Source organism: Ursus maritimus, unplaced genomic scaffold (genome assembly GCF_017311325.1).
Source record: "Ursus maritimus isolate PB19 unplaced genomic scaffold, ASM1731132v1 scaffold_9, whole genome shotgun sequence".
NCBI classification, from domain to species: Eukaryota; Metazoa; Chordata; class Mammalia; order Carnivora; family Ursidae; genus Ursus; species Ursus maritimus.
The window spans coordinates 72131836-72258131 of record NW_024427107.1 but is presented as its reverse complement, the minus strand read 5'-3'; the positions used below and the strand labels follow the sequence as shown (position 1 = coordinate 72258131).

General features: G+C 54.0%; 1 protein-coding gene and 1 long non-coding RNA gene across 5 annotated transcripts; one reads left to right on the top strand and one right to left on the bottom strand.

The window, feature by feature from the left end:
* Positions 1-7449: 7449 nt before the first annotated feature.
* Positions 7450-100982, top strand: ST3GAL1 (ST3 beta-galactoside alpha-2,3-sialyltransferase 1). 4 transcript variants are annotated; one of them, XM_040625652.1, is made up of 9 exons: positions 7450-7748; positions 25736-25889; positions 58966-59020; positions 81525-82437; positions 90566-90762; positions 91704-91883; positions 93140-93185; positions 94597-94716; positions 95105-96744. In XM_040625652.1, exons 4-9 carry the CDS (start codon positions 82126-82128, stop codon positions 95120-95122), a joined length of 873 nt encoding a protein of 290 aa, XP_040481586.1. In that variant the 5' UTR covers positions 7450-7748; positions 25736-25889; positions 58966-59020; positions 81525-82125; the 3' UTR covers positions 95123-96744. The 4 variants fall into 4 exon arrangements, with proteins under 4 accessions (XP_040481586.1, XP_040481583.1, XP_040481585.1 ...); XM_040625649.1 differs by having other exon boundaries at positions 7451-7748; positions 96612-100982; XM_040625651.1 differs by lacking the exons at positions 7450-7748; positions 25736-25889 and adding an exon at positions 57399-58807 and having other exon boundaries at positions 96612-100982.
* Positions 52929-65524, bottom strand: LOC121101674. Its single transcript, XR_005833627.1, has 2 exons — positions 64772-65524; positions 52929-53454 (listed from the first exon to the last, which is right to left on the bottom strand). It is a non-coding gene; the product is annotated as an uncharacterized LOC121101674 (long non-coding RNA).
* Positions 100983-126296: the final 25314 nt, after the last annotated feature.

The window sequence follows — 126296 nt, the reverse complement described above, 5'->3', positions numbered from 1 at the left end:
GCCCCCCCCCCCCCCGCCCCCCTGCCCTACCTCCGCTTGGCTATTTTCTCCAGCAAGCAGGCAAGGCCCCTACCTTTTGGCTTCGCTGTCTGTTCCTTCCTTCAATTTCCCAGGTGAAGGCGCTTGTTCTTAAATGTCAGAAACCATCATATAGACCATTTTCAATCCCTAAAGAGCCAGTGATTTCTTTTCAAGAATGAAAGTGTTAACCTTGGGGTCCTTGATATATTTCAAATACAGTAATTGCATTCTGCTTGTTTCGACTTGACTCAGAAATAAAACCATTGGAAAAATATCATAGAACAAAAGGTTTCTGGTTGCGAGGACCCTTAAGATTATCGAAGCCAGTGATTTCAATCCTGGGAACAGTTTGTCCAAATGGCAACCCAAGTGGAAAGACACGCACAATTGAAGCCATCTTTGTTGGCTTCCTCCCTTACCCCTTCTTGTGCTTCTCCTTGGAAATAATTTCTGTAATGATAATTAATCATGGATACTATAATATCCCCAGTATCCAGCCATTCAATAAATATTTGCTAAATGGATTAATGGGGGGGGGTACCCAGTGTGCAATCCCCTTGCGTCTGACAGAGCACAATTTGAAAACATTGCTCCAACTCAACCTCTTAATGGTAAAGATAAGAAACTTGTCAGAAAAAGGGAAGTGTCCAAAGTCAAGTGGCTACAAAGTAGCAAAGCCAGGACTTGGGGCCAGAACGTCTTATCAAAAAGACTTTGCAGCCCTGTTAGGATTTATGGTTGAGTGGCTGAGTAGCGTGCTATACACCCAGCCCCCATAGCCCTTTTACAAAAGGAACTTGTGTCAAAAGGCAGATTCCCGACCCCGCTGCAGGTCTAGTGAATTTCAAATCTCTGGGGGTGGGACGCAGGGCTCTGTGCTTAGAATAAGCCTCCTGGAGTCATCATCGTGCACACTGAAGTTTGAGAAGTAGACTCTGAAGTCTCCTTGTCTGGCTCCAGGAAGTACTGGAGACTTCCGTAGCGGGGATCCTTCTCCCGCTTGGGGCCAGAATGAAGAGCCACTGACCCAGGGGGCTACCGATAAAGTTATGTTCTTGTATGAATTATTTATTCCATAACCATTTACTGACAATGACCATGTCCCCAGGGCTCCGACCTTGTCCCTCTTCATTTTCCCCTGCATCCCCAGGTGATCTCACATCCATACCTGGTCTCCACCACCACCTCCTGTTGCCTGTGAATCTAGTCTGCAGCCCAATCCTAAACATTCAACTGCCTGTGGACCGCCAGCTCTGCCGCTCATCCCCTCCCTTGTGCTGGACAGGCTTGTGAGTGCTCGAGGAGCAGAACACACGGACGACACTACGGTTACTTCGGAAGCTAGGTCACGACGGGCATACGGCTTCTACCTGGTTCTCCTGCAACGCTCCATCTCCAGATCTAGCCTCTATGCCTCAAGAAGCCCAAGCCACGCAGGCGTGCTCTGGTGGACAGGACCTGCTGAGTTCAGTCAAGTCAACCCATCCCTGATCCCAGACCCGTGCGTGAAGCTGCCTCATGGGACTCCAGCCTAGGCCACTCCAGTTAACCTTAGCTTCCCTGACACGTGGGGCAGAGATCAGCCCACCCTATGGAGTTCCATCCAAACTCCTGAATCCCAGAACCCAGGATCAAGTGCAATAGCTACTATTTCATGACTCTGGATTGGGGGATGTTTTGTTATGCAGGACTGGTAACCAGAACAAACTGCCACGGAATGTCCCACAAAACACTGCAATGTGACACGTGAGAACAGTACTCCCGTCTCCATCCTGCGGTGCCGTATGTTGGAGATGGCCACCGTCCACCCAGTGTTCATTGCTGTTGCACCTGGGTTTCAGGCAAAACAACTCTCCCTATGGTACTTTCAAGAAATAGGGCCGCGGATTGCTGCATGTTTACTCTCACAAACCAAGGAATCTGAGGGAAGATGCTGCCAGCACTGAAGCCATCGCTCAGCGTTGCCTTCAGGGATCAGAGATTTTTCTAGCTTTTAACCCTGTCGTGCTCATGCTGGTCTTGCCGTGAAAGATGGCTGTTGCCTCTCCTGACATCTCGTGCCCATCCCTGTGCGTACGTGTGTTAACTATGTCAGCATTGCAAGAACGAAGTAGCAGATGGACACTGGGAGAGTACCTAACGATGCCTCTGCCGGGTTTGTTGCCAGCACAGAGATGTGAGCGTTCCCCTCCTCTCATGGCCCCTGACCCATCGTGGACGTGTTCTGCTTACTTCCCCTCCTCTGAAACTCAGCTGCCTCTGCTCAGCCTTCTGTGCCTTCCTCAGGTCAGACCCCTGACCCCTGGATTGCTGGAATGATCATTGCCTCCAGTCTGGACAACCCCCCTCCGTGGCTCACAAGGCTGCCCGAGTGGTCTGGCCGGCATGCCAATGTCGCTGTGTCCCCACTGCCTCTGCTAAATTTTGTGAAGTCTCCGAGCTTCTAAGGGCTCTCTGAGTAAAGCCCAGACTGCCCCTCCTGGCTTGCAAGGCTGTGGGTGAAGTAGACGAGCTCACGCGTCCTGCACACACCCTAGTTCACCCAGAGATCCCAGGGCACCTGTCCCCAGGAGCTACCCCAGGGTGGAGGAGGTCATCCAGAGGACGTGACTGCCGGCTGAAAGGAGAGCTGGCCCAGGGCAGGTGGAGGACCTTCACCCCCTCCCTTGTCCTTGCAATGTACACGCCACCTCAACCACACCCTGTTCCCACAGTGGGAGCTCTTTTCAGGGCTGCAGCCTTGAAAGAGCCAGATGTTGCTGAGACTACCTGGACGGTGTAGATGACTGAACCTCATTAAGGCCTCTTTATACACTTTAAGATTCTAGAAGGTAGGTTCAGAGGTCTACTCATCATGAGGCCCCCAAGATAAGACTTGTAAGTTCTCTTGCTTATTACACCTGCCACCCACCAATCTCTTTCTTCCATCTCTCCTTCTCTTCTGTGCATGGGGCCAGTTTCGGATTTCAGCCCAAATGCTCCCGAGCTCGTGAACCGACACCCTCTAAGTGCCCACCTGTTTTCATGGGATGGCCCCAATGTGCGGAAATTCCCTGAAACTTCAGTCCCCTGCCAGACTGTGAGCTTCTGGAGGGTGGGGATTGTATTGTGTCCACCTCCACGGCCCCAGCACTTAGCACGGTATCTGGTGGATTAGGGTGGGCCCTAGGGATCCAATGACTGCTGTCCTTAACAGAGGAGCAGACAGACAGACACACACACATATACACACATGCAGCCACCTGAAGAGGGAGGCAGAGATCAGAGGGATCATCTACAAGCCAAAGAAGGCCGAGGACTGCCAGGAGCCACCAGAAGCTGGGAGAGGGGCGTATGGTGGATTCTCTCTCTGGGATTTCTCTCTCTCTCTCTCAGAGCTCCCCAAAGGAGCCAAGCCTGGTGGCACCCTGATTTCAGACTTCTGGCCCTCCTGAACTGTGAGAAAATGCACTTCTGCTGTTTGGGGCCACCCAGTTCGTAGTAATTTGTTACAGCAGCACTAGGAAATGAACACACCCAGGAAGACTGGACCCAGGGACAAAAATGTTTAGGAGCTATGGACCTCTATGGGTCCTGCAGCCCAGAACAGCAAAGGTTCTGCTGATACAGTGAGGACTGCTAGGAAGCAGAGTTCCCACACACCAGGACTTGCATGAGACCTCCAGATCTTTATATACTGCAGGGTTTGGGGAGCCCCATGATGGCTGTTAGTGAAATCCTCACTGGCCCAGCAAGATGGAGATCCATGTTGATTTCAAGGACATAACAACATATGTCATTTAACCAGAACTTCTGGGCTGAATCATGTCTGCTACACAGGGCTCATAAAGAGAAACACTGGGAGAAAATGAATGAGAAACCTACACGGGGACCAGATCAAGGAGGACCTTCGCTGCTAGGTCAGAAGTTTGGATTTGCATCCTTAGACAATGGGAACCATTGAAGTTTTAAGGGTTTTGAGCTTGGGAATGCCTTGCAGCTTCTGGAAAAATGCATCTGGCTATAGTCGTGTATCAGTGATCAAGCATCTGGCAGCAAGTAACAGGACCACAACCTAAAGAGGATTAAACAAAAGAACTGTATTAATACAACAGAAAGTATAGATGTAAGCTTCAGGTACAGTGTGATCAGGGCTCTGGATCTACTAAGCTTTAATTTGGCTCCCCTCGTGGGCACAAGATGTCTTCCAGAGGAACTGAGTTACTGAGTTAAAAATACTTTCACATTTGTATACAGTTGGAAATAAACAGAAGCTTCCCAGGACTCTTGAGGACCCCTTTCCTAGAAGACACAGTACATTTCTCTCTTTATCTTGTTGATCCAAACAGGGATTAAATCTACATCTTCCCGAGCCAAATTCTGGCAAAGAGGTGAGGGTGGTCGTGATGGACAAGATTAATCAGCTGCCTTAGCATGGATGCGGGGTGTAACAGATGTTCCTGTAGACTGTGATTCTGTGTTCTGCTGGCTCAAATGCCCCCAGGATTTCCAGGGTTGAAAGGTAGCTTAAGTGTCCTACATCCTATATTCCCTGTAATGCAAAATGTATGGCTCTCCTTCCCCATGCTCACTCTTGAGATGGGCGCACGCTGCCTGGGCAGCCCATTCACGGTTAGCTTACTGACCCATGACCCAGTGAGGCCTGCCAATCAGATTCCTCTTCTGGAAAAGCTAAAACCCAGAATAGATGAACAGTGGGAAGTGAAATTGGAAGGAGTGTTTCTACAGTTGTCACGACATAGAGGGGCTGGGGCTGCAACTACGGGGAAAATGGTAGGGCAGACCCCCGGGCTGGGGAGGACTATGGGCCAGGAGAGAACAGAGCAGAGACGGGGGTGAGAGGAGGGAAAGAAAGGCGAGGGAGGGAAGGAGAGCCACAGAGCTGGAGCCAGAGCCAGAAAGACTGGCTGCCTTTCTCCTTCTAGCTTCCGTCAGTACATCCCTCCGTTACTGCCTTTCCTCTAAGGAAAGTTGGGCCTCCAAAACCGTGGTAAGTAAAGCACTGGCCCAAACAAACCGACACGTGCTCAGGAGCTCTGAACTCACCGCTGACAAGCCAGGCAGCCCTTTTCTGCCCAATCACACAGATGGCATCAGGGCCCATTAGGAGCCTTCCATTCTGATGTGTGAAGAAAGGGGGTGGGGGGAAGACGAAATCAATTTCCTCCACCATTATTACTGAGAGCTTTGCAGTTGCTCTGAGTATGTGGGGGAGGGTGTGTGTGTGAGCATTAAATCAATGTCAGGGCTCCCTGGGGGGACTCACTGTGCAGACACTCCCAGCAATGACTATGGCTGCTATTCTTAGGCAGGGCATGTCGGGAGACACACTCAGGGTGACAATGGGGAATGCCCTGACACATAGCCCCGGATGTGGGCTCCCGGAAAGTCCAGGGGCCTCAGAAGTGCTGTCTCCATGGCCTGTCACAACGCTAGAATAAATGGGAGAGGAGGGGAGCCCTCTCTCCTACCTGGTAAGAAATACATTATAACAGAAAGGATGTGGGCCAGAAAAACCTTGCCAGGTTACCCCATTGGAGCCTGGGATGCACATCTTTATAGAGAAGGTGATGACTTAGGCATGTTTCACCACAGAGTCACTTAATTAGGAATTCCCACCTCAATGTGGAGTCACCTAGGGGAACTGCCAAGAACCTGGGGCTGAAATCAAGAGCTGACTCTGGTTCTTTGCTGCAAAGTGGAACAAACAGCTGGATGATCAAGGGCCACGTACTTGCCCAATCTGGTCTTCTCCCCAGACTCCACTAGGATAAGACGGTACAGTCCTAATTACTAAGTAGTTAATTTTCTAGTGGTGAATTTTCTCACTCTCCCCACCCCCTCTTTTTTCAATCTGCTCCTTTTCTACTTCTCTCTGCTCTGAATCACTCCCCTTTCCTCCCCCAAGGCCAAGAAGTCTCCTGGACCAGCCTTCCCTCATTCCCTGGGGCAGGCCACCTCGCTGCCAGGGGTGGGGGCCCAGGCCGGAGGCCCACCGTCAAGACAGCTAACTTTCACTGGGCACTTACTCTATGACCGGCATAGCTTTAAGGGTTCAACATGTAGGAATTCACTTGATTATTACAACAACCTTATAGGATAGACAATTATTCGGCCCATTTTCACAGAAGAGGAAACTGAGGCACAGGGCTACCTAAACTCGTTTTAAGATCACACATCCAATGAGGGCAAGGCAGGCGCAGAAGCAGGAAGTCCTCTCCAGCTGGCCCTGGTCTGAAGCACACACTACAGTGTCCCTCTGATAAATAATGTGTTAGGGAGCTACCCCCCTTCCACCGCAAAAGGCTGACCTCTCCAAGGAAAGCAATGGAAGCTGGAAGAAATAAATACCCCCTAGGCCACACTGCCTCTTTCCTCTTAGCATTGCTCAAAAAAGTTGCAAAAGAGGCACAATCCCTGTGAGGGGATAAAAGCTGTACAGTCACATTGTTTTAATGTCTCTTAAACCCCGTGTCCAGCATTTAGTCTCTAAAACTGGCATTCTGGCATTGAGCACTGATGTCTCCAATGCCCCCACTTCCCTCTAAAGAAGAAAAGGCAAACCCTCGCCCCCAAACCTGAGCCCCAAAGGGGGTCTGGTGCCAGGAGCCCCAGGCCCAGGCCTCCCTGGGACCGGCCCCTGCCTGGAGTCCCGCTGCCTGGCGCTCGCCCCACTCTGGACCGCGGTGCAGCCTCCGCATCTGGGAGGAAAAACCCGCGGCGGGCGGGCGGGCGAGCCAGGGCGGGGGCCGCGCCGCAGTGGCCGCTATGCGGCTCGGAACTGGGCCCGGGCTCCGGCCTTACCGGGGCCCCGGCTCCGGCCTTACCAGGGCTCCAGCCCCGCCGCGCTCCTTCCCTCCCCCTGCCTGAATCCCACCTCGAGTCCCGCGCCCTTAGAGGAAGTCGGCGGCTTTGCCCAGTCGCCAGCAGGGGATCAGCCCCTTCTTGCTACGTGCGCGCCCATCTCGGGCTCTTCGGGGCACCGCTACGTCCTCTCGCTGGGCGCCCGTCGCCTCCTCTCCGGGGCTGACCCCACGGGTCCCCCGGCGGTTCTTCCTTAGTCTCGTCAGCCTGAGGGCGGCGGCCTCGGCGCGGAGTGTCGTGGAGTTGTCCCTGCAGAGCCCTCTCAGGGCGGTGATCCAGTCCCCGCGCCGCCTCCGGCGTCTCCCCAGACTGGCCTCCGCTAGCCGGCTGCGGTCCACGTGGCTCCGGAGCTCGCAGGAAGCCCTGAGCAAGCGGAAAGCCGAGCCGAGAGCGGGCGGAGGGGGCGCGGGGGGGTGGGGGGGTAGCAAGGGCCCGGGGGGCGGGCGCTGGGCGGAGGAAGGGGAGGGCCGCGTGCCGCCGAGGCGCCCGCCCAGCTCCGGCGCGCCCCGCTCCCGGCCCCGGCCGGCCAGGGAAGCGGCCCCTCCCCGGCCGCCCGCGCGCCCCTCCCGTTACACCCGGGGGAAGGTGTTCCCGAGACCGCTCCCATCCTTACCCCGCCTCCCCGCTTCCCCGGCTCCAGCCTCTGCCGGCGGAGCTCCACTATGCCAGACAGTTTCGACACTTTGCAAAGACAAAGACCAGAGGGAGGAGGAAGAGGTGGACGAAGAGGAAGAGGAGGAGGGAGAGGAGGAGGGAGCGATGTGAGCTGGGAAGGGGGCGAGTGTTCGGGACACCCCCCCTTTATTCTTCTCGGAGCCCCTCATCCCCAAAGCGGCGGAAACTCCAGCGTGTCTCCAGCTGCGGTGAGTGAGCGCGCCGAGCCCAACGCTGCCGGGGTGCGCTGAGGGCTGCGTCCGCCGGAGTTGGGGTTCCGGCAGTTTCGAGTGTGTTCTCCTAGTGGAGGGGTGATTGCCCGGAGCCGGGAACAGAAATGGTCGGGAGGGGTCTAGGAGGGTGTGACATTGGAAGTGGGACTGAAGACCCCAGGCGCCCGGAGGAAGACACACGTAGGGAGACCCCTTCCCCAGCTACGGCGTCACCAGGGTCTTTGGGAGAGGGACGAGGTCCTGGAGGAGGCTGGGGCTCCGGGATCTTCAGCCGTTATTAGAAGAGCCGCTGGGACCTCAGCAGGGAGCCTGCGCCAGGTCCGGGGCAGCGGTCCCCGGGGTGGCCCCAGTGACATTGCACCGGCGCCAGGCTGGAATCTCCCGGGTCGGGGCCGCCAGAGGGCGAAGCGGCCAGCGGGGCCGCGGGTGGGATGAGTCCCCTCTGGGCGGCTGGCTACGGCTCTTCCGAGTGGAGCGAGGGGCGCGGGGGCGCGCGGAGGCGCCCGGTGATCCGGTCCAGCGGCGGCGGGACGGTGTTGCGATCGAGCCTCCAAATCCGTTGCGAGCAGGAGCACATCCGGGAGGTGGCCATAGCCCCCGGGGACGCCGCCGGCCCACGTTGCTCCGGAGACGGTGGAGAAGTTGGCGCGGTAGCTAGACGTGGCGTGGTGGGCAGGGAGAGATTGGGTGGGCGCAGGGGAGCGTGGCGGGGGTGGTGCTGGTGGCAACTCGAAACTCTGGAGTCCGCCCCAGCCCCGTTAGGCGTCGCAGCTGCAGCGAAATAATCTGACAAAAGTTAGCAACTTGTCCGCGTTTCTCGGGTGTGTGACCTGCACGGGGCAGGGGCCGCTCTTTGGGAGCGGGGCGGGCAGCCGCGACACTGGGGCAAAGCGCGGGATAGGGCTACGGCTAGATTCGGAATCGGGACCGTGGCGCAACTTTGAGCTCCTCCTTTTGCCGAGCATGAGTGTGTTTGAGCGTGACCTTGCGGGAGTAATCGCGGCTGAACTTGAGATGGGGGTTGAGGCTGCGCCCGGTCTGCCTTCTCCTTGCCCCGAGGCCCGGTCTCTGGGGAAGGGCGTCTGCAGAGTCTGGGTTCTGCTCGGCGCCTGGAGCCCCGAGCCCCTCCAGCCTGCCGCCCGCAGGTCCTGGAGCCCCGAGCCCCTCCAGCCTGCTGCCCTCGCGGGGCTTCGTGGGGGGCACTTGGCGGGTGGACACGTGCGCGCCCAGAAGTGCGCGGGTGGTGGGGGCTGGGCGGGTCACTGTGTCTGGAGGGCTCTGCGTGTCCCGCAGCGAGAGACAGCCTCGTCCCTGAGGGCAGTGACCCCTTTGCCGCGGGGCCGGGTCAGGCATCTCCCTGGCTTTCACGTGCCCACCGCCAGAGACTCCTTGCCTCTTCGGGTTCACCCTCCTGCGGGCCCCTTCGCCCCGTGGATTTGCTCCCCAGGGAGACAGCGAGCGCCCACCCCTGCTCTGAGGCTGAGTGTGTGTGTTGGGGCGGGGGGAGTGCGGGGAGAACGAGCTTCGCAGGGAATGAGGTTGTCCAGGAGTCGTCGCCACCGCGCCTGACACACAGTAGGGAAAGGCTGTTTGCAAAGGCCTGTAGATGGAAATGCGCTGGCAGGGGCCGGACGTCCCCTTCTCTCCTTGTCCCCCCTATTTCCACTACGGAATTCACGTTCATCCACCCAATCAAGCCCTTTAGGCTTCTAGACGTGCCTTGAGCACCTACTACGTGCGGGGTTCAAAGCTGGGCTGTTCTTAGAAGCTGAGGGCGGAGCCACCTGGTGTTCTTGCCCGGGAGCTGCGTAGGGACGCCCGGGACTTTCGGAAAAGGCAAGGTACACTGCCCCCTGCCGGTTGCTTTGGAAACTGCTGCTGGGCTCCGAGGTGGGGAAGGGGCGCCAGAGGCAGGGTGCCTGGGCTCCCTCAAGATCCCTTCCTGCACCTCTCCTTCCTGCCCCAAACACCATGGCCCGGCCATCTTCTGAAATCCCGTGGTTGGCTGAAAAGACCGACCGGAGTTCACCATTCCAGCCTCCCCCGCCCTCGCTCAGATCCCGGTCTTCCACCATCTCCCTCTCTGATGTTCAGGCCTGAGACTTGAACTCTCTGAATCTCAGTTTCTGTATGTGTAAAGTGGGGTCGTTACTATTACCTTCCGGTTGTGTGGCCTAGAGTCTTACATGTAACTGTGTGAATGTGTGTGCACGGACAGATAGACACGTTCACCCATTCACACTATATGTGTGTATTCATGCGACCTTTGACTTCACATCCGGGAAAAGGAATCTCATCTTACAGAGAATTTATTTTGCTGAATAACTAAATAAAAGAATGAGTAGGGGCTCCTTCTTCCACCTTTGGACAACCCCCCAAGCCTGGAAATGTGCTGGCCCTGTGTTCTCCTAGTCCCGCATTTGCTGTCCAGGCTTTTACTCGGACAAGGCAAGGGCCTGGGCAGAAGCACAGTCTTCCCCTCACCTCACTGGGCTGGCAGGCCACCGGGCAGGCGGCTCTTGAACACTGCCCTGAGAATGGAAACAGGAAGTTGTTGTCCCCCTTCGTGGGGGGCGGGGGTGGATTCTGCTCCTCCAGGCTCTGCTTCAGCAGCGGAAGCTGACTTCAGAGCAGCCTTCTTGCTGACCTCAGGGCTGTGTTCCCATTCGGAGGCACAGACTGGCCATTCCCCCACCCTGGTTTACCAGCACCCCACTGAAGTTGGAGACTTCTACAGAGTTGGCTGTCTGGAGCCTGTCTGGAGCCCGAGGCATGGTGGGGTGGATCCATTTGTGAGCCCAGAGGTGAAGGATCCCTGCAGGTCCTGGAGCCTCAGGGGTGTGTGTGTGGCTTTGTGCCAGGTGGGTCTCTGTTGCCCCCTGTGCACCAAGCAGCCCCCCAGGACATGATATCTCCTGGAGGCAAGCTCTCAGCAGCCCCCTCCCCCCGCCCCTGCAAGGGGCCTCTTTGAATCTCCCTTGCTTGAGTCCCTTGCTTTATGGCAGGCAGGCTGCTGACTCAGAGGACTTCTATTTGGATAGGGCTTCTTGCCTTATGGGATCTAAACCTTAACCCTCTCCCCAGGCTCCCTCCCACACCATGAAAGCAACCGAAGTAAAGTAAAAACAACAACAACAACAAAACAAACAAAAAACCCCACCAGTCATCTCCTCATCTCCTTCTCTGGCTTCCCCATAAATCCCGTATGCACCAAGGATGAACGCCACTGGCCAGTGGAAGCGCTGCTGGCCCGGTCATAGAGAATTCTAGAATAAGGTTCACAGGCACTTTGTTCAGTTGTGGAGCATATGTGGAAACTTTATACCCCCCTTGCAGACCCAAGGATCTGAGAGCTCTCTTCTCTAATTTGGGCACACGAACCCAACCTTGGGCCCCAGAGGAAGCCTGTTGTAGTCCCAGGGCCAGTGCTCAATTGCTTTGTAACTTGGCACCCACACTGTTCCAGGCTCTGGTCTCAGTTTCACTCTCTGCAAAATGAGAGGCTTGGAGTTCTGCTGACATGGCCTTGGGGCCATGAAAGCCTTTCTTCATGAAGACAGCCTGCACCCTATTTGCTTTTGCTCCAGCTCCATCCTCAGAACCTTCCAGACATTCCTGGCATCACAGACCACAGGGCCATCCGTGCAGGGACGCCTCCCTTCCCTTACTCACAGACAGTGCTCCAGACTCGCAGAGCCCACGCCCACTTGGTGAAGTCATTCGCCAGCAATTCTCAGCACTGGACATTGAGACATAGCCCAGAAGTTTCAGACTCTGGGGTCTGAAAGTTGGCAGAGTTGAGGTGACATTTGTGGGGACTCCTGATGATGCGTGTGGCCAATAGGAATGTTGGTACCCTCACTAGGACCAATTTTGTTCCCTCTCCAAGCGCTGAAAACGTTCATAGAAATCATTTCGTTCAGTCTTTCATATTAATGAAAACAATACTGAGGCCCAGAGGGGAAATGATGGGACGCTGGGTGACAGAGCTGACCTGGAAAGCTCACTGGTCTCCTAAACTCCCCAGTAGGTGAGTCCTCTCTGTTTCCCCTTCCCCACACCCATATTCTTTTCTGTGTATTTAAGTCTCTGTTTCTTTTTTTTTTTTTTTTAAGATTTTATTTATTTATTTGACAGAGAGAGACAGCCAGCGAGAGAGGGAACACAAGCAGGGGGAGTGGGAGAGGAAGAAGCAGGCTCCCAGCGGAGAAGCCCGACGTGGGGCCCGATCCCAGAACACCGGGATCACGCCCTGAGCCGAAGGCAGACGCTTAACGACTCCGCCACCCAGGCGCCCCCAAGTCTCTGTTTCTTCATTAGAAACTAGCATTCCTTGGGAAGCCTGGGGTTTTATTGTTTCATGGGTCTTGGTGGCATTGTTTTGATTTCAGTTGAACCAACATTTATTAAGAACTTATCATGTTCTGGTCACCATGCCAGATGCTGAAAATACAGGATTGGAAGAGCATGTGATCGATCCTTCTCCCTTTGCCCCAACCTCTTGCTGCCCCCAGAGGTCACCGTGTGGTGGGGAGGCTCCAGGGGCAGGAAGAGTATGTTGCAGTGGTTTGTACGGGGTGGACACGTGCGTGTGCTGAGAGAGGGCTGGGAAAGGGAAGGGAATGGATTCCTCTGCCTTGTGGGACCCTTGGAAGGATTCACTGAGGAGACAAAACCTGCATACGTAGAGGAATCAGACGGCCAGAAAGCAAAGGTATTTTCTTGAATGCATTGAACTGGTATCTAATCAAAGTGGTATGTGCCCTGCATGTCCGAGAAAAATAAAGTAAAATAAAATAACAGACTGGACATAGGTCTGTCCGTTCTGCATGGTTCTGCAGGGGTGAGGGAACGGGGCTTTTAGGGGCTCAGTGATATGGCCCCGTTCCTGTAGTATGTGCCGGTCTCTGGTTTGCTTTGGTGGGATTTATCATTGCGCTCAGCGGAGCGCAGGTCCCTGAACTATGATCTTCCAAGGGTTATGGGCGTTATAGGGATAGTGTGTAAGATAGAGACTAGCTGCTTTGCTTTCACTTTAAGAAAAATAAAATTTGGTGCGTTATCTTTAATCCTTGTCCTTATACTTGATCTCAGATTTAAATGGCTGCCTTGGGAGATGGGGTTAAAGGCATGGCAGGCACTGTGTGGGGACAGGGCCCAGGGTTTCAGGCATAGGACTGCGTCTGACTGTGTGAGCTCAGGCAAGCCCTGTACCTCCGAACCAGGGTTGAAGTGCAGGTGGGTGATTATCTCTGGATGCATGGTGAGGATTCAAGTTCATGAACTGCAGAGTGCCCCAGGAGGGGCCTCCTGATATCCCAGCTAAGAGTCTGTGCAGGACGGTTAGCACCCAATGTGCTGAATGCTGGAGGCACGTATCCAAACAGAGCATGTGGGAAATAGAAGAGTTGACGGAAGGTGGAACATTCTGGAAAGCTCATGGAAACACCCTTGATGTACAAGGCTGGGGTTCATGTTAAATGCTTTGTTAATAACCCCCACTGGAAAGAGCAAGGCTGAATGACCGGGTTAGAGTAACAGCTTGCTTTTCTCATTCCCGTGGCTTGCGTAAAACTGAAAGTTTCTTTATCCCTAGGGCATGACACAGGGAATTACCAGGAACAGGGATATCTGGGGGCGGAGGGGAGTGCACAGGTGAGGGTGCTCCACGCCCTGAGCCCCTCCTGTGTGGCCTGGCTGTCTCAGCAACAGGTGTGAACTGTGTCAGAATTGAAGGCACCCAGAGGGGACTCGGTCTATCCCGGTTCACGCTGGGATGGTTGTTTGAGACAGGACACTGGTGTCAGGATATTTTCTGCTGAGTCAGGTGGATCCAGGCCGGGCAACCACGGGCCTAGGACTCAGAACTCCTAGCTCCTGGTCCCGATCCTCATTCCGCCTGCTCCTGGCTGAGGACCTGGGGTGCATCACTGAACCTCTTAAGAGTCTCCCATTTCCTCAGTTGGTAGATGGCACCGTGTAATTCCTACCCTGCCTGGGAGAATTGGGAGGAACCCCCAGGATGAGGCCATGAACCTGCCTTATTGGTAATAAATATAGTATCTTCTAATTTTTATTAAGCATTTAGGGTGTGCCCAGAACAGTGGCTAGTATTTTAAACATTGACTCCTTCCGGGTTCCAGTCGGAAACATACACTCACAGATGGAGCAGAGCGTTTAGTAAAGGGAACCTCTCCAGAGCTCGGAGTAGTTTTTAGGGAAGTCAGCAAGGGATCTAGCAGGACCTGAGTCCAGGTACCACCGCCCACCGTCTCCTCCCCAACCCCCCCAAGAGGCAGATGGAGGGATGGGTGAGGGGAACCAGGAGTGTGACGATTGGAGTGGATCGAAGCCTCTGAAGAAAGCCTCTCTCCTCAGCCTGGTGGGGAACAGCCAGGAGGATAAGGCTGCCACCTCGCTCTGTCCTGCCTGCTGTTCACAGTCCTCGTGCCCCTGAGAGCTGAGCTCACCTGGCAGCCGGAGATTAGGGGGTTCCGTTTCGGAGCCTCTCAGGGACTGGACGGGTCTGGAGGTGGACCTTGCAGTCGCCTGTCAGCTCCTCTGAGTCTACAGCAGCCAGGGACGTGGGTGGCCAGAGGCTCCCCGAAGCACAGAGCTGTAGGCAGGAGGGGAGCTCCCTTGCTCACGGCCATACCCGTACTGCTGGTGGGAGCCCAGGTTTCCACCACTGCGCTCCATTCCCCTTGTAAGATACAAGACTCCAGAGTAAGACGTTATTATTAAGACCTTAATGTTTTCAGGGCATCCGCGCGGCTCAGTCAGTGAAGCATCTGCCTTCGGCTCAGGTCACGATCCCAGGATCCTGGGACCATTGGGCTCCCTACGCCGCAGGGCGTCTGTTTCTCCCCCTCCCTCTGCACCTCCCCCTGCTAGTGCTCCTCTCCTCAAGTAAATAAAAAAAATCTTAAAAAAATAAAAAAAGATCTTTACGTTTTCAGTAGCGTGTTTGAGAAGCAGGATAGCTTCAGTATCAAGGTTTCTGGGTCTGAGGTTTATCACTATTTGTGCAGTGATCTCATCACTTACTTTTCCCGGGTCTCGGTTTCCTCTTTTGTCATGGGGATGATACTCCGTACAGTTGATCTGAAAAATGGACGAGTCACTCAACAGATGTTAGCTTTTGTTCCCGAGAGGACCACCGTTCAGACATGTGGTGTGGGTGGCAGTTGTGTTCGCTTTTGTCCTTCTGGCCTATTCCATATTCAGATAATACCGTTTGAATATTTTTGTCTTAAAAATCTTTTCCTTCCAAAAACATCTGGGGATGTTGGACCATTTTTTCTGACTGTGTGTTTGTGTACATATGTGTGCGCGTGTGTGCATTTTTTTTTCCTCTAAAATATGTAAAAGTTACCTAACCAGGTCTGATTCTGGCGTCCTTAAGAATATAAAATACAAGTTAAAAATCTCAGTAATTCAGAGAGGTTGAGAGCAAAGAACATTAATTCCAAATCATTGGTGGAATGAAAAAGGGGGTTTCAAATGACTTTTGGTAGGTCCCCATGTGGGTATGCAAAGAAAATCCTTTCTTTGAATTTCACCAGCTACCTTCAAAAAATTCAACCCAAATAGATATCATTGTGATAGATTTTGCTACATTAAAAAAAAAATCCATTTGAGTCCACATTGAACTAACAGACCAGAGTGGCTAAAAATTCCCTTCATGAATATTTACTTAGCAGAGGGCTCTTGAGAAGAACCCAACCCCCCCCCCCCAAAAAAAAGAGAGAGAGAGAGAGAGAGAAAGAAAAACCACAACCAAAGCAAACCCAGCTTCTTCTCTAACTGAGAGGGTGGAATGACTCCAAAATATTGTTTCATGCTCAAAGCGCCTAGAACAACTCCACATGGAAGATGAAAATCCATCTAATTGGGCAGTTACCTTTTCAGAAATACAAGGCTCAGCGGAAAGAAAAGAAGAGGAAAGAAGAAAAGAAAACCTCTTTCCTTGGAAGGCTAGACTGGAGCCCAAAATAAACCGCCTGAATCGGTTGGCCCAATAACGAAGGGCTGGGTTCCCCCTCCCTGTCTTTAGTATAATATCCTCAGAGAGCTGCCCGAGGTCTGAGAGCGAAAACCCCTCCTGAAACCCCCGACCTCTGCCGTCACAGCCGTTGGCATCTGCAGCCCTGACCCTGTTTGGACTCCGCTGAAGCTGGTCTAGGTGCTGCCCTGGGGTGAGGCTCCTCCCCATGTTGCAGAGGAAGTGACTGACCCAAGGTCCCACGGTCTCTGCACACAGATCTTCCTTCCATGTGCCCGAAATTACCCCTGTGCGGAGTGGGAAGGCATAATAAGCCCATGCTTCCAATGGCCTGGACAGCCCTGCACACATCTTCCTCAGCTCAGCCCTCACAGCCCAGCCCCCACCTTCCCACCTTGAACTGTCCAGACGAGTCGGGTGACCTGGTCGACACAGGGCCTGTGCTTGGGAAAAGGCAGACCCAGGCCTCTGACCCTGGTATGGCCCCCTCCCTTAAGCTTCGCCCTTCGGGGCCTTGCTGCCTCCACCTCATCCTGTGTTCCCCCCATCTGCGTGGCTGAATCTGAGAATAGTGGCAAAGGAACATAATCTAAGTCTTGGTATGCTGATTAGATCTTAGAGTCAACTTAAGGAGCCCAACCTTTATCATTATCATAATACGACACAGCACAAGACAGCGCAATACCACGCTTACTGTTTCTGTAAAGTAGGTCCGGATGAACTGGAACCAGAAGCCGGCTTGGCTGGAGAACCAGCTTTGGCATTAGGAAGTCAGAGCACTCCATCACGGGGCGGGTAGGGGGGGGGAGGCCTGGGGGTGGGGCCCAGGTAAGGTTCTGCTGGTGAGGTCCAGGGAGGCAGCCCTAGAAAGAAGCTCTCAACAAATAACTCGGACATTTAGTTAGGTGATTTCCCAACCACGTAGTTGTTTTGCATGTAAATAATCTTGTCAAGGGGAGGAAGTCAGCGAGTACACGGAGTCAAAGGCAAGGAACAAAGGCATAAACAGGATTTATAAGAGAAAGGGAGAGAAGCAACCCAAAGGGCAGAGCCTAGGAACTGGGAGTCTTGCTTATATGTCTTTTGCATAGTGAACCGATGAACTGTCAGGGAGCAAAGAGGTTGTGTGCATTCTGTCCTTGAGAAGGAGTTCAAAGAATATCCTCTCAGTTGATGGATTTTCTAGAAAACCCCAAGAGCTGAACTGCGGAGCCTAGTCATGGCTGTCTTGGGTTGCCTGTTGGGGGGGTCTACCGTCAGCATCTCCACGTGGGGCTGGGCCAGGACGCGCGCTTTCCAACAGCACACTTGACACTTCCTTAAATATTACTTTCTTAGTCTCCGCAACAGCCCTATGAAGTCACTGCTCATACTTTTTCCCTAATCCTATTTTACAGATGTGCAAACTGAGGCTCAGAGAAGTGAAGCCCCTTGCCCCAAGTCACATAGCTAGAAAGTGGCAGAGCCAGAATGCTTCACTGCCTCCTTTCTGCCCAAAGCCTCAGATCTCAGGCACCATGATGTGTAATTCCGGGATCATCCCCTATCTCTACATGGGGGCGCTGGGGAGGGTGGGGCAGCCTCTCTAAGAGGTGCAGGTAGAGAACCCATACCGGCTCTCTGTCCCCAAGCCCAGCCCCGGGGTGGGGCTCCAAGCCTCTTCCCCGATTCCCCCTTTGGTGCTGGTTGGATGGGTTTATTTAGCTAACCGTGGCGGTCTGGTATGAGTTTAAATCTCTGTGTTGCTGATTACAGGCACTCATCCTTTGGGCTGTTGTCATACATTGAATTCGGGGAGCCCCACGGTGCCTGGAGATTGAGGAAGGGCTGGGAGCCAGCCTCCGAGAGGGACTGGGAGCAGAAAGGCTTAGTCAGTTTGTCACCAGGCATGTAAACCCACCCAACTCCCAGGGCCCGCTCCGAGTACAATGATTAGTAAAAGTTGCTTTTGCAACATTGGAAAATTCCCTTTCAATAACATCTTCACAATGGAGAGAAAGGTCTGCTTGTTGTTCTTCCTTGAAAACACTGTTAAGCCTACCACCTGGTGGAGAGTCTGATGAAGAAAGACGGTTGCTGGGGAAACATAGGAGCGACCACAAACAAGAATGTCCTGGGGGGAGGGGGGTGTTCCTGGTTGTTCCTAAAGCAAAATCTGGAAATTTCAAACCTCAGTCTTTTGGCAAAAAAGGAAATTAAACCAAAGGGTTGTTGAGAAGGCTGTGAGATCGTGCCCCACCACCTCATAGAAATTTCCAATGAAACACACGCCTTGTGGAGTGGTTTGAAGAATTGGTTCCAACAGAAGGTCTGCTGTTATTTTTTCGGTCTCTACCTGTGACCGGGAACAAATGGAACGGAGCAAAACCGACCTGCGAACTCTAGGATTCGAAAAATTGAGCCGATGCCTGTGCCATGCCAAACGACAGTTTTGGATATCAGAGTATGTCTGCCTCATTGGGAATCGACCCCTGGGATGAAGTCAAGGAGGTTTCCCTGTTTCTCTGAGCGGGAGCCGTGGTGTCATAAGCTGTGACCGTTACCGGAGGGGGCGAGAGGAAGGGGTATGTGGGTAGATTGGGTGATAACAAGGGACAGAGGTGGTGCATTTGCAGAGCCTGAAACAAGAAAGAATTGTAGAATCCAAGAGTTTGCAAAGCGGCTTGGCAGTGCCCTTGGGCAACCTTCCCCTAGTCCAAGATTTCAATTATTCATCGACTGAGTCATTCATTGATTCGCCCCATAAAAAACACTGGCTCTGCCACTTCTTAGCTGTGTGACCTTGAGTGAATTGCTTTACCTCTCTGTGCCCCCATTTCCTTATCTAGAAAATGTGGGTAAGACTACCTACCTCCCACTGAGTACTAAAATGAGCACTAAAAGAGTTGGTATTTGGAAAGGGTTTAGAATAGTGCCCTGCAGAGGGCCCACCCTCGGGGCTTGCTAAGTGTGGGCTGCGATCATCACCGTCGTCATTCAAGTTTAGAAACCCCTTGCTCAGTCTCCCACGAATTGGTTGCTCACTTCTACTCTCCCATGTGATGGTTATTCTGTGTCTGCTTGATCATGAGATCTGTGCCCCACACAGTGGCCCTCTGTCCTCTGGACACCTCTGTGCATTAGGAAGCTCTTCCTCACACAGAGCTTCCAACCCTGGAGGGCTTCCTGGAGGAGGTGGCAGGGTGCAACTCTCCAGCGCTATCTGAATTTAAGGCTAAGAGAGTGGTCTGGGCTGTGGTGTGGTCACTGGACCCCAGAGACAGGTGAGCACACCTAAGGAGACATTTTGGGTATTCTCTGCCCCCTGTCTCACAGCTAAGCAGGCAGCTTAGACAGAGGGCCGATCCGTGCAGTTCCTCAGGCTGTCAGCGGGCAGAGCCAGGACTGGAAGCCAGCCCGCAATTTCGAGCTGCCAAGTCCTGCCTTCACCGCTGGGTTTCCTCCCAACTTGGTAAGCTCAGGGTGTCCTAGAGAGCGAGCCTCCCGCGGCCTACCCAGGCCAGCAGCCAGGGACCCCAGGGGCCGGGTCTCCCGCGTGACCCCCTGCACCAGGCTGTTGGCACGGCGCTTACACCCCCCGTCTCCCAGACCACCCCGCACCCCCGGGCTCCTGTAGACCTCCCTCTGAGCAAGTCTGTGTTGGGTTTTGTGAATTCTGGCGGCTGTCTGCCCTTTTATCCTTCCTGAGTTTCTGCCTAGGAAATACCATGTTCTGGACGTTTTGGACTCCTTTAACCTTCTAAACAGGGCTCTGTGGTCATTCTTGTTATCGGTGTTTTGACAGTTGGGAAAACCGAAGTTCATTGACGTTGGCTGTTTGACCTAAGGTCCCCTAGGTTGGGTCGAGTTGGGGGCTGTTATGCGCCACGGACCAGAAGTTCCTGGGCCCAGTGTGTCTGCTCTCACTGCCCACACCAACAGCCCTTCGCCAACCTCCCTCCCACCTCCCCTTCCTTTGTTCCTGAGAATCAGATAAGAGGCCAAAAGAACAAAGCCCCCCCTTCCCCAGTCATATTTCAAAGGGCTATAAATAGAATGGTTCAGGGTGGCACTCCGGTCACATTCAGCACAGATTTTGTGTGATGCCAGCCCTGTCCTCTGGCTCAAGGTTCCCCGATCAGCACAAGCTCCCTTCTTCCCTCTCATCCACAAAATCTTGTTCAAAAGTCCATAGTCAGGGCTCCTGAATTAGGCCCTGCTTGCCTGGCAAACAAACCCACACATTGTGGTTCCCAGTTCCTCCCAGATCTGAGCATGGCTCTGGGCAGCCCCTAGGAGCATGTGGGGGGGGGGGGGGGGCAGCCTCCAGGGCCTCCCTGCTCTGAAGGCAAGTTCAGTGTCTGCAGCAGGGAAGGCCAAGGGGCGCCTCCTGTCCAGGAGGCCTGGGGGCGGAGGGGGCAGCCAGGGCCAGGAGAACACGGGCTCTGGGGCAGCTGTGGGCCTGGGGCAGGTGACTTCCATGTTTGAGCCTCAGTCTCCCCGCTTGTGCTCTGGGGTAGCACCACCCAGCCTTCTGGCTGGGAGACGAGAGAAATAAAACAGGAGGGGACGGGGGTGGGGGGGAGCCCCGGAGAATAGACGGCCTTGCGGCTGGAAGATGGTGGGACCCGGTGACAGCAGCAGTGAGGGTGGAGAGGGCTGGGACCCCATGGAGGAACCCTGAGACGGATCCGGGGCCCCTCCCCGTCATGCGCTCCAAGGAAGGGGGTGTAAGAGAGGAACACAGCAAGACTGCAGTTTGGGACTCCAGCACGGCCAGCATTCTTTCAGTAATGAGGTACGGCCAGGCCAGCGTATCCCTTCCTGCAGGTAGGAGGGGTTCAGCCAGACCCACATGGAGCAACCCCAGCAGGGGGAGGCTGGTGGCGGCCGGGAGGGAGCGGCCCCGAGCACCGGGGCTGGGCTGGTGCACGTGGGAGTACTCTCCAGCGGTGTTGGGGTGCCTGCCCCCATGCGAGAAGCACCTGTGTCTTCCTCTCTCTGGGCGTTGAGGGCGGACTGTGCTCGGTGCTGGGAACCCGAAGTTGAAGCTGCTTGGAGAGAGCTGGGAGCCCAGAGCCCAGGAGCAGACCAGTAAACTGCACCGCCCCCTGCTCCCCGATCTGTGTGTGTGTGTGTACATGCGCGTGCGAGGGGGTGGTGGGGGGGAGAAGAACTGATGACCTTCTAGAGCCCAGCCAGGCTAGAAGGGGAGGAGAGCGCCTGTGTATTGTAGGCGGCTTGGAACTGCACTTCAGCCGCTTTCCCGCCCTGTTGCCTTGGGCAAAAGACCTGACTCTTCTAGAGCAGCGGTTTGTGCGTCTGTGAAATGGGGGTCAGCCTGCACCCCCCCCCCCAGGACTGCTGCAAAGTCGGCACGGTGCTGGCCTCCTTGTCTACACTCATCCATTCGCCCTTGGTAGTGATAACCTCTCCCCTGGAGAAGCACCTGGCCTCCGAATTCAGAAATCCGGGCACTCGGAGGACTGCCCACAGGTGAAGCCCTTTCGGAGGGGGTGGGTCCGCGTGGGAGGACGGCTTTCCCTCCAGCAAGCCCACGCGCTTCCTGCCCGGTTTGGTGTGTTTCCTATCAGTCCTCCAGGCGGGTCGGGAGGTGCAGCAGCCCCATCAGGAAGGGACCGCTCAGCCCCCCATACCCCTGGCTCCCCCACTCTGTGCCCCGCTCCCATCACCGAGCCTGGCCAGCAGCCCTGCTCTGGGCATCCCAGGTCCTACTCCAGGTGTTTCTGGGTCCTCTCACCACAGACTTCTGATCTTCCCCTGCACCTGCCTACATCTGGGTCACCTGTCCGCTCTGCAGACAGATCCGCCAGACAGTGTCCGGGCTGATCTCCCTCTCCGCGGTCACTGTGTTCTGGACAGGAATTCAGATTAAGAACCACCCACCTGTGTGCTGACCGTCTCCCCCACCTGCCAGGGCAGGGTGGCACAGCTGCTGGTTTGTGTGCCCGCACCTCTCCCCACACGGTGGGCTCCTCACCGGCTGACCCCGAGAGTATGCTCTTGTCCCCGCCAGGGCACAGCACGGAGGCTGCAAGGTACACCAGACGCTCAGTGAGGGCCGGGGCGAAGTGCACTGCGCTGGTCCAGGTAGGAATTGGTGTATCCTTCAGGCTCCGATCTTGGCCATGACCTTGAGCAAGTTGCTATCTTCTTCAAGCCTCCACTTACTCATCCATCCGCAAAATGATACACGTAACAGCTGACGTCACATCACTGCGAAGACTAGCCCAGCTTTTGAGAACAAGGGGCTTAGTTTGGGAAAGTGCCCGCCAGCACTTTAAAGTGATATCTGCCGCAATTCCTACTGCTACTTTTACTTTACTGATTTTATTATTAAAGTGATTTCATGTTGGTTTTTATCCACGTGTTTTTCAGTCCAGTCCTGCAAACTAGTTGAAGCAGGAACAGTGTCCGTTTTACCAAAGAGCAAACTAAGACTCAGAGAAAGACCGTCTGTCTGCAGTCATGCAGCCTGGCTTGACCAGCGTCTCCTGGTCTGCACGGCCAGCCGCTGGGCACGCTGTTTTGGGATAGGACGTGACCACAGGCCTCTGAGAGTAGCTGTCTGTACGTGGAAAGGGCAGCACTATTATTCAGCGGGGCCCGGCGTTCACCATTATCCAGAGGGTCACTTCTCTCAGGGGGAGGGAAAGGCTGGGATTTCTCAAGCGATCTGGCTGCGCTCCTCCAGGAGTGATGTGGAGTTTCGCGTCTAGTCCTCTGCTCCGCTCCCCAAAGAGACAAAATCGGAGGACAGAATATCTCGGGAGATTTATCACGTTCTAGTGCATGATGACGCGGGGGGCCTGCCGATGGTGATGTTCTGTGAGGGGCGAAGGAGGAATGATTTATGGGCGCTCATCTCCCATGCGGCAGATAGAGTTGGTGGACATGTTTCTTGCTTCCGAGTCTCCTGGTTTCAGCCCAGCGGTTGGCTGCTGAGGGCCTGGGCTGGTCCCTGGTGGCTGCTGGTTGTACGGATAGAAATGAAGTGGCGAATGGCCAGGGGGAGAGGAAGGGTAGTGAAGCAGGTGGGATCTAGGGAGATGCAGGATGGCAGGGCATGGGAAGAGAGCTACGATGTGGCATTCCAGAAGTTTTGGGGGTGTGTGTTAAAAAGCAAAAGGCACGGGCGCCTGGGTGGCTTAGTCATTTAAGCATCTGGCTTTGGCTCAAGTCATGATCTCAGGGTCCTGGGCTCGGGTGCCCTGCTCAGTGGGGAGTCTGCTTCTCCCACTCCTTCCTGTTTGTGCTCTCTCTTGCACGCTCTCTCTCTTTCTCTCTCAAATAAATAAATAAAATCTTTTTTTTTTAAGATTTTTTATTTATTTATTGGACAGAGATAGAGACAGCCAGCGAGAGAGGGAACACAAGCAGGGGGAGTGGGAGAGGAAGAAGCAAGCTCCCAGCAGAGGAGCCCGATGTGGGGCTTGATCCCAGGACCCTGGGATCAGGCCCTGAGCCGAAGGCAGATGCTTAACGACTGAGCCACCCAGGCACCCCAATAAATAAAATCTTTAACAAAAAAAAGCAAGAGGCAAGAAGAGTCTCAGATCATTAGGCTGCTCCCTGGACGACAGGATTTAGAGTGGGATAATGACGTTTTCTGTGTATTTAGCACCCCAGGACTGTGTTAGGAGCCGAGACACCTAGGGTCTGGGAGGTAGGTGATACCTGGGAAACGGTTCTAGCTCATTAAAGTCCCGTAGTTGCCAGTGTGCCAGTCAGGGTTGGGAATCCAGTGCAAAGGAATGAAGATAAACACAGGAAGCCATGGGCAGCCGAAAGTAAGGTGGCTAATTTGGCTTGGCGTCTGGAAGAGAGTAGGTGAAAGAAAACATCTTGGATGTGTGATAATGTGAATGAACTGTTTTGTTCATTCTCTCATTCAAGAAATAGGAACTGACTTTTCTCCCAGGTGGCAAGCGGTGTGCTGGGTGGTGGTGGCAGAGGGGGGTGTGGGACAGGCACACTTGTGCTCCTGTGGGCTTATCAGGCTAGTGACACATGCTCTCTGGGAGTGCAAGGGACTTTGGGCAGTGACAGTGCCTGGCCTTGTCTGGGCGGTCAGCAAAGATGTCCCTGGGAAGGGCCATTGACAGTGCAGTCTAACAGGTGAGTAGATGGTCCACAGGGAAAGGGGGTGGTGTGAGCTGGGGATGGAAGGCAGGAAGGTCTGGGTTACAGTTTACAAGGGTCCTTCTGGGGGCTGCTGCAAGCAGGAATTGACCTCAGAGGAGGTGGCAGGGGCAGGTCCAAGGCTGGGGCAGTGGGCACCCGGTCTTAATTCTTCTTTCAAACAACAGGGGCTGAAAAGAAAGTTTCATTCCGGGAGTGTGCCTTTCCGGTGACACTGAGCCCTGAGTGCTCTGGCCCAGGCCACATTGTGTGTCTTCCATGCAAACATCCTGCCCCCTCAGCGAGCTCCAAATAGAATCTATTCATTGTCAATACAGGCTCCTTAGACAAATCTTGGGTCAGTCTGTAACTAAATCCTGTTGACTTTATGTCTAAAATAGCTCTTGAATCTTCTCTCTCTCTTCCACCCCACGGCCGCCCTGCCTTCGTCCTGGCCCTCCACGTCTCTTGACAATCACCAGCTTGGGGCTGATCTTTCTAAGTTGCGGTTTATTGTGTTTTATCACCATTGCTGGCGTGTAAAGATGACTTGGTGATTGTATCAGTGAGCTTTCTCTGCGTAACAAAGAGCTCCAAGCCTTAGTGCCTTTAACAACAAACATTTGTTAGTTCTCCTGATTCTGTGGGTTGGTTGGACATTTCTTGTGTCTGGGCAGCATGGCTGGGGCTGAGCAGCGTGGCTGGGGCTCAGCAGCGTGGTACTTGCACCCGAGGGCTCAGCCAGGGCTGGGATGCCCGGGGCCTCTCCCGTGCCTCTGGGAGACCAGCTCAGCTGGGTTAATGGGGCTGCAGAACGATGCCTGGCAGCGAGAAAGGGGGATATTCTGTGCATAAGCACTGTTGAAGCTTTTATTTGTGTCCTTTGTTATTGGCCCACTGGCCAAAGCGAATTACATGGCCATGTCAGATTCAGAGGGTGGGGAAATGGACCTCAGTTCATGTGGGGAGGGGGAGGAAAGCCACACTGCTAAGGACGATGTGTATAAGGTGGCCCGAGCCAATGGGGGCCGTTATTCTACACACCTGTCCCAGGGGCTAAGATGAGGACTGTGAAACTGGACAGAATGGGGGCATCCCATTGGGCGCTGTCCTCTACCACTTACTGCCTTTGTCATCCTGGTCAGGCTTGCTCACAGGAGCTCTCCAAGCCCCAGCTGCTCATCCATAAGATGGGAATAATCATTGAGACCACCTCAGGGATTTCGTGAGAAAACGTGTGGTCTGTACATCTCTCAGTGCTTGGGACACAGTAGGAGCTCAACCCGGGGTCTCTGTTCTTACTCTCGGGTGGGGCCTTCCAAACCCTTCTCCCACCCGGCCTCAGCCTGCTGGTGCATCCCCAACCCTGATCTCACACGTTCACTACTTACGTTTTTCCCTGTCCTCTTCCTCAGAGACACTTTCCCCAAACCTTTTCTTTTTGCCACACAGCATTTCACTTAAGCAAGAAGCAACTGAAAACCCATCTGCTCTTCTCATACTGAATTGGTCATTTCTCCCTTAGCTCGCCCCAATATCGCTGTCATCCTCGTATCACGTTGCCCTGAATTATTTGTTTATCTGTCTGTTTTCTCCACCAGGCTGAGCTTCCTGAGGGTATGAACTCTGGTCTCCTCACCTTTCTGTCTCTGGTACTTGGCTGTGTGTGTGGAATAGGATAGGTGTCTGTTTTTTTAAAAAAATACTTGTATAAATCATTGGGTGAGTGAGTGGAGTGATGGGCGAATGCCTTTGAATTGTCTTGAGTCATCTTCAAAAGACAGTGGATGAACTAAATGTTAAAACTGACTTGAACTTTTCTCCTCATCCCTCCCAGCTGGGACCATTTGCAGAATCAACCTTTCTGACATGGACATGCCAATAGAAGGAATAATCATCGCCAGGAGCTGTGGTGAGCAGACACTTTAAGCTTTGTGGCCAGGACAGTTTCATCTGAGGACCAGAGATGGACAGTCCCTCAGCCTCCTGAGGTAAATGACTACCCTCTCCTCCAGCATGAGGGGAAGTGTTGTCTTTTCTGGTTTCTTCCATAGATGAACTTGAGTAGGGGAGGACAGATGTTCCCCTGTGTCTTGGTCTCTTTGTAATTTGGCCTGCTCTCCCAGGGATATGCCATTAAGAGGGAACACTTTCTACCTCAGGGAAAAATGCAGTATATCAAGCAACCTCGTTTTCTTAAAAGGAAAGCCTTCTGTGTTCTCATTAAAGAAGTAAGGAAGGACTGGATTAGGAACAGCCTCATTTGACCAGTGTCTGCCATCCCAAAGAAGGTCTGGAATGAGATCGTACTGGGGTGAGTGTCAGCAGACAACGCTGACACACAAGACAAAACTGGCCCGGTCATTTTTTATAAATAAAGTTTTATTGGTACCCAGCCACACTCCTTTGTTCAGATATGTCTGTGGTGCTGTCACAGCACAACAGCGGTGGTGATAGAGGCTGTGGGGCCTGAAAGCCGAAAACATTTACAATCTGGTCCTTCATAGAAAGAGCGTGCCGACCCCTGGTCTAGAGCTAAGCTGTCCACATGTAGCCACTCCATGTGTGGCCATGTAAATTTTAATTCATTGACTTTAATCACAATTAAAAATTCAGCCCTCAGTCGCACTCACCACATTACAGATGCCCCACAGCCGTATGTGACTGGTGGCTACCATTTTGGACAGTGCACATTGGGAATGTTTCCATCAGTCAGGAAAGCTGGCTTGGGAAAACTGTGGTCACCCTGGCATGTCTCTCTTGGCTCTACCAGTGTCTAACGCAGCTTGGATTATGATGGCAACCATCGTAGAAGAAGGAAAGTTGGTGCATATGCGTGTGTGTGTGGCTGTTCTCTATGGTTATTGGTGAGGACATCTATCTATTTATCTACCTACCTATCCATAAAGATGGAATTACTTCTAAAATGTCTCTGGACAGCCAACCTATGGCTGATGTCTATGAGTCCCGGTAAAAACTAAGCCACTTGGACCTTGGAATTTATCAGTTTTATATATACAAATAGGTTGATACAAATATGAGCCTTTGCATGGTCATAGGAAGGTCAGACACCATCTAGGGCCTCCTGTAAAGGGTACGAAGCAATGCCCGTAGTGTTCCCCATGGGCTGAAGATGGGGCAAGAGAGATAAGAAATAGGAGGAGGAAGAAGGTGAGCTAAAGTTTTGGTGCCCGTGAGTCTTGCAAGAATGAAAATGATAGAGACAAAAGATGACAGGGAAGGGACCACGGGTTTACTTTCAAAGAACACGTTAAGCAGAGTAATGATGATTGGGACCTTATCCCATCTCAGAATCAGGCTGAGCACAGCCAGTTCTATATAACAGACCCATGGTGAGGAGCTTGGACTTGGCAATAGTTCCACCATCTTGGATGGGTCAGGACTGGGGGCAGAATAGGAGGTTCCACTTGTTGAATAAGGCAGTGTGCAGTGCAGAATTAGAAGGCCGGTCATGGAGCTGCACAGTACTTATGGATGGGTCCCAAGAAGGAACAGAGGAGAAACTCTAGGTGGCCTAGGGGCCTATAGGCAAAGGCCCCAGGTTGTGTCTTTAGGAGCTGGGCTTTCTCAACCTTGGGTTGCCCAAGAACCAGCAAGAACAAAGCAGAGATTCAGATGGTGGAAAAAGATTGAATTGATATGTATCTTTACATCTAGATCTGAAATGGGCCCTGCCTCTCTTCTCTTGGTTGGTCTTGAAGCTCTTCATAGTTGCAGGTGAGTGCTGGAAGCACTTGAAACAGAGGTTTCCATAGCGGACCTTCAAACAATGGAGCTTAATGCAGATATGAAGTAATTAGAAGTAACGATGAGAAACGGTATTGATTTTTAGTACATAGTATCGAGCACATCAGGGACAACAGTGATGGTGATGGTGGTGATATTAACTGCGATGATATTGTCCATCCATTTCAAGCTTATTATATGCCACATGCGCCATTCTGGTAATAGTAATTATTATTGTAATAGCTTCAAATTATTGTGCTAAGCACTATATTCACTTTTTCTCCGTACGTGAACCCAGAGTATGCTTTTCAATTACATTTTTTTCTCACTTGCCCAATTTTGATATAATGGCAAATTTACAGATAAGTTGCAAGAAGAGCCAAAAAATTCCTGGATTCCTTAAGTGTTAACATTTACTATATTCGCTCTATCCTCTCGTCTCTCCACTTTTTCCTGAATCCGAAGATTCTTATGACTACAGTACAACTAAGTTAGAAACTTAGCATCGGTTTGCTACCGTTAACTCATCCTTGGACCTTATTCTGATTTCACCAAGGGCCCCGCGTGAAATCCTTCCCGGCAGAAGAAAATCCATTTGGCACGTGGCCTTCTTGGAGAACTTCCTGAGTCTCATACTTCGTGACATTCGTGTTTTTGACACGTTTAAGCCAATTATTTTCAGAGGGTCCCTCCGTTGGCGTTTGTCTGATGCTCTGTCATGATTAGATTTAGATGTCATGCCTTTGCCGGGCGTCCCGCAGAATTCACGGGGTGTCCTCAGTGCGTCATAGTTGGAAGGCTGGTGCGGGTCTGTCCCGTTACTGTGATGTTGGCTTTATCTCTTGGTTAATGATGGAAACAGCACTTTGTCAAGGAGCTCCGGCTCCTTTCAGTGGCGAGTGGTATCTAGAAATACCATCTGGTCGTGAGGTATGCCCGTGGCTCCTGGGATAGCGTTGCCTCTAGGCCCTCTGAGCAGGCAGAACTGGGAAGTCGGGAGTGTGGGTGTGCGTGCATGCACACGTGCGTGCGTATATACTCATGCATATACACGCCCATGGACACACATCTGTACTTATAGACGTGTGTATACGTGCCCGCGTATACATGCATACCCATCGTATGGACGTGTGAATATACATATCTAGGCACATCACCGAGATCATTTCCAGATCAACCTCCGTATATATGAAAACCACCGTGCGTGCACACTGGTGACGCCAGCCACAACATTCTTGCAATCCACGTCTGTCTTAATGACGCTGACCCGGTCCCCCTGCCAATACCGCAGACCACCCCCGTTACCAAACTATGGGTCAGGCCCTGTTCCAGACCCTTCCCTTACTGTTACTGCTCAGAACAACTCAGTAGCCCAAGTACAGATCAGGAAACAAGACTTCGAAAAGATAATTAACTTCTGCAAAGTTGTACAACCGGCAGACGTGGCACGCGCACGCTGAGAGTCTGTCCGCCTGCCGGCGCTGATCCGATGGCCTGCGGAGACACCGGTGCCCCAGAAGAAAACCCGAGCGGAAGGTGAGGGAAGCGTTTGTCCCCACGGACCCAAGACCCCTGAGGCTCCTAGCAGCAGGAAGGCGACGGCACGTTGCTGGACGCCCACGTCCTTCACTCCCCGCAGGTGTTTACGGTCTGCGTCTCTGATGGAGTCACGAAGCACGTCACACAGGGTGTGCAGAGACGCAGGCGCTCCGGAACGTGCATCTGTGTGGCACTGCGTGTGCGTGTGAGCATTTTCCTGGGGGAGGGGTGCGGTGCCTGGCTGCCACCCTGCGCTTGCGAAGCCCTCGATGGTTGAGGGCGTGAATGCAGAAGTGGGCCTCTCTGGGGGGAGGGCGTTTCCTCTCTTGCAGTGGGGTATCCCCGGCTGAGCCGCTTGCAGCCCAGAGGCTTTAACTGAAAACACTTTTGTCTCCCTGGCTCGCAGCAGAGCCTTGGTAGGAAGTGAACTTGATCAGTGCTAGTTCCGTTCATGCATCGACAACTAGTTCTGAGCTCTTTCTCTGTGCCAGGCACTGTCCTGGGCAGACAGAGACCCAGGGAGCTCACGTGCTGGCCCAGGGTGGGGGAAGGATAAGAGATGGCCAGTAAACAGGAACGTTAAGTGTACATTGGCAGGGTGGGGGGGTGGGCGGGGACTGGGTGCGGTGGGGTGGAGAGCACAGTGGGGCGTGCTGGTCCAGGAGGGGCACTTCGAGGAGCCGTGGGTGGGATCCAGTCACACTGCCCAGGGGAGGGAGCACAACAGGGAAGACGAGGAGCCCAGGCTGCTGATCAGAGGACAGATGGGGGGACTCACTACTCTCCCCGAGGGGCTGCGGCCTTTGCCCTAGAAAGCCAGGCCTGTCTGCTCCAGTGCATTTTTTCAGGCCTGAGGAGTCACACACGTGGGCACTCTTCCTCAGAACTCAAGCGTTTCCTCCAAAAAAATTAAACGTTATCAGCTGTCCCAGAGGCGAACCAGAGGCCAAGGCACTCCGGGTAGATAAGAGGTGGTCTCAGTGGTCATAGATACGGAAATGGGCAGCAGCGAGATGCGGGTGGGATTTCTGTTGCTGATAACCTTAAGAGAAGAGCCAACAGTTGCGGGCACAGGGGCCTGTGGCCCTGGAAGAGAGGAGACCTGGGGGCCAGCTTCGAGGAGCTGAAGGGCTGGCAGGTGCAAAAGGGGGGCACTTGTACCAGGTGGTTTGAAGGAGGGAATCCACGCGGAGTGAGTGGAGTGAGCAGAGAGGTCTCAGTTCAGGCCGTGGTTTTCCTTCCTTCCTTCTCATCCATTCATTCGTCTGGTCGTTCAGGCGACAGACACTCCCGGGTCCCGGGCACTGTGCCGAGGACCGGGGATAAACAAGCGTGCGACGAGATCTCTGTCCTCGAGGCAGTAGTAATTCTGCGGGAGAAACAGATGAACAGATCGGTGGGAGGCACAGATGCAGTTCTGAGTTTGGGGAGGCCTGAAGCTAATACAATTTGGGAGTTCTCTTTAAGAAATAATGATGCCAAGTTATGGATTTAAAATGAGACAGGCCCTAGGGGTACCTGGGTGGCTCACTCGATTGAGCATCTGCCTTTGGCTTGGGTCATGATACCAGGGTCCCTCTCCCCCTGCCTGCCACTCTGTCTGCTTGTGTGCTCTCTCTCTGTCAAATAAATAAAATCTTAAAAAAAAAAAGAAAAAGAAACACAAGCCCTAGTGAAGTGGGGTGTGGCCAAGGGGCTGGAGCTTAAGCTTCCCTGGCGCCGGCCAGGCCTCCTGCGGGGTGGGGGGAGAATGCTTTCTCTCCGGGGGTACCTGGAGCCACAGAGGTGACTGGGCACTAGGGTTTCTTTACAGAAGGAGGCTGAGGATGGGGACTCAGTGGGAAGGCTGACAGTGGGACTTCTGGGGGCTCTAGTAGGGTGGACTTACCTTCTGGGTCCTCTGAGCCCTTGTTCTTGGGCTAACCAATTAGAGCTAAAGACTTTGGTTCTTCTTAGTGCTGTTGGGATTTTCAAAGGCACTTTCCTGGCCATTCTACGAGGGATCTACCCTATGATCCCACTTCCGGGACTGTGTTCTGAGAAATCACCCGAACTCTGGGAGCGGAGGCACTGGCAGAGTGTTTGCCAACACTTACAGAGTTCTGCCTGTGGGTCACGTGCCCTTCTTAGGGACCCCAGCACTGACACATTTAACCCCCCCCCCAGCCACCCTGGGAGCCGGCTGCTGTTCTCCTTGTTTCACCAGTGATGGAACTGAGGCACAGAGTGGTTACGTAACTAGCCGCCGATGCACCATTGTCAGTAAGTGGAGGAGCTGGGCTTTCAAGCCATGTGGTCTGCCTCTGGAGCCCAGGCCCCTCGCTGTACCACCTGTCCATGATATTTGCTGCCTGATTCTTTCAGAGCAATGCTTCGGAGACCGCCCCAGTGGCCAGGGTTAGAAGGGCCAAAGTACTTCCGCAGAACGGGAGAACGCGTGATTGTTCTGCACAAGAAGCTCTCCTGGCACACCGCGTGCTTGCTAGCAGGTGCGGGGGTGGGCACATGGAAAACCAGAGGAAATGGTAACTGCGTGTTCACAGTGCTTGAACCCCCGCTCAGCCCTGCCCCCCTTCCCGGACAGTTCCCCAGGCTCATGTGTCCACACATCGTCTGCAGGCGGTTTCTGAGAGTCCGACACTGGAGAGCCAGCAGTGGGGAACGGAGACCTGGTTTCTGCGCTCATGCCGCTAACAGCACAGGCTTCTGTCTGCTCCCTCTGCTCACACTTTCTCTCACCCCGTTTCAGGGCTGTATCTTCCAGCAGCTGCCCTCCTGGGTCCCTCACTAGTCCCAGTGCCCTCGGAGCCAGTGCCTCCCTGCACCTGTTGTCTCATTTGCAGAACGGAGCGGGGGACCCACAGACCCTCTGGACTTCAGAGCACAGACCCTCGCCGTGGTCCCAGGAGACGTTGCGGGCATGTGCCACATCATTAGCATCTTCTAGAAAGGTCAGGCACCCGTGCCTGAGATCAGGGCAGTTAGCAACGGTGCATGCCCTCCCTGGGGGCTCAAAGATCCAGCCCTGGTTGACAACCGGGCTGGAAGCGGGGGAAACAACAAGCAACAAGCTCACTCTGACTCCTCTTACCAGCCGCGGGTCCCTAACCCACTGAGCCTCGCTTCCCTGGGAACATGGGGCCAGTCCCACCCATCAGGGGAGGGGGACCCCACAGGGATGTGGGGGTTCATCAGAATAGGTCTCAGTGTGAGACGGGCCTGGAGGCCCCCCATCTGTGCCACCCAGATTCCTATCTGTAAGGGAGACGGTCCCAGCCCCCACCCTCGAGGGCCTGTCAGGGTGAGAGGCTGCGTACAAAGCCAGGCCCCGTGGTCAGTGTGACACGTCACCTGTGTTGTGATTTCTAGCTGAGCCACATGGCGGGCCGTGGGCAAGCTGTCGTGCAGCTCCCCTCCCCGCCGGCTTGGGGCAGGTGTCTGGCTGCAACCAAGACATTTCTTCCATGGGAGGACGGACGTTCTGGAATAACCACTGCGGCCAGGCCCGGAGGCCTTGATGACACGCATGCCACAAGAAGGGGGTGGGCACCAGACCACCAGAGGCATGGAAATTTCCTTTGCTCTGGAGGCCAAGCCCACAGATTGAGTCAGCCTCAAACGACTAATTTTTATTCCAATCATGCCTGGATGATAAGCATTTGGACATTTACCAATAACCTTTGTTCCCGAAGGGCGTCCAGTCATGTCCTTCCTCTTTTCAGTGTCCATGTCCCTCCTGGCCCGAGAACAGAGTCCAAATTCCACAGCAGGTCGGACAAGGCTCACCGTGACCTGGGCCCCGCCCAGGACCCCGACCTGATCGCCGCTCTCGTGCGAACCACGGAGTAATTTTAAGAGTAGTAGGAAGAGTGTAAACTGTTCAGACAGAAAGCCTGAGTTCAGATCACACTTCTGTGGCCTACTGTACCGTGTTGGGCAAGCCACAGCACCTGCCTTGATCTGTGTTTTATCATCGGCAAAACGGACCCAAGAGATGACAGTCGTTCTGTCCTCATAGGGGTCTTGTGAGGATCAAATGAGTTGATGTGTGTAAAGACGCTTAGGACCCTTCCAGACACAACAGCAGTCCTGACTGCTGGTGCCGTGTGTCCAGTACTGTTCTGGGTCGGACTTAGCCCTCGGACTGTACTCCCTTGGGCCCTGCTCGTGGTGAGCCCCTGGGACCCCAGATCCGAGCCAGGGAGGGGACTGGGGTCCTGCCTTTACTGGGGTTGAGGGGTGGGGTGCCAGGTTTTTGCAGGCTTACTCTTTATTGGTGAATTTAGAACATGTAAGCAGCAATGAGGGCATGGGGAGGGAAAAGTGGGGTCACTTCGCACTGTCACCCCGGGCTTTCTAAAAGGGGAATCCCATGGGTGGGGCGGTATGCTGTTCATCTCCTTGTGTCGCTGGCAATGGATGTCTTTGAGATGAGATGGGTGTCTTTATTTTTATTTATTTATTTATTTGTTATTTAAATTTTACTTAGTTAACATACAGGGCGATATTGGTTTCTGGAGTAGAATTCAGTGACTTGTCACTTACCTACAACACCCGGTGCTCATCACGTGTGCCCTCTTTAATCCCCATCACCCATGTAGCCAGAGAGAGAGAGATGTCTTCAAAGTGGATGTTTTGGCAATGGAAAGTTTAATGTCAGGCAGTTACTTACGTCATAATCAAAAAAGCGAATTGTCAGGCACTTAACTACAGATACTTCGTACGGCTGGGGCTGGGGCTGGGGCTATAGACGTAGCCATATAGATCTGTGTTTATCGTACATCACATTCCTTCTAGATGAAGTGACTTCCACGTCTCCAGGATTTGGAACGTGAGGTTTGCCTGTGCTCGTCCCTCCACCTACAACACCCTTCCCTTTGTACCTTCTTGTTGAAATCATCCCTCTTCAAAACTCAGCTCAAGTTTTCTTGTGGGAATCCCTTTCCCCCTCAACTTGTCCCCCGGCCTCCCCCGCCCCCCGGTCCCCCAGAGCATCCCCGTGTGTGTCTTGACCACAGTGCCCGTCACGAGGTACCTGTGTGTGTTTTCCCTGTTAGACTGGCAGCTCCTTGGGGAGCAGGAGTGGGATTCACTCCTCACGGGGACTTACTGAAAACCCACCTGTGCCTGTAGTCAGTGTGACACGTCACCCGTGTTGTTATTCCTAGCCGAGCCACACTGGCGGGCCGTGGGCGAGCGCTGCATGGGCAGAGCCAAGAATGGATGTAGGAAGGCAGCGACAGTTGACCACCTGTCTCGGCCACACAGCACCAGCCGCAGCTGCTGGGCTGATAAACACGATATCCAGCTAGCTGACCGCTCGCTGGGCTAGACGCAGGCTTGGGCCCCCTTGGGGATTTTTCCTCTCTTCTTCAGTTCCCTGGGGCATCAACCACCCTTCCACACTTCTTGGGACTTCTGCCTCCAGCTTCTAGAGAACTGGAAATGCAGGGCGATCCCATGTCTGGGAGCTCGTGGTCCTTTCACTTTGGGACTAGCCACTTCCTGCGCTGCTCTCCACTCCGCCTCTGTGCTCGCTGCAAGAGCTGTTGTTTATGACGTGCGTGCCTCGGGTGAAGTTACGCACGCACACCTACCAGAAGAGCCAGCTGCCCTTTCTGATCGGGAGAATGGGGAGGAGGAAGACGGGCGTGGATGGGAACCAAAGCCAGCCTGTCTGAAATGCATTTGGTAAGCACTGTCTTGCTTACGACGTCCCAGGGCCATGTCACCATGTTGCTCAATGGCCTTCATGTAAACACTTCCTCACAGATGCTAAAAATACCCTCTACATGGGGGGATTGGCCAGCACAAAACAAGTAGGAAGGGAAAGCTTTGGGGCAGGAGCCGTGGATTTGTTTTCTCTTGGTTGAGTAGAATGGGATTGACTCTCCGCACTTCAGGGACACGCAGATGGACAGTTAACTGGAGCCTCCCTGAGGGCAGGGGCCGTGTCCTTCCCCATTTGCATCCCCAGTACCTGGACGGAGCTGGGGTCTCTCAGGGAGTGCTTCTGGAGTCGATGTGGATGATTGTCACGTTATGTGGCTGTGTGATGTTTCATCAGGTGGAAGTACCGAATGACTTAACCATTTCTGCGACTGCATATTTCTCTATAATATAGGCATATTATATATATGTCATCATCATCATAAACAGCACTCCGTTGAACATCTTTATGCTTTTAGCATCTTCCTTCATTTGGTCTCTGTTCTTGAGATAAGTTCCCAGGAGAGAGATCCTGACAATGTTCTTCCTGCCCGTGACCGGTTGTGACTTGGCGATAGAGCGAAGACAGGAAGGCAAACTGGAAGGCCATCCTTGCTGGGACTCGGGGAGAGATGGGACCAAGGCCTGGGGGCACCAGTGGGGGTCTGACATTGGCAAGGGGGTCTGCTTTCAGCTGGGCCCTACGTCCAGGTCCGGGAGCAACGGGGGAGGGATAGAGACGCCGATGAAGGGACAGGAAGTTGGGACGGAGACACCTGTTTCTGTTAGGAGAGGGAGCCTGTCCTCAGGGCCTTCCTTTCTTGGGAGCAGCGTGCGCCATGATGGGAGAAGGAAGGTGCTCTTGGCCGAGTGCAGGTGGGCCTGGAGCCCGAGGTGCCCCCGGTGTTCCTCTGTAACACTGGGATGTTGGTAATTCACAGGGAAAAATGTGCTCCTGCAGCACGAATGGGGATGCTGACGTTCTGGATGTTGGCAACATCTGCCAACCCTTTGCTCTGGTTCCTGGACACTATAGACTTGAGGAATTCTGCAGAACCCCGGGGTTTGAAAGTTCCATGGGTCTCCTCGGAACTCAGAGTGCCAGTGGACCGTGAGGGCCACAGGATGCCCACATTCCGTGGAACCTCGGGGGCTCCCAGCATTCCAGCATCCAGTGGGAAGCCGGAGAGCTGTGGTTCGGAAGTCATTCCTCCACAATAAAAATAGTTAAGAACGGCAAATTAATTGACAGCATTTGTGCCGGCTCCTACCCAGCTCTTAATTAGTACCTTGGTGGTTTGAATGAATGGATACGAGGATGAGTGAGGGAGCAAAGAGAAGACATCCTTTCTAAGTTGTGCTTCTCAGCCACACACACACACACACACACACGGTGGGGAGAGGCATATTGACTGTCACCGCACCGGGGGAATCTTCGGGAATTTTGCAGGTAGCGGCCTGGGATGCTCTACCCCCTCTACCCGTGTCGCCTGGTGTCCTGCAATGGTTCTCAAGCTGCTTGTGTTCAGGACTGAAACATTCCGGACGGCCCCAAACAGCTTTTCTTTACGTGGCTTCTCTCTCGTAACATGTGTTGTGTTCGTTATGAGCATTGAGAAGTACTTTTCAGATGTTCGCCTTCCTTGAAAAATAACAATAAGAAATGACTCACGTGGTAATATGCAGATGGTGAAAAATGACTACTTGCCAAAACAGAACCTTAGCAAGAAGCCTGGTATTGTTTTACAGATCTTTCCAGTGTCTGGCTTAAATGAAAACCGCTGGGTTCTCCTGTCTGCTGGGGCATTCGATCTGTGCCGGAATCCCTTGTCACTTGCCTCTGGGAAACTCCCCTGTGCATTTGTAAGACGAGGGAAAGGAAATGATGTCTTAGTAGTAGTATGAAAATAGTTTGCATCGTGAACTCCCCAGAAGGGCTTCAGTGACCCTGGGGGTCCCGGGAACATAATTTCAGAAGTGTAGGTGCGATGGGTTGAGAATATGGCTTTTCAAACAGGCCGCCTAGGGTAGAAGGGGGCTCACATCCCAGGCCCACCTGCCATCAGTTGAGTGGCCTTAGACAAGACACTTAACTTTTCTGTGCCTCACTTCCATCTTCTATAAAATGGGATAATAGGACCCACTGCATAGGGTTACTATGGGCATTAAATGAGTGGGGGTGTAGCACTTAGAACAGTGCCAGGCACATGTGAGATGCCGTGTGTGCTATCTATGCACACGTATACAGATGCATGCTGTGTGTGTCTATGTGTATCTCTATGCAAATTGGCATACGTTTGTGTGTCTGTGAACTATCTGTACATACACTATACATGTACTGATGCCAATAAAATACTTTTTACGTTACTACAGCAAAAGTCACCCACTTCACATCATTTCTAAGAAACTGAATTTTCAATACAGCCATTCTTTAGGGCAGCATTTCTGTCCCCTTGCCAGGCGGGGGACCCTTTGGACACAGCCAAGGTTGTGTGCAGGGAGTGCCTCATGGAGCAGAACCGGCCCGGATGAGAGGTCAGCCGTGCAGACCCCAGGGGCCGCCAGACTGCTCCCCTCCTCTTCGCTTCCCTAGAAACCAGATCAAGGGCTTGGTGACAACTTTTGACTGTGCTCCGTATTTTCTCTTCCCCTGTTTGCTGGTGTGACTTTCTTCATTTAGCCGCCCGATTGAGAACATCTGGCCACTGGGCAGGGCCGAAATCAAAGACAGAGCCCACAGCGCCTGGGCCCAGGGATTTCCTGAAACCCCAACTGCACCTGATGGGCAGCTCTGTGCTCGGTCAGGGGCGCAGCTCACACTGGGAGCCTTGTCCTGAGATACTTTTGTCTGGAAGCTCGCAGTGTGAGCTTTACAAAGGCACATGCATCCTCTTAGCCTTTAAAATACACAGAAGTTCAAAAACTAAAAAGATAAAAGGTTGGCTTGGATTATTCACCGTAGCATGGGACCCGCCTGAAGGAATCTGGGAGATCTCACGCTGAAATGCCAGCTCCTCTTCTGCCTGCTCCGGTCACACTGTGGCTCCCCACTCTGGCTTATTCCTTGATTCAATTAACAAGTATGGACTGAATGTCTCTTCGCGCCAGGCAGGCTTCAGACAGCGGGGAAGGCCTCGGTAACTCACAAGCAATCCCTTGTGAAATGTACATTCGGGTGGGGGGACTTCCAGTCAACTCCAAAGTTAGCAAATGGTGCCCAGCATTCGTAGGAGGGTGAGAAGTGCTGAGAGTCAGAGCTGCCAGTGGAGGGTGGCTGGCCACTCTCAGGAGGCTTGGAGGAGGTGAGAGCCTTGTCCACGTGGTTCCTGGGGGACAGCCATTGCTAAACCCTATGTGGGCAGGAGCGTACCTGGGGCATCTGAGCAGCAGACAGCCAGGGGCCCCTACAAAGCAAGTGAGGGGCTAGCCGATGGTCAGGGAGGAAGGGGGAAGGGCTGTCGTGGTGGCCTTCTTGGCCTCTAGGTGACTGGCATCTCTCAAGTGTGACGCTGTGCCTCTCAATGGACTGCAGTGACATCCTTCGGTGAATTCCCTAAGCTCCTCGAATCATAACATCACCTCCTCTGGGAAACCACGTCTGCACCCATCACTGGGCCTGGACCCCTCCTCTGGGTGCCCATGCCATCCTGCGTAGGCTTCTTGTGTCCTGTCCCCAACTTCAGATGCAAGTTAATCTGCCTGCCCGCCTACTCCCCGTTAGCTGGGTCTTTCAGTTTTCTACCTACCAAGTGGGACAGCCCGCCGGTCCTGAGTTTCATGACCTCTTACCTTTGTTCGGGAGCACCACCCCCAACACCTGAGCTCCTAGGGCTCTCCGCAAATGCTGGCTTTCCCCTGGGACCCTTTTCGTCCTGTTCCCATATGGACCCATCTCCTCCTTTCTCAAAACCGTGCTCGCATTCTCTCTGTGCCCCTCCCAGGCCCTCAGCTCATCCTGCCTGGCATTTACCTGTCAGATTCCCCTGCTGGATGCTAAATTCTAGGGGCCAAGGACGGGGTGCACCTCTGAAACAGTGGGCTGAACTCCGTGTATGTCACCTGCACTAGGCTAGAGAGCTAGGAAGTCCTTCCCTGGCTGCTCTGTGCTGTTGGGGTGGGGACCGGCGGCTACAGGTTTGCCCCAGGGGCCTTGGTGCCTGGTTCCTGAGCATCAGCTCCCCTGCACCGCCTGTGTGCCCCCTCCGCCAGCACCGTGGGCACGACCAGCGCAGTGTTTGCACGGGCCATGTGTCCTCCTGCGAGCCGTCCCTCTGCCGGGAGTGCCCACCCGTTTCTTCACCCAGCAAGTGTGTCCGCCCAGCCCTTAGCACCTCAGCAGTAGGGCCATCTCCTTGGGCGACTGTCACTGATGCCCCATCTGCTTTCATGTGGGCCCCTGCCCCTGTCCCTATCCTGGTGGAGTGTTCTCATCTCACCACAGCAGAGTGTGCCAGAGGGATTCAGGTGGCCCCACGTTTGCAGGGCCAGCAAACTTGATCTCTAAAGGGCCAGATTGTGGATATTTTCAGTTTTGTGGGCCTGATGGGTCTCCGGTTTGACTGTGCGATTCTGCCATTGTAGAGCAAAAGTGAATGGGTATAGGTGTGTTCCGGTAAAACTGCATTTACAAAAACAGGAGGTGGGCCAGGTTTGACCGTGGGCTGTGATTCACTGACCCTTGGTCTTGACTTCTTCTAGGCTGTAGAGGGAAAGAGGTGGGTTAGCACTTGTATGCACTGTCTGCTAATTCCTGTGGCCCCTCACGGGACAGGGGCTCTTGGGGGAGTAGGGTAGGTTGTGCTGCGCTCAGCTCTGCGCCCTCGGGGACTAGCCTGGTGCCTGGCGCGGGGCAGGCAGCTGGGATATGGGAATGGGTCAGTGAGCGCGGGGATGACCTTTCCACAGCTACTGAGCCTTGTCTTCTGGGCTACACCCGCCCCTTCCCTCTAGGCACCTAAGCTGGGCCCCCCACCCCCACCCCCGGGGAATAGACTCAATCCCCTCCTCCAGCTGCACCATTTCTGGAATGAATTTAATGAACTCGGTGGAGATGGTCGCAGTCCCCTCGAGGTTCCCCTGGGAGAATTCGGCTCAGCCCTCTAGACTCGGACATCCTAGGAATGCCTCCCTTCTGGAAGCCAGGGGACAAACCCACAGATTTCAAAGCACCCAGCCTTGACCAGGGCCCACCTGGAAGGACCTGTCCACGGAGCTGGGGTGTGGGTCGGGGCAAGTGGATATTTCTGTCCCTGTTAGTCCCCCGGAAAGGAGGCACTGAGGTGTGAGACCCCCCCCTCCAGCAGGCAAGCTGTTTACTTCCCGCGATTGTCCTGGGCTTTGGGTGGCCCTGGTTTGAGAGGCAGAACCCCATGTGCTCCACACACATTATCTCACTTAATTGCTAACCCAAGGCTTTATCTACATGCCCAAACCCCTTCTTTGACTTTTGACCTATAAACAAACAGCCAAGGTCCCTCCCTCCACCTAGAGTAAAACAACCTCTCACCTCATCCCTTGGTAAAAAGCACCCCTTCTCGTGGGGGTGACAAACATGCACCTTAGTGGCCATGGATAGGGTGCCTTGGGATCAGCCCGATCTGGGTTCAAGAATCAGTACTCAGGTGGGCTTGGGTGGGTCTGCTTGCCTCTCTGACCGTCTGTTTTCTCATCTGGCTCCTGGGGCTGCCAGGCCCACCTTGCCTGAGTGTCCAGCCATCCCCACGCTGTGGGTTCTCAGCGAATGCGGCCTCTTGTCCCCACTTCCTGAATCCCTCCCGAAGCTGTCCCCCCCCCTCAGTGCACCGAGGAACTGCCCCACATCCCACCCACCGCACTTGGCTGTAGACCTTCCTTAGGCGACTCCTTGTGGGCCACCTCTCTGACCTCATCCTGGGCAGCCTTGCAAGTCCAGGAAACCACGTTGGGCTCTCTCCACCCCAGAGGCCGTAGCAGCTTCGTTTTTTCGTTTGGCCCTGTAATTGGCAGGGTTTTACGGCGGTTTCTCTGTTGCCTGAAAGTCCCAGTCTTCTCTCGTTTCTCTCTGACATGTAATCCTATCTCAGGAACGCATAGCAGTGAGGCTCCTGGCCCCTCCGTGGAGGCCTTTTTCTAGGGAGACAGATGTCTGGGTAAAAAGGAAGACATTAGCTGGTTGCAGCAAATGCTATGCTTAGACAGACCCTTTAATGAGAACTCCAGATGGATTGGCTGGCTCTGGATGTGGGGAGCCTTAAAGTTCTTCATTGACTCTGACTTCCTCCTGATCTAGAACAATCTACAGGATCCCAGACCCTGGGTGCTGGCTGGGGAGTGGATGATGGAAGAGTGAACAGCAGGGGTGAGGGTTTCCGGCGTCCAGCAGCCTCCAGGGCTGGGGCGAGTTGTCATGCATGCAGCCAGGAAGGGATCCTCGGCTCAGGGGCTCGCCGAGCTGCAGCTGGCCTGGAGCCCAGGCCAACCTTCCGACTGCCCTTGGGAGAAGCCGCAGGATCCACTCACCTGCAGAATGGTGCTGTCTGCTGGAGGTGGTCGGGTTGCCTGGTGTTTAAGAGCTCTGTCCTGGGGGGACCGCCTGGGTCTGTGTCCTGGCCGTGCCGCGTAGGGCCGGGTGACCTTGGACGAGTTTTTCACTTCTTTGTGTTTCTGGTTTTCATCTGAAAAATTACAACTTGTTCAACCCTTGTTAAAGACAGATATTTTGTGAGTGGGCCACAATCTGTGCGGTGGGGAGAGTGCCGGCCCCGCTGCCAGCCTTAGGGAGGTCCTGGGAGTCCCGGGAGAGCAGACTGTGCATTCGACACAGAGCAGGAGAGGTGACCAGCCGGGCCGACCTCCACCCTCCATGGCATGCCTCTTCGAAGTGCTCAGCCTGAATTCTCTGAATGCGGCTTTGTTTCAGCATGGCCACACCTGCTTTCCAGAGGAGGACAGGGACACAGAGATGGGAAGACACTTGTCCAGTGCTTCCAGCAAAGATTTGGTGGAGCCAGAATCAGACTCAGGCAGCTTGGCCCTCGTCCACGTGCTTAACCACGAGGCTGTCCTGCCTCTTGGCGTACTGGGGGGAAACAGCCTTGCACCCAACCTGCCGCGTGCTGGGACAGAGGTGTGCCCCGGGGGATGGGGTCTGTTCATCCTTCGGCTGAGGCAGGTCTAGACGCCCCATCTCTGCCCCTGTGGTGTTAGGAGGAGCCAGGAAGCCCTCAGAAAGGGCAGCCCCTCCCCCTGCCCTGCGCAGCCCCCCTCTAGTCTGGTCAGAGGCAGAAGGCCCCCGGAGCAAGGAGGGGGGGATGGGTGGGAGGCCACGGAGGAGGAGGAGTGGGGGCAGGGCACAGACCCATCTGTTTGGAATTAGACAGGCATTGAGCACAGTTGGCCAGAAACCGGCTCTATTAGGCCAGAAAGCAGTGTGGAAACATTCTGCCAAATGTCTAAGCAGAGCCAACTCTCCTCCTGAGATTCCATCCTGGTCTCTCTGCTCTAACACCCGTTTGCCCGGCACCTTGTCTGTGTGTGGGGGATGGGGGGGGATCCCCAGCTCGCAGATGAAACCTGGTCTCCTAGGGGCTAACTGGCAAGACCGGCGGCCGCCGAGTAACTAACTCTCTGGTGTGGATTTGAACCCAGTCTTTTGGATGCGAGCGCGTGGCTCCTGGGCAGTTGTGCTGTGGGTTAGAACACTGCAGGGTCAGATCAGGAGGCCTGTGTCCCATTTCCTGCTCTGTCCCTGAGCAGCTGTGTGGCCTCGGGCTAGTGGGATGACGTCTCTGAGCCAGACCTTCAGCTCTGACATATAATGCAGGACATTGTGTTATGTTCCCGAGTGACAAGGCCACCATCCCACAGACTTTTCCGCTGGGGAGTGTGGGGCTGGGTGGGGCCCTCGGGAGCATAGGGATCCGGACAATCTTTCCAAGCCCTCATTCCTGGGAGCCATTTGTATTTTGTTGTTGTTGTTGTTGTTGTTTTAATTTAAAAAATGTTGCTGGGTCTACGTGGTCACACGTACCTTACCTTCTGTCCAGTTGGTCTTTATTGCTCCCTGTTTTTCCTTCTTTGCTTTGGGCCTAAGCCTCTGGAAATGAAATCCCAAATCCTGGGAGGCGTTCTTGTTAAATACAGCTCTTGGGAGATCGCTAGGTCAAGGTTCTGGGGAGAAGCCAGCCCAGCGCTGGGCTGCGAAAGAAGGTTTTAAAGGTACCATTATTTATTGAGGGTTTGTTTTGTTTTGTTTTGTTTTTGGTAGCCTTCTTTCACAACCATGAAAGTAGCCATGACACTGAAGAAAATCCTCAAAATAGAGAAAAGTATAATGGCCCGGAGGAAAAAAACGAAACAAAACCAAACCGTCCCAGAAAGTACTGATTTTAGCCTTTTAGAGGATTTCCTTTCTCTGCATTTTTGGTTTCTGTATTGTTAAGAGTATAATTCTGATTCTGGTATTGTTTCTTTGGTTTAGTTGTTCCAATGTCACAGCACAGCAGACGTTTCCCTGTGTTATTTTAAATTCTTCATGAGCGTTACTGACGATGGAGACTTTGCCGTCATAGGACGGGCACTTGAACGTACCACGCTGCTCTTAATACTCTCCTTAAGGGGGGCACGTTGGAGCTCTCTGGCATTGTGCTATTAAAAATAACATGGTAATCAACCTCTTTGGGCACAAAACTGCACATCAAGCCATTTCCTGGAGCAGGGATTCCTGGAGGGGAATAACAGAGTGGAGGCAAGAGCACTTCTTGAGGCCTTCGATGCCCCACATGAATGTCCACAGAAGGCTGTGGTCCCGCACAGCCGGCACAAGCAAGGCCTCCCCTGCGGGGGCTCGTGTTGCCCCTGAAGTGAGGTCAGAATCCAAGAGCTCCCAACTCCTAGGGAAGGCTGTAGGTGGGCCAGGCTCAACTTCTTTTCTCAAAGCAGCTCAGGGAGTCATGGTCTAGGTTAAGTCCCGCCTGAAGCTGGGACAACGGAGAGCAGTTGGAAGGCAGAAGTGTCAGGACACAGAAGGTTCCGTGATGCTGGCATAGGTTTGCCTCCAGCAGGACAGAAGATGCATGAGAAGTCACGCACCCCCATGCCGCGGGCTCCTCCTGGGCCCCACTCTTCACTCTTCGTCACTGACCTCTGCACCTCTGACCGATAATGCATTTCCTTCTTTGTCGATTCTCTGGAGCACCTCGGATCTAAGGTGCTTCACCCACTCGGCTCCCTGCTGCAGGCCTACCACTGGTGCATGACCTGGCGAATAGCAGGTGTATTCAGTACGTACCTACCGAATGGATGAATGGTGAGTGGGGGCGAATGTAAAGACCCTCTTGCAGGTCCCGAAGCAGGATTTTTGGAAGTAACAATCCTTGCCTGCATTTCTTTCTCGAGTTCTGAATGTGCGCCTGGCATCCAATCCCGGACACCTTCTGGGCCATTCTACAAGGGGACTCTGTTATCAGCCTGTTTGCTGATTCCTGCCACCTTGACATTACAACAGAAACATTTCCCTCATTTTTTAAAAAATTTCTATGAACCAGGATTTTTCTTCCTCTCACACATCTAAGAACATTCTGGAATGCACTTCATACTCTCCTTGATACTTTGGACGGCTCTCGTGTTCACCTTGGAGTAGGATTGCTGGGGCATAGAGCCTACCTATATGTCCCTTGCCCCAGTACCGCCGGTGGTTCCTCGTATGGCTGACAGGTCTGCCTTCCCATTAGCATGGAATGAGGGTCTGTGTCTACACAGACCCCGCACACTTAGCATCACAGCGCCTTCTAATTTGTGCCAGGCTCATCGGTGTCAAGTGATGCCCCCTCCTGTTTGCATGCGCATTTCTTGGATTGCTAGGGAGGCCCCGGACTTCTGTGCCTGCCCTGCCCTCAGCCCCGCCGCGCCCCCACCCCAGGCTCGCTCTCTCCTGCTTGTCCTGCAAGAGAAGTGTAGACATTTGCCCCTTCAGCAGGCTCTGGTCCCAGGCCTCTCCTTTCTCTCCCCACGCTGCACTTCCCAGAAGAGCAGGATAAAGTCGTGTTTCCAAATCCAGTTCTGGAGTCTCACATCACTGGGATCAAAGTCTGCCCCAGCACCCTACAGGCTGTGCAACCTCCACCAAGGGACTTAACCTCTCTGAGCCTCAGAGTCCTCACTTGCAAACCAAGTATGAAAAACAGCACCTCCTGGGAGAGTTTTCTTGAGCATTAGGGGAGATTATTGACTCGCACTGCTTGGCCCCTCATATGGCTGCGTGCCTGCTGCTAGCTGTGGGGTCCCGGAGCCCTTGTAATCCTGCATTGTCATTACCTGTTTTCTTTCCTGGCCTCCGCAAGTTGGGAGGACTCCAGGGTGGGGCCGCTTTTTGCTGCATCTTCTATTTTTCAGCTCCTAGCAGTGCTGGCCCAACAGCAAGACAGTAATGATGGGTTGGTCTAGATGCCATTTTAAAGTCCCTTCCAACCCTGAAATTCTATGATCAGGAAATTGCCTGGGGAAAAAGTCCTCCTTCCTGAGGTTTCTCAATGGGGCTTGATTACATGCTGCAGGTCATTATAGAGGCCGCCGCGGCGGCGGGAGCTCTGGGGGGCCCGATGGCTGCTCGGTACACTGCAGGAACTATCATCTTTCTGCTGACCAGGGAATCGGAATCCTGACAAAGGCAGGGCCTCTCCCTTCACAGAGCCAGGAGAGGCAGCCCTCCACTCCCTACCCCAGGGGCGGCAGGGCGGCCTCTAGTGGCGTGTGAATATCAGGAAAGTCATGAAAAGTGAGAGCAGAGGGGGCCTTTAGTATGTCCAGTCCAGGGGTCACAGTCTCCTGGGTCCGCAGGGGCTGTGTGAGGAATGCAGGTGGATAAAGAGGCCTGGGTCAGCAATAGGGAGGAGTGGGGTCTGTGACAGACTGGCAGACTGACCAGGTTCTGACCAAAGGAGATGGCTCTTGCTTAGCCCCAGGGGAATGTAAGCCCCAGGCTCCTGGATCTTCTCTTCCTTTAGCAAAGGAAGCCAGAGGTCCAGGTTTTTGTGTGAAGTTTTCTGATTTTTAAAAGTGTTGGCTAATTCAGAGTTTCGTCATTTGCTGTATGGCACAGACAAAACAGGCCCGTGACGCAGCAGTTTCAACACCCTCTGATTTAACACCAGATTTGACAGATTGGGAAACTGAGGCTCAGAATTTGGGAACTTGCCAAAGTGGTGACCTGCAGGACATAAAACACAGTCCTTTGTGGCTCATTGTAGGCCTGTTGTCCACCACCCTGAGGAGCTCCTCAGTGCTACCTTTTCCCAAGGCAGGATCTGAAGCCCAGAGACGGATAGGGCCTTTCTCTAAGTCACACAGCGTTGTAATGGCAGAGTCTGGAGGAAGCTGGCAGCTTCTGAACCCTCCTGCATGGGGCTGTCCCTCCACTGTGCTGCCAGAAACAACCCTGGAATGGTTTCAGCAAAAGCCTGGCCAGGAGCTTGGCACAGGGCACATTCTGAGAGGCGGCCGGTCAACAGGAAGCGGCTGGCCCACCCGTGGGCAATGATGGCAAGGCCCTGCTGCTGCCTGGAGAGCAGTTTGTGGGCAGTCTGTAGGCTCGCTGAGCTAATAATCCCAGCCCGACAGTGCAGAGAACACGTTTGGCCTCTTTCTGAAGGGTCCCACCACCTGAGTGCCTCAAGTCTGACTGAAGGATGTGTCCTTACCGTTGGACTGGCCTTCTTAAAGAGACTGCCTGTGACAACTCAGACTGAGTGGGGGATGTTTATTCTCCTTTGTGGTCAGCCTCATGGCCTAGGAAAATGAACCTGGGCTTGTCATGATGAGAGTTCTGAGCAGTTCCAGTTCACGATGTCCTAGCCGTGACACTGGCTGGCCATTATAGTAATTGTTGCCCTGCTGACCTCACAGAGCTATTTATTGTGAGAGTGTAGTCCGGCAGAGGGATCCAGATTGCCAAAGAAAATGCTAGAGAAATGGAAATTATTTTTGGCCTTAAATTCCTCTTGAACTGGAGCGGGTATGGTAGGGAGGAGTCAGAGCATTCAGCGGGTGCAAAGGCCCTGAGGCAGGAATGAACTTGGAGAATTCAAGAACAGATATGGAGTTAGTAGGACTGGAACAGAGAGAACAAGGGAGAACCTGGGAGGCGAAGCAGAAAGAGGTGGCCCGTGGACAGCCAGCAGCAGGGTGCAGTCTCTGGAGGGAGGGCCAGCTGGCTGGGGGCATCTCGTGGGAAGGTGCTGCCCCCCAAGATGGTGGGGAGGAGCTCGCCCTCTGAGCCACATCTTTCTCCGAGGCCTACTGGGCAGGAGAAGAGAGATCCAGAAAATGGAGAAGACAGTAGGGTGGTGGAGGGAGATCACCCCAAAAGACATGGAGGAAGGGGGGCTGGATCATTTGGGCTAGGTTTGGCTGGGTGAGTAGGGTTTGGCGGGACAGTGAGAGGTAGGTAGATTCCCAGGTAGGTCTTGGGATTAACCATGGAGCTGGTATGGAAATGAGCAGGCTTGCTTCCCTCTCTGGGAAAGCTGTCATGAGCCTCAGGATTGAAGACAAGGCCTGGAGAGCCCTGGACTGGAAACACCAGGAACTCAGAGGACCTCGAGTGTCCTAGCAGGCACACCCATGTCATGTCCGGACTCCACATGCCCAATGTGCCCTGAGAATGCAGGACCCCCCTTCCTTCCAGGCTCACTCATTTATTCGGAGGTCACAGCCCCAGGAGAGTATCTCGCAGCCTGAGAATGCAGAAGTCCAAGGAGCCTCCTGGGACCCCTCCACTCCTGCCGTTGGGACCATCCCACAGAGCAGGCATGCAGGGGAGAGATTGGGGGGTGCTCACCAAAAGTAGCCTGGGCACCTGCTAGAAAGAAGAAGGGCAGCCACAGGCAGACCCTATTTTCGTGACCCCAGGCCATTTGCTTCCCTTCCAGAGCACGGAAGCCTCATCCGCTCTGTGAGCCATGCTGGTGACATGATAGAGAGCTGGCATATGTGACGCTGGGGCACTCTGAGCTGCTTGGTGACCCCGAAACCACAGCAAAGCACACCCATTCCCCATTGCCTGGGAGCATGCCATACCCGGCGGGAGAGGGGCAGAAGAAAAATGAACTGGGGTTGGTCAGTCCCGTGGTTCATTCTTGAATCCTTGAGATTCCCGTACGTAGGAAATGACGTCTCCTTGTTGCGTGTATCACTTCGATTATTAGTGAACTGGAGCCACTCTTTACATTGGTCAGTTGCGTTTCTTCTCAGTTGATTTGCGTTTTTTGTTCTTTCCGCATTTTTTAGAAATTAAGTGTGTGTGTGTCCGTATCTTTTAAGCATTCTTTATGTATTATGAATATTAACCAGGTACCTGGAATGCTGCAAATACTCTTCTTGGTTCGTCTTTATTTTTCACTGTCGCTCAGGTATTTGATCCCAGACACCTTTCCCTTAGAGGGTCCGGTAGGAGATATTTTAGGCTTGGAGAGCCACAGCCTTTCTTTCATGGCTCTTCGCCTGTCATCGTAGCACAAAAGCCACCACAGGCATTATGGAAGTAAATGTGCACGACTGTGTTCCAATAAAACTATTTACAAAAATAAGGGGCCAGACTGCAGTTTACCAGCTCCTGCCTTAGGAAGGTTTGCATTTCTAATGTGTTCTGTCTTTTCCTTTATGTAAATATGGAATTTTATGCTCAAAAGAGGACTTTCCCACTCCAAGATTAAGTGGGGGTGGGGAGGGAAGCTGGAATAAGAAAAAAAGTACTCAAAAATAGTGTAAGCAAAATGTCCCACGAGTGATTCATTCCGCCAGCTGGCTCCAGACAGGGCATCCTGGACGTGCCGACACGGCCCCGCACCTTGGCTGGTCCCAAGTCCCCTGCAGGAGAAGTGAGGGAGGGCACTGCTGTAGGGAGAGGCACAGGACTGGGTCAAGGCCAGAGGCATCAGGACTCTGAGCACCGTGGCCCAGAGTGGAGGATGGCACTCCAGATGGGTTTTCTCTGCCCCATGCCCTCCTCGCTGACCTTTGCTCTCACCACTGACCTTGAAAAGTGTGTTCTCAGGGGACACTTGAGAGACCTGTCCAGTCAACCAGCTAGTCCTGGGCAGCCCCAATGGGACCCCAAGTGAGGACCTCCCACTTCCATGGAAGCCACCAGTCCCCTTTGCCCCCTCTGCTCCCCCCTGATCTGGATCTGTCTATGGATCCGACTGTCAGCTTGATGGTAAAGAATTGCGTGCGAATTTTATACCAGGCCAGAGGAGACTGACGCCTCTAGCCTCTTCCTCTGATCAGGTGTTCTTACACCCAGGGCTGCATATAGGATACAGCTTGCCTGCAAAACTTTTAATTAAAAACTCATAAACTCCACCTGGTGTTGCAAAGGGCAAACGGGGAGACGTATTTACTTCTCTGGATCTGTGGGGTCCAGTGGCTTTTCTCCTCCTTCCCTCCCTGCTTACCTCCCAACCCCTTGGCTCGCTTAGCCTCAGGGCCCCCTGCAGACCCGAGGACACTCACAGACAGACCCTTCACCTCTCTGCACCTCAGTGGGCGCTCCTTAAGAGTTTAAGTGATCATGTGGAAATCTCAAGGTCTGTAGCCAAGGGGAGGGGAGATTAGCTAATGTCCTGTGTCACTCTCGGCGTCAGTCTGTCCCAGAGCCTGGCAGTCTGGATTCGGGCACTGACTCTGCCACCTGCTGGCCGCGTGACCTTGGACCGGTGACTCCCCGCCCCGTGCTTGCCTACATGTGGAGTGCTACTTGGCTCCTAATGCTAGGTTGTCTGAAAGGCGACATGGCTTTAATCCACAGCAAGTGTTTGTACCAGTGCACATGGGAGCAGTTAGTAAACGGCAGCCGCTGTATGTGACGTGCTGGGCACATAGTAGCTGTTCACTAAAGACAGTCGCCCTTCTGTGTTATCCGATGTCCTGGAACGTCTCCATCCTATTCATCTTCGCTACCTCCCCAAGGATTTCAGATCCCCTGCCTGTCTACATCCGCATACACCCGGATAACCTTGCTTCTCTGTCCTTGGCAGGCTTTGGCTTGATGAGAATTTCCAAACTGTGTTTGCTGATCTTCTAAAACCCTTGAGATGAGTATTTACTGCCAAAATGGGCAAGTATACCAGAAGGATTTAATTCGGGCATGGGATAATAATGCTGGAGACCGAAGGAGGGAGAGGGGCAAGGGTTTCCTTCCTTTGCCCTCTGTCTGCTGTGGCCACAAGCACCTCTGTTGATCACTTAAAATCCTATTTGAAAAGGTCACCGGATATTATGGAGAATTGCACAGCGTAAGGACTTAGGGAGAAAGAACCGGAGGCTGGCCTCCTCAGACTCCTCCTCTATTCCCAGTCTTCCCTCATGAGGGATTTCACCCTGCGTCCCCAAGCTGCTCCCAGCCATGGTGGCCGCTCCTGCGTGGAGGAGGACCCCCCCACCCCGGGCCCAGGCACTCGACACTGTCAGTGGTGATGAGACCAGACACCTGTGCCGAGTCCGCGAGCCGCCTTCACTCCACTCTGTCACAGCTACTGGTGTGCCCATTTTCCAGAGGAGGAGACTGAGGCTTCTGACGCTCTCGGCACTGGTTTCAGGTTGCCTGGCAAGCAAGTGGCAGAAGTACAGCTAGCTGCCTTCTGAGAGCCTCGGTCCCCTCCAAAAGTCCACCCTCCACTTCAGCTCGTCTCTGATGACCTCCAGCTGGTCTTCCCCACGCCTCTTGCAGCCGGGTCTCATTTGATGTGGGAGGAAACGAAAGATGATGAAATATTTATCAGCCTGATGTCTGATGGGCACCTTCCCAGGAAAGCCCAGAGAAGCAGTTTGGAGAAGGGAGCTGGTGCTCCAAAGGCCACTCACTGGTTTATTCACGAGGCTTCATCTCTGGTATTGAAAACCCGACGTGAGAGGTGGTCTTGGCCTGGGAGCTCCGGTGGGAACAGGTGTGTGGCCTGGTTTCCCAAGGCCGGAGCCAACCCAGAGGAAGTGACTGGCAAAGGGAATCCAAAGGAGTCACCTTTGCCCATTTGTTGGCTGACAGGTCCCTGCGCTCCTGGGCTGACATGATCGGTCCTGCTTCCCTGTCTGACCTCGTCCTGTAAAATCACCCCTCCCACGGGGCACGCTCGCACCGCACTGGCCGCCGCGCTGAGGACGACCCCTTGTTTCTGCCCTGTGATCTCGCTCTGCCTCTCCCCTCTGCCTGAACTCTGCTTCCCTCATCCCTGTCTTTGCGTGGCCGACTCCTTCGGAGGCTCGGCTGAACGTTCACTCAGTGCCACCTCCCTGTCGCCCACGGTCTCGCTGTCCGCTTTTGTTTTCGGCAGGAGTGTTCGTCGTGCTCTGCTGTTTGATTTGATGCACAAGCTTCAAGAGGAGAGCGGCTTTGCCGTGTTCGCCATTGTATCACCTGCATCCAAAACAGGCCTGGCACATTCTGAGCCCCAGGGAGGCCTTGCTAAATGACCGATGGCTTCTGGTTGCTCATTATATAAAGCCAAGGGTTTGGACCAGGTGGTTGTGGAAGAGATTCCTTGCTCTGAACTTGAGAGCATTTCACTCCCGAGGCTTCCTCTTGCTGGCAGTTGCTGCTCGGACCAGCCTCATGCAGGGATCTCAGTTCCCTGCTAGCAGAGCCTGAGGCAGGCATTCGGACGTGCGTGGATTACTAAGGAGGTGCTCCAGGAGAAGGAGGGGGTGAGGGAGACAGGGGAGGGCAGGGTGAGGAGAGAAGCCGAGCAGGGACATGCCTCCAGCTGTAGTCAGCCCTCAGCTGACGCCACGGGAACCCTGAGCACAAAGCATGCCCACGACAGGGTTGGCTCCACATGGAGGCAAAGAATGCCAGCATCGTGTAATCCCAGGCACCTCAGTCATTCTGGGGGCTGCCCGGCGTGAAGGGGGCCAGGCTGTGGGCACCTCCCAGGCAAGGCAGCTCCTGCCTAGCTGGGGCAGTCCTCTGGAGCCAACAGCCCGGCTAAGGGGGAATGCATTGAGGCTGGGCGCCAGCCGCGTCTCTGCTCTGCAGGGACCTGGAGCCTTGCAAGTAGCCTGACCCCAGCTGAGAAAATGAAAACCTGAAACCTGCCTTTCCAGGTGAAGGGAGTCCGGAGGTCACTGGGAGTAATCTGCTACCTAAGGAAAGCCCGGCAGCTCTTGGTTACCAACGCCTGCCCCTCTGTGCCACTCAGGTTTCCTTCTCGTCCTCCAGGCCAGCCTTCCTTTCTAGAAGGAACAAAGGAATGGAGTTTCTTTCCTTGGTGTCCCTACTGTGTGCCAGAAACTGTTCTGGGAGCTTTGCACGTGTCACCTCTCTTAACCCTCTCAGTAACCCTGCGAGGTGGGTCTGACGATGCCGGGGTCTGCAAGGCCTAAGCCCTGGCTCTCAAGGTCCGACGCCTTGCCCAGGACCTCACGGCTCAACAGTGGCAATGGGAGAATCTCACCCCTGTCCTCTGGGCCAAAGCCTGTGATCTTCCTTCTCTCTGCTCTGCCTCTGTGAGCTTGGGTAGGACAAGAAGAGGCATCCCTCTGCCTACAGTCTTCAAAGGCTCCCACTTGCCTTTGGGGTAAGGCCAAATCTCTGGGCCTGGCTTTCTACCCCCCTCTGTGTTTTGTCACCTTCCTTCCCATTCTGTCCCATCCCTCATGTTGCCTGCTGCCACCCCCCTGTGGTGTGAAGGGGCAACTGACATTTACTCAATGCCTAAAAATGTTGGCTCTTGTTTGGGGAGCCCTCCCCACAGGCCCAGGCTAGGTATACTTTGTATGGATTATTTTGTGAGATCCAAGAGCCCACAAGGTCGGCCATGTTTTTCTGGTCTTAGAGATGAAGAAGAGGAACTCAGAGGTGACGTAGCTTTGCTCACATTCTCATAGCCAGTAAAGAGTAGGAGGAAGGTTTGCGCCCCACACCCTGCGTTCTTATCTACTAGACCAGGTTTCACCAAGAGAACTTTTCCAGTGATGGGAATGGTCCATATCTGTACTGTCCAGCCCACCAACCACCTAAGGCCGTTAAGTGCTAGAAATTTGGTTAATACAACTGAGGAACTGTATTTTGCATTGCATTTAATTTTAATTAAAAGTCGCCCCATGAGGCCAGAGGCTGTGCAGAACTGTGACGATCTGAAGGTGTTACTCTACTTGCTAGCTGAGACATTAGGCTGATGGCAGATGCCGGCGGAAGACACGAGCTTCCTGGATCAGAGGCAAAGGACGTGGTCACTCCCAGCACAGCCAGGCAGCCTGAGCTTCATGTTTGCCTCGTGGCTACTTGTTCCCCAAGTCCTGTGGCTTTGCCTCACATTTGAGGGGCTGTCCTCTTTTATAGTGGGCCACAAGCAGTCCTCCCCAGCTTTTCCCCTGGAGGGAGACGCTATGATACTGGGTGGTAAGCAGATCTGAGTTCTGCTCCAGAGGGACCCACTTTCTTCTGCCTTCCATTCTCTCTACGTCTTGGAGTTGGCCTCCGTCCCCCCATTTTTGAGATGAATAAACTGAAGCTCGCGTCAGTTGCACTCCCTGAAAGTTGAAATTACAAACTGTTCTACCTGTTACTTGTGGTCAGCTCTGTCCTGCACCCTGCAAAATAAAAACAAAAATAAAAACAAAAATAAAAACTTTGTTCTCTTTGCTCCCTTTCAAAACTATACCCTGCAAGACTCTGGAATTCCTTTTCTCTTCTGCCTTGTTGTGTTCTTCCCATCTTTCTAGAGCCAGGGCCAGGATTGCCTCCTCCTTGAAGCCCTTCTGGTCCGGCACGGTCTGTTTCTTCTCTAAAATAAAGCATTGAGTCTCATACTCTTGACCGGCAGCTCTGGAGAGCAGAGCCTTACCTTCCTGTGCAGACTTGCCCTGCACAGTGCCTGTTGAAAGGATTGGGGGAAAGCAGACCAACAAACAGGGACCCCCCCCCCCAAAAAAAAAAACAAATCTAGCAACGACCAGCTCCTACTTTATGCTCTGAACTGTATTTACAGCAGATGACCCCACTGCCCACTCCAGGAGCCAGGGTGTGTGAATAGGACTGCATTTCCCAGAAAGAGAAGGGGGTGTTTTGAAATGACTCAAAGGAAAGCTTATTGAATTGTGGCGTTTTCGTAAATCCACCCACGAGAATAGAGAAACTTGACATTTGCCTTCCGAGCCAGCGTGAAGAATGAGTCTCATTTCTTCCTAAATGAGCAGGAGGCAGTGGAATGATGCCTGCGCTGGTCTCAGGAGACCAAGGTTCTAGTCCCAGTTCTGATGCTAACCGGCTGTGTGACCTTGGGGGAAGACACTCCCCTTTCTGGGCCTCAGTTTCTCATCTCCGAAGTGGGGCAGGAATGGGAGAAGAGAAACCTGCCCCTCAAGATACCGTCTTCCCATCCTTCTTTCCAATCCGTGCTTCCACAACTCTGGGCCTCAGAGAGTCCATCTTCCCCTTCACAAGAATCAAGTGCTTCCCTCCTCCCCCCTCATCCTACTTCCTGCAGCCTCCCTGAGCAGGACCAGCCTCTGGCCCTCCTCCTGTGGAATGTGGCCCTCCACACTGGCTGGCCAAGGAAGCACTCGCTATAAGATGGGCTGAAAAAGGAGCAGTTGATTTGAACCCGCTCATGTTTCTTCAGCTTTAACACATCATGCCATCATCCTACGTGGCAGCCACAGTCATAGCGGGCCTTGACTGTGTTGGGCCCTATGCTGAGAACTTCATATCATCTCTCGCAGAATCCTTGCAAGAACCCCAGGATGCAGGTGCTATTATTACCCCTATTTTGCAGAGGAGGAAACTGAGGCCCAGAGCAGTGAAAGCCATGGAGCTGGTGAAGGGCAGAGCCTGTTCTGGAAGTCACATCTCCCGAGTGCCTACTCTATTCTTACAAATGGAATGTTGGGTGGTTGGAGATAGGATAATACAAAATGAGCCCTACATGTGTCCGCTCTGCTATGTAAGAAACAATCCCCAAATCTCGGTGACTTACAACAAATGTGTATTTCTTGTGTGTATTGCAAGTAGACTGTGGGTCAGCTGTAGGCCAACATGTTCCTTGAGTTATCTCAAAGGTGCGGGCTAAATGTAGTCATTATCTAGGGCACACCATGCTCTTGCCAGAGCTGAAAAATCCACAAAAACCCCCCACATAATCAAATTTAAATCTTCTGCTTAGAGATGGTACGCACTGTACCTGTTCCCATCCCACTGGCTAAACCCAACATCAGTGGAGTGGGGTGGTATAGCCCTCTCGCGGTGACAGGGAGGGGGCAAGGAGGGGGAACATTAATATTTGCATAATACAATTGGCCATAAACTGCTGGGCTCTGTAGCCAGAGGCATAGGTCTGACCACCTGGCTCCACCACTTGGTAGTTGCGTAGCCTTCAGGAAGGTACGTCTCCTCCTAATGCCTCAGCTTTTTCATCTGTAAAATGGGGATGGTAATTACAGCCCTGCATGAGTCTCCGGGAGGTGCCATCCCGAAGTTCTACAACTGGGTGACTTAAACAATGGAAGCTTATTTTCTCCCAGTTTTGGAGGCTGGCAGTCCAAGATCAAGGTGCTGTCCAAGTTCGTGCCTCCTGCGACTTCTCTTCCTGGCTTGCAGACAGCTACCTTCCCGCTGTGTCCTCACTGGCCTTTCTTGTGTGGGTGCACGGTGAGTGCTCATCGGTGTCTCCAGTCTGTGGGCTTAGGGCCCCACCCTTATGACCTCATTTAACCTCAGTTACCTCCCCAGGGGCCCTGTCTCCAAATACAGTCCCATTGGGGCGTAGAGATTCACAAGGACACACTGAACAGCAGTTAGGTCGCTATTAGTGCTTGGTTGTCGCTTGTCCCTCATTATACTGATTGAGTGTTTCCCTGCAGCGGTGAAGCCTCATTCCATTTATCTTTAGGTCCTTGGCACCGATCCCTTGGTACAGACTAGGTGCTCAGAAAATACATTTTTGGGATCCCGTAGTGAAGCGGGAGGCAGTTACTGGGGGCCACCCAGGTTTGGAGAACCCTGGGCTTTGCTAACCTGTTGTGATGTTGGGCACGTCCCTGTCTTGTGCTAACCAGGGTCCACCACATCAAGACTAGTGTTTTGCAACTGGCGAGATTTCACTCTTCTTCCAAATCTTCGTTCAAGATTTTATGGCCGAAGAGTATTCCATTGTGCATGAAGACCACATCTTCTTTCTCCATTCTTCTATTGATGGACACTTGGGCTGCTTCCATAATTTGGCTATTGTAAATTATGCTGCATGGAGTAATGTATAGAATTGTTGAGTCTCTATATTGTACACCTGAAACTAATGTAACACTGTATGTTAACTAGATCGGATTTTTTTTTTTTTTTTTTAAAGAAAAAGGCCAAAGGTTGTGCCAGCAAAATCTCGGCAGGTTTCATTTTCTCAGGGCCTTTTATGTCTACACCAAGGTAATTGGGCAGTGTTCAGAACCAAAATTGACTCTGAGATATTCTCTTTACAGAGATGCTGTTGTAAACTCCAGAGTGGCAGTAATTCTCCAACCCCCCTCCCACAGGTCCTGTCTCCCACCAATAAGGCGCCATAATGGCCCTGCATGACAGGGCTGGGTGTGGAGGGGCATCAAGAGAACTCGCTCGTACTGCCTTATGTCCAGGAACATTTCTGGGTCTTGCTCACGAGTCTGGGTAGACATCTCGAGTAGCTACTCAAGAGAGAACAACCAGGCTTGGAGGCACCGATTAGGATTCAGTGGTGACACTTCAAACTCTATGTTTGTTTCTTCTTCCTAATTCCCATCTGCCTTTGCTTAGGAAGGGCTGTGTCTGAGGGTGTTTGTTTGGCACAGGGATCCACCAGCTAGGGACAGAAAGATCAAGGACGCAGGGACAGCCCGCCTTTCGAAGTCCTCCACCTGATGTGGGTCAACTCAGCTCAGCTCCGCAGTGTCAGGGTGGATGGCACCGTGTGCAAGTTCTGGGCCTCCTCCCAGCTCACTGCTAATTAATTGTCGGCATGATAAATAATTCAGTGCATTTTGACTCTCACAGGCTCAATTTCCTCATCCGGGAAATGGGAGCAAAATGACACTTGCCATAAGATGTGTTGCATCTGGCCCAGAGTAGATGATGATGATGGGGATGGTGATGATGATGGGGATGGTGATGGTGATGATGATATGATGTTGATGATATGATGATAGCGATGGTGGTGAGATGCTTATGGTGATGATATGATGATGATAATAGAGACAGTGATGATGATGGTCATGGGGAGGATGGTGATGATGATGATGATAGTGATGATGGTGATAGAGGTGATGGAGATGATGATGATGAATGATGATGATGTTGATGGAGATGATGATAGTGATGGTGGTGTGATGCTTATGGTGATGATATGATGATAATAGAGACAGTGATGATGATGGTCATGGGATGATGGTGATGATGATGATGATAGTGATGATGGTGATAGAGATGATGGAGATGATGATGACGAATGATGATGATGTTGATGGAGATGATGATGATGATGGTGAGGATGGTGATGATGATGAGAGTGATGATGGTGATGGAGATGATGGTGATGATACTGACGGTGGTGGTGGTAGTGATGTTGATGATGGCAGCTTAGCCCTTAGAGAGCACTTACTACCTGCCAGGCATGCCTTAAACATTTCATATGTGTTGACCTTCTTAATCTTCTCAGCAACCCGGGAAGCTAGGCACTATCATTCTCCCGACTTTACAGATGAGGAAACTGAGGCATGGTGGAGTAAGTGGCTTGCTGAAGGATGCAGTCAGGAGTGACAGGCTGGTGGTCCCCCAGCCACTGCCTCGATGGCCTTGAGGCTCACCCAGTGTTACTTATGCAGGACTGTGTCCCACTCCAAGCTCCCCTGCATGCAGCGGGAGAGAGGGTGCCCGCAACCCATGTTGCTTATTCTGGAAAGTAATTGCTTTTAATTAAACTGTTTCATACTTCCTAAAAATTTCTCCTTTCATGTTGTTTGCATGGTGAGTCAGAGGCAGGCCAGCCCATCCTGGGCACCGACTCCCTTCTGCTGGCCGGGACGGCCGCTATGTAATATTAACGTCCATGGGCCTCTGGGTCATCCATTATTGACGTGCAGAGGTCAGCAAGCTCAGGTCCACGGGCGCAGGTGTGCTCAGGTGAGAGGGAGAGAAAGAAGCCCAGGTGGTCTTGACTATTCAGAAAGTTCTTTTCTTGCTTGCCTTGGCAGTGCACGTACTAAAATTGGAACACTACCGAAAGTTCTCTTCATCCCCACTCCCAGAGGGAAAGCATTTTGCATGCCTCACAGGTGACAAGAGCCAAGACAGCATGCGGCTGAAGCTGCTGCGGGCTGGGCTTAGTATTATCCCACGGGCAGAGTGGGGGTATTTTCATCCGTCCTTATTACTGTTTAGGAAGGGCTCTCCCCCCACTCAGCATCCAGGGAAAAAAGCTAAAACAATAATCACACTTCCCTAATTCTCAGATTCAAGTAACCTCTCCCTTCACAAAACGCCCAGCTGTCTGATTCCTGCCAATTAGAATATTCTAGAATCAGACTCTTCCCCTACCTCCGTGTAATCTGGGACTCGCCACTAGCCTGGTTGCAGGTGCATCTGAAAAGTCCTCTGTCCTCTGTCGTCGGGGCAGAATGGCTTCCAGCACCCTCTGCTGCTCACCGCACCTGTGGCCCCACCAGGCCCCTCTGCATGAGCCTCAGTTTCCTCCCCGGTCCGACGGGAGGCTGGAACTGCCTCAGGGACTGCCGTGAACGGCGGGGGTGGAGCGGCTAACCCTGCCGGGCGCATGACAGATCACCAAATGAGCGCACACCAACCCCCGGTCCTCGATCTAGGGCAGGAAGTGGTCTCAGAGATCGTGCAGTACAGGGCTCTCACTTCACAGTTTGGAGCACAGAGCCTTGCCGGTCGCTCGCCTGGCACTGACCCCACGCTCTGAAGGTGACTGTCGTTCTCTCCCCTCGCCAGGGGCCGGCTCTGCCATCCACAGAGCACTTGGTGTGTACTGTGTGTGTGTGTGAGCTGAGCTCGTTGCCGGCATGAGATCGTCATGCCTTCTCCCTGTGGTAAGTCTGAGTATTTTTTTTCCTATTTTTCAGATGAAGACATGGAGTCTCAGAGAGGTTAAGGAATTCCTCTGAGGTCACACAGCTGGTAAGTGGCAGAGCTGGGATTTAAACCCCGCTCCCTGTGACTTTAGAACCTATGTTCTTAATTGCTTGCTCACTCTGCCTTAAACTGTGTTGAAATGGTTGTCCCCCTGCCACACAAGTGGGGGAGACCAGTGACCCGGTTTTTGTATCTCTCGCCGTGCCTGCTGTGGTACCCAGAACACAGTCGGCTCTCCAGACATACAGGATGTTTCAAAGGCAGTCTTTTCTAATCCCAGGCGGTTGGGCAGTGTTCAGGGCATGGGATGGTCCTCTCATCATTGGAAAGTTCTGGTGAACCGAGTGTGTTCCCTTTTTGCTACATGCAAATGCATCAGCAGGTCACCAACACATAGGGCATGAGAAATGCATTCTGCGTTTGATTGTAAAGCAAGTCTAACGTTCCACGTGCAGACCGTACTGAAAGATTATTTCCACAGTGGATGTGGCTTGGTGATTCAGAAAGTAGGACACTTGAGTCCGTGGTGGGAAGGAGGGCAGGGCGGGTGGCGGAGGTGGGGTCCAGCATGAGGCTGACACCAGCTCGGGCCCCAGCGCCCTCCTCCACATCCCGTTAGGTGCCTGCCAGGGGCTAACCCTCTCCCTCAGCCTTTCCTGCACCCTTACCGACCATCTCTGTCTTCTCCTGGTCCTGCTGCTTCTCACGTTCCCTCCCTCCCGTCCCTGAGGGTGCCCACCTCCACTTCCTCATCCTTGAAACGCTCTCTTTTGTTTTCAGAAGTTTTCCTAGAACCTGTTTCTGAAAAATCTTTGAGAATGAACAAGCCCCATTTAGTAACATGACCGCAGATTAACTGCCTGATTTGGTCTCCTGAGCCCTCAGAAAACTCTGCGGAGTGGGGGTGAAGGGGGTGTGACTTTGATTTGCAAACCAACTTCCGGGGTGCTGAGACCCGGCAGCTGGGCAGGGGGTTCCCACCCCCACCTCAGCCGGAAAAGCTGTTTAAGTAGCTAGTTTCTACTTGGGGAAAATTCCAGTTTAAAGAAAATTTGAAAACCACTAGCTAACAAATGTCCTTGTCCTGAAGTCTGGAAAGCTGGTTCTAGGCCTGGCTCTGCCACAGCACACTGTGTGAATTTTTTTTTAATTTTTATTTATTTTATTTTATTTTATTTTATTTTATTTTATTTTATTTTATTTTATGTTTGCTAAGTGCTTTCCCTTTGCTGGGCCTCAGTTTTTCCATCTGTACAGTGGGATCCTCGGCCGTGGTTTTCCAGCCAGAGTGACAATGAGATTTTGAAAGTCCTCGTGCAGATGCTCCTTGTTCTGAGTTGACAAAGAAAAGTCATCTGGGCAGAGAACTGAGAAGAGGGTGGTATTTGATAATGACAACCCCATCCTCCATGGGTACCCTGGTTGGGAGAGACCCAGAGCCACACATACACCTGGGGGGGATTGAGCCCCCCACCCCCATGGCTGACATTCCACCCTTCCCTAGAAGTCACCACGAGGCTCCAGGCTCTCCTGGAACCAGGCCCGCGGGCCCCCCCAGCAGAGCCAGGTGTCCCCGTCACATGCTCTGTGCCCCACATCCTGCCTCAGCCACAGGGGACCGACCCCAGGAGGCAGGACCCACCCTTGCGTGCCGCAGCTCTTGGCAGTCCACAGATGCACGGTGTGGTTTTGTAGTATTTTTGGTTTTGTTGTTTTTGCAAAAGCCAAAGGAAGTCTGTAGGCCGAGCCCTGCCTTCCCTTCCTGAGGGTGGCTGATCTGCTCGGTCAGGGACAAAGAGGTCCCCAAGACAAGGTCCCAGGTTGAGAGGGCACCTGCCTTCAGCTGGACACTGCCCTGGGCTGTCCGTGGGCAGGGCTGATTTGAGGTTGTCACTGTCACCATCCCATTTCCCGTAAGAGGACACTGAGACCAGAAATGACCAAGGACCGTCCCCTCCACCTCTCACTACGCACAAACCCAAAGAAACCTCTGCTTTCTGAGCTCTGAGCACTTTTCACCCTGCCTCCGGCCTGCACACTGGAGAGCCCACTATTGTCCTCAGCATGGGGGACACGGCAGACAGGGACACAGGTGACGTTCCTGCCCTCCTGGTACAGGGAGACAGACACACAAAGAAGGAATTCTGTATACAATGAAGTGTCATTTTGTGATTAAGTCTGGGATGGGAAATGTAGCTGAGCAAGGGGACAGTGACAGTGACGCTATTTTAGGGTGATCAGGGAAGGCCCCTCCAAAGAGGGCATATGGGGAGAACCGTGAATATAGCCAGGGAGCAAACGATGTGGATTCTAGGGTAAGAACATCCTAGGTGGGGGGGGGACAGCATGTGCAAAAGCCCTGGGGCCAACACAGCTACCATTCTCTATTGTCTCCTCCATCTGTCACCCTCCACATGTCTGCAGGGGTGGGGCAAGGGGTCATGGCTGTGTAGCGAGAAAAATTGCACAGAACTGAATGGGGCAGAAAGAAGGTGTATATCTAATAGGAAACTACTTGTCTTATTTCTTAATTCTCTGTACCGTCCACTCTTGGGTGATGTTTGAAATAGTTCCATAGTTCCAATAGTTCCTTGCTTCGTATTTTTTCTCAAACTGTATGTTTGAGCCAGACTCTGATCCACTGCTTCAGGCTTGGCTTTCCAAGCCGGGCGGGAGCCTGGATCCAGAACTACAGAAATAGAACAAGAAATTGTGCTGGGGCTGTACCACTGACCTCGAACTGACCTCAGAGAGAGAGGTCCGGCAAGCAGAGCCTGGCGTGGGGGTGGAGCTGGGGGAGGGGCAGAGGCAGACACATCTCTGTCTCCTTGGGGCCATTAGCAGGCTGTGATCTCAGGCAGACTCGTCCCTCCTGGGGGGTCACCACTTCTGCCATTCTGTGTGAATACTGACACCTGTCTGGCACCTGCTGGAGCAGCTCATGGCCCAGGCGTGCTGGAAGGGACATATTTGGAGAGTTAGGGACCTGGTTCTAGTCTTGGGGCCAACACAGACTCGTGTACATCCTTGGGCAAGTCACGTCCCCTCCCCGAGCCTTTGTTTCCCCACCTAGAAAAGGAAGCAGAGAGGCATGGTCCTCTCTACGTTCCTCTGTGATCCTGAAATGCCACAAGCCTTTGCCTCTGAGGCAGGTAGCAACCAGGCACTGAGACAGAGCCTTCCAGAAGCTCCTCTTTGATTACGTAGGCCTGGACTCTCAGCGGACCGATGCCCAATGCTGGGGGCATGACCTTGGCCATCCTGCCTCAGGCATTCAGTTAAAAGCTTCAAGCTGTCCTCACCTCTCCCTGATCTGGGCTCTGTGGCTGTAGAACCAGACATTTCCAGGAGCAGAGGAATGTCTCTCTTTCCTTGGGGCCCAGAAGGACTTATTAAGTGTTCCATTAACTGAATCTCATTCAGCTGGAAAAAGAATAATCAGAATGTAGTTCTGCCTGGTTACTGGCCTGTGAACCCCTTGAAAGTTTCCCAAAAGCAATGCTCAAAAAACCTCCTATACAGAAGACAGCCCAGCCCTTCCTGCTTGCTCCCCAAGAAGCAGGCAGCGTGGGGGTCGACCAGCAAGCCCATCGTCAGTCAGCATATCATTGGCTCATCCCTCCGTCCATCTACCCAGTAAGCAGGCCCCCGTGTGGGTACAGTACCAGAGACCTTGAACTAAATGAGACACGGTCTGTACTCTCAGTGGCAGGTCAGGCTCAGCCTGACCACTTTCTTCGTTTGGTCCAACTCCAGAGAGTTCATGGCTGAGCTGACTCTGAAGGTCACACAAATGTCAACATTCAGAAACTTTCTCCTCTCTGTGTTAGTCTGTCTTCCACGGTGTCTGCCCCAAATTCATTGGCTTAGTCTTTTTCGATCAAATCAAATTTTCTTTTGCTCCCTTCCTTCCAACACATCCTCGTCTCACATGAATCTGGGGGGAAGGGAAGGGGAGGGAACCAGGGAAGTGTTCCTGGACAGGTGACACTTGAGACACGGAGTTCACCAGCTGGGGGACGGGCGAGCCAGAAAAGTCGCTCCATCAGCAGGAGAATTTTCTTGATTATAAAATTCAGTGTTTTGCAGCAAGCAGTAAGCGAGCCATCTTTTGGTCCCAGAGAAAGACATTACCTCATGTTTTGCAGTCCATTGCCGCAGATGCAATGCTGAAGAATGATCCAGATAAAAGACCGGTGGGGCCTTGCATTCTTAGCCTGCCCAGTAAGACAGGTGGGAATGCCATGGATTAGCGTCTCTTGACAATAGGGTGGCACTGAAAATGCCTGGATTTGAATCCTGGGTCTATCACCTACCAGTCGTGAGATTAGGTAGATTTGCAATTGCTTAATGTCTTTTAGCCTCAATTTTATTATCTGTAAAATGGGATAATACCTGCCTTCCACGTGATTATTCACGATTACATAAGATTGCTGTTCTAGGAACAGGGTGGGAACAAAAACAGAGTCTGAGGGGCGCCTGGGTGGCACAGCGGTTGAGCGTCTGCCTTCGGCTCAGGGCGTGATCCCAGCGTTCTGGGATCGAGCCCCACATCAGGCTCCTCCGCTATGGGCCTGCTTCTTCCTCTCCCACTCCCCCTGCTGTGTTCCCTCTCTCGCTGGCTGTCTCTATCTCTGTCGAATAAATAAATAAAATCTTTAAAAAAAAAAAAAAACAAACAGAGTCCGAGTTTAAAGAACCTAGATGTATGGAGAATCTTTTCAGCTGTTCGTAAGTACGTAATGTTGGAAAGCAGGTGGCTGAAAAGCAGAGTATGATAGACATCATGATTCAGGGATGCAGAAGGTGCAGGGATAGTCTCTCTGAGTTGACATGGGACCCAGCGTCCTGCGTTAAGTGATGGCTAGGCTCCTATCTGTGGGAAGAGCATCTGGGCAGCACACAGAGCCTGTCCCCAGGTCCTGCCCTTGTCATCTTGTGGAGGGCATGGAGCTGGTAAATAGAGTGAGCAAAGAAAAGTCATGGAGAGTGGAGTCAGAAAGTAGGCAAAGACCAGCTCTAGTAGGACCTTGCAGGCTGTGGCAAGAGCCTTGGATTTTATTCTTGGCGCGGAGGGAACTGTTGGAGACTTTTAGGTAGTGGGAGGGATGCGCAGAGAGGGGCGTGGAGGGGCTGGAAGGCTACGGTCCCGGCTTTGAGTTTATCCTATCCCCCTCTTGCTGATTGAGAAGCTAGCCTGTTCATGTGTCACGGATCCTGGCAGGTGCCATGAGGCTCCTGGGTGTGGACAAGGGCTGTTGTGAAGGTGGTGTGGGCGAGGGGGGGAGATCTCATGCCTTTCACGCCCAGAGCCAAGGCTCAGAGTGACCTCTTCTAAATTTGGGGGAAGATGACAGCTCAGTCAACACTTGCAGATTCTGAGCTCCGGAAACAGGACGGAGTGAAGGTTCTCGGGGCTGGGTCCAGATCATGGCTTATCAGAAGGCCCTCATCTGTCTACATCTACCAGTCAAATAGGGAGAAAATTAGCAGCCAGGCATACCGGGTGAGCCTCGTAAATACAGGTTGAATCTGAAGGCCGTATGCTCATTATCTGCATTAGCCAGAATATTTTACTCGAGGCAAATTATGCTCAGGGACTGAGATGGTCTTTGGCAATAATTTAACACAGGTTCGCTGCGGGAATGATGATTTATAATAGTAATATTTCACAAGCCAGGAGTCTGTAGGATAATGTCTCTTAATAAGCCATTAAAGAAATAACATGCTCCAAACCAATGATCGATGACACTGTTGTTCCAGGCAGAGTAAAGTCCAGATTTAGTTGAGGTGTACCTTTCTGTGAGCTGGGTGTCTGTGGAGTCAGTCTTTCCAAGTAGAAGCTGCCAGCTGGGGTCCCTCGATGCTAGGGCACGCGGCTAGCAGGCGACAGCACCAGCGTTGACAGGCGAGGCCTGTTACATGGCCGGCACCCCTGCCCCCGGGGGGGGGGCTCATCAAGGCAGGAACTGATGCCCTTTGTCCCCAGAGACCGCCGAGTGGTTTAACGCCACCGCCAACCGGCAGTGGCCTGGGCAAGGCAGGAACCGAGTGTCCCAAGGTCTCCGGGGAGTGATTCGGGTCAGCAAGGAGGAGCCTTGCCCGGACCGAACACACAGCGAGTCCTCACAGTTCTTGGTATCTAAAGTTCAAAGGTCCATCATGTCACAGCCGCTGCTCCACACGTCCTTATCGCCACGTCACCAGCAACGTGGTCACCAGCCCCCGGGCTCCCGTGTGCTTACGGAAACAGATGGCCATGGCGATATCCTGACACAGCCTCAGGGGGAGCAGCTCACCCCAAGATCAAAACAACGGCACTGAAGTCCTGAAGTAGAGCTGCAATCCTAGCAGAGCAAAACACAGTAAAGAGGAAGCGAGCTCGGCCTGATGGTTCGGTTCATTGTTCTAGGTTTTCGATTGTTCCTTTTCTTTGCAGAGCATAGCAGCCTTTGATAGGTAGCTCTGGTACACAACACACACCCACAGACACACACAGAGACACACACAATCACACCCACAGACACACAATCACACCCACACACAGCCACACACAGAGAGACACACAGACACACACACAGACACACACACAGACATACACAATCACACACAGAGACACAGACACACACAGTCACACACACAGTCACACACACAGACACACAATCACACACAGACACACACAATCACACACACAGACACACAGAGAGAGACACACACACGCACAGACGCACAATCACACACAGACACACACACACACAATCACACCCACAGACACACACACAATCACCCCCAGAGACACAGACACACACAGTCACACACAGTCACACACACAGACACACAATCACACACAGACACACACACAATCACACACACAGACACACAGAGAGATACACACACGCACAGACACACAATCACACACAGACACACACAATCACACCCACAGACACACAAACACACACACAATCACACACAGAGAGACACAGACACACACACAGACACACAATCACACACACAGACACACACAGACACACAACAGAGACAGAGAGAGACACACGCACAGACACACAATCACAGAGAGACACACAGACACACAATCACACACACAGACACACACAATCACACACACAGACACACACACAGAGACACACACAGACACACACAGTCATACCCACAGACACACAATCACACACAGAGAGACACACACATGCACATACAATCACACACAGAGAAACACACAGACACGCACACACACCCCCCACCCGACAGTGTTTCCCTGGCAAAGGATGCTGTTGGTTGCTCACTGGGGCAGGGAAGGACAAGGTGTAAAGGGTCAGGACCCCAGAAGGCCAAAGAAAAGAACAAAAGGAAGCACGTGGGACACCGTCTCTCCAGACCCGGTCCCTCGTCCCACCGTGTGCTGTACATCTCGGGGGAGCAGGGCTTATCTCGGCGTCCCTCACACAAGCTCGTGTGCTCCCTGCGTCAGCCCAGGACGCTCAAAGACAACCAAGGCTTCGTGAGGCCCCCCAGCAGGCAAAATAGAAGCGCTGATCCTCGGATCGTGATTCCTGCGGCGCGCTGTGTATGCTCCGCTATATCTGGAATTGTGCCAAGGCCACCCTGTCTAGCCTCGGTCTCTCTGCGACCCCAGGATAGCAGGCAGCCTTTCCTGAGCTCACCTCTCCCCACTGCACTGTAGGAGATCAAAGGACACCTGATTTAAAGCAAATTGGGCAGAGCAAGAAAGTGCCATAAAGGTGCTGTGTTCCCCGAGCGGGGGCCCTTTGATGGGGAGCCGGGGACAAGCTGTGCAGCCTCCCATCCCCAGCACTCAGCAGAGACGCAGGTGGGGGTGGGCGGAAGACTCCCAGTGTTGAATGCCCGCTCGGCGGCCATCTCCGTTGGGGCAGGGGCACCCCAGCCTCAAGGGCATTCACTGTCCTGGGGGTCAGCGAGGCTTGCTCATTCCCTCTCTCCCGCTCTACCTGCGTCCTCCATTGAAAATGGATGAGTAACAGTTGGGCGCACCTTGCAGGGGTCAGGGAGGCAGGGCTGAGTGGGGACAGTCCCCCTGCCAGTGTGGGCATACCCTCAGTGAAGCGATAGGCTCCATCACCTGAAAGGCAGTAATACTTAGCTTGAAAAGCTCCCGTTTTGTGGCTTCCCTTGGCTTGGATCACATTTGAGCCTCACTCTTACACAATGTATGATCCTGGCTTAACCTCCTGGGCCTCCATTTTCTCATCCGTAAAATGGACAGATTAAGGGATTCAGGAGTTAACAGGAATAGAGCTCTTAGACCAGCTTTTAGATCTGCCCTGGGCAAAAGTCAGTGAGCTGGAAATGCCTGCTCTCGAGAGGATCAATACAGAGGAGGGATCGGATGGGCCGACGCCCCCCGCGGAGGCAAGAGCTCTTCACTGGCTCATGTTCTTTCCCAGAACTCCTAGGGCATGTGCTGTTACTGGTTTGGTTTTGCACACAGGGCAGGGCATGGCTCAGTGTGGTCAAGTGGCTTGTCCAAGGTCACAGAACTAATCAGCCTTTGGAGCTGCAACCCCCATCGGCTCTCCACTTTCCCACGTGGCATCTAGACCTGATGGCTCTGTCTCCGTCCACTGTTTCCCAGGTGGGTGACCCTCAGCGGGTCCTCTAACCTGTCTGAGCCCGTGTGGCCAATAGGTGCTAGACGATGACGCACCTTCATGATGGCTAACGACACGAAGCGGGAAGTGATGGTGAGGGGAGAGAGCTGGCTGGACGTTCCCCAGGCCCCAGCATCTCCCTATGTGCTTTAAAATACAAACACAGCAAGGGATCGGCGTCACCACTGGTGCTGTGTGCGCGCGCATAGCGCAGGCTTTGACTCCAGGTTGAATCTGGAGCCCATCCCTTGCTGTGTGCCCTAGAGCGCATCCCTTAGGACTTTGCTATGAAAGACAAAGCATCATCCCTTTGCAAAGCTGTTGTGATGATTGAATGAGCTCTCGGAAAAGCATCCAGCCAGGTGCTGGCACCCCGCTGTGGACATTAGGGACAGGTGCACGTGCCTCCTTCCCTGACATGCTTGTGTGTGGATTTCTCCAGGACTCATCAGCTCTGGGACACCAAGACGAGTATCTCCTTCTCTGCCCTGGCTCTCAGCCCCCCTGAGCCCTTGGCTGCTCCCACCTCTGGCGTCACCTCCCATAGTCTCGCCCCTCGTGCCAGGTCACCACAGGCCTCACTCCCTCCTCGCTGGGCCCTCGCTGACCCGGCTTGCCCTGTGCTGTTGTATTTAATGCCCGAGCCTTACAGGGCCGCCTGGTTTCAATTGCTCTGAAAGCTCCCTGATGCCAGCCTTGCCCATCTACTTCAGGCACCCACGTTCCCAGTCCCCCCAGTGGACTGCTTCAAAGCCCCTTGTCAACGAGGCAAGATGTCCATCCTTTCCCCAGCACGGGCTCAGGGGGCCCCGCACAGATGGCTTGGGCGCAGAGTGCTGGGAGTTGAACAGGCTGCTGTTTCTGATGATCGCTGCCCTCCTACTCCCGAGTGGGACTCTGGGGGGCTAGCCCAGGACAGCTGTATCGTGACTCCACTGGACATCAGGACAGCCCTTCAAACCTTCGTTTCTGGGATGGTTCGTGCTAGACTCGTGCTTGTTGTCTGGGGCTCCTGCCCATCTCCAAACCCCGGGGGCTGCTGAGTTTATCCTGCAGTCTGAATCCCCATTCTCGACGTCACCAGAGATCGTCCCCTCAACCCCTTCAGGAGCCTACTGGATGCCACTGTAAATGGTTAAAAAAATCTCTCCTTGGAAGTTAGGGGCCTGGAAGGGACCTTACCTCAACTATCTAAACCTTCCCTCCATACCAGCCAGGACTCCAGCCTGTCACTTACCCGGGAGCCCTTTAGAGCCAGCGACAGACCCCCGAGGCAGAGCTGGGGTGGGGGTCTGGGTCTCAGAGTTCTGAATAGTCTTTCCTTTGCCATGACTTCGGCACCACCCAAATCAGGGAAATCCCTTTTTTTTCTCCCCCCTCCGGGGGGCAGAGGTGGGGTCAGGTGTCAGCCTGGATGTTCAGATGCGGTCCTGACCACATTGCACGCCTTGCATGTTGTATGGATGTCTTCAGACTCTGAATTTAGCACCGCTCAATCTACACACATAAGAAGATTTGCGGATTTAAATTCCTTTTGTGCAGCTCAAAATATGAAAATCTATCCACTGCTTCTCATATGACCCTAATCCTGCTTAATCACGTTTCTCAGACGCGCTCACTATTTGTGCTGCGGGGAATCTGTGTTCCCCTCCAGCAAGCAAGAGCTACCAGGGTAAGGAGAGGAGGCTTGTCGAGCCCAAGAAGGGGGCTCTCTCAACCTGTCAGCACCGCCTGGATGTGGGGGACCTGGGCAGACAGATGGTCAAGTCAGCACAGGAAGAAGTGGGGAAACAGGTCCCGAAGGAGATGGGCTTCCCAAGGCACCCAGATGGAGACAGGGCTGGTCTCAGACTCCAGGGGGTGCCGTGTGCACCCCATCTAGTCTAGCTTCCTGATGCGGTTGCATCACTCCTGTGTGTGGCTCACAAACCATCAGTGGCTCCCTATGCCTTTAGTCCAAAGTCCGCATTCCTAAAGACTTCAGCAGTCGGCCCCCACCCACTCAGGGCACCCTGATTTCCGTAACTGTGCCAGGCGCCCCCTGTCACCGCCGCCGCCGCCACCATGCACTTTTGGGAAGTTGCCTGCTCTACTGCACCCTCTGACCCCCCCCTTGCCCTCCATGACCGCCTCCTCCAGGGAGCCTTCCCTCTTCCTCCAGTCGTCATCAGCCTGCCACTTCCAAGTCGCCGGGGTCCTTGGCGTTCATGCCTTGGTACAGGTGTCCTCACACGTGAGACATAAGAGGCCAGATGAGAGGCGCCCTGGTGAGGGGTCAGCCAGAGCAGCATTGAAGAGCAGCCTCGGGAATCAGCCCAGCCCTTCCTAGCCGTGTGACCTTGAGAACATATCCTAAGGCCATGGGCCTCAGCTTTCCCATCTATAAAATGGGACTCATAGTGTTCTCTTCCACCATAGGACCTGGAACCGCCTCTCTCATACCCTGGCTAGTCCCGAAGGACCTGTGTAGCCTTGGGAAAGCTTAGCCTCTCAGAGCCCAGCTACCTCCTCCCCTGCAAAGCAGAGTACCTGTCCTGGTACTCTGGTACCTGGGTACCTGTCCCAAAGATCCTCTGGGCACCTTGCCAGGAATCCAGCACAAAACTGTGACATTGCTGGATGGGCAGACTGCATCGGGTGGATGGGGAGGCGGTGGAGGCCGCCAAACCATTATCGAGATAAGGAGGGGACCCCGCCAGGGGCCACCAAGCTGGTTAGATATGTTCTGTGGGCCTTTGTCCGCCAGCAAAACCGTGAGGATTCTCTCTGACAGCTTGATATTGAAATCTAGCAGGGAGAATGGGAGAGGCAGGTGACTCGGTGGCAGAGCAGGGCTGCGCGGTGGCTGGGGGTCAGGCTGCGGTCAGTACCTGCAGCGGCCATGGGCTGTAGGGGCCTGGCCCTGTGTCTTGTCTGCACCAGCTGCAGGTTCCTGTGGGAGGCGGTGCCCTGGAGGCGCGGTGATTGTCACCAGGGAGCCTGGGGCCCCCTCTTAGAGTGCCCCCTAGTGGGACCTGGAATGTGGTGAGCCTGGAACCTGAGAGGAGCCCAGGCGGAGCCTCTGGCTCTGTGGCTGCCATTGGCCATCTTAGTGGAAAACCTCCTGATGGGTGAGTTCCTGGGCAGCAGGGTTGGGAAGATTCCAGAAAGATCAGCTACCCAAAGCAGGAGGAGAGCCAGGGCTCTGGGCGTCCAGCTGGCCCAAACCAGCTCTTCGTGCGAATCCCCTGGGGCTGTCAGGGCTGTTCCTAGAGGTTCAGGGCTGCCTGTGGGGCTCACCTTCAGGGCTGCCGCCTGCAACAGGGAGGACCCCGGGGCCACCCGCGCCGCTCAGCAGGACGCAGATGGTGCCCTCCGCGTGGGCCACTGGGGGCAGCTTGTGACAGGGGTGTTTACGAGGACTTGGTCTGGGGCAGAGAAACCACGGGGACGGGGCCATCCCTGGGGATGGAAACCATGGGATGCATGCAGCCCTAGAGCTAAGGAGGCGAGAAGATGAGATCAGAGACGTTGCTGAGACCCTGAGACAGAGCCAGTGTATGCAGGGAGGGGCCAGAGCCCCCAGTCTCTGTCACCTGCATTCCCATGGGCCAGACCCACAGGAAGCCAGCCAGAGTGGGAGCCTGTTGATGGAGGCCCTAAGGCCTGCCCCTGGGCACAGAGCAAGGTGAGAAAGGTGGAGGGAATGCCCGATGCCCAGCTCCCAGCCTGAACCCCCAGAAGGCTTGGGTGCACACATTCAGCACTTCCCAGCAGGCAAGGCCAAGAGGGGATGGCGCTGGGGAAGATGCGATTTTCTCAGCCCTGACTTTGCGTTCTAGCAGCGTGCCTTAGGCAAGCCTTGACCTCCGTGAGCCTGATCTGGAAACTTCACTGGGTCAAACCCTGCTGGGGCTTCCCGTGGCTCCCAGGATGTAACCCCAGCCTGCCTGCCAGCTCCATCTTGCATCTTTCTCTCTGGAGTTCTGCTTGGCTTGGCCTTCTCTCTTTCAGTTCCTTCGAACTCACTCACAGACCTTTTGCACCTGCAACTTCCCCAGCCCAAAGCTTCCACAGCCCAGAGGCTCTTGTCTTCTCTGCCTAGTTACCCATCCACCGTGCAGGCCTCAGGCCATTACCACGTCCTTGAGACACCTGCCAGCTCCACCCCGTGCCCACTTGTAGTACTGAAGATGGTTGTATCAGTCAGGATTCTCTAGGGAAACAGACCCCGTAGAATATAGATGTATACATGTTAAGAGACTTATTTTCAGGAATTGGCTTATGTATTGTAGAATGGGCAGCTTCAACATCCGTAGGGCAGGCCAGCAGGCTGTAGACTGAGGCAGGATTTGCTTTCTCTGTTATAGTTTTGAGACTAAATTCCTTCCCTGCAAAGCCTCGGTTTTTGCCCTTGAGGCCTTCAACTGATTAGACAAGGCCCACCCACATTTGGCCGATCATCTCCTTTACTTAAAGTCAGCTGATTATAGATGGCAACCACATCTATTAAATGCCTTCACAGCCACGCCTAGACTAGTGTTTGACCAAAGGGCTGGGCGCCATGGCCCAGCTAAGTCGACGCATAGAATTAATCCATCACAGCCTATCTCCGTTCTTCGTGTGATCCCTTAATCTCGCCTCTGCCCTACTCTGTAAGGTTAGGTTTCAGGAGGGCAAGGGTGAAGGTCATCTACTTTCTCTAGCGATGGTTTTGCCCAGCGCTGGACAGAACAGCTGCGGCATAGCAGGTGTCCAGCCATGGTTGTGTGAGACAGTCAAAGGGAGAGAAAATCTGTGAGGGAGTGGCAGGGTGCGGATCAGAGTCAGGTGTCTGTCTGGTGCAGAGTGACCACGCGTGGTAAGCATTCCACTTCGCACAGGCCGTGTCTTCATCCTGACCTGCACCTCCTCCCCCCCAGTGCACACCGTGCTTTTTAGTTGCTCAGATGGATGCTGACACCAGAGCAAGGTGAAGTTCCCCAATATGCGTGCTGATGACGACTGTCGTTTACTGAGGGTCAGGATCATTCTAGACACTTTTCTATATCCGTGAACCCTTAGCATTGATTCTGATGTGTAGTATATACTCTGTATTCTAGGTAACATTTTTAAAGTGTGGGGGCTACACGTTAGTCTGTTTGGAAAGCGACCGCCAGTGCGAACGACGTCGTATGCGTTAATTTTTTTTCTCTTAACGGAGTCTGGGGTGAGCAGGGGCTGGCATCGTTGTCCCATCGTACAGAGAGGCATGGAGGCCCAGAGGTGTGGACTGGCCTGAAGTCCTGAGATGGCTCTGTGTCACTGCTGGACCACAGGGTTGTTGCCCCAGGGTGGGGGCTGTCTCCTTCGTCCCCTGTCCCCTGGGAGGCACAGGGAAGAGAGAGGCCCCAGGGTCAGTGCAGTTGCTGGCTGGGTTAATTAGAGACCTGGTTTTTACCCTGGCAGGAGAGAAGCAGCCATTCCCACTCTGCAGTGTCGGGGAGCCTGTCACCCCTATTCACCTCCATGCCTGGGGCCACCTGTCAGACCTCACCTCACTGTGGCCAGGATCCTCTCGGGTGATATTTTGTGCCAGGAACAGGGTCCAGTGGCAATGCGGCCAGTCCTTCCTGACCTAGGGAAGGAGTGAGGCATTGAGGGCGCCCAGGTCTGGGCTGGGCTGTGGGGCTCCAGCTGCCAGCTTTGGGGCTAGACTCAGAGTGGGTGGAGCTGAGCTGGAGCGAGCCCACCAGGAAGAGAAGCAAACAAGCAGGGAGGACTCACGCTTGCCCCGAGCCAGGTACTGAGCTGGGCCCCATGCAGTCCCCATCGGGACAGCCCAGTGGAGCCCCTCACCTCTCCTGCGGCTCAGATGCCTGGCTCAGGGCAGGGCAGACCCCTGGACACCCCCCACTAGGCTCTGCCTCGCCTGCAACCCCTTTTCACCGCTTACCAGTGGGGGGTCTCGGGCAGGGAGCTTGACTGCCGTGGGCCTCCTTTCCCACCTGCGAAAGATGGAGGTAATCCCCGGTTCCAGCACCACGACTGTTGTGGGCTCCTGCAACTTGATATCCTGTCCTGCTTAGAATAGGATCTGCCAGAGGGACCCCTCCTTACTGTTCCCAGCTTAACTGTTGCCCTGCAGCCACCCCAGACCCCCCATTTATAGCCTGAAGCTCAGGCAGCCCAGATCCCGTCCCTGGGGTCACACTGCCAGGGGCTCAGGGCCTCCGGATTCCCCTGCAGGGCCTCGCCCCTGGCTGCCGCAGCGGGACCAGCTCCCAGACTGCTAGCTCTTACTCTGTTTAGGCTCAGCTCGAGACGCCTTCCGAGCTCCTTCCCAGGGAAGTGTAGAAAGAGCCCCGCCAGGGGCAGCCGTGTGAACATAGCTGTTCCATCTCTGAGGCCAGGTGTGTCTTGGAATCCGGGGCCTGTTCCCCTCTCAGCTCTGGCGCCTTATCTCTGGGTCATTGGACAAGTCATTTCCCCTCTCTGAGCTCAGCCTCCACATCCGTCAGAAGAAATGGGGCTGAAATGTAGGGGTGGGGTGTTGGAGCTCCCTGCTGGGAAACAGAACCCAGGGTAGTAATAACAGCCTGCACTCAGGGAGCACTCCGGATGGGATGGGCCAGGCCCCGCTCTATGCAGTGGACCTACACTGACTCCCGTTTTTCTCCATCCAGCCCTGGGAGGTAGGTACCATTTTTATCCCCACGGTGCAGACAAAGAAACTGAGGCAGAAACTTTAAGCAGAAGCATTGGATTCAGGGGATCTGGTGCTTGCAAAGTTGTTGGAAAGGTGACAGGAGAGGAGTCCTTGTCCTACTTCTCCAGGCCGAGGTCCAGAGGCCAGAATACTACAGGAAGCCAGCCCGAAGGTGAGGGAGGCAGGCGGTTCTGGGTCCAGCGCTCAGACCACGAAGCAGCCTCCACCGCCATGGGAGGGAGGACGGTGCTGCCTCCCTGTTGCCTGTCCCGACTGTTGACCGAATTGCAACTGTGCCCAGGGCCCTACGGGCAGGGGAAGCTGGGAAACGTGATTTCCAGATTTTCAGGCCCTGCAGTAGGGGAGAGGGCACAGAGGAGGGAGGGAAGGGTCCTCACTCCAGTTGACCGTATCCAGCCTAAGGGGCCTTGAAAGCTGCAAGAAACAGGATGTCCTAACGCCCCCAGGTGCAGACAAGGCCGGCACTCCACTCTGAGCATTAACCTTCACAAGAGAGCGTGGGCCACATGAACTGAAGGTACTGTCCTAACCTCTAGTCCCTTTGTTGCTTTGGGAGCCCTTCCCTGCAGGTTCTCAGGGGTCATGGCCAGTAGAACAGGAAGCAGTCCCTCAAGGGATGGAAGCAACTCAGGGAGCAAGGTGGGATCATCGTTGTCGTAATGCCCTTTGGTGCTGTCGTGCCTGGTTTCATTTGTTCTTTTAAATAACCCTGCTGGGAAGACGAGCTGGAGGTTCTGTTGGTGTTTTTTTTTTTTTTTTTTTTTTTTTTTTTACAAATGACGGCCTGGACTTGGGGGAGAGCAGAGAATTGACGTTTATAACCAACTCTGTGCACTTCTGTGCACGTCCTTTTAATCTCCCACGACCCTCTGGGTGGGTGCTATTAGTCCCACTTCTTGGATTCAGAAACTGAGATCGGAGCGGTGGAGTGCCTTTCCCTTGAGCCCACAGCTAGGAGTGCGAGGAATCGAGATTTGAACCCTGGTCTGTCTGCACCATTTTCTCTTGCGACAGCTGTTGACCGTGACCCACTAGCAGGTGCCTCACAGAACCAGATGAGGTGGGTTGCACGTGTCCCGTGAACAGGCCGGGGCTGGATAACTGTTCAGGAAAGAATGGATCTTCTGTGATAGAAGGCTTGAGGCCCTTCCCCGGTCGGTTCTTATTCCACACCACCCTGGGCCACCGTGCAAAGCAGCCAGGACCCCGAAAGCCAGGACACAGTGGGATCCCGTTTCCAATGACCGGAAGGTTCCTGGAGGCTAAATCCCCGTAACTACTCCTCGTGTTCTCAGGATGGGTTGAGCTGGGAAGTCATCCTCGCTGTGTGTCCTGAAGCTGGCGTGTGTGGAGGCAAAGTGAAAGCAGATGGGGCGGGCGGCGGGGAGGCAGTGGCGGATGAGAGGCTGCAGCTGCCGCCCTCTGCCTGTTGATTTGCTACCTTCCCTCCCACCATCTGCTCGCTTGGCTGGTGTGAGGCCGTTTGATTCGCGAGGCACCTCTGGGGCTTCTCCGGGCCCCACCCCCTTCTCCGGATTTTCCAAGCTCCCCACGCAGGGAGCTCCATGCCGGGCACCGGGCATCCCGAGAGGCAGAGGAAAGACACTGGCCTCCTCGTCCCGCGGTGGCAGAGGCTTGTAGACCGTTTCTCCCAGCAAGGCCTGTAAAAGCTGAATGAGCTAGAAATCCAGCTGTTTGGAGGCATTAAGGGAACGCCCAAGGCGGCCAGGACTTGAGAGGTGGGGATCCGTGAGAGAAGGGAGATGAATGGGGTGAGCCCGTTCCTCCAGCTCCCCTCCTGCACGAGGGGGGTGCTGGCTCGTGGGAGGCTCCAGAAGCAGGTGGAGGGCAGCAGCTCAGTGTAGGGCCGTCTCACAAGGCTGGGAGTAAAACAAATGAAATTAAACTAAAGCTAGAACTCAGGACCTCCAGGTCAGCCCAAACCTGTGCAACCAAGCACCTCGAGCAAAGGGAACCACACAGGAAAGACGGAGCACTGCGCACCTCGTCTTCCTTCCCAAGGCATCTGCCAGTGTTTCTTGGGACCAGAGCCTGAGAATCCAAGCTGCAGACAGCAGCCGAGAGACTAAAAGGCGAGACCCAGCTTTTGATAACCTCGCAGTGCAGGGGAGACCAGAGGTGAGAGCGTGTAAGGAGGAAGCCCCTCGGTAGGCATCCCAGCTATCCTTTGAGAAGGGCTGTAGCCTGTAAGTGGGGGCAAACCAGAAATAACCGGTCACTGTGAAAACTGAAGCTTGGCCCCAGTCACCCCGGTCACCACCTGGAGCAAAGTGACTTGTCCCAGCTCCACCTGCCGACCAGGAGAAAGCACCTTTCCTCTCTGAATAAGGACAGCCTGCTCCAGAGCCTCTAGGCTTTCGGCACACACAGAATGCACTGTGACCAGGCATGCCAGGGACAGAACCAAATGACCAAAGAGAGATAAAGAGAGAAAAGAGACAATAGAAATAGACCCACATGTTATCCGAATGTCACAAGATACAGACACGGTCTTGAAAAGAACTGTGAGGATTAATTGCAGAAGATGGGCTGGGTGGGGAATTTCCCCTGAAAAGAGCTAGAGCTTATAAAAATTTTGCTCACATGGAAATTCTAGACCTGAGAAAGACAATAGCCGAAATGAACATAATACCCTAGTTCACACAGCAGAAGAGGGTGCAAACAAGAAATTGGAGAGACGACAGATTGTAAGCCCTAAGGAATGACAAGAAAGGAGATAATGAAGACGAGAGCAGGTATTAAGGAATTACAGGGTTAAATATGGCTACATAGAAAGATCCAAGAGGAGGCAAGAGCCTGGGTCAGAGTGCTGGCTCTTCCACTGTCTCGCTGTGTGACCTTAGACAAGTCACTTGCCTTCTCGGGGTTTCAGTTTCCTATGTCAGGGAAATAAGCATGTTTATCTGTTTTGTGCAGTTGATGGGAGGATCACACGGAAGACAGTTGCAGCTTCTCTTTATTAGACATGCGGATGTTACCGGCAGCCCTCGTGCTGGGGACTGTGCGGAGGGCTAGGGGGGCATCCCAGCCTGGGGAGAATTGTACACTTCTGCAGGTGTGAACTAAGCATTCAGAAACCCATGCCTTTCATCCGTCTGGTTTTCCAAGCATTTGAAACAGCTCATCTGTCAGTAGCTGGTCATTGCCGGCATCTCCCTGTTGCTAGGTGGGCTTATCTCTGCTAGGGACTCTCTTTGGAGAAATCTTGACTTCCTGGATCCTTGACAGCGTTCTACTGTGTGTTCAACATTGTGCCGGTGACCCCATTAGACTGTCCCATCCGCAATCTCCGTGCCTCGTCCAGGACAGGTGGACCTTGGAGATAATGCGGGTTCTGTTCCAGACCACCACGATACAGTGGATATTGTAACGAAGTGAGCCAAAGGCATGTTCTGGTGTCCCAGTGCATACAAAAGTTGCATTTATACTATCGGAGTCTATTACATGTGCAATTGCATTATATCTTTAAAAATCAAGATAGATACCTGCATTTGAAAATACTGTGTTGCTGCAAAGCGCTAACCATGATCTGAGCTTTCAGCCTGTCGTAATCACCGATCACAGATCATCTTACCAAATACAGTAATGAAAAAGTTGGAAATGGTGCGAGAATTACCAAAATGTCACACAGAGACACGAAGTGGGCAGATGCTGTTGGAAAAATGCCGCCGGTCGATTTGCATGACACAGGCGGGCTTGCCACAAACCTTCCAGTCTGTAAAAAGCGCAGTATCTGCAGAGCAGGACAGACAGGATGTGCTTGTCCTCCAGCATGTGGCTGCGAGGTGTCAGCCATGCTGCGGGCGGGACAGGGAGCCGTGTCCTCCCCCGTCTTTGTTTTGGGCAGGTGTGGCCGGCCTCCCTTGCCGCGCGCGGGGCATCTTGGTCTCGGTTCAGGGAGCCAGGGCTGGCATCGCCCCAGGTGTTGCTGGCTGCCTCACTTTCTGGAGTGCAGGGAAGTCACACATTCCTTCTTTCTTCCCTGGGGCCGGGGAAGGGGGTGGAAGGGTGTTCTTGCTTCTTTCTACTGCAGCTTTTTGCAAGGCTTTGGAAATCACTAAAGGATACGAGCTCAGAAGCCTCTGCTGGTCAGTGGGATCCGAGTGTGCACTCTGGCCTTGGAGATGCAGCTACCAGCACGTGCTGAGTGGATGGGAAGGCGGTGTCGCGGTTCCCCTGCTTCTGCAGCCCAGCCTCACCCTCTGTCCCCACTCTCACCCCACCCCAGCATCCGCTTAGACCAGGAATACCTCCCTCGCGGAACCAGGACGTTGTCGGGAACCTGACCTCTCATTCAGAATTTTCTTTGGTCCATGTGGTTCAACAGTCCGCTATTTGAGTGACCTTGTCTCTGCCCTTGGCATCAGGATACAGAGTCAGCCAGAGCTTCTTGGGCCCTGCTCATTAGCAAGACAAAAGCAGTGAGACCCTGTCATTCCTCTGCTCAGACCCTTTAGTGGGTCCCCATGTCACTCAGAGCAAACTTAGTCTTGCTTAATGGCTTCCACAGCCCCATGCTCTCCACCCCACCCCACACAAGCCTGCTCCTCTCCTTCCCATTGATCCGGGGGTACCGGCCTTCTTTCTCCCGAAAACACCAGGACCTTGCAGATGTCTAGGAAGCTCCCAAGCTAGAATCTTTCATGCTGTGTCCCAACCACCTATCCCAGAGCCTGGCCCATCACAGGGCCCTAGAAAATAGGTAGTGAGTGAATCGGATGACTGGGCAGACTTTGCTGGGTGACAGCTCAGAAAAGTGGACAGAATCTGTGTTATCCTCATTTTCCAGTGGAAGAAATGGTTCCGAGAGGGCAGGTAATTTGTTCATAGTCACACAGCAAAGGGGTGGTACAGCCTGAGAATCAGAGTCTTCTAACTCTTGGTCTGTGCTTTTCTGCACACATCTCTGCCCTGACTTCCTGGCCATTGCCTTTCCCTTCATTTGCTTCTGCATTCCTTCATGCCATCTGGGTGCCAGGTGACAGGGGCCCAACAATAAGTGAGACCGTGTTCTTATCCTCATGGGGCTCCCAGCCCAGGGAGGAGGCAGATAAGTAAACAGTTCAGGTGGAGTGGAGCCATGACACTGTGGAAGCCAAGAGAGGACTCTGCTCCTGCCAGGAGAGGGCAAGCCTTCCTCCAGCAGTCAGCACCAGCTGATCCCTGAAGAATGAGTAAGAGCCTAGCAGGGTGGGATGGACTTTCTGCATAGTGGGGTCAGCCTGGGCAGGAGCAGCTGTGACCTGTGCGTTGGTCACAGGCTTCAAGTTTTAGATAAGTAATCTGCTTTATGCAATAAAGGGGATTTATTATCTCATGTCATCAAAAAGTGGAGGTGTAGGGTGGGCTGCAGGTATGGCTTGATCAGGGAGTCAGCACCACTTATCTCAGCCCTGTTCAGTGGTCACCTCTTCCACATGAGCTATGAAAATGGCCAGCACATACTATATGTTGGCTAATTGAATTTAAATTAAAAAAAATTACATATAAAAAATAAAATAATAAAAAAAAATATGGCCCTGACTGACCCTGACTTTTATATGCAAAAATCAAATAGCCAGAGCAAAATAAAGTTTCTGCAAGTCAGGAGTTTCAGTGTGATTGGATGAATTAGCACACATACCCATCCCAGGACCAAGAGGTCTGGGAATCTCTGCCAGCCAAGTGAAATAAGAGCCCACCCTTGAAGATAAGCAGGTAATCCCACTCCAATAACAGAGCTGCTTCGTGCTGGAGGAGCATGGGGTGGCTGGAGGGGATGACTCTGGACACCATTAGCTTATAAATATGAGTCAGGTTGTCTTGAACGGTGACAAATGGAGAAGTAGGCAGATCAAAATGCCCTTGCCAACTGAGCTGAAGAGTGGAGGGGGTTGTAGCACATTTGAACCTCGGATGTGCCCAGGAAGACACCATGGATTTAACCTGATTTTTGAGCACCACCCCCCTTTTCTACCAAAAGGTAATCAATAACCCTTCAACTGTCACGTTCCTAGAAAAAAGAAATGCATCATGCTCGTTGACATCTACATATTGAGGATGGGGACGAACTGACCAGACAGAGATTGGGTCGGGGACAGGGGACACATTCCAAGCAAAGGCCAAAGTCATCACGCTCAAGCGAAGGGATGCAACCAGCACAGAGGCAATGCAGTCTGGGGGCTCGTGTTCTGGACATCTGAGGAGGCCCTGTTTGCTCTCTTTCATGGACATATACTCCCCTTTCTCCGTACCGTTTCTACTGAAGACCAGTGGAGAGACAGGGTGTCGCTCCCAGAGCAGACCCTCCGCCCCCTGTGCCTGGTGCCCCCACCCACCCGCGTGCATGGGGTCAGAGGCCTGGGGATTTGGATTCAGGTCCTACTTCCTCCTTTCCCTGTGACCTTGGGCAAGTCATCTAATCTCTTTGAGTCTCTGTCCCCCCCCCCCCCGCCATCTGGCTGGCAGCATACTTTGAGGACTGCTGGGGGAAGTACATATACACACATGGCCCATCTTGTCGGGCTTGGAGTGGCTCATCCAAGAATACTCATTCATTCATGCCTTGCAAAAGGAGAAGTTTTGCAATTGCCTAATAGGTCCGGGCAGCTCCGCCTGTAGCATTTTATCTTATCTTTGTAACCATTGGTAAGCGGAAGTGTTGTGTTCCCATTTTACAGAAGAGGAGGCTGAGGGCCAGGCCGACCGATTAACTTCCCAGGACCACAGAGCTCGTAAAGCAGAGCTTGAACCTGGCCAGTAAAAGCCTGCTCTGTAGAACTGAGGCTAGTCGGCAGAGCTTGAATGGCAGAAGCCTATGATTCTTGTTGAAATTCAGAAGCCAAGGGAGAGGGAAGGAGAAAGTAGCGAGTACTTGGCAGGTACTTGCCATCTGTGTGCGTTCCCGCTGGACGTGCATCGTTGACTCATTTCACAGACTTTGGTGGAATGCTTAAAGGGACCCAGCTCTGGTTGCAGGAAAGATGGCGGGCGACTGCTGTGTCCCCTTAGCAAACCTTGCAGACATCCCATCATACACGTGCACACACCACGGCTCAAGAGCGTAAATCAATGGTCCAGAGCCACCCATCACATTGGCTTGACACCAAAGCAGAAGATCACAGAGTTCATCCTGGAGGAGGTGGGGAGAGAGAAAGATTGTTTGATAACAAGGTAATAGAATTTCATCCTGTTTTCTTCCTCCTTTTCTGTGCAGATGACTGACAAGCCTCAGTGCCTCCATCAGGCACGCTGCTTACCGACCACATGTCTATGACAGCGTGGGAAAGACCCGCTTCTAATTAAGCATCATCACCCATCACCCTTTCCGGAGGACAGTGGCCAAGATGGCGTCCCTCTGTCCCACACTGTGACCCTTCCTCCAAGGTCCTCACCCCGGAGAGTCCCTGCACTGTCACCAAGATTAATTACCCCTCAACCCCTTTGGATGGGAAAGGAAGTCATTTTACTAAGTTTGATTAAAGCTTCAAGAGACATCATCGGCTGTTTCAGGACTGCTGACAAAGCAGCCTACTTATTTCCTGAAAAGACCAATTATATGCAAGAAGTGCCAACCCCCCAGAGGGGGGCTCTCAGCCTCCAACCATCACGGGGTGATGTCCCGCACGCCCGTGTGGCCGTCGCCTGTTGGGAGTGAAGTTGGCGCTAGCAGGCCTGGGGGCCCCCCTGGGAATCCCTGCCTTGCCTTGTGACCGAGCCTCCGTCTCCAGGATTTTTTTCTTCCAAATTCCCCCTCGACCAGGCGCGATTTCCTGCCGCGCAGCCAGCCCCGGGACGCGCCCATCCGGACAGCAGAAATGGTGACCATGAGAAAGAGGACTCTGAAAGTTCTCACCGTCCTCGTGCTCTTCATCTTCCTCACCTCCTTCTTCCTGAACTACTCCCACACCATGGTGACCACCACCTGGTTTCCCAAGCAGATGGTCGTCGAGATCTCGGAGAACTTCAAGAAGTTCATGAAATACACGCACAGGTCTTGCACCTGTGCGCGCTGCGTCGGCCAGCAGAAGGTGTCGGCCTGGTTCGACGAGCGGTTCAACCGGTCCATGCAGCCGCTGCTGACCGCCCGGAATGCGCTCTTGGAGGAGGACACCTACAGCTGGTGGCTGGTGAGAGCTGGGGCCGGGGCCGGGGCTGGGGCCGGGGCTGGGGCTGGGGCTGGGGCTGAACGGGGCGCGGCTGCAGGTGCCTCTGGGCCCCGCTGGGTGCTTAGCAGGATTCGGGATGGTGGCATTCATTCGTTCGTGCAGCAACTATTTATGAAGGGTCTGCTACGTGTACATCAGAGCAGAACGTTCTGTATTCGTTTCCCGTGCCTGCCGTAGCGGACGGCCACAAACTAGGTGCCTGGAAACAACAGACACGCCACACCAGTCTCTGCCTCCATCTCTGCCTGACCCTCTCCTCTGGGTCTCTCTGCATCTCCCGTCTCTGCCTTTCTCTGCAAGGTCACCCGTTACTCAGTTCAGGGCCCCCTAAATCCGGGATGGTCCCGTCTCGAGATCTTTAACTTAATAACCACTGTAAAGACCCTTTCCCACCAGGTGCCGTTCGCACGTTCTGGGAGTTGGGACTGGGACACACCTGTGTGCAGGCCACTGGTTCCACGAGCTACAGATAGTGAGATGCAAGAGAGACAAGGTCCTTACTCTCCCGGAGCTGTGTCCCGGCTGAGAGAGACAGATAAGAAAACGAGAAGACAGGCTCAGGTGGAAATGCCCTGAGAGAGGTCAAATGAGGTTTGTGGTTGAGAGAGGCTGGGGGTCCGGGGCCTCTAAACGGGGTCATCGGGGAAGGTCACTGCGGAGGCAGGACTTGAGCTAAGACCCGGAGGTAGAGAAGGCACTGGGCGTGGAAGGATCCGGAGAATGTGCTAGGTCACAGCAGCAGCGAGCATAGGAGCCCTGGGGAGGCATCCGCTGGGTCTGCTGGGAGAGTGGGGGCCCCAGCAGTGGGCAACCCCCATGGTGGGGCTTCTGGTTTGTTCTCTGTGCAGCAGGAAGCTGCTGGGAATCCAAGGGGAGTCCCGTGCTCTGGTTTAGTGGTTTGAAAGGTTATTCTGGTTGTTGAACCCCAAAATGGAGTGAAGGGGAGTAAGAAAGAATTTACTCCTTGCAGATTTATTGAGCACTTACTATATGCTAAGCACCGATATATTGAGATGGAAAAGACAGTCTTCCCTTTCTTGGGTTGCAGGGGAGGTGAGAGAGGAGGAGACAGCCAGCCCCACGCTGGGGGGATAGGTGTTGTTCTGGAAGTGGCACAGAAGATGCAGAGGCCCAGAGGAGGGGCACCACACCCTACGTTGGGGCTGGGGCGGGGGCTGTCAGAGAAGGCTTCCCAGAGGAGACAGTGGCCCAGCTCCTCATGAAGGACTCAGAGCCGTTGTCCAGGTGGAAGGGCTCTCCAGGCAGAGGGGCCAATTCGTGTATCAGCCTGGAGGTGTGAGAAGGGCCTGTGCGGTTGCTGTCAGAGCATCGTGGCTAAAATCCGAATGAGTGAGGGGTGGGGTGTGAGCGATGAGGCCGTTGACGTAGCTCATGGAGTTCTTCATATATCATGTTAAGAAGTTAGAGTTGCGTGTAGGCTGAGAAAATCAGGGGGGACTTCCTGCAAGAGGCAGGCTTTCCCAGTCAGCAACTCTTGAAGCAACTCTTGCCCTCTGGGAGCTTACAGTCTCTTTGAACAGCTTAGAAGAGTCTGCAGTGACTCAGAAGAAGTGAGTCGGAGTGCCTGGGCTCAGTCTTGGTTCACTAAGCTGTGTTGAGCACCTCAGTGTGCAGGTCCTGGGGTGGGTCCTGGGGAGGTGACAGACAGAGAACAGAACCGGCAGGGTCTTCACTCGCTCAAAGATTCCAGTGTCTGCTAAAGGAGGTAGCGGACCACTCTTGGCAAGGATTAGGGCAGGGCTTCAACCTCGCACTTGTGACTCTTGGGGCTGGATGCATCTTTGTTTCTGGGCCTGTCCTGCACATCGTAATATGTTAAGCATTCCTGGCCTCTACCCACGGGATGCCGGCGTCACCCACCCCCCAGCTGTGAGAACCAGAGTGTTTCCAGATATTGCCAGCTGACCCTGGCAGGGGACAGGGGAGTGCAGAATTGCCCCCATAACCACGGGGGGAGGGAAGGGAAAACTCTGAAAAGTGACTTGCTCCAAACAGCATGTCCCATCCAGCCCTCAGTATCTGGAAGTACTGATGAGAAATTTCTAGAGTGGGTAGCCAGGCTGACTTCATCTACTTCTTTCCCGAAGCTCCTTGGGGAGGGCACTTTCTAAAACTCTCAGGCTGGCTTAGTCCAGGATGGATAAAAAGGTATAAGAAAAAAACAAAAACAAAAACTCGGTTTCTTGCTGTAACCTGTGTATCTTCTCAGAGCCCGCTCCGTGCCATCTAGACTTAGGAATTAGGACCTGGCATCGGTCCCTGGGTTCTGCTTCCGACTTTCTAGGTCTTACCAAGAGTGGGACTTTGAGGAACTTTCTCGTCTGGCTGAGTCCTCAGATTGAGGCTCTAACAGCCACCTCACCAGCTTCTCTATACTGCAAACATTAGGTTTTAACACTTGTATTTCTTTTGCTGGCAGAATGGGTGAGTAATAACAAATTTGCTCTTTTCCCCCCAAGCGCTTATCAAGGCTGAACATTTTTACAAGTGGCTGATGGTATTTTATCAAGTTGTCTCCCACGTCTCGAGCCCAGCCCTGATCTGCAGCCCTTCTTCTCTGGAGCTCGGCCCCTGGTGGCCACTTGGAAGCCATGGGTGGTGGGGGTAGAGAGCCCTCCGGAATAGAAATCAATAGAAAGGCGCAGGGCCATAGAGTTTCTGGGTTAACAGAGAGGCCACATGGCTTGAGTAACGAATCAGGACACCACATCGGACAAGATCTCCTGTTCACCAGATGGAGGCAAAGAATATTTGAAATCAGAGCCACCCTGGGAATTCTAAGACTCATCATAGCTCTGCAGGCAGGCTCCCCAGGCTGCCAGGACAATCTCGTGGACAGATCCCGACCCAGGACCCCAACCACAGAGCCTCTGCCTTTTAAACGTTCAGAGCCTGGTGGGGACCCAATGGGATCCCCACTGCAGGGTGCTCAACTGGCAGAGAGCCAGCGGCAGGTGGCTGGTGCCAGGGGACCCAGGAGGCAGGTCCAAACTCTCCCTAGACTCACTCTGTCCCAGACCCCTCGGAGCCTGGGGTAGAGCAGGCGGCTAGAGTCCCTGTTCTCCCATTTAGCCTGTGTGAGGGAGCCTAGCGAAGACTGAGATGACTCGGCCATCGGTGAGGAGCCTGGCCTGGGACTCAGCTGCCTGTCCTAGCACCCCTGCCTTCCCTTCCCCTTGCCCATGGCTGCTTCTCTGCTCCATGGAAGGGAGGCCAGGAGTGGGCGGATCAGAGAAGGAGCTGGGGGAAGCTGGGGGCTAAGGGACTGAGGTGCTGTGGGAATGGCAAAGCACCTGGTGACCGCAGGATTAGGGTGCTGCTGCTGTTGTCCCCTTGGGCACAGGCCCCACCCATACCCTTCTGATCCTGGCCAGAAGCCTCTGGCAGAGCCAGGCCCACAGACCCTTCATCCTGGGGAAGGAGGGATGTTTTGGGGGGAAATGGGTGGATGCAATAGCAGGGTGACAGGCTGGCCGACTGAGCCAGGAGGCGTCTGAGGGCAGAACGGTGGGGTCCCGAGCTCCCACCCCACCTCTAAGCTTCAAGGTCACCATCAATGGGCATCGCAGTCCCAGCAGGTGAAGGACACGGGGCAGGTGTAAGCTCTGGCAGCAGCAGGAAGACAGGAGCAATCACATGGGGCCACCCCCTCTCCCCCCGCCCTCAGTCAGCCTGCCAGCCCTGTGGCCCTCTCCTCCCGGCTTTGTCCCAGTCACCAGGACAAGGGTCCCCTCTGCCCTGGCTACATTTCTGCACACTGTTGGACCCGCCTGCTCCATTTGCCCCTGGCTTCTGCCCCAACCACAGGAGACATCTTCCTGCCCCAAGCATCGTGCTCAGGGCACAAAAGACAATAATACCCCCCCGTCTGACGCCAAGTGCCACTCTGGCCGGGCCCCAGGCAAAGCTTTCCAGGCACTGCCGTCCCGCCCCCGGCCTTCACCACACCCTGTGAGGACACCTTACCTCCATTTTTCACTTGTCAGGCTCCCCTCCCTGGTGGGGGGCATAGTTGGATCACATTCTAGTTTGAGGACAAGCTCTGGAGTCAGGCCGGGGTATTCAGGCTGTCTTGGGGTCTCTGGGCAATCCACTTCCCCTCGCCGAACCTCAGTTTGCTCAGCTGTAAAATGGGTACCACATGCCACCTTGCTCAAAGGACAGTTATGGGGAATCAGTGAGGAAATGCCTGTGAAATTCTTCGTGCGGGCCCTGGCATAGAAGAACCACGGAGCGCAGGCTCCTGCCGATGACGAGCACGGCTGGCACGCGCGCCTGCCCTAACTTGCCTGCCCCACGCGGCATCCCGCACACGATGGGGGTTCCGCAGCCGTGGGTCCGGTGGGTGTGTGAATGCGTGTCAGCCCTGGCAGAGGTCATTTGCTCACTCAGCACATGGAGCAAGTGTTGTCTGTCAGTCCGTGCTTGCTGCTCGGATGCTCAGGGGGCTGGACGGGCAAGCCCACGGCAGCTGCGGATTACGCTACGCCCGTGGCCAGGGACCTGCGTGCCAAGCACATGCATAAGGCAAAGACCAGTATTTTGGGGGGATTGTGGGAGGTGCCGCATGGTGAGCTGAACCTGGAGGAGGAGCAAGGTTCACTGGGCAGGGCAGAAAGGAAGGGTGGGAGGGGTGGGTACCTCTTTCCAACATGGGGTTGAGATGGGGGGTACAGAAGACCAGACGTCATGCCTCCAGGCTGGACAGTCTGGCTCAGTTCGCACCCCCAAGCTCCCCATGCCATCAGGCAGAAGTGCAGGAGGAGTGAGTGAGGCTCTCCCCATCTGTGCCCTGAGTGTGAGTGTGCCTCCCTGGCCCCTGCCTGCTGAAGTGGACGCCACCTTGGAGACTGTGTCCCCCGCCCTCCCTTGCTGCAAACAGTGCCCACCCCACGCCCCTGCATCCCTGACTCCAGCCTCTGCTTCCTGGCCCTGCCCGAGGTCACAGGGCTGCCTCAAGGAGCCCTGACCCCCAGTGGGCAGGCACCTGTGGAGCGCTGACCAAGAAGGATACTTGGAAGCTGCCCCGGAAGAGTGAGAGGCGGGGGATGTCTTTGAACTTCTCAGCGTTCCCTCCCACGTGCAAGTTAGCAGCCTGGTGGTCCTTTTGCTGTCACTTACAAGAGTCAGGGAAATCAGAGTATCCCTTCCCCAGGAAGACAGGCACAGGGACACAGATCAGCCCTGAGGGCCCTGCCCCGTCTGACCCAGCAGGCAGGTGCAGGAGTTAGGATTCTAAGCTGCAGAAACACAGCTCTGCTTTCCCACGCAAGCTCTTGCTGGCTCTGCAGCGGATGTGGGGATGCGCGCGCCCGATGGCTTCGCCCTTCTGCTCTCTGGGCCTCGGTCTCCACTCCTGCCAGCGAATCACTACAACAGGTTGGAAATCGCCGAGGTAGAACCGCATGCCGCCTGGGTGTGGCCGGCCGCGAGATTCTAGGTGATGCCGGGGCTGGGCCGTCAGGAACCTCCCCTCCCAGTGCGAGGACCGGAGTCGACGGTAATTCTCCTGCTCTGTTTGCAGTTGCAGGAACATTAATCTGCCCCGATCTTCAGTTATGCACTTCTCTAATACTCGCCCGTCTTCCTTCCAGCAAAGCGTGGGCAGCGTGCCCGGGCGGCAACAGTATGAGTGGGAATCAAATAACGTTGTTTTGTTTTCATTGTTTGGTGCAATTCCTTTTTTAACTTCTGCCAAGGAATCCTTGCTTTCCACTTGAGGTGGGGATGTGAGATTTCCTTTTAAAATGAACTTACTTTTTTTTTTTCTTCCTGAAACGAGCCATTAAAGGTGAGTCAGTCAGTCGTAGCTGGGTTAAGACACTGCTGTGCTGTGCTCCCAAGTCGCGTCTCCTGGGGCCTCAAGACTTCAGACCACGGGGATATCCTGGAGGTTCCTGCAGGAGCGTGTGGCCGAGGCCCTCTACCCGCACCAGCAGCAGCAGGGCCTGGGAGCCTGTAGGAAGGGCGGGATCTGGGGTTCAGCCTGGCCGTAGTGCAGTAGTCAGGCTCTTTGAGTTAGCAAGTTCCTGGGTGCCCGCCCATCCGGGAGCTTGGAGCTGCCCCAGCACATCTCATCTCACGCAGGTGTTTAATCTGGGGATTGTTCTGTTTTATCGTGTTGAAATGTACATAACATATAATTTACCATCGTAACCATTTATATGTGTACAATTCAGTGGCATGAAGGAGAGTCACTCTGTCGTATAACCAACACCACGCTCTAGAGCCAGTGTTTTTTCCTTGTGCCCCCAAACCCTGCCCCTGTTCAGCGTGAACTCCCTTTACCCCCGCCTCGGGCCCTGGCAGCTAGCTGCCTTTCTAGCTTCTGTCTCGATGAATTTGACTCCCCTAGGGGACCTCGTATAGTGGAATCCTGCAATATTTGTCCTCCTGGTCGAGCTTAGGTCACTCAGCGTGCTTCCAAGGCCCATCCCTTCTTCTTTTTGTTTTTTTTTAAAGATATTATTTATTTATCTGAGAGAGACAGAAATCATGAGTGGAGGGGGCAGAGGCAGAGGGAGAAGCAGACTCCCCTCAGCAGGGAGCCCCATGCAGGACTCGATCCCGGGACCCTGACCTCACGACCTGAGCTGAAGGCAGGCGCTTAATGAACTGAGCCACCCAGGCGCCCCTAGGGTTATCTTGCTAGCACCCTTTGGTGCCGCCCAGGTGCCCCCAAATTCCTTCCTTTTTCACGACTGCACGATACTCCACCCTGTTTCATCCACTCACCTGCCAGTGGGCCCTTGGGTCGCTTGCACCTTTCGGCTACGTGCTGCCGTGAACATGGGTGTGCAAAACTCTGCGTGACCCTGTTCCAGTCCTTCTGAGTGTATACCTGGGAATGGAAGCGCGCGCTTCCGTGGTCGTTCGGTGTGTGTTCGCCACGGTGTCCACACCATCTTCCGTGCCCACCAGCAATGCACTAGGGTGCCACTTTCTCCATAACCTCTCCGACACTTGTTATCTCTCTCTCTCCCCTTTTTATTTAGTATAACCCTCCCAGGGGGTGTGGTGAGTGGTCCGGATCTTGTTGCCCACGGCTCTCCCATGGTGTCGGAGGAGATGCTGAAGGTCTTAACTAAAGGAGCCATGCTGCTGGTGGGCCTCTCCTTTGGAGATCTGATTCCTTCTGTCTCAGGGCGGGGTGCGGGGGGTGCTGCCTGGCCCTGGATCTCCCCATACACCCCATCACCAGTCTCCTGGACCATGGCCACAGCAAGCTCCAACCTCTTCTTTCTTTCCCAGCCACTGCCCTGGGCCTGGGGCTGGGAGAAGCTGGTGAGACTCAACCCACAGCCACCTCTCCCCCCACAATCCAGCCGCTGCAGCCCCAGGGACTGGGCTTTCTGAAGGTCAAGGTTCCAAGGGTCTGAGACACAGGGACAGAATTGTGGGAGAGACTTTAAGCTGGGTTTCTGAAAGCCTGGTTTGGATGGGGGACACGTGGTTCAATCAGTCTGGGACCCATGGCGTCCTTCTCGTCTACGGTTCAAAGGTGGTGTGGTGTGCACTACAGCTGGTGACAGGTCTCAGAGGTGACACTGCTTAGGAATTGTCTCCAGGTTTTACCGTGAGTGAGGACGTCGGAAGTCTGGAGCTCGGTCTTAGAGGATGAAAACAGTTTGCCAGGCAGACATTGGAAGCTTTGATGCGTCCGGCAAAGGGCTGGTTTTTTTGATCTTGCTGGAGCCCAGGGGTCCCCAGGGAGCGGGCAGGAGGATGAAGGGAGCAGGGGCCAGGGACGAGGCCTTGGAGGGTCACCTTACTCTTCTCCTGTCACCCGGTGTCACTTCCTAAGTGCACGTAGTAGGTGCTCAAAAAGCATTTGCAGAACGAGGGAGTGATCTCTTTCCCATCCCCTTGAGCAGCCCCTGGGCTTCCCGGAGGAGGTGGCTGTCTGAGCCTCCTCAGTCTCCAGGTGCCCAGCAGAAAGGAAGGTACCAGGGAGGGGCCCCATGAGCACACGTGGGGAGCTCGGGGCCCAGCACGGGGACGGCTAAGTGGCCCCGGCCACTGGCAGCGCAGCCGGGCTGACCTTTCTCCTTCTGTCCTCGGCCCACAGAGGCTCCAGCGGGAGAAGCAACCCAATAACTTGAACGATACCATCAGGGAGCTGTTCCAGGTGGTGCCCGGGAACGTGGACCCCCTGCTGGAGAAGAGGTCGGTGGGCTGCCGGCGCTGTGCCGTGGTGGGGAACTCCGGTAACCTGAGGGAGTCCTGGTACGGGCCACAGATCGACAGCCACGACTTCGTGCTGAGGTGAGCGCCCGGCCCCTTGGATTCCGAGAGGCGCCTCAGCTCGGGGCCAGGAGGACAAGACCGTAGTGCTAGCATGACCAGACTTCCCCCATGGGCCCCCGGTCCCCTGCTCCCTGCCGTGGGCCTCAGTGTCCCCAACTGTGCGTTGTAGGAAGGAGGTGGACCAGCGGTGCCTCTCTGGACCCAGATGGGAAATCCTATGTGGGAGGAAGCCAGCAGGCCAGGAGCTTGGCACAGAGAGACCTGGAGAGAGGGCAAGATTTCTTTGAAGACTGGTTTCATCTTTAAAAGTCGGCCCCATTTTGCAATCTAGGCCATAATAAAACTATATGCTTTTAACGTAAATACATTTCCCTGTCACCAGATAAAACAGATCCTCTGGGAAGATGTGTGTCCTGGGTTTCTTATAATCTCCACCCCACTATTCACTTGGCAGTGGGGGTGCTGTTCCCCAGGCGCCTTCTAGAATAGTCTCCTGTTTCTGTGATGTCTGTGTTTATGTCCTCAGACCATTTGCCCGGCTTCTCGGAGCCTCAGTGTCCCTGGCATGCTGCAGGAATGTCGGTGGTGAGGGGGAAGGCATCAGGTTCTGGTTCAGACAGACTTGAGTTCAAGGCTGCCACCTGCTAGCTCTGCGTCCTGGGACAAGTTCTTTGCCTTCAGATTTCTTCCATCATGAAATAGGACCACAGAATCCCTCCTGGGCACAGTTGTCATTAAGGGGCATTGCGGTGCATTACTCGGCCAGGACGGTGCCTTGTACACAGTAGGTCAGCAATAGTGGCAGTGGTCAGGCTCACTCGAGATCGAAAAACAGACAGAAAGTAGCAAAAGCTTTTGAGCTCTGCCTTAATCGTCTCCATTTCACAGCTGAGGGAGCTGGGGCCCAGAAGCAGCAGCCATGTGATGCGATGCGTGTCCCTCTGTCCCCTCTCCCCCAGGATGAACAAGGCCCCCACGGCGGGCTTTGAGATGGACGTTGGGAGCAAGACCACGCACCATCTGGTGTACCCCGAGAGCTTCAGGGAGCTGGCGGAGAATGTCAGCATGGTCCTGGTTCCCTTCAAGACCACCGACCTGGAGTGGGTGGTCAGTGCCACCACCACGGGCACCATCTCTCAGTGAGTCCCCGGCAGGAGTGAGGGGATGGGGAGGGAGTTTGGGATGGAGAGGCCATTGCCCCACCCCCTCACTGATCCTCCGTGCCCCCTAGCATGCTATTCCTGCACCAGAATGCTTCCTCCGCCAGACTTCCTTCTGGAATGCACCAGCTCCACAGGCCCCAGGTCCCCACCTAGCCTGTAGCTCCTGGTCCCTTCCCTCCCTGTGCTGCTAACACCCCGTGAGCTTCGACCTTCCCCCTTCTCATGACCCCGGGACAGGCCTCCAAGGCTTACTGGAAATGCCTTGGGAGGAGGGGCCCCACTGGAAAGGACTCCACACGTGACAATTCTGTTCTGACCCCTTCCTTATCTCTGCTGTGCACCCCGAGGATGACAGGCCCCCAACTCTTCTGAGGCTATAAAAATAGCCTTGGGTAGCACTGGGGGCAGGCAGGGAGGCAGCATGCCGGCACGTCAGCTGTGGCCTGAGTCCCCGTGAGCTGCCTCTAGAGCGGGGGGCTCACAGGCACCACCCTGGGCACTGGGCGCTGCTTGTCTCGTCGAATTCCCACGCTGCTCCTTCCCCTCGCCTCCCTCCTCCCGGGCAGGACGAAGAGGCCTGCCCCAGTACGCTGCCCTAGCCTAGGAGCCAGGCTGGCCTCTGGGTCTGAGTCCTAGTCCCGTACTCTTCCTGAAAAGAGTGGCTTCGCCGTCCAGATGGCCGGAAGCCTCCTGGTGTGAGGCCCGGCCAGCAAGCCTGATGGATTGGGGTACAGGAAGCCGGGGACCACCCTCTCAGGAGGGCAGTGAGGGAGGAGCGGGCAGGGGAGGAGCGGGCCAGGACTGCCCTCAGAGGCCCTCTTCTCCCACCCCATCCCCTAGAATCAGGAGTGTGAATTGCCCCCATTAGATCCAATGTAAGGCCAGGTGGCCGGGCATTTGCACCTTCATCTCGGGGGCACACATAACCTTGCAAGTGGAAAGCGGGCCTTTGCGGGGCTCATCATGCAGTGCTGAGCAGTGAGCTGTGCTCCTTCAGGCTTGCTTTGGAGCAAGTCCCCGGGTGTTAACCTTTGCCAGGGAAAGCCGCAATTAAGAAATATTCCTGAATTAGCCAACAGCGCCCTCTGGTGTCCGTAGTGGGCTGCAGGAGGATGGGGCTGTGGCAGGGAGGTGGGGTCCCTACCTCTCTCTCCAGGGTCCATTCCAAGAGCAGCATGCAGGCAGCCCAGCCCCCTCGCCACATTAACCGCCTGCTTTTTCTCCTCCTGCAGCACCTACGTTCCTGTCCCCGCAAAGATCAAAGTGAAAAAGAATAAGGTAAGTCGAGGCTTAGACCCCCTGTCCTCCGAGCTCAGGCTCAGCTTGATGAGAGAGCCCCATCTCCCCTCTGCCAGCATGTGGCTGCAGAGAGCCCTCGGGCCCCTGGGCTGGCGGAGGCCAGAGCCCCTACCTGGCTTCCCGGCTTGACAGACAGACCCTGGAAAAGTTTCTCCAAATGGGAACCCCAGCCCAGCAGCATCACTGGGATATGGTCCTAGATGCAGATACTCAAGCCTACTACCCCAGACCGACGGCATCAGAAACTCTGGAGGGAGGGGACGGCCCAGCAAGCTGGGCTTTTACCGACCCCCCAGGGATGCCGATGCTGGCTGCAGTTTGAGACCCGGTGCTGTACGGTGTGAGCTTCTCAAAGCCAGACCTCACCTCCTGCCTCCCTGTCTCCGTCTTCCCCAGTGGTACCCCGGAATGGGGTTGGCCAAGCCCTGGGCAAAGGGCAGAAGGGATAAAAGAAGTGAAGTGTCTACTACATTGGTCCTTTGCACACACTGTGGTTTTTCGATGTTGAGATCAGGGTCAGAGAGGCCAAGTCACTTGCCTGGGGACACACAGCTCATTCACAGTGTGGCTGGAGTGGGAGCACTGCCTGGGCCGCCAGCACCTGCCCTTTGCACTGGGGTGTACCGCCCGGTGGAGAAGCCACGTGGGAATCCCTGGAGGGCTGAGTGGGTGGAGCAGAGAGCCTCCCAGACACCGGTAGCTTGAAGCCAGGCTGAGAGATGAACAGTTCAGCAGAGACCTGCATGGTCCTGTGCTTCGGTTTATCCCTGGGGGCTGGCGTTGGGCTTCCTGGACATACACGCATACCCTCTAACACCTGAGAAGTCCCCTTCGCTGTCCTCATGGCAGCGGTGAGCGTGGAGTCAAGGGCAGGTCTGATACCAGATACCTCCCGGCTTGGCCAGCCTGGCTGTGTGACACTCAGCACCTCTGAGCTCAGTGTCCTCATCTGTAACATGAGGAGGGGGGAGGCTAGCTCATAGGGTCATGTGATGGCCCGTCGCTGGCAGAACGGGTGTCCCTGTGCATGCATTTCCTGCAGTGTGACAGGGGTGGCCCTGTTCCTACCTCATGCTGTTCCCTGGAACCTCCCTGGCCCAATTGGAATGTTACCCGGATGTCTCTGTCTCAGCGAGCCTTCTCCCCTCTGGTGCTTTACTGTTTCTCTGCTCAATTTCTCTCCATGTTTCCGTAATTGTTGTGGTTTAGTATCCTCTGGCCCGCGGTTAGGCTCCTACCCGTCCTTCCCACTAAATGTCAGGCCCATGAGCGCAGGGGCGCCGGTCCTGTGCACTGCTCCGTCCCCCAAGGCCACGACAGCGGGGGGCACCTCGCAGGTGCTCGGGGTCCTTTGCAGCGGCTCACGGAGGGCTGCGTCCTCCTCCCGCAGATCCTGATCTACCACCCGGCCTTCATCAAGTACGTCTTCGACAGCTGGCTGCAGGGCCACGGGCGGTACCCGTCCACGGGCATCCTCTCCGTCATCTTCTCGCTGCACATCTGTGATGAGGTATGCCACCCTCGTCCCCATGCCCGCCGGGCCTCCCGGGCCACGAGGCCTCCTCCTGCCACGTTTCCGAGAGCGTCAGTGAGAGCGTCTGCCATCGGGCTGACCTCCATCCTTGCCCCAGGGCCCCGGCAGAGCTCTTGTTCTGGAAGCTCTGATTCCTGACCTCTACCCTGGAGCTCGCCATGACTCTCCAGCACAGCTCGCAGAGTGGGCAGCAGGGAGTAGCGGTGTTCCCTGAGCACGTTCTCAGGAGCAAGAGTCCCGGCTCCCTCCATGCGGGCCCCCGAGGCAGAGTCAGAACCAGCGGGTAGAACTCAGACATGGGCACAAAATCAAGGAGCAGATCGTAATGGGGGCAGCTGTGCTTTCAATTTTGGTCTCTCATTAGGATCGTCCACGGAGCTAAATCCCAGCACCCAGCCCACACCCAGGCCCACGTTCACCGGAAAGTGGGAACCAGGCACCCAGGGGTCCCACTGTTCCCCGAGGTGGAGAACCAGTGATCTTGCTAAGCGTGCTTCGTGTTTTCCTTCCATGGACCTGCCTGACCGTCCGCAAGGCTGTGCCCGCATCTCCATCGATGACACGGGGATCTTGCTGCAGCCCTGGGCGGAGGAGCGGTGGGGGGTGGGGTTGCGGCCACAGAACTCACCCCCTACTTCCTCTCAGGCCCCCATCAGGCAGGACCTCAGATATGCCTTCCGGTCAGGTCAGGGTCACACGTAGCCCTCCCTGCCCCTACCCCACCTGGCTCCAGGGTAAAATCCCAGGGAGGGGGAGAGGTTGTTCTGTCCCCATCCCGCACCCCCATCCTGCAGGGCCACTGAACCAGGGTGTCTCTCCCAGAAGCCGCATCTCCCTCTTCTCTCCAGCTAGCTCCCTCAGAAATGCTATTCCCTTCTCTTCCCTCCCACTGTGGGGGGCTGCGGCCTTGTTGGTGTTCAGGAGAAAGCTGTGCTCGCCACAGAGCTGTCTTCTGCCTGCCACCCCCCCTCCCCGTGGAACCCCACCCCCAAATCTGCCCTCCACGCTGCAGCCCACACAGCAGCTCCTCTCCTTGGGGGGCCCTCGAATATTCCTTCCCAGATATCTTCAGCTCATCTCCCGAGACCCGATTCAAATGGCACCTGCTCTCCCAGATGCCTTGAGTCCTCGGCCCCGCCTTCCTCTGTGCTGTGGGAGCCCTGAGGTTCGCCCCGGTCCCTCACTAGTCCTCACAGCCAGTCACAAGCTCCGTGGTCTGACACCTGCCTCCCGCATCCCTAACTTCCCCAGCACCCACCCAGGCGGCCCGATGAAGGTCTGCCTGAACTCTGATGTATTTACAGCTCAGCGCTCCGCACAGAGGAAGTGCTCAGTGAATGCTTGTCACGTGTAGGAAAGCCCCCCCCACCTGCACTGGCCAGTGAGGGCTCCTGGGCCACATGGAAATTAGCCTCAGGGAAGAAAAAGATCAGCATCCACCACCTGCCTCCTTGTGGTCATTCCCCTTGGCCCCATTTTCCAGATGAGAAGTGAGGCTCAGAGCAGGGGTTTGGCAGTCCCAGGCTCTACCAGCAGGTGGCAGACTGGGAGTCCCTGCTCTCAACCCCACTCTCCTTCCCCAGGCCCTGGAGCCTTGGAGAGGTCGTCCTGCCTGCCCCAGCTCCCTCAGGGCCTCCCATTCTCCCGCTGTGCCTTCCGGTGTTAGACTTGACTTTCACAGAACTTGCTTTTGGTTCGTGAAGCCCCTGAGAGGTCCAGTAAGGAACTGGAAGGGGTCATAGGGAGCAGGGTTTATATGAATCTTCGGTCATGGTGTTTGCGGATTTGGGGGTTACCTGAAGACGCCCCTTTCTTAGAGGTTCTAGTTGTCACCCCGCCCTCTGGATCTGACCTGTGCTTTGCCCCTGCAGGTGGACTTGTATGGCTTCGGGGCAGACAGTAAGGGGAACTGGCATCACTACTGGGAGAACAACCCATCGGCGGGGGCTTTTCGCAAGACCGGGGTGCACGACGGAGACTTTGAGTCCAACGTGACGGCCACCTTGGCATCCATCAATAAAATCCGGATATTTAAGGGGAGATGACGCTGCCAAGGAGCCCCGGAGCCCGCCTCTCCGTGGCCAGCTCCCGCCTCGCACTGGAGCCATTCTGACCCGGGAGCTCTGAGGGCCGGCCTCGGGGCTGTGTTGAGGTGCCCCTCGCAGCCTCTTGCACCCCAGCATTTGGCAGCATCTACTCCACAGGGCCCCCGAGCCCTGCCGGCTCTGCAGAGCGAGTCCCAGAACTGGTCTTGAATGGGGAGACCCCCTCAGTGCTGTCCTGGAGCTGGGGGCAAGTGGGGACACGCGGGAGAGGTCCGGCCTCCAAGCGCTCAAGTCATTTTGGCTTCTGGGGAGGGGCAGCTACAGAAGATTCTGTGTTCCCAAGTGAAGGACAGTTTCCCAGGGAGGGCAGGCAGAAACTTTCTTCTGTCCGGGGGTCCGGGACTGACTCCCACACTCTGATTCTTTCTGGGATCTTTCTGAGTGAGGCTGACCTCAGGACAGAGCCCCATCGGACCACGTGGACACTGGGGGCGAGATGGTGCCTTTCTTTGCACACTACTTGGCCCGTCCCTCACTTGGCATGACAACCCCCACTCTGCTGTCTTCCCAAAGCTCCTTTCTGGTGGCCAGGAGAGGCTCCCCAGCCCAAAGGTCTTCACAGACACTTGGCAAAGTGTTTTGGACTCCAGCGGATGTCTTCTTCCCAAGCTGATGTTTCCTTGAGAAAGCCATCTCGGTGGCGGTCATCACGGCTGAGAGCAGATCTGACTACTTCCATGTGCCTTTGTGTTTGGGGGAGAAATGTGTGCATTGGCTGAAATAAGGCAAAAGCCTTGACTGGGGAACAGTGGGGCCCCCGGCATCATAGCCCTCGCTCTAGAGCCGGGGACATCTTTTCTAGTTTCCCGAGGCGGCGCCTGAGCGGGACAAAGCTAGGATGATACTCAGCGCTGTCCTGAGGCATCGGCCGGGGCCGTCACTCCGATGTTCACGGACTGTTGGATTTGGCGCCCGTGACCTTCCAAGGCCACACACGACCTCCACCAGCCAGCACTTTCTCCAGGAGCCCACGCTCTGGGCCAAGTCCCTACTGGCCACGTGCATGGTGTCCTGGGGGTTGTAGGGCCGTCCCAGGAGCATGACCTTCAGGGCGGGAGAAGACATACCTCATCCTCTCACTCCCAGGCTGTCCCGATTCGTCCTCATCAGCCTACCTGATTATTTATTGATTGATTTTTTTTTTTTTTTTTTTTTTTGGTAATTCAGCTGACATTGCGTGCACTTTGTTGCTCCGTGGCTGGTCCTGATGTTTTCATGAAGCTTGCTCTTGCTTCACCTGGCAGCCAGGGCATGGGGAGCTTAAATCAAGGTTTGTGGGACTCCTCAGACTTGGGGTGGGGGACTCTAGGGCTTGGGGGTTCGCTGCTGGACAGATCTGGGGTTTCGGGTTGGTAGGTTGGTGAAGTGCTCCGTACCTCCTTCCCTTCAGCTCCACCTTCTTTCTCGGTCCTCATGGACTGGGTTCCGTCTCAGGCTAAGAATCTCCAAAAGGCAGCGGGCCTGGTGGGGAGTGGAGGCCCACGCGGGACGGTGATGGGTGGTTCCAGTTCCTGACATTGATGCGGAGAAATCACTTTTCCTGTCGAGAGCATTTCTTCACAGGCCACTGCGACTCTGTGGACACGTGACAGTGTCCTGGCAGAGTGGGAAGCAGGCCAGTCTCGGGAGCCAGGGGGCCTCTCTCCTGAGCTCCTGGCCGCACGCTGGCGAGCTCTGTTCTCCCGGCTTCAGTCTCTCCCTCTGCAAACAGGGAGGGAGGCGTTTGGGGAGCTCAGGGGCCACAGGTGGTCTCAGGCAGTTCACAGGTGTCCCCAGAAATAGCGTGCCACGTTAGTGTTTTTCCCCCAAGCCTGTGCATAGGAGCATTTTCCTGGGGAGAAGTTCTGTAGCTTTTCCTAGATTCTCAATGATTCAGAATCCAGACAGTGGCTTACAAAAAACAAGATCACCACAAGCCAACAAACAAAAGCCTGTTCCAGCTTTAAAATCCTCCAAAATGTAAGACTCTTTTGACCGATAAAGGCTCCTACGTCACTATGAGGTCATCGTTCTGATCATAAGTCCCCAAAGACTGTGGGTTGGCGAATTCATCCCTTGAGAAGAGTGCCCCCTGAGACAGGGAGCAGAGTGGACTTCTGAGCGCGTCCTCGAGTGCTGGGAGCTGAGTCCGTTCAGAGTTAAGAGGTCAGAGCACACAGTCTGCGTCGGGGCTGTGTGGAGTCAGAGCAGGTCCCCAGAGCGAGCAGAGCGAGGAGGGCTCTGCGCCGTGTGCGGGCTGCCTGGCTCGGCTGCGGGGTCCTGGCCGTCCCTCCCTCCCTCCCACTAGGCCATCCAAGCTGTGGAGAGGCCTTCCCGCCTGGCTTCCCATTTCACAGACGAGAAAAGCAAGGCCCAGAGAAGGAATGTGACTTGCAGAAGTGAACCAATTGTGACAGAGAGCACAAGTCACACATTCTGAGCAAAAATAGAACATCCTTGGCTCCGTGTTTAAGACATCCTGGGGTGGCCTTTCCCAGCTGGGTTCCATCCCACATCTCCGAGACCTGGTGGAAGCTTCTGGCAGCTCCGCCTCTCACCACTGGGCTCCTCAGGCTGCCTGTGGTGGCCCCGGCAAGCTCTGGTGTCTGCCTTTTCCTGCCACCCCTCCTGTGGGGGAGACAACCTTGCTCTTCCCACCGCCCCAGCAAACATCTCTTTGTGCTCATTGGCTTAGCCAAGGAGTCCTCACCAAAGAGCGCCGATCATGGTGGCTGGGACTGAGTGCACTGATGGGCTTACCTGGGGTAAGGGTGCCTGAGACTCAGACAAGAGCATTGTCCACAGAGCATTTGGCCTGTTGTGGACAGGATAACGAGAATCCCCCCCCACACCCCCAGAGGAGGCTCTCGAGTGTCCGCCCCATCGCTGGGCTCCCAGCCCAGGCTTCTGCCTGCCTCTCAGGCACAGAGCTCCTTGGACCAGTCCTGGCCCCGGGCGGGGGGATCAGAGGTGTCCCCGCCTGCCATCAGTGCTGAGCCTGAAGCCAGAAAGACTGGAGCCAGGGAGGGAGAGAGATCTCAGCACCCTCCCGAACCCCATGGAGCCAGGAGACTGATTTTTCTGGAGCTGGAGTTACCTCGGCAAAATCAACACCTGGTTCCACATGCCCCCCACCCCCCGCCCCGCCCCGCCCCTGCGTCACCCACCTGGTACGGCAGAGAGCAGGACGGGTTTGTAGTGTCTGCCTTCCAGAACCATCGGGCAGAAAAGAAAGCGATGCTTTTAAGGGCCTGGGCTTAGTGGGAGAATTCAGATTCAAGAAAACAGGACTGAAAATGGGGAAGCCAGACAAGAAGGTGGGGAGGGCGATTCTTGCAAGTGCTGGGGGCCAGAGGACTGGGCCTCTGGGTCCTGGGTGGAGTGGAGTTACAGGGAATATTTAGAACTGTGATGTTTGCTCTAACAAGTCTCTTCAAGGCAGCCTGAACACAAAGAAGAATGGAAAGCAGAAAAGAACTCACCATCCCTGGCCTGGGTATGACCAAAAACGCTTTCTGCAGGGGAGCGCAAGCCCAAAGATGGCAGGCCGCGGGCCACATGCCATCGGGGACGAGCCACTGCCCTTGCCCCTCCAGAGAGCTCAGGGTCATCATCGTGTCCATCAGGGACATCTGGTTGGAAGGAAACGTGCCCACAGGCCACTGGCTGGTCATCCTCCCCTGTGGTCTGGGCTGACGGGTTTTGAGAGAGAGTCCGCTTTCCTCTCGGCCCTGGTGTTGAACTTGACCCCACTGCTCGGCTTCTCGCAAAGGACAGGACTGCCATGGGTGCCCACCTGCCGACGGCCCTGAGCCGGACCCCGGCTTTACCCTGCAACCGTGTCAGGAGGGCCCAGGAGGGCCCACCCCGGGGGAGGGACGCGCCCTCACCTCACCCGATTCCCGTCAAAGCCAAAGTTTCCCGAGCACTTTTTGTTCTTTGCAATCATGTTTGGTTCGTTGTTGGTGTTTTAAATTTTGCTTTCTTGTCCCTCTTGCCTTGCTCCCGTGTTTGTGCAGTGGCTGAGCGCTCCTCTGGATGCATTTTGAATGAAGTTAGCAAGAGTCTGCCTTCCTCAGCCTCTGCTCGGTTTTATTTATTGTGGAAGATTTCCAATGATCCAATCAAAGCGAATTAAAACAAAGCTATTTTACCGTTTGGGGATGGGTGTCGTCTCTCTGCGAGGACCGTGCCTTCCTGCTGCCCCTCACGGCTTCTAGTTAGGGGTTAGTCCCAGGCCTAAGACAAGCCTCAGGGGCTCACGTGCTGGGGGGGCTCCTGGGTTAGTGTCCCCCCCCCCGACCAAGTGCCCAGAGGGTCAGAGCGTGAGCCTCACAAATGCCACAGTGCCTCTCGCTGCTGTGTGACTGCAAGGAGTCCCCTAACCTCTCTGAATCTCGGCTGTCCCCTCTGCCAAATGGGACGTGTGGGTACCGGCTGTCAGAGGGGGTGTGAGATCAAGGATAAAAGCAACGTGGGCGCCTGGGGGGCTTAGTCGGTGAAACGTCTGCCTTTGGCTTAGGTCATGATCCTGGGGTCCTGGGATCGAGCCCTGTGTCGGGCTCCCAAAAAAAAAAAAAAAAAAAAAAGAATAAAAGCAACTCAAGAGACCCGCCGGAGAAGATCTGTGCCAGCGGCTCCAAGCATTTGCTGAATGAAGCAGCCTTGGCCAGGACCCCACGTGGGCTGAGTTAGGGTTCATCTTTTCCCCGATAAATGGGTACACCTGTGGATGATCCACGTTTGCTGCAAAGTTGGCACAAATCCCTTGGGAATAGATCCAGAAATCCAGGATTGGGGTTCTGTGATGTAAAATGTGTATCTCCTGATCTCTGTGGTGGGTCACACTTTGCACGACGCCTCCCTAGACATGATCTTGAGTTCTCAAAGCAGCCCTGCGGGGCCGGCCAGGCTTCCGTGTGTGCAAACGGGCGCAGAATTAAAGCCAGCTCAGGGCAGAGGGGGAGTTCAAAGCATGCCTTCCCTCTGCGGATCAGGGGCTCCCTGTCACTCTGCTGCCTCCCAAGAGGACATCTGCCAGGTTCATCGGGGAAGTTGGTCTGCGGTGACACTCTGAAGGCAGCCCGCAGAGCAGAGGGGTGCAGAGAGGAACACAGGTACCAGGAGTCAGGCCACCTGCATTCCTCCTCATTAGCTGTGTGAGTTTAAGCAAGTTCCTTAACCTCTCTGTGCCTGAGCTCTTTGCGGATAGTCAGGGTGATGGGGTACCTCCCTTAGAGACATGCTTGAGGATTAAATGAGTTAACGCACACCACAGGCTAAGACAAGCTCCTGGTGCCCAGGAAGGCTCCAGTGGATGTTAGCTCTTATTAAATCCAACTCGTGCGTGGAGAAGGACATGCCAGCAAAACTGTGAGGCCCGCCGGGGCACCCAGGCTGATTTCTTTTGCCCCCTCCCCTTCTTTCTTGCACCTCTTCCCCAGTGCCTGCCCCCACTGCTGGGGGCCCTCGAGTCACTTCGGATTGCTTTCCAAGTGGTTTCCTCTACTCTTAGCATTCCCTTTCCTTTTTTCCTCCATCGCTTCGTTATCCTCACCCTATCAGTACCCTGCTCTCAGATATTGTTCACACAGCCCCCCCCATCCCCCCTCCATTAGAGACCCCGCTTTCCTAAGTTCCCTCTAGGGGGAGCGGGCATTACAGCTGCAATGTGTGAAAGTGGCCACCAGGTGGCGACACATGCAAGCAGACCCCATTGGGAATGCTCAGGCTGGTGGGCGGGGATCCACCCTGTCTCAGGCAGGAAGGAGCCTGCGAAGGAAAAGGAATTAGCCAGGGCCCTCCGCAGAGAGACCCGAGGGCCTAAAGATATTTCTTTAGGACCCTCTGGCACCTGCCCAGATGCAGGGGCCAAAGGCTGGAGCCCCCCTTGCTGAGCACCACCCTCCACGCCTCCCACAAATGCAGGTCCTCCAGGATTTGGTTGTGGGAACCCTAGGAAGGTCGTCCCAGGTGCACCCTTCAGGCTGCTCCGAACACACACCTGAGTGTTCAGCAAAGAGCTAATGGAATCAAAAAGAAGTTCCTGGGAAGAAGTGTTCTAATTGCTTCTTGTTTTAAAACATGAGGGTTTTTAAATATATGCACGGATTGAGAGTGATGAACCCCACGGGCTCTTCTCCAGATTCGACGATCGTGAATGTTTTCCACATGTGCTACTTCTTTTTTTTTTTCCTTTTCCTTCCTTTATGATCATTATTGTTCATCACCCGCAGTATTTAGAGGTCTGCCTCAAAAGTCACTTTGCCCCTGTGTCCGTGACTGCATGCCTGTCCTGTGAGACCACAGTGTCACCCAGCAAGGGGGAGGGTGTCCCAGGACCTCCCCACTGTCCCCAGGCATGCCTTAGGCAGGTGATTTATTCACACCAGGATTCCCTACAGGTCATGTCGCAAAATGAAACGTTCTCTATATTCAGAGTCCCGTCCCCTCCTAAGCGGAGAGGTTGTGCGAGGTCCAGGACACCTGTGCTCTAGGGGCCTGGCAAGGGAATGCCCCCGACTGATTCAAGGGTCCCTCTGCACCTGCTGGGGAAGGACCCGCCTCTGTTTCTGCTTCTCCTTCGTTCACGGACTCAACACCTACCAAGTAGAGGCACCTGCGGGGCTCAGGGTCTGACACCCCCTACTTCACAATATCCATCTGTAGGATATGCTGATGTCTTTATGTGCCCCTGTCGCTCTGCTCCCTGGACCTGCCCATGCCCTGGAGCCCCGTAGAACAAGGTCAAGCCCTCTTGGTCATCTTCAGCTGAAATACTGGGTCCTCACAGGATGGGTGAATCCCAGGTAACCTGCTTCTCAGAAATGCTGGCCACACCTAACATTCTTTGAGCCCATGGGATGAGTCAGAGACCAGCTGTGTTTGACTCCAGCTCACTGCTATGGACTGAATCATGTCCCCTAGCTTCATATGTTGAAGCCCTAACCCTAATTCATGTGTTGATGCTACTTGGAGGGGAGCCTTTGAGGGGTGGTCAGGTCTAGAGCAGGTCGTGAAGGTAGGGCCCCAGGATGAGCTTAGTGCCCTTGTAAGAAGAGACAACAGAAACTGCCCCCATCCACCACCACCCCCTCCTCCAGCGCCCTGTAAACACGGCAACAAGGCAGGTCAGGAAGCTGCCGCCCTATTGGCTCCGGGAAGCGCAGTGCTCCCCAGCGTCTCCCGTCTCTGGGTCTCCAAGGGGCCCACTCCAGGCTGACCTGCCTATTGCAGACGGGAGGCCACATCCAGGGAGAGACAAGTCAGTTCAACTGAATGAGATAAGCAAGGGCAAATTTGGTCTTTTGCTGCAATTCTAAGCTGCGTCCTCCAATTCAGCCTGACCCGAAGTACAGGTAGCAAGAGGCTCCTGATTCAGTCTCTCTGTTAATTCAGAGCTCATCGCAGAAAGGTGGGATTGTGGCCCTGAGACCACCACCAGCTGGACAGAGAGACTGGGACCTTGCCAGGTGATAGACCGTGGAGGCTGTGGGTCTGAATGGGAAACTGCTGGAGGGGAATAGGGACAGTCTCAGGGGGAGGAACAGGACAAGGAGGCTCAGAGGAGAGAGCAGAGAGGCCACAGGGCCACGGGGCTATGTGGTGCCCCACGGCCAAGGCCTAGATGACTTTGGGGAGAAATGAGGCATGAGGTGTCTGAGTGGCCTTCAGGATGGAACAGTTGCAGGTGATGGCGAGCCAGAAGGTGGAGGGAGGAAGTGGGGGGAGAGTAGATGTCCGGGCCCAGAAGGGCAGGTTCTATGCATGAGCTCCACAGGGACATGAAAGTCACTGGGATAAACGCGCAAACTGGATAGAAACACCCTTGACAAATTTGCCAAGTCCGCCAGGAATGAGGGAACGTAGGCAGCAAGATGGTGGCTCCCAGGGCACAGACAAAGGGACATCAGTGTAACCAGATGGCAGGTGCAACAAGAGAAAGGTTTGGGGAGAACAGTGGAGGAGTAAAGTCCACAAACATCAGTGTGGGCCCCTAGGGACGTGGTCCTCACCCCGGCTGCTGCTGCTGGGAGCAGGACAAAAGCAGCCAGAGGCTGGGATGGCAGGTGGGGCCTCAGGACCCCCAGGCATGCCTCACAGGTCCGGGCAGCGAGCCTGCCTCTTGGCAGGGCCAGGGAGCTCCCTGCGTGTGCCTGGTACACTTCCTGGAGCACAGAAGACCGGAGCCAAGGGCTGTGATTGCAATCAACTGAGAGCATCTTTACTCAAGCCTTCCAGGAGTGCTTACCGATTGTATGAACTGTTGCTGCGAAAGCTGGGTGCCCTGAGGGTGTCTGCGGAGCCGGAGGCGGCGGGCTTCACCTTCCTGGGGCCGCTCCTGACTTCTGAGAATTCCTCCCCCTCCACGTTGTATAACCTTTAGGCTGGCTTTCCCGAACCTTTCTCCAAAACAGGGAGCTCTGGTGGGTGTAATCTGTAGATTGCTGGAAGCTTTCTTCCCCGTCGAGGCCCCCATGAAGAGGGCTTGGTTGCATCACAGCCCCCACGCACCCCGAGAGTCCAAGAGCTGGATCCCGACATGGGGCTTGTCTGTGAAGCGGGTGGGATTGATCCCTAGTCTGTCTGCCTGATGGGATAGTGGGGACAACGAATATACCTATGTTTAGATACATTTCATTTGATAAATACTCACCAAGGACCCCGGGCGGCTGGGGCTGGGCAAGACAAGGTCTCTGCCCTTAGAAGACCACACACAGTCCAAGGGGGACAGGCACGTCACCGGACAGTGGCAGCACCAGGAACAGTGGGAGATTGTTAAAAATGACCATGGTTTCCTTTCGCACGTGGGCCAAGTGCTTTGCCTGCATTAATCTCATTTAATCCTGCAACGATCCTGCCAAGACGCACAGTCCCCCACTAGAGGAGAATTTAATGAGGAAGCTGAACCTCTAGGAGGTGGAGTGACGTGCCATCGAGGGAGGGTGTACCTAGGACTTTAAAAAGCAAGGTACTGAGTTCCTGAGTCCTGGCTGAGAGTGAGAAACCTCCGTTTCCCACAAGAGCATGGGGCCAGGGGACGGTCAGCTTTGCTGCAGACTGAAGAGCTTTGGAGATGAGCCCCCGTGAGCTGGTTCCAGGTGGTAGAACAGGTCCTGCCCTCGGAAGCCCAAGCTGTCAAAAAGGTTCATATTCTGACCTCCACCAAGAGCGCGGACCAGGCTGCCTAGCGATGGTGGCCACCAGAGGGCGCAACGGACCCACCTGCCGCCCGAGCTCTTTCCCCGCAGGGTTTGGTTGAGCCCCAGAAAGCAGATGAAAACCACAGGAGAAAACACACACACCCATGTCTAAGGTCAGAACTTAAAAAAACACTTGGCATTAAGTATCCATTCCACCACCCTCCAGATAAGGAGACGGATATCTCTTCACTCAACCAAGAGAACTGGGTCAGGAGGAAGAGCCTCGGCCCGGCTGGAAAAGGTCGAAACCCCCAAGCGAGCGTGGAGTGGCTGAACGTTTTCTGTACGCTCGCTGCACACGACGTTGCTGGCCTGCAGCGCCGTCGGACCTCCAGGATCTTGGAATTTTGCTGGCTTCCCGCTGTGGCCCTTCTCCGTGACTCATTAGCTTTGTGAGCTGGGGGAAAACCTGATTTCTGGGAACCAATGCTTCTTAACCTGTAAAATGGGCATGTGTGTGTATGAGTCCCACGTACAATGGGACCTGGAAATCCAGGACCGAGGGATGGCCATTGAGGTTAGCACACACTGAATCCACATAACAGAGTGGGCAGAGGAGATGGGCTACGTGCTTCCTTTGTGGCCTGGCCTGGCCAGGGGAGGGGCAGGCAGCGTCTGGGGGATTCCTGACCCTGGCCCCATGTGACAGACTGAGCAGGCCAGGGCATGCCAGCGGGAGCACCGAGGATGGGCGGGAGGGCTCTAGGGTCATCAGATGAGAAGAGGGCCAGACTCTGCACATACCAACTGGCCCCATGTGCATTACAGCTCGGTCTGACCCCTGCCTGGGGGTACAGATGTCCCAGGACAGCCTGGGGGTAGGGACGATACTTACTCATCCATCCACATCTGTTGAGTATAGAGCACTGTGACAGCGGTGGAAGGACGTTCCTTTGCTTCCCTGATGTAAGCGTCTTGTTTTTCTGGTGGAGATGGTCAAACCAGCCATCAGAAGACAGTGGAACATGTGGCTACAGAAGCCCAGAGTTCCGCGGAGCACAGGGCCTGAGCTTATCTAGGGAGGTCAAGGGAGACTTCCCAGAGGAAGAGGCCACTCGGCTGAGATGTGAGGGGTATGGATAGTGACCCAAGGAAGGAAGGGGTGAGAGGGGGTACCGGGCAGAGGGAAAAGCATGTGCAAAGGCCCTGAGGTGAGAGAGGGCATGGCACAATCCCAAAGCAGAAGGTGCTCGTGACACTGAGGCAGGAAGGTAGGATCCTGTTCTCTTGGGAATCTGGGGGCCATCGGGCTTTATCCTGGGGAAAGTGCAGAGCACTGAAGGGTGCAGACCAGGGTGAGTAGGGAAATCTAAAGTGCCGTCACCAAAGGAACACTCGGTGTGGCGGTTGACATAAATGTGTATTGTATAAGGTACTTCCCAAGCTTGCTCGCCTTGAGCAGCACCCAGCCAGGAACAGGCGAGCAAACTCGAGCTGACAAGTGAAATATCTGGCTCAGACACAACACCCAGTGAGTCAGACACAGACGGGGCGGGACTGGGACCACGGGGCCCAGCCCAGTGTCCCTCTGAACTCCCCAGCTCTGCCCACAGGCCCACCACTGTCTCCCAGCCGGACAGGGAGCCCCTCGTGACGGGGACCACCCTGCATCCCCACAGTGCATGTGTGAGAAACTGAGTGGTTTGAATGAAAGGGCTCTGTGATGGTAAGGCCCGGGTTTCCACTACTGGGGCTCGCTCCTGGCTGAGACTCGGTCAGGGCTTCGCTGCACTCCCAGGCTCAGGGTCCTCCGAGTGGGTGGGAGGCAAGGATCACTTGAGGATGACCAGCTCCAGGATTCCACAAATGAAGAGTGTGCAGTGCTCCCTCTGCGAACCATCCAGGCGTCCCGAAGGAGTTGAAAACTTCTGAAAGTTATGACTGGAATCTCTTGCTGGAGTGTAAAGTCATTTCTCTTTCTCTGTGGAGAGAGGTGGGGGAAGAGGGAGAGAAAGAGAGAGGGAGAGAGAGAGAGAGAGAGAAGAAGGAGAAGGAGGAAGAGAAGGAGGAGGAGGAAGAGAAGGAGGAAGAGGAGGAGGAAGAGGAGGAGGGGGAGTGGAGGGAGAAGAATTAGGAGGGGAGGGGAAGGAAGAGGAGGGAAAGGGGAAGGGGAGGAAGAATAAACATAAGGAGGAAAAAAGGGGGAGGCAAGGAGAAAGGCAGATGAGGCAATGTTAAACCTACCAATGCATAACATTTTTCCTTTAAAGTATTTCTTTTTTTTAACTAATACTAATGGAAGAAATTATTTCCAAATCATCTACCTGATCATTTCCAGAATATATAAAGAACTCCTACCACTCAACAACAAAAAGGTAAACAACCCGATTATCCATTTAAAAAGGATCAAAGGATTTGAACAGATATTTCTCCAAAGAAGTTATATGAATGGACAACACGCTCATGAAAGAACGCTCAACATTGCGTCATGACTTTGACGGGCTTTGACTTCACACCCACTCGGTGGCTGTGATCAAAAAGATATAAAATGACAAACGCGGCCGAAGATGTGGAGGAACTGGAATGCTTGCTCCCTTCAGGTGGAAACGGGAGTGCCATGCAGTAAACCTTGGTGGCGCCTCAGAAAATTCCACGGAATTGCCACATGGCCCAGGAATCCTACTCTTGGGTATATATCCAAAATAATCAAAAACAGGCGTTCAGACACATGGACGTGAATGTTCTTAGCCGCACTATTCACAAGGGCCGAAAGGTCCAAGCCACCTCGGTGTCTCTCGACGGAAGAGTGGATAGATGGTGTATCCATACGATGGAATATTCTTCAGCCATGAGAAGGAATGAGGTGCTGATACTTGTCGCAATCTGGGTGCACCTCATATTTAAACATCGTGTGAAATAAACAAAGCCACAAAAGGCCACAAATTATGGGATTCTATTTATGTGACACAGTCAGAATTTGTGAATCCATAGAGACAGAAAGCAGAGCAGTGGTGGCCAGGGCAGGCGGGCGCCGTGGGGGCCCCGGGAGTGACTGCTTCATGGGCACCGGGTTAGAATGTGGGTTGATACAAAGGTTCTGGAATGACAGAGAAGTGGTGGTTGTGGAACAGTAAAAGTACTGAATGCCACTGGGTAGTACATCTTAAAATGCTGATTATTTCTTAATGGATTTCACCTGAATTTTTTAAAAAATTAAAATACTAATACATAAATTTTTCCCCTTGTATCTTCTCATTTGATAAGATGAGCCCTACGAGGTGGCAGAATATGTATTAATAATAATCCCCTTTTATGGATGTGGAAACCAGGGCTCAGGGTGAATAGATGACTCGCTCAAAGTCTCTGGGGGTCTTAGCAGCAGTGGAAAGATCAGACTGTCCTGCTTTGGCAAGATCTAGGGGCTGGTGTCTGTATCTTTGGGCCCATGGCCAGAGGTCAAAGAGGCATGAGCCCCCTGTGAGCCTGGGCCCTGGGCAGCTGTCCAACCCTGTGTCCGATGGGTGGGGATTCTTCTGGAAGTCCTGAACTCAAGGGTGCGGGTTACACATTCCCCGCACCCCCTTTGGGATAGAAGGACCAAGAACAATGAGAGAGAAAAGCTGAACCCTTCCATTGTCTGCTGGCCTGCGGGCTTTCACTGGAGCTTTCTAAAGAAATTGGAACCTGTAGAATTGTTCCAGAAATAGGGCTGTGATTGCACTGCACGTCCTGGAAATCAGGCTTCCTGTTGCATAAACATGGCTTCCCTTTACCAGCTAAACTTTCCTATTAAAGATGGCAAATGCGTGCACGGCCTCTCCGGCTCAGTGCTGTGAGGCATTGGCTGTGTCCTGGTCCACGGCACGTACGCATGGCTGAGTGGGAGTGTCAGAAACAGCAGGGCTGGGCAGGTGATGCCTCTGGTCACACTCCTCCCTGGGCCTGACTCCCTGGAAAACCGAGTCCCTGCTCCCGTCTCTACCTCCAACCTCCGGCTCTGACCACACATGGATTGTCTCCTCTCTTGCTGTTATGCTCGCTGGCCGGACTGGGATGGAGCACCCCTCTGGACCACTGGAAGGCCATCTGTTTCCTTCTCAGCCTTGGCTGGAGGATGAATCACCCCTTTCCCCCTTGCACCCCGCATCCCATGGCTCATCAGGCTTCCAGAGCCCCCAGGACAGCTGGCACACTTACTCTATCAGAATGATTCCTTCGCCTTTCTGTCTACCTCTTTCCATGGGGAGCTCTTGATCAGACGTGGGTGAGTTCTTGTGTTTTCCATATCCAGTGAGGTCCCTGCAGCGAGCAGGTGCTTGATTACATGGGCTGAGTGGAAAAAGGCATCGCTTTAAAAAATGCTGGCTGGATGGGCAGCAGGGTGAAGGGAAGTGTTGATGCAGAATGTGGAGGGCAGGGGCCCAGGTCAGATCAGAGACCCCCCCCCCGCCTCATTCCCAACCCCCTAGAAAGCCCTAGGACCGCCCTGTCCCTTCTCTGACCTCCAATTTTTCATCTTTAAAATAAGAAGTCTTGGGGTGCCTGGGTGGCTCAGTCGTTGAGCGTCTGCCTTCGGCTCAGGTCATGATCCTGGAGTCCTGGGATCAAGCCCCGCATTGGGCTCCCTGCTCGGCGGGAAGCCTGCTTCTCCCTCTCCCACTCCCCCTGCTTGTGTTCCCTCTCTCGCTGTCTCTCTCTGTCAAATAAATAAATAAAATCTTTTAAAAAATAAATAAATAAATGAAATAAAATAAGGAGTCTAGGTGACCTGATCCCCAAAGCCTTTCCTGCTCCAATCCTCTACGAGGCTTGGAGCGTGTGGCCTCAGGTGGGATGGAGGGTGCAGACCCTCCCAAGGCCAAGGACTCAGGTCAGCAGAGTTTGGGACCAGGGCCCCACGTGGAGGGGGAAGGAGGACCAGCCTGGAACGGCAGACACTCTGCACTAGAGTTCAGGCCTGCCCGGAAATTGTGTGCACTGTGCCCGATCTGCTTTCCCCTCCTGCAGCTGCGCCCCCCATGCTATGTGCTGCTTACAGCTCCCGCACAGAGCGGAGAGCCGAGGCTGCCAGCTTCCCTCTAGGAAGGTGCAGTGACTTATCCAAGGCCCCACAACAAAGAGCACAGCTGTCTTTCATGAGGCTTGGACGGTCTCTGTTCAAATACAAAACTGACCTGGGGCAAGGAGTTCTGTAGGTGGGGGTGCGTGGGAAGCCTTGTTACCAGGTGTGCCAGCCGGGGCGCGACAAAGTGATGGCTGGGTGGCGGGGGTGGCGGAGGCAGGACGGGGTTGGTGATCCTGGGCTAAGACAGGCTTCTCTTTGAGGAGGGCGATTCTCTCGAGCGAGCTCCCGCCCGCCTGTCCTGGCCACTGCGAGAGCTCTGCACGTCTGCTCTGCACAAACGACCCCTGACTTTGAAGTTTTCTCTGCCAACCCCGACAGCCAGAGTTGCTAGTGAGACCCACGGTATCAGGCTTGGGCCAACCTCTCCTGCCTTTTGTGTCTTGAGTTACCCCTTCTTCCCTCTTTCCCTCCGCATATGCTCTCCTGTCCCCCACATCTCACCATGGCCCCCACACGTGGGTCTGCTCTCCCCCATGCCTTTGTCCTGGCTCACCCCACCTCTGATGCCCTTCCTGTGTTCTCTGTAAGACCAACTCCTCCTAAAATGCCGTGCTTCCCTATCCCTTTCACCTCCCTGTCGCTTGGTACACAGAGACTTTCAACTTTGTACCCTCAGAGCTTAGCACACGGTCCTGTGCTTAGCTGATTCTGGAACACATATAATAACAGCCTACATTTATCAGGTGCAGACAATGGGCCAGGCACTGTACCAGTGTTTCCCATGGATGAATTCACTGGACCTTCACGTTCATGGGCAGGGACGCTGCTGGCCCGTTACACATAGAAGCAGGCTAGACCAGTGGACAGTCTGCATGACTGTTCTGTAGACATCGCCATCACCATCACCGCCATCACGATCACCGCCATCACGATCACTGCCATCGCCATCACCGCCATCACCATCACCGCCATCGCCATCACCGCCATCGCCATCACCGCCATCGCCATCACCGCCATCACCATCATCAGCACAGAGATCATCATCTTCATCAGCCCCCTTGTATAAATGAAGAATAACAGGCACAGAGATTCAGTAACTTGTCCAAAGTTACACAGCTAATCAATGCCAGAGCCAGGATTGGAACTGGCCACCTGGTCACAGGGCTCAGGCTCTTAATGATTATATTCCGCTGTTTACTCCCCGGCGTGGCTGCCAACATGTATATGTGGGGTGTTGGAAGGAAAGAGCAAATGGATTTGATGCCTTCAGGAAGAGCGGGAATGAGAAGACATTTCAGGCCTTCGCCAAAGCATGTGGACGTGGATCAAGATGGCGCCCCTTCCAGACCCAACAGTCTGGATGAATGGATGCTGTCCCCCCCACCCCGTTCTCTGACTCCCACCCTTCTCTCTACCTGCCCAGAGGGCGGAAGCACCCTCTGCTGCTGTAGGAAAGTCCTGAGCCTGACACATACTTCCTGCGCGGCATGCGGCACGTTTCTCAATCTCTCTGAGGCTCAATGTCCTCACTGGTAAAATGTAGAAAAGAATCATGCTTTCCTCATAGTTTGGTTAGGGATTGAATGACAAAATGCCTATGAATTGCTTAATATGACGCACTAACACTGTGAGGGCTCAAGAAATGGTTGAAGAAGTCTGATATATTTTTGATAAGCATGATGAAATGGGTAGTGCGGACACAGGACCCTTGTCTACTCTGTCCCTGAGGGCTGAGCCTGCAAACTACATTGCCCAGGCTCCTTGGCCCATGCTGCGGGCTGGGTCCAGCCATGGGAGGCCCTGGCCGGGGAGAGAGAGCAGGAGAAAGGAGGGAGTGAGGTCGTTTCTCCCTCTGCCCCTCCTGGGTCCCGGCTGCAGCCTGGCAGTCTCTGACAGGGTGCCAGCTCCAGGGGGCAGCCTCAGCCCCCTGACCCTGGTATCAGCCCCTCCTCCCTTGTTCCCCACCCTAGAAATGGCTGCTTTCTCTGTTGCTAAGCTCCAGGATGCCTCAAAGAGCCCCAGGACGAGTCCATAAAAATGCAGAATGTCCAGTTCAATTTTTATTTCAGATAAACGACGTATCCTTTCTTTAAGAATAAGTATTCCCAAATATGCATGGGACATATTTAACAGGAAAAAAAAATTCATTGCTTATCTGAAATGCAAATTTAGCTAGCCTTCCTGTCTTTTATCTGGCAACCCTACATATAAGTCTTCTCAACGCTTCAGACACCATTGTACCTGCTTCTCTGCCTTAATCGTCTCTCTTAAACTTCCCGATAAGGGCTCTTTGTTGCTGGAGCCTGCTTCACACAAATGCCGGGGCCAGCCTGAGCCAAATGCCTATTTCTGGAATCCAAAAGTTACTCCCTTACCCCAGCCTTTTATCCACCTTCCAGCTCCCCGGGAGTTCAAAAAAGAATACAGAATTTCAAACCAACATTAATTGAGCCTATGTATGGGCCAAGCGCTCAGACACTTGGCAGAGATAAAACGCTTTGCTATCTTAATTGCTGGCATCTGAACACCTCTCAGAGAGAAGTTTTGTTTAGAAAAAATACCTTAACAAGCCACTTGGGGTGGAATCTGAGACCCCGAGGGCAGAAACAAGCAACAAAAGAGATGGTTGGCTTGCCAGGCTTAAGAAAATCAGGGGAATTTTTTTTTTTTTTTTTTTTGCCTCTGAGACAGCAGGAAAGAGCTGTTCCAGTTTCTACGTTACTGGATAGCAAAGCACCCCCAAACCTGGTGGTGGAAACCCCCAATTTTATGCTCAGAGATTCAATGAGTCGGGAATTTGGACATGGGGTCGGTGCCCAGCCAGGGTGGCTTGGGTGTGATCCACGATGCCTGGGCCTCAGCTGGGAACACCCAGCAGAATGTCACAACATCAGGGAGCTAGAAACATCCAAAGACATCTGCACTGGCCAGCTTGGTGGCCGAGACAGCCTCAGCTGGGGCTCGGCCACCAGAGTCTCGAACATGGCTTCACTATGTGGTCTGGGTTTCTGCATGGGATGGTGGTCTCTAGAGAGCCGGACTTCTCACACGTCAGCCCAGGCTTCCAGAAGCCAAGGGTCCCCCTGGGAGAGGCAGAAGCCACTTTGCCTTTGATGCCCTGGGCTCCGAAATGAGTACTACTCCCTCGTTTCTCTCTGGGGGACGCAGTTAGGGGACTGCCCAGAGTCAGGAGGTGGGGACCCAGTTCTTCTCTGGGAGGGTGGCGAGGTCGCAGAGTAGAAGAGTGTGCAATGGGAGATATTGTCACAACCGTGGAAAAAAGGACAGTGTGCTGCAAGCAGACAGAGAAAAGGAGGAAGAGGAAACAGAAACCAGGGAACTCACAGGCGGCTGGAACGACGTGGGGCTGAAATAGCAGTGGAAATGCCTGGATGGACATGTGTGTGTGTGTGTTGGGGGGAACTAGAGATTGAAACCGAGTTGTTGACTTCCTATGAAGCTGTGTGCACGGCTGTGGGGTGAATGCCCTCCTCTGCCCTCCGCAGACCTCAGTCAAGACCTCGGGCCGGCGCGTGCGTGCACACCTGTGTGCGTGCTGTCTCCCACGGGCACACAGAAGGGGATGGGGTTCCACGTGCGACCCGTCCTAATGCGAGTAAGATGGAATGAAGACACCTAGACGTAAGGAACCCAGCAGAAAGGGTGGCAAAATGCCACGACTCTTGAGCCCTGGAGTCCAAGGGCCTGGGAATTTGCAAAAACTCGGGGTGGGCTTTGGATTTTTCTGAGTGTAGGAAGGGGAGTCAGGCCAATTTTATTTATTCACTCATCTAGTCCTTCGTTCGACAGGCTTTGGTCGTCCACCTACCTTGTGCCAGAGATGGCGCCAGGAGCCGAGGTGACAACAACAGGGACCCAGACAGCCCGGGGCTCTGCCTCGCGGAGTTGGCATTTTAGCGAGATGGACAGTAAACACAAATACAAATGTCAGCCTTGGCCGACAACCCCCAAATCTCAGCACCTCACACACTAGAAGTGCATTTCTTACTTGCAGAGAAATCCAGCTTGGGTATTTATCACGTCTTCCCTGATTCGCGGCATAACCTCTACTATAATGCGACGGGCCTCCCCATTGACCAGGACCCACCGGCCTTACAGACAGGGATGGGGGAGCAGAGAGGACCATGGGGGAGATTCTTATAAGCCAGCCCTGCAAACAGAGCACATCACCCCTGCCCATGCCATAATCAAGGGCACAGTCCCATGGCCACACCCCAGGGCAAGGAAGCGGGCAGGTGCGGTCGGCTGGGTGCCCAGCCAAATGGGATGAAGGAAAGACGCGCCATACAGTGACGGTGACAGGGAGTAAGTGGGGAACCGATCATACTGTGTGGGTGGGTCAGGCCTGTCTGAAGAGATGGGACCTGAACTAAGATCTAAAGGGCAAGAGGGTCCACACTGCTGGGTCCACACTGCTGGGGACGCGTCCTCTGCACAGAAAGGAAAGCAAGGGCATGTTCCAGAAGGTGGGTCTGGTTGGTGTGTTCAGGGAACTGGAGCGGCCGGTGTGGACACCCTAGGGCGAGGGTGACAGGTGGCCAGGGCTGGACCGTGCAGTGTCCGCAGGCATTGGGAAGGCACCCGCTCTCAGCGGGACGTACTGCCGAAGCCCCTGGTGGACATAAGCCGGGGAGTGCCGGACTGGGCTGCATTTTCCAGAGATCTTACCCTCATTCCAAAGGGCAAGGAAGCCTTTATGGGTGTTTGAGTTATCTGAGTTACAGTTTACCACTTCAACCCGTCCTCATGATAGCTTTGGGGAGGAGATGGCATTGACCCTTTTGTGCAAGGGGAAATGGAGGGTCAAAGGCAGCACTAGTTTTTCCAAGGTCCCTCGTGACCTTGGCATAGCCAAGTCTAGTTCCAAACCCAAGGCCGAGAGAGGAGTCATGGTGGGCCGTAGAAGCCAAAGCTCAGTCAGGATCCAAGGCTGAGGAGGCAGCCACAGGTGCTCCTTGTCACACTCTACGGAAGGACAAGTTCAGAATGCCTGTGCCTGTGAGTCCGTGGCAAGGAAGCTTGGGGACCTTAGGACATAGTGTCTGTCAGCGATCATTGCAAAGAAGGCCCAAACCCACCATGCTCAGTGGAAGAATGGCCTCCTCCCCGGAGATGCCCATGTCCTAACGGAAACCGGGACCATGTTAGCTTACGTGGAAAGGGGATTTTGCAGATATGACGAAGTTCAGGATCTTGAGATGGGAAGATCATCTTGCATGACCTGGGTGGGCCCAATGAAGTCACGAGGGCACGTATAGGAGGAATGGAGGAGAGGCGGAGTCCCAGACACAGATGTGACACCACAGTGATGCGGGGCCCTGAGCCAAGCCGTAGCGGGCAGCCTCTGGAAGCTGGGGACAGCAGGCAAATGCATTCTCCCCTGGAGCCCCCCGGAAGGAAGGGAGTCCTGCTGACACCTTGATTTTAGCCCAGAGACCCATTTCAGACTCCTGACCCCCCAAACGATAAGACAACACATTCATGTTGTGTTAAGCCCCCAGGTGTGGCCGTTGGTTAGGGCAGCCGCAGGGAATGCATACACGCGTCAGCTAAGACAGAGCCGTGGGGGCTCTCAGGGATTCCAGAACTATTCAGTGGTTGTTGGCTCCTTTCAATGGTCAGATTCCTCCCCTTTTTCTGTTCTCTGCACATAGGATGCATGAAAACTGTGAAGCCAGGAAGACTTGTGGGCTCATCGTAGGCACACCAGAGGACGTTGCCCAGTCGTGTCCCTGCCTCGGATCCAGCTCAAATGCCAGGGAAGAGGTGGTGGCTGAGGCCCCGGGTCCAGTGGGAGGGGAGACAGCCATGCCCCCAAGCGCTCAGGGGCAGGGCAGGAGGAAAGCCAGTTTCCCCACAGGGGGGTCTCCTGGGGTCAGAGGAAGCAGAACTCAAGGGGTGCCTTCCCGGGAAAACACCCACAGCGGGGACTTTTGGAAGCCCCAGGAGCTGGCACCAAAGTCAAGGGGCCCTTGGCCTGCTGGTTCTCAAGATTCCTCACCGCTGGGCCTGAAAACAAGTCCAGCCCTTGAGCCTCGGCCCCTTCGGCCGCGGTGGCGGTTTTGGCCTCCCCTGGATGGCAGAGCAGCTGGTAGGCGGGGACAGCAGGGCTGGTTAATCAGTAAGGTGCTTGTTTGTCTGGCTTGGCCTTTTGGTGACTTAGCACCCCTTGGCCTGTTTACAGGGTTGGTGATATCAGCGTTTAATAAAAGGTAATGAGTAACCGGGGTCCCGAGGCCTCCACACCTGCCTTTTCCAAACACAGCTGATTGGCCCAGTCTCCCCAGGGACCTCGGGCTGGGGGCAAATCCCACACGGTTGAGAACAGGTCGCCTCCTGTGGAGACAGGCTTGAGCCCTGAGCCAGGTGGCCTGGGTTTCAGGGACCAGCTCTCCTTACCCACTGTGGGACACCCAGCCTCTTGGAGCCTCTCGGTCTGCATCTGCAGGGGACGTGCCTTTGTCCATTCAACAAATGCTTCTTAACCATTAACTCTGCAGCCTGGGATGAGTGAGGGGTCTATGATACAAAGGAAGGAGAGCAGTCGAGAGAACTCGGGGTGCCTAAGAAGTACCTCATAAATGGGAGGTCCTCTTCCCCTTAGTCTCAGGACAACAAAAGTGGCATGAGTTTGCCCTCAGGGTTCCCAGAGGCCCAGAGCCTCTAAGACAGGTGTGCAGGGTGGGAGAGGGGCACATTCAAGGTGGACATGGCCCAGGGACTGTCACCTCGGTGGTGGCTGGTTCACCAACCACCTGCGTGACCTCATCCAAGTGGCTCAGTGTCCCAGAGCATCAGTTTCCTTGTGCCTAAGAGGAGAATAATTAGCCATGCCGCCCCAAGTCAGGAGATGATTTTTCTAGAAAGCTGTGACCGTGTGGCTGGCACAGAGAAAGTGTTTGGTAGAGATTGGCTCCCCGCTCTGCTCTCCAGCTCCATGGCCTCACCCCATGCTCTCAATGCTCCCCGACCACAGGAAGCCTCATTCTGCAAGGTAGGAAGCTCCCCATGGCTAGCCGTGTTCCAACAGAGATAGGACTTCTACACAAGGGGTAGTGAGAAAAGATTGACGTCAGGAGCGCCTGGGGGGCTCAGTCCCTGAAGCGTCTGACTTCGGCCCAGGTCATGACCTCAGGGTCCTGGGATCAAGCCCCACCTTGGCTGCACACTCAACATGGAGTCTGCTTTGGATTCTCTCTCCCTCTCCCTCTGCCCCTCCTGCTCGTGCTCATTCTCTAAAATAAATCTAAAAAAAAAAAAAGATTGGCATATCTGGGCATGCTCATCGGTTTGAGATGTGCTGGGAGACACTTGGAGCGGGCAGTGCTCTAGGGGGGCTGACCATCGGGGAGATGGAGAGCAACAGGGAGAAAAGCAAAAGAGGTGATAGGGTCAGGAGGACATCCCTCTTCCTCAAGCCTGTCTTCTACTAGGACAAAGGGGTCTAGAATGTGTGTTCTTGCTGGAGGCTCTTTTTGTGGCCACGGGCAAGGTACAGCTTGGTCTTGAGGTCCAGAGAGCGTGAAGACTTCAAAGACATTTAGGAGAGTGTGTACTGATACCATCATAACATGTTAGGGCTGGAAGGAGGCACAGATGCTCTTGGGCCTAAATTCTCCTACCTATTAGGAAACTGAATCCCCAAGACTGGTGGAGATTTCCCCAAGGTGATGGCCAGGAATCTAGCCAAGTCTTTATAAACAGGGCTGTGCCCAGAACACGCCTGTGACCTCCCACGAGCCAATTCTAACCCTGTAGGCTTCCACACAGTGTCCGCAGGCTCCCGGGGCCAGCTCTGATGGAGAGAAGACCCAATGCTCCATGCTGAAACATTCCAGAGCATGGATAAGGAAATGTGCAATGGTCTCAGCTCAGCCTCCAGGGCCAAGGGTGAGAGAAAGACTCCTCCAGAAAGCTGTGGCAGGTCCACTGAGGCGGGCTCCACAGAGGGCAGAAGTAGAAGGCAGGAAGTCAGAGGTGACTGTGACAGGAAGTGGCGCCATTTGAGCTGTGGTATTCATGATACTTGGTCGCAAAGAACAAAGAAAGGGCACATTGGGTACCATGTATTGAGTACTTTCTGTACAGTGGGCACAGTGCTACACCCTTTAAATGTATTGTTTCTTTTAATTTCTAGGTATCTCTTCCCCAGAGAGGCTGCCTATGGAAAGACTCGTTCCCCATTCCTCTCTATCTCTGCATTTAGTTCAATTTCACACATTTTGTTCTTTATTCAAGACATTTATTCATTCATCTAACACATGTTATTAGTTACCTACTATCTGCCTGGACTGAGGATAACACGGCGAGGAAGAATTTTCTCCAAAGTAAACAGTTGCTCCCGCCACCACAAAGCCACTAGTCCGGAGGTAGGACGGATAGCTATTCAATAATTACACAAAGTGCTCTTGGTTTCTTCCCATGAAACCAGGAGCCCATGAAGACTGGGACCAAGTTTGTCCTCTGGGGATGAATGGTGGGAAGAAGGTTGTAAGATCCTGAGAGCCACTGGTTAAATATGCAGGAGTCTTGCCAAGCCGCTCAACTGTTGATAGCTAGGAATCGATGACGGTGGGATTATTGACACCACGGACACTGGCAAGGGCCACGAATCAGGGCCTATTTCTTCTTTTGTTGTGTGTGGTTTATGGGCACGGCCTCTTCTGTGTCTTGCTGGCCCCCACACGGTAAGCACTTGGGAAATACTTACTCAAATCGATGAGTGCTCACAGATGCCTCTCCTTGAAAGAAGCACTGGATTATGCCCACTTTTCAGACAAGGAAACTGAGCTTAAAGGGGTCAGCAATTTGCTCAAAGGTCGAACAGCTTGCAAGTGGTGAAGCTGGATTCATACTCAGGTCTCTGGCTCCTACACCCTGCTCTCAACGTCCCATAGGCAGGGCCAGGCCTTCCAGGAAAAGGGAGCCATCTACACTGCAGGAAGGGGGACTGGAGGAGGGCTGGGTGCTGGGACACCCAGGGCTGCCCGGGTAGGCGAGGGAGGGGTCTGTGACGGAGCCTTGTGAGATCAGATCTGGGTTTCTGAAAGTCAGGACCAGACCCCTGAACAGTGGAGGCAGAAAATGCTTCTGCCTGTTGTTGATTGGTTTTGTTTCCAAAAATATAAAGGCCCACCCGAGAGGCCTGGAGTCCTTCCTGGGAAGGCACCTTTGAGGCCCATTCCAAGGTGAGGTCAGCTGGCCCACCCCAGGCCCAGTTGCTTAATGGGCCGCTGTTGGCAGAGCTCACGGGCAGACTGTTTCTTTTTATCAGAAAAGATGTTCATTAAATGTTCCGGGTCACTAGGCCCGCTGCAGCTGCCGCCTCCTCCAAAGACCCGAGAGCTTCTCGAACAGGTTCACGCTAGGGCTTCCCCTCTGCCTAGCTGCTGACTCCATTCGTGCTCGCCGCACAGCAGGTGTTTGGTGGATGTCGGGAACGAATGAGGCGGGTTAAGTTACTAACAAAAAGTAGCATTAACTTGAGCTCACTGCGTGGCTCAGTCGGTTAGACATCTGACTCTTAGTCTCAGCTCAGGTCTTGATCTCAGGATCGTGAGTTCAAGCCCTGTGTTGGGCTCCACACTGGGTGTGGAGTTTATATAAAAAAATAATATTAATTTTAAAAAAAGTAGCAGAAACTTTATATAATGTTATTTTGGAAATCACAGATAATTGTAAGAAAGAAAATAAAAGCCATAACCCAAGCACAGAGATAACCAAGCTTATCATTCCAGTGCAGTCGTGTAAAAATGTGTGCGTGTGTGTGCGTGTGTGTGTGCATAGCTACACGTGTATCTGTACTGAATTACACCGTATGTACACATTTGTTTTTTATTTTCGTGTAAGCCTATCAGAAAAATTTCTCATGCTTATTAAAGTCCTATAAAAAACAGGGTGTCTGGGTGGCTCAGTTAGTTAAATGTCTGACTCTTGATTCCAGCTCAGGTCGCGATCTTGGGGTGGTGAGATCAAGTCCCGCATCGGGCTCGTGCTGGGGGTGGAGCCTGCTTAAGATTCTCTCTCTCCCCCTCTCCTTCTGCCTGCCCCACCCCCCGCTCATGAGGTCTTTTTCTCTAAAAATAAATAAATAAAAATAAAGTCCTATAAAAATCTTCATTATTCAGCATACCGAGATTACCAAGATTTAGGGAGCCGATCCCCTAATTTTTGGGATTTCTTTTGTTCCTTTCTTTATTCTTATAAATCACACGGCGATGATGATTCTTCTACATGAATCATTATCCAGATGCTTATTTTGGTTTTGCTTCCCTTTTTATTATGATTCCCCAGATGTGGAGTTAGTAGGTCAGAGAGTAAGAAGCTTTCAAAATAATACGCAAGTGTTACATAATAAATACATTTGAAAAATAATATATAATAAATCCATACTAAATTGCTCTCTAGGAAATGTGTTCCAGGACATTCGAGAGCCGTGGGTACTAGCATTTTGAACATTGCGAATTCAGTGGGTAACCAAAGTGTGTTTCTTTGATTGCTGGGGCGGGGAGAGCCCACTTCCCACGTGTTCGTGAGCCCTTCGCACTTTCTCTTGGTCCACTGTGCTCCCGGGCGCTGAGGACACAGGTCTCCAGCACCGGCTCTGGAGAGGGTGTTGGCAGGTGCTCCCCGCCAGCCCACTCCCACCCCGAGGCCCGGGGGCTGTTGCTCTCGTGGAGGCCGATCAGAGCAGCAGAACCACAGCTTTGTCTGGCACAGTGGGCAGCCTGAATTCCAGGAGAAGGTTGGCACAGTGTGAAGATTTCTGGGAAAAGCCACAGCCCACCTGGCCAGTGCCCGAGGCTACCTTGGCATCCTAAAGCCTCCCCTCCTCCGTGGGAGGCCAGGACTGTGGGGGGGGGGCAAGGCAGGGATGAGGGTGCGGCCTGACCCAACCTGTCTGCAGGGTCACTTGGCTCCCAGCAAGGACAGGTGGCCACGGCTCCAGGCTGCTGGCTTCCTCCGAGGGAAGAAAATACGAAGTGGAGGAGGCAAGGGGCGAGGAGAAGTTCCTGCCTCTAGGGTCTGGATTAGGAAGGACCTAGAATCATTTTAGATTCTCCCTCAGAACTGAGTCTGAACCAGTTAACCAGAGCATCTCTGGATCACAGAGATGAAGGTCCCTTGCACCCTGTTATCCAAGCAGAGCAGCGACAGCCTGGGGCTCCGAGCCAGACTGCCACTCGCTGCTCATGCGACAGTCACTTCTCGCTCTCTCAGCCCGCGGGCGCTCCATGAGACAGCAGACGTGGCAGGCTGAGCACAGAGGAGACAGACAGGGAACCCTCCCTCAGCGGTGCTAGCCTCTACTTTTACACTGGGGTCCTACTGGCAGGGAAGTTAGTGTAACAAATGACCGGGAAGTCAGTGCCTTAAAACTCAGGATCTTACAGGGCGCCTGGGTGGCTCAGTCGGTGAAGCGGCTGCCTTCGGCTCAGGTCATGATCACAGGGTCCTGGGATCGAGTTCCACGTCAGGGAGTCTGTTTCTCCCTCTCGCTCTCCCTCTGGGCTTTCCCTTTCTCTCCAATAAATAAAATCTTTAAAAAACAAAAAACTTAGGGTCTTCCAGTCCTGGGGGTCCAAAGTCCTAAGTGGGACTCAATGGGCTAACAGCAGGGCTGGGTTCCTTCTGGAGGCTGCCGCCTGCTTTCCCTGGCTGGTGGCCCTTCCTCCGTCTTCAGAGCCCCCAACCTCAGCCCTCTGACCGCTGTTCCCATCGTCACGTGTCGTCTGGTCGGGGTGCCTCCCTCTTCGAGCTATTCAGGACCCTTGTGATTACCTTGGTCCTACCCAGATAACCCACGATAATCTCTTTATCTCAAAATCCTTAACTTAATTGCATCTGTGAAGTCTCTTTTGCCAGGCGAAGTCACATAGTCACAGGCTGTGGGGATTAGGGTATGGACCTCTTGAGAGGGCATTATTCTGCCTATCCCACGATTTTACTTTCAGACATATTTATTGAGAACCTACCTATTCTTTGTCAGGCATAGGATCTTACTCTGTTCTGAATAAGATTTAGGACGATTTTCTCCAGGAACTCACAGGCTGGTGCAGGGGACCCGTAGGTAAACACATAACCAAATTAAAGAGTGTGAGTTGTAAAGATGTAACGTTATACAGGGAAGGGAGGGCCATGGGAGGAGAAAAGATCTGGGGAGAAATAAATCCCACGCAGAGGGAGCAGGGTCAGCAAATGCATAAAACTGAGAAGAGGCCATGTCAAGGGCTTTGCTGTGATTCTAGCTCAGAGCCTGTAGGTGCTTCCGTCTAATCTGTGTTGAGTCAGGGGCTGAAGTGGCTGGAGAGGTGCCTTGAGCCTAAAGAAGGAAGACACTAGATCATAGAGGGCATACACGTCACGGTGAAGAGCTTGGACTTTACTGAGCAGACCATGGAAAGAAGGTGAAAGATCTAGAACATGTGACATGGTTAGGCTTGTAGTTTACAATCATAAGGTAGAGTGTGGGCTGTGGAGGGTGATACTGCACAAGGGGGACCAGCTTACCAACCACCATCCTTCCATCCAGCCAGCCAGCCAACAATGTATCCACCCATCCATTAAATGTATTTAGTACCTATTTTTCTGCCCAGTCCTGTGTTCGGAATGCAAAGACATAAAAAACATTACCCGCGCCTTGAATAGCTCAGCTTCTAGAAGAATCGGCGGTTGAATAAAAGCCAACTACAATAAATGTGATAAGTATCAAGATTGCAAAAGTTCGCAGGGGGAAGGAGAGGTGGCTGAAGGGGGTACATTAGACGGAAACCTAATCCAACCAAATCCAACCAGAGTGTGAGATCCTGGAGGACTTCCTGGAAGAGGCAATGCTTACACTGAGTATTTAAAATGGAGTAGGCGTCAACAAAGCAAAATAGAAGGGCAGGACAAGCATTCCAGGCAGAGAGGACACTTAAAAGCAGGAACAAGCCCGGCGGGTTCTGCAGCTCCCCAAGGGATCCAGAACAGGACCCCAAACTCAGCGAGTAGCAGGAATTATTGTCCCAATGCCCAGCAGAACGTGAGGTGCACAAGGGCCTCAATTTTGCCTTGTTCCGTGTTTTATCTCCAGAAACTAGAACAGGGTCTGACACATAGTAAGTGTGCACGACTAATATTTGTTGAATAAAGGAACGATGAGTGAGTAATGATGAAAAGGATGTTTGTGCCCATATGTATGTTTCCAGCATCCCTCCATTGTCACCAGCCGGTGATCACACTTACTAGTTTTCAACAGTGAGTTTCCTGCAACTTACATTCTATTTCAGAACCGTGACTCTCGCGTTTGTTTTGAATTACTCTAACATTGAAAGGGACTCAATGTTCACCATCGGCCTGTTCATACCAGCTTGTCCATCTCCCAGCGTACCTCTCGGATGACAGGAACTCCTACCAGCTGGGTTTTCTCTCGTTCTCATTTTCTTTCCCCACGGCGCGCTCATGGACACGGTGGTTCCTGATTTCTTGCTTGGCTGCAAATGTCTGTCTGTTGCCTTCCTATCTGAAAGTCGGCTTGGCTGGAATTCACATGTTTGGGCCTCCCTTCCTTCCTTCAAAATTTCATTGCCATTGTTTCTAGCAATTAAAAGTGCTGGAGAAAAATCGAGAGTCAGCCTAGTCTTTGTCCCTGTTATGCTTAATTGCTTTTTCTACCTGAATGTCTCCAAGGTCCTTTCCTTATCAAGAAAGTTCAGGAACTATATCTTGGCATGGATTATTTTGCAGGCTTTGTGTATGTTGGCTGGGCAGGGCAGGGGGTGGGGTGGGGGGACTTTGCCCATTAAATCTGCATATTTATTGTAGGAAAGTTTCTCTAATACATATGTGAATAATTTTTCTCCCATTTTTCTGTTTTCTTTCTCAGAAATCCTAATTACAGTATGCTGGCTGTCTTCTGTTTGTCTTCCTCCTTTCTCTCTCCCCTATGTGACCTTATGTTTCACTGCTAGAGCCAGGAAAGAGGGGAGAAGATAGGACCAGAAAGAAAAGAACGCCTCCAGCACACATCACTTTGTAGCCACTGGCTTCTGGCTTTTCCTTTGAGGGAGATGGAAAGCCATGAGAAGGTCAAGAAAGAACTGTTATGTTTACTGTTGTCTTTATTGTTATTGTCAGCAAAATGGTTACTGTATCATGGAGCACCCCAAGTTGATTGTTGGCTGTCTGTTGAGTTAAACATGACCCCATTTGGGGGCCATTGGGAATCCATCCAATGGTATGATTTCTGTGAATGTATCGTGGGTCGTAATCCTCCACACAGAAGGGGGGATGGGCTGCCTCCCTGGACGCCCCTCCTGGTCCCAGGTCCCAAGTAAGCAGCAGGACTCAGTCCAACTAGTGGGCAACTAGCCAAGCCCTGCGCTTGGCTCATCCATCTGTTATGTCCTTGAATGTTTCTAGCAAACTCCTTGCAAGCACCCGTCCTCATGACCTGGCTCAAAGGAAGAGGGAGTGCATGGGGGCAGGTGAGGGGTGGGGGGCAGGTAAGAGGTGGAGGGCAGCATCTCAGAGCCTCTGATGCAAAGTGAGAATGTCTGACCTCAGGGAAACGGCTGGAGCAGAGAAGCCGGTATAATGGCCGCCAATTTTGCAAAACTGGAGAAGACAATGTAGGTGCGTCTTTGCGCAAAAATTAGGGCCATGGGGGAAACGTGGGTGCTCGTGTTGGGAGCCAGAGACACGAGGGCAGGCCAGAGACGTGGGACAAGAGGGAGTGGGACGAGATGGTTGCCTGTGCTGGGCCCCTGGGGTAGGACGGAAGAGGAGCAGAGGATGTTCAAATTGCCAGAGCAGAGCCGTTGAGTTTTCCAGAATCAGACTGTAACTCATCTAGTGCAGGTATTTATTAGGGAAGGGATCTCAGGAAGCCCCAGGGAATGGGGCAGAGAAGGGGGTGGATGTCAGGTACATCCGTGAGCAGTCTGCCATGATGGGCACGTGGGGCTCGCTCCAAAGGGGGTTCCCTGAGAGCCTGCAGAGAGCGAACAGCGCAGTCTCAAGGGGGAGGGCAGAGAGTGGGACATCACCCAGCAGCTGCCACGGTTAGAGGGGAAGCTTCTGGAACTCCCGGGGTCCTCCCCGGCCTGCTCCACACACAGGTTGAGCCTGCTCCCACTTGGGGGGTGGGGGGACGGCCACGGGTCCCAGGAAAAGAAGCCGTTGGCCACAGAGAGACAGTGGGTGAGCACTGACAGCACCCACCCGTGACAGGGGTGCAGTCGGATTCGGGACATGGCTGCC

Coding starts and splice junctions, on each gene's coding strand:
- ST3GAL1 (XM_040625649.1), top strand. CDS start 82,126: ATGGTGACCATGAGAAAGAGGACTCTGAAAGTTCTCACCGTCCTCGTG. Junction 90,763..91,703: donor AGCCACGACTTCGTGCTGAG/GTGAGCGCCCGG, acceptor CCTCTCCCCCAG/GATGAACAAGGCCCCCACGG. Junction 93,186..94,596: donor TCAAAGTGAAAAAGAATAAG/GTAAGTCGAGGC, acceptor CTCCTCCCGCAG/ATCCTGATCTACCACCCGGC.